Source organism: Oncorhynchus mykiss, chromosome 5 (assembly GCF_057628025.1).
Source record: "Oncorhynchus mykiss isolate SJ-2025 chromosome 5, ASM5762802v1, whole genome shotgun sequence".
Classification (NCBI taxonomy): domain Eukaryota; kingdom Metazoa; phylum Chordata; class Actinopteri; order Salmoniformes; family Salmonidae; genus Oncorhynchus; species Oncorhynchus mykiss.
The window spans coordinates 37879008-37987306 of record NC_143026.1 but is presented as its reverse complement, the minus strand read 5'-3'; the positions used below and the strand labels follow the sequence as shown (position 1 = coordinate 37987306).

Genomic DNA, 108299 nt, shown 5'->3' with positions numbered 1-108299 from the left:
TGTCACTTTCCCGAGATTGGAGTAATAACATCTTCAACTACTTAAGACATTGCCTTGAATGTATAACAGGTTGTGAACAAAAAAATTGGTCACTTCTCTCATTGACTTCTCAAACCCCAAACCCCGGCCTAGTCTGTTTCGCAAGTGTTCCCGGAAGTCTCCCGATATTCCTCCTCAGGGATTAGAAACTCTGTGGTGGCATGGTGCACATGTTTATTAGATTTTTTATTTAACCTTTATTTAACCTACTAGCGGCATTGCTCTCAAAAAGTCACAACATGGTATAATGTTTATATCATCACAATTCACATCTAGTTGGACCTCAATGAAGAATATGCTCATGTGAATATTGTGTAGGAGACACAGAGGGAATGCCAGGCCTTCATCTTCACTTTCATTCTGCTCAATAAGCTGTCAGATAAATACATCAGTTCCTCCTTCCTGTCTGACAGTAATCTACTGTAGCCAGAGAAAGGTTACCAGAGATAATTATGTGATAATGCCCTCGAAGCGGGTGTTTGGAGGATATAGTGGGACAGGTGTTGTTTGGCCCGAGACGATGTCGAGGCCCGGCAAACCGTGCCAATATATCTTCCAAACACCAGCTTCGAGGGCATTATCACTTTTATACAATGGGTTTCCAACAAATAATGATTGATATGTTTTCATTAAAAACATTATTTTGATTAATTAATCATACTTTTTCATGCTTCCACAAAATACAGTCCCTGACACAAATCTAGGGTTGTTGGAGACGCGACCCAGACGTTCAGCATTTTTGTTCTGTATCTATGGACGTGACCCAGTCGTTCAGTCTTTTTGTTCTGTATCACTATTCACTCGTTGTATAATAAAGAATAAAAGTGTTCCAACACTCTGTATAACACTTTTTTTTCTCTCACTGTCATCTGTGTTGTTCTTTGTAATCTACCATAGATGTGTGTGTGTGTGTGTTTACCAACTACAAAGCTAGAGAACATGTTCCACGCTGGCACAGCTGTGATACATGATGCACTGTACACTACAATGTTGTGTAAGAAACACTAGCACATCTGCAAATCATGGAGGGAAACCCATTTCACCCCCTCACTCTGTCGGCCCTGTGTGTCATCCTCATTCTGTCTTAATATCCATCCCCTGAAACCCACCAACTCCCAATCTTCACTGAATACAGATTCAGTATAGAGAAATGATTTGAACCACAGGAGCATGCAATAAATTCTCAGTGGGTGAACTTGCACATTAAATGTCACTCTATGATGGTATCTAACTGAACCTGATTTACATTTCTATGTCCCCATGCACCCCACCGAAGCTATTATAATAAAGCTTTGTAGGTGCATGTGTGGTGCGCTGGTTGGAGTACAATGTTTATTATACAATGCTTGAATGCCATGGAACATTGAGTAATGTTGCACAGCAGTGGAACAATAGCTCTGCATACTGTCTCGACCATCTGCTGCAGTCTGTGCTTGCTTGCCAGAGACAGATTGTGTCTGCCCTGCCTGTTATCACAGCAATGTCTGAAGGCTAGAATCACTTCTGGAATGGAGAGATACCAAGGTCTCTAGACTCTAGAGAGCAACACAAACAGAAATAAAACATCAGATACTATTCAAATCATAGGAAAATATTTGAACTTTGTATCTTTTTCTCCTTCAACACAACTTGGCAAAACATTGGCAATGACTGCTTATATTCCTTTTTAGAAGTGGAGCCATCATATCATGTCCTTTCCAAATTGCATGAATGTCTTAGGTTATGTAAATTTCCGTGTGAGACATCCTATGTTAATTTTGACCTCAAGGGGGCATCATAAGCCACAGATGATAATGTCACATGCATCCTACCATTGTCACTTTTGCGTGAATGGTTGGGCGAATTATAATTTGCAGTCTCATGGTTTGCACAGTCTATAGACTGCTTTTAATTGTCATAGTTATTGGCTAGCCGGAGCATCCTAAATGCATGTAAAAGAAAGTTCGATGTTCCTAACAGGCTGGACATTTTTGTGGAATGAGCTAACATTTAGGGTCAGAAAATCATGTGTTATGGGAGATTTAATCTATTAACCAACTAATTGGTTCCATTGACCAGTTGCATAAGCAGGCTTATTTTAACTTTCAAACTTACATAACAATCTCTACTAAGTGGCTAGGCACCTGGTACACACATGTATCAACAAAAGACAACAGGAGGGAAAGACTAGAAACATCTGTGTATGTGTAACTCATTGTTACCTCATTCATTATGCCAACTCCAGATGATCAGGTTGGACACCTCAAGTTGGACACTGAGGTTTGACCCCTCTATAATGCTTCAGTGCTGTTAATGTAACCAATGTGAAATGGCTAGCTAGTTAGCGGTGGTGCGCACTAATAGCGTTTCAATCGGTGACATCACTCGCTCTGAGACCTTGAAGTAGTTGTTTCTCTTGCTCTGCAAGGGCCGTGGCTTTTGTGGAGCGATGGGTAACGATGCTTCTAGGTTGACTGTTGACTGTTGTCTGTGTGCAGAGGGTCCCTGGTTCGAGGAGAGGGACGGAAGATAAACTGTTACATTAATGTTACTGTATTACAGAATGTTTTTTTCATTCACGGGACAGGTAACATGAATCCTGCAACAGAAAACCAAAAAAAACATTGCATGCTTTACACATCAATGTGAAAACAACTACATACAGACCTTTATTTGTTCATTTTTCATTTATTGTTCACCTTTTCATTAATTAAACAACTTCTTATGGCTAGCGGAACCCCTCGACAACATTCCGCTGGAAAGGCAGAGCACGAATTTAAAAAATATTTTTTAGAGCTATGTAACTTTCATACATTAACAAGTGCAATACACCAAATGAAACATAAACTTCTTGTTAATCTACCCATTGTGTCCGAATTCAAAAAGGCTTTACAGCGAGAGCACAACATATGATTATGTTAGGTCAGAGCCTAGTCACAAAAACACACAGCCATTTTCCAGCCATAGAGAGGAGTCACAAAAAGCATAAATAGAGATCAAATGAATCACTAACCTTAGATGATCTTCATCAGATGACGCTTATAGGACTTCATGTTACACAATACATGTATGTTTTGTTCGATAAAGTGTATATTTATATAAAAAAATCTCAGTTTACATTGGCGCATTACGTTCAGTAATGTTTTGCTTCCAAAACATCCGGTGATTTTGCAGAGCCACATCAATTTACAGAAATAGTCATCATAAACTTTAATATTTTTTATTTATTTTTATTTTACCTTTATTTAACCAGGTAGGCAAGTTGAGAACAAGTTCTCATTTACAATTGCGACCTGGCCAAGATAAAGCAAAGCAGTTCGACAGATACAACGACACAGAGTTACACATGGAGTAAAACAAACATACAGTCAATAATACAGTATAAACAAGTCTATATACAATGTGAGCAAATGAGGTGAGAAGGGAGGTAAAGGCAAAAAAGGCCATGGTGGCAAGGTAAATACAATATAGCAAGTAAAACACTGGAATGGTAGTTTTGCAATGGAAGAATGTGCAAAGTAGAAATAAAAATAATGGAGTGCAAAAGAGCAAAATAAATAAATCAATTAAATACAGTTGGGAAAGAGGTAGTTGTTTGGGCTAAATTATAGGTGGGCTATGTACAGGTGCAGTAATCTGTGAGCTGCTCTGACAGTTGGTGCTTAAAGCTAGTGAGGGAGATAAGTGTTTCCAGTTTCAGAGATTTTTGTAGTTCGTTCCAGTCATTGGGAGCAGAGAACTGGAAAGAGAGGCGGCCAAAGAAAGAATTGGTTTTGGGGGTGACTAGAGAGATATACCTGCTGGAGCGTGTGCTACAGGTGGGAGATGCTATGGTGACCAGCGAGCTGAGATAAGGGGGGACTTTACCTAGCAGGGTCTTGTAGATGACATGGAGCCAGTGGGTTTGGCGACAAGTATGAAGCGAGGGCCAGCCAACCAGAGCGTACAGGTCGCAATATAAGATACAAGTGTTATGCACAGAATTAGAGATATACTTCTCCTTAATGCAACCGCTGTGTCAGTTTTCAAAAAAACTTTACGGAAAAGGCAAACCATGCAATAATCTGAGTACAGCGCTCAGACAACAAATTAAGCCATACAGATATCCGCCATGTTGGAGTCAACAGAAGTCAGAAATAGCATTATAAATATTCACTTACCTTTGATGAGCTTCATCGGAATGCACTCCCAGGAATCCCAGTTCCACAATACATTTTGATTTGTTCGATAAAGTCCATCATTTATGTCCAAATACCTCCTTTTTGTTTGCACGTTTAGCCCAGTAATCCAAATGCTCAATGCGCGATCGCTTAGTTCAGACGAAAAGTCCAAAAAATTATATTACAGTTCGTAGAAACATGTCAAACGAAGTATAGAATCAATCTTTAGGATGTTTTTATCATAAATCTACAATAATTTTCAAACCGGAGAATTCCTTTGTCTTCAGAAATGCAATGGAACTCAAGCTAACTCTCACGTGAACGCACATGACCAGCTCGTGGCACTCTGACAGACCACGGACTCAATTCCCTCTCATTCCCCCCTCCTTCACAGTAGAAGCATTAAAAAAGGTTCTAAAGACTGTTGACATCTAGTGGAAGCCTTAGGAAGTGCAATTTGACCCCATAAACACTGTATATTCGATAGGCAAAGAGTTGAAAAATTACAAACCTCAGATTTCCCACTTCCTGGTTGGATTTTTCTCAGGTTTTTGCCTGCCATATGAGTTCTGTTATACTCACAGACATCATTCAAACAGTTTTAGAAACTTCAGTGTTGTCTATCCAGATCTACCAATAATATGCATATATTAGCAACTGGAACTGAGTAACAGGCAGTTTACTCTGGGCATGCTTTTCATCCAAACGTGAAAATGCTGCCCCCTATCCCAAACATTAAATCGTTTGGTGATACAGTATCTGAACGGCATATTATTTGATAATCTACATTAACATCTGATTTCAGATACACACAGATATGACAGTTGAGGCAACAACAACTGAACTGAAATTATAACTCAACAAAACACTGCTTATCATTTGACAAAGCATGAGCTCCATCTTCTCATCAATACCCTAAAAGATTAGACATTTCCCTTTCTAAAAAAAGTTTATTTGCATTAAGATAACATGTTGATAGACCTTCTCTCAAACTATTATCAGCGACAAACATTGCAAAACTCAGGAATAACATGCACAGGACTTTTCTCATTGGCATGATTTATTCCTTAAGCAAATTGGAGAACATCTGAATGAGACTCTGTCATTATATCATACTACCTAAAACACATGGTTTTCAGACACATACGAACACGTGAACAAATCACATGACCAGAGAATCTTGTTTCTCATGGTCTGAAAGTCCTTTTAGGTGCCTTTTGGCAAAGTCCAAGCGAGCTGTCATGTGCCTTTTACTGAGGAGTGGCTTCCTCTTGTTCAGTTTGGCTGGGCAGCCAGCTGGTGGTTCCAAACCTATTCCATTTAATTATGATGGAGGCCACTGTGCCTCGACACAATCCTTTCTCTGAGCTTTAAGGACAATCCCTTCAACCTCATGGCTTGGTTTTTGCTCTGACATGCACTGTCAACTGTTGGACCGTACATAGACAGGTGTGTGTCTTTCAAAATCATGTCCAATCAATTGAATTCACCACACATGGAATCCAATCAAGTTGTAGAAACATCTCAAGGATGATCAATGGAAACAGGATGTGCCTGAGCTCAATTTCGAGTCTCACAGCAAAGGGTCTGAATACTTATGTAAATAAGGTATTTGTGTATTTTGTATAAATTGGCAAACATGTCTAAAACTGTTTTTTGCTTTGCCATTATGGAGTACTGTGTGTAGATTGATGTGAAAAATGTAATCAGTTTTATAATTTTTTTATTTTATTTTTTAATAACTTTATTTAACCAGGTAGGCCAGTTGAGAACAGGTTCTCATTTACTACTGCGACCTGGCCAAGATAAAGCAAAGTAATGCAACAAAAACAACGACACAGAGTTACACATGGGATAAACAATCATACAGTCAATAACACAATAGAAAAATCGGTATACAGTGTGTGCAAATGAAGTAAGGAGGTAAGGCAATAAATAGGCCATAGTGGCGAAGTAATTACAATTTAGCAATTAACACTGGAGTGACAGATGAGGATGTGCAAGTAGAAATACCAGTGTGCAAAAAAGAACAGAAAAACAAAAACAAATATGGGATGAGGTAGGTAGTTGGTTGGATAGGCTATTTACAGATGGGATGTGTACAGCTGCAGCGATCGGTAAGCTGCTCTGACAGCTGATGCTTAAAGTTAGAGAGGGAGATATAAGCCTCCAACTTCAGTGATCTTTGCAATTTGTTCCCGTCATTGGCAGCAGAGAACTGGAAGGAAAGGCAGCCAAAGGAGGTGTTGGCTTTGGGGATGACCAGTGAAATATACAGTGCCTTGCGAAAGTATTCGGCCCCCTTGAACTTTGCGACCTTTTGCCACATTTCAGGCTTCAAACATAAAGATATAAAACTGTATTATTTTGTGAAGAATCAACAACAAGTGGGACACAATCATGAAGTGGAACGACATTTATTGGATATTTCAAACTTTTTTAACGAATCAAAAACTGAAAAATTGGGCGTGCAAAATTATTCAGCCCCCTTAAGTTAATACTTTGTAGCGCCACCTTTTGCTGCGATTACAGCTGTAAGTCGCTTGGGGTATGTCTCTATCAGTTTTGCACATCGAGAGACTGACATTTTTTCCCATTCCTCCTTGCAAAACAGCTCGAGCTCAGTGAGGTTGGATGGAGAGCATTTGTGAACAGCAGTTTTCAGTTCTTTCCACAGATTCTCGATTGGATTCAGGTCTGGACTTTGACTTGGCCATTCTAACACCTGGATATGTTTATTTTTGAACCATTCCATTGTAGATTTTGCTTTATGTTTTGGATCATTGTCTTGTTGGAAGACAAATCTCCGTCCCAGTCTCAGGTCTTTTGCAGACTCCATCAGGTTTTCTTCCAGAATGGTCCTGTATTTGGCTCCATCCATCTTCCCATCAATTTTAACCATCTTCCCTGTCCCTGCTGAAGAAAAGCAGGCCCAAACCATGATGCTGCCACCACCATGTTTGACAGTGGGGATGGTGTGTTCAGCTGTGTTGCTTTTACGCCAAACATAACGTTTTGCATTGTTGCCAAAAAGTTCAATTTTGGTTTCATCTGACCAGAGCACCTTCTTCCACATGTTTGGTGTGTCTCCCAGGTGGCTTGTGGCAAACTTTAAACAACACTTTTTATGGATATCTTTAAGAAATGGCTTTCTTCTTGCCACTCTTCCATAAAGGCCAGATTCGTGCAATATACGACTGATTGTTGTCCTATGGACAGAGTCTCCCACCTCAGCTGTAGATCTCTGCAGTTCATCCAGAGTGATCATGGGCCTCTTGGCTGCATCTTTGATCAGTCTTCTCCTTGTATGAGCTGAAAGTTTAGAGGGACGGCCAGGTCTTGGTAGATTTGCAGTGGTCTGATACTCCTTCATTTCAATATTATCGCTTGCACAGTGCTCCTTGGGATGTTTAAAGCTTGGGAAATCTTTTTGTATCCAAATCCGGCTTTAAACTTCTTCACAACAGTATCTCGGACCTGCCTGGTGTGTTCCTTGTTCTTCATGATGCTCTCTGCGCTTTTAACGGACCTCTGAGGCTATCACAGTGCAGGTGCATTTATACGGAGACTTGATTACACACAGGTGGATTGTATTTATCATCATTAGTCATTTAGGTCAACATTGGATCATTCAGAGATCCTCACTGGAGAGAGTTTGCTGCACTGAAAGTAAAGGGGCTGAATAATTTTGCACGCCCAATTTTTCAGTTTTTGATTTGTTAAAAAAGTTTGAAATATCCAATAAATGTCGTTCCACTTCATGATTGTGTCCCACTTGTTGTTGATTCTTCACAAAAAAAATACAGTTTTATATCTTTATGTTTGAAGACTGAAATGTGGCAAAAGGTCGCAAAGTTCAAGGGGGCCGAATACTTTCGCAAGGCACTGTAGCTGCTGGAGCACGTGCTACAGGTGGGTGTTGCTATGGTGACCAGTGAGCTGAGATAAGGCGGAGCTTTACCTAGCAAAGACTTATAGATGACCTGGAGCCAGTGGGTTTGGCGACGAATATGTATCGAGGACCAGCCAATGAGAACATACAGGTCGCAGTGGTGGGTAGTATATGGGGATCTGGTGACAAAACAGATGGCACTGTGATAGACTGCAGCCAATTTGCTGAGTAGTGTTGGAGGCTATTTTGTAAATTACATCGCCGAAGTCAAGGATCGGTAGGATAGTCAGTTTTACGAGGGCATGTTTGGCAGTATGAGTGAAGGAGGCCTTGTTGCGAAATAGGAAGCCGATTCTAGATTTCATTTTGGATTGGAGATGCTTGATGTGACTCTGGAAGGAGAGTTTATAGTCTAGCCAGATACCTAGGTATTTATAGTTGTAAGCATATTCTAAGTCAGAACCGTTCAGAGTAGTGATGCTCGTCGGGCAGGTGCGTGCAGCGATCAGTTGAAGAGCATGCATTTTGTTTTACTAGCATTTAAGAGCAGTTGGAGGCCACGGAAGGAGCGTTGTATGGCATTGAAGGTCGTTTGGAGGTTTGTTAACAGTGTCCAAAGAAGGGCCAGATGTATACAGAACGGTGTCGTATGCGTAGAGGTGGATCAAAGAATCACCCGCAGCAAGATCGACATCATTGATAGAAACAGAGAAAAGAGTCAGCCCGAGAATTGAACCCTGTGGCACCCCCATAGAGACTGCCAGAGGTCGGGACAACAGGCCCTTCGATTTGACACACTGAACTCTATCTGAGAAGTAGTTGATGAACCAGGCGAGGCAGTCATTAGAGAAACCAAGGCTGTTGAGTCTGCCGATAAGAATACAGTGATTGACAGAGTCGAAAGCCTTGGCCAGGTCGATGAAGATGGGGGCACAGTGCTGTCTTTTATTGATGGCGGTTATGATATCGTTTCAGACCTTGAAGGTTGCTGAGGTGCACCCATGACCAGCTCGGAAACTGGATTACACAGCGGAAAAGGTACGGTGGGATTCAAAATTGTTGGTTAGGGTTAATCTCAGACGATATGAAAGAGAGGTTGAACAAACTAGCAATAGGGGTTGCAACAATGGTGGTGGATCATTTTAGGAAGAGATGGTCCAGATCGTCTAGCCCAGCTGATTTGGGCCAGTTGCTGCGGGGGGTGCAGAGCTGTTGGCCAGGGTTGGGGTAGCCAGGTGGAATGCATGGCCAGCCGTAGAGAAATGCTTATCGAAATTCTCGATTATCGTGGATTTAATCAGTGATGACAGTGTTTCCTAGCCTCAGTGCGGCGGGCAGCTGGGAGGAGGTGCTCTTATTCTCCATGGACTTTAGTGTCCCAAAACATTTTGGAAATAGAATAAGGCTGTAACGTAACAAAATGTGGAAAAGGGGTCCGAGAATGCACTGTATCTGATGTAGTATACAATTTTCAGGGACCACTATTAACTTGTGTGCTCTACTTTCAGAACTACTGGCTAAAAATGATACATTTACGTAATTTGGCAGACACTCCTATCCAGAGCAACTTACAGTTGTGAGTGGAAACATTTGTCATACTTGTCCTCCGTAGGAATCAAACCCACAACCCTGGCGTTGCAAGCGCCATGCTCTACCAACTGAGCCACACAGGACCATGTACATACTGTTAAGTACCAGAGAATCTCTAAACAGGCAACTCTATTTTGACAAAACTGTTTCTGAACATGAAATGAAACAAAGACAATGGACACATTAAAGAGGAGCCTAAATAAATCCAGACAAAATCTGTAGTCAAATACAGTTTAATACAACCACTCAATAAGTTATTTACAGAAAAAATACCACCGAATACAGTGCCTTGCAAAAGTATTCACCCCCTAGGCATTTTTTATATTTTGTTGCATTACAACCTATGATCTAAATGGATTTTTATTTGGATTTCATGTAATGGACATACACAAAATAGCGTTAAAAAAAAAAAGTTTTTTTAAATAAAAAAAATAAAAAAACATTAAAAATGGAAAAGTGGTGCATGCATATGTATTCACCCCCTTTGCTATAAAGACCCTAAATAAGATCTGGTGCAACCAATTACCTTCAGAAGTAACATAATTTAAATAAAGTCCACCTGTGTGCAAGCTAAGTGTCACATGATCTCAGTAATATATATATATATATATATACACACACACACACACACACCTGTTTTGAAAGGCCCCAGAGTCTGCAACACCACTAAGCAAGCACCATGAAGACCAAGGAGCTCTCCAAACAGGTCAGGGACAAAGTCGTAGAGAAGTACAGATCAGGGTTGAGTTATAAAAAGATATCCAAAACTTTGAACATCCCACGGAGCACCATTAAATCCATTATAAAAAAATTGAAAGAATATGGCACCACAACAAACCTGCCAAGAGAGGGCCGCCCACCAAAAATCCCAGACCAAGCAAGGAGGGCATTAATCAGAGAGGCAAAAAAGAGACCAAAGATAACATTGAAGGAGCTGCAAAGCTCCACAGCTGAGATTAGAGTATCTGTCCATAGGACCACTTTAAGCCGTACACTCCACGGAGCTGGGCTTTACAGAAGAGTGTCCAGAAAAGCCATTGCTTGAAGAAAAAAAATAAGAAAACAGGTTTGGTGTTCGCCAAAAGGCATGTGGGAGACTCCACAAACAAATATAAGGTACTCTGGTTAGATGAGACTAAAATTGAGCTTTTTGGTCATCAAGGAAAACACTATGTCTGAATCAAACCCAACACCTCATCGCCCCGAGAACACCATCCCCACAGTGAAGCATGGTGGTGGCAGCATCATGCTGTGTTTTTTTTCTCCATCAGTAGGAATGGGAAATTGGTCAGAATTGAAGAATGGATGGCGCTAAATACAGGGAAATTCTTAAGGGAAACCTGTTTCAGTCTTCAAGAGATTTGAGACTGGGACATAGGTTCACCTTCCAGCAGGACAATGACCCTAAGCATACCGATAAAGCAACACTTAGTGGTTTAAAGGGAAACATTTAAATGTCTTGGAATGGCCTAGTCAAAGCCCAGACCTCAATCCAATTGAGAATCTGTGGTAACTTAAAGATTGCTGTACACCAGCGGAACCCATCCAACTTGAAGGAGCTGGAGCAGTTTTGCCTTGAAGAATGGGCAAAAATCCCAGTGGCTAGATGTGCCAAGCTTATAGAGACATACCCCAAGAGACTTCAAACTCTAATTGCTGCAAAAGGTGGCTCTAAAAAGTATTGACTTTGGGGGGGTGAATAGTTATGCACGATCAAGTGTTACATTTTTTGGTCATATTTCTTGTTTGTTTCACAAGAAAAAAAATGTTGCATCTTCAAAGTGGTAGGCATGTTGTGTAAATCAAATGATACAAACCCACCCCCCAAAAATATATTTTAATTCCAGGTTATAAGGCAACAAAATAGGAAAAATGCCAAGGGGGTGAATACTTTCGCAAGCCACTGTAAGCCACTAAACCATGACAAAAGCAGTGGATAAGGATCATGGTATATAATAAGGACACTTTCAACAGCAATAAATAGAGCAAAAGGAAGGTAGAGGGACACTTGGCATTAGGATAATATCTCAGTACTAGACACACCTACCTACAGTACATTCTAAAGCCAGAGGGGTAAACCCTAACTTCCACTTACTGGAAGTCAAATTTTCACTTTAGTCTCCCATTGACATCAGTGCATGACTATGTGACAATTCCAATTAAGTGGCAGTTCGGGTTCCTCCATTGTGACCAGGGCAGGTTCAGTTAAGACACTGGAATGTTTTAAAGGGGCAGAGTGCTGGTGTGCCAGTCAGTCAGCTCAGTCAGTACACAGGCTTGTAGAGGATCTGTCCGTTGAGCAGCCTGCGTTTGAGCTCCTTCCACAACAGGCTGCGCTCCCTCTGGGATCCCTTCATGAAGCCCCTGTTCTCCAGAGCACGGCGAGACAGGTAGGGGATGACCTCGTTGACTGGGCCGTAGGGGACGTACTTGTACACTGGGAATCCAGCCTGGCCTATTCTCAGAGACGGAGAGGGAGTGTGAAACATGTTACGTGACTGGAGAAGCTACAACAACAGGCAATATGTTTCACCCGTGCACAAAAAACATTAGTTATTTTTGTCTAAACGTTTTAGTTTCTAAACTAATTTTGCAAAACAATAGAAAGCAATATTATATATAACAACCAAATGTGTAAGGAGAACTATGGTATGGTATAAGGTGACTGAGTGAGATCCTGACGTTGTTTGTTTCGCAGTCATCTATAGTTGAGTCTGTGGTATGGAGGCCTAAAGGAGGCTTGCCTTCAAGAACTCTGAAGATTTCTCTCAGAAGATTCCTAACCAAAATGCCAATCAATAAATCTTAATCTCCAATAAACCCATTGACTATACAGCAACAATCTACAGTACCGTGTTGATATTATTGTACCTAGAGGGAAGCTTATCTGGTCACACATGCCGAGCAGCTGTCCAAAATAGACCTTTTTCTCAGTGGGGGACAGACCCATCTCGTTCATCCTGCCAAAACAACACAGACGGGTTGCAAATATTCAAAAACATAACACTGCTCAATAATAAACATCACCTCACTGACATAAGCATTTATATAATACATTTGCTTTCTATGAAGTTGTGTCACTATTGTTTTGGTGTTTTGTGTAACAACATGTATGTGCGAATTCACTAGCTGATGCACGTCCTACCCTAAACGAGTCTAGCTGCCTCTTGATTGAATAAAGCCCAGAGGCTGGCCTTACTTTCCCAGGGTGAATTTGACAGTGTCCTCGTTGTGTGACGCCACCATGACATTAGCCTTTCTGTTGTGGTCGATCTCCTCCAACACAAACTCTAAACACCTTCAGAGGATCAGGGAAGAGACAATGAACTTCAGCTAATCCAGTGATCTGATATAATGACTTCATCACATAATGCATATCCCTATTCAAACAAGTAAATACCAAGTTACTAAAGTCACACAGAACACCACTGGGAGTAGGGTGAAGTTGATCTTAGGTCAGTTTAGCATTTTCCACACTAATGGTTAAGGTTAAAATTGGGGGTGGGAAGCTGATCCTAGATCTGTACCTAGGGGCAACTTCACACCGGAGCACATTTATGGGCCTTACTTGTGGTACATTCTATTGGTGGCCTCGTAATCTGGGTTGATGGGGTCCTCATAACCGATTTCCTCCGCTCTGCTCCTCTCCTGGTACATGTAGGCGCCGCGAACCAGCTTGGCCCCAAAGTACCAGCCCTCACGCCGGGACAGCTCCACGTCCACAGACACATTGTCATACGCTTCCTGTAGAAGTCATAATAGGTCACACAATTATATAACGCTACGGTTAACAACACAAATCACCCGAGTGTCCATTACATCTCTTATAAAGGGTAAATGAGGAACACAGTCATGTTATTTTTGTTTAATATGTTCATATCAGATTTATGTGTACACACCTTATCATAAAACTACAAAGATGCAGCATAAACATGGATATAGCAGGTTTAAAAGGTTTATATAGTAGGTTGGTCTTTTATAGGTTAAATATGGAAGGCTTTTATGGGTTAACTATGAAAGGGCTTATGAAATCTGTTTTCCTCTATTCCTAGGGGCATGACAAGTCCATACACAGACAGATGGCCTCCCGACGCTACATAATCTATGAGATTGTACATGTAGTCCCAACAGTCCGGAGCTTGACAAAAATGCAAGGAACATGTTTCCACATGAAGATGAACAACAACCAGAGATGGGAGGGGGGTTGAGGACGGTGTCAAGGACTCACCTTGAGGTAGCACTGGTAGGTATTAAAGATGATGGGCTTCTCTCTGTTGAAGATCCTCTGCATCTCCAGGGTCAGTCTGCTGATGGCCGGCTGAAAGTATGTCTGCTCAGCGTCCACCATCAGCCTCACCCCATTGTCCACTGCATGCTGGGATATGAAAAGCAACAACAGCCTTGTGTTAACCTCCGCTGATAGTCAGCTTTAACCCTAGGTACCTCCTGGGATACAAATGGTGCTTTACTTCAACACAAAAGTGAAGCCATTTGTCTGGATCACTTGAAACATTTCAGTGGTCATGTTATGCCTTCTTTTCTGTTGCTGAGCATTTGGAGGCACTTGGCCACTGCCATCTACTGTTTTTTTTTTTTTTTTTTTTTTTTTACCTTTATTTAACTAGGCAAGTCAGTTAAGAACAAATTCTTATTTTCAATGACGGCCTAGGAACAGTGGGTTAACTGCCTGTTCAGGGGCAGAACGACAGATTTGTAGCTTGTCAGCTCGGGGGTTTGAACTTGCAACCTCCCGGTTACTAGTCCAACACTCTAACCACTAGTCTACCCTGCCGCCCCATTGTTGCCTTTAGTACAGCCATGATAACGTAATATCTAGGGACCAAGCTATTACTTTTATCTATAGAGACTCACTTCAGAGCAAACAGACTCTGGATACAACACGTCATAGAAGTAGACTCTTGCTCCTATTGGAGGAGGGCAATTATAATTCAAACAGAGGGGGCTGAAACCTTTCCCAACAATGACGACATTTCTGAAGTTGCGTTATTCTTTTTTGAAGTTAGTAAATCTGACAAACAAAACTATTGACAAAAGGTTTATTTCCAATAAACTAACGTACGGCCTGGCCTGCTCACTGAGGTTTCTCGTAAAATGTGAGATTAACTGCATCCCATGATCCAATTCATATGTAAACAGCTGGGTCAATATACGGTCGTTAACCAACGGTTGAATTGTAAAACCATGTTTGGCAACAGTGCCCTATACTGAACTCTAGAATCGCATTACCTTTGCCAGAACATCCACTCTCTGCAGCATCCTCTTCATCTGTTTCTCCTCTTCAACAGTGAACTTCCTCAACAGAGGCTCCAGCTGACCATTCTAGAAGACCAGCGGAAACACACATTTCATTAAGAGTAAACTTTGACTTGAACTACAAAATGCATTAATGTATGCATGCATATAATGTATGTACACTCTGCATGGATGGATGGACTTGTGCTTTGAGTTTCTGTGTACAAACAAATTCAGCTGGATAGCATTGGCTGCATGTTAAATATTGTAAGGATATGTATGTAAATGTGTAATATGTGGCTAGCTCACCTCAACGTTGGGAATGACGAGCAAGTTTGAGATCTTTGTTCTGTCGTTGATCAAGCTATTCCAGTCCAGGAGGTCTATTGTTCTGGAGAACATGATGAAAATGGCAGATTCAAAGTCAAGTCCAGTCCTATACACACATCCTTTCCATTTTATAGTAGATAGACTTTGTGCTCATGATGCATTCCAGGTGAGTTTAACCTCTTACCCTGATGAGCCCAGTTTCTCTCCAGTAAACCAGTTCTCAATGTCGTCTTTATTTCCAACACCCAGCTTAGTCAAACTCTCCTACGGGAAACAACATTTTTTTATAATTTCAATAACTAGCCTAATACTGATGAAACATTAAGGATAGAAGGAATTACTAGCATTTTTTCCCCCACAGGTGTTTTTGTCTCAAAGAAACCATACAGGCTGTCACAGAAATAAAGTCTGTTAGCGTTAGGGAGTCTTTTCAGTAGCTGGGAATCTGCTTTTTAAGCTGGGAATCTGCTTTTTAAGCTGGGAATCTGCTTGACCGCAGTCACATCTCTACTGTGAGTGTTGCTCCAGGCGATACGCACCTTCAGCTGTTCCAGTTCCAGTTTCTGCTCCAGTGCATCCATGCCAGACTTCCCCTGCTGTGCTGCTAGGAGGTTGAAGAACCTCCTCCATTTCACCAGCACCTCTGAGAACTGGAGCTGGAGAGGGGAGAAGCAGAAAGGGCACCATTTTATACAAATAAATCTGGACTGTCACGATCACTGCCAATGTTAAATCAAGGGCTAAAAAGGGGCGTCTAACAGCCAGTGTCTTACACACCAGAAACTGTGGGCGGCCCAGGGCAGTCATCTTAACGGCAGAAAATCCATCTACAGAGGCCCCCCCTGAGAGGAATAATGAAGATACAACATAATATTTAGTGCAGCAACATAATATTTAGTGCAGCAACAACACCATTGATAAACAGATCATAAGAAGCATGATAGAAGAACATCTGCAATGAGTTTGACCTTTCAAGGATTGTTAGGTTGACCTTTCAAAGACGTTTAGAAAAATAGCATGAATTGATGCAGTCACTGCATTTTTATTGTGTGCTCGCCTGATGCTTTGATGCAGTTCAGGAAGGTCTCCATCTGGGCATCACACTTGGCCTCGTCAGCATAGAAGTAGGTCCTGGCACTGACCACGCCCCCACGACGGTCCCCAAACTGACGGTGGGCCTTGTACTTCTTCTCACGGTGGTCAACGCCTACAGTCAGAAGACAACATGAGACGTCTATCTAGGAGACCAGACTTTCTTCTAGACTAGAGTAGTCACACCGGCCACTGGGAGAAAAGGACAGGAGTAGCCTAGTGTCAATAGGAATGACCCACACCACCGCCGCCTAAATCATCTACCGCGGGCCTAATTTGGCACAGATACCTGAAGATCTTTTTCTTTAGAACGTGTGGCAACAGTGACATCAGTCTTAGCATATATCAGCATAAACACATGCATGAGCAGGACTGTGCTTCTTTTCACTGACTCATACGCATACCATCCCATTTTTGGAAATGTGGACAATTCGTCAAACGAAGTCAAAGAAAATAGATGTTTAGATATCTAGTGCCTCTCAGAAAAAATACACGGGGGGAGAGTTACATACATTTAAGTCCAGGGCCCCAAAACATGCAACACATGACATGAACCAGGGTTTCAGCTTCTCCCTAACTTAACATGCATATCTGCCCTTTTTAACCCCTCTCCTAGCCTCCAGAGTAAATCCAGATGAAACCACTTGCCTCAATCATGCAAACTCTCATGTCACCTGCTATAAGAGTCCTATATCAACCCTTAAATGACCGCTGGCATAGACCCAGGAGGTTAGCATTCAGACACACGGCTGAAGTAACAGACATTCTGGCAACGTGACCCCCGCTGCTTTCACTCCCCCCACATCCACCAACCAGATTGCTTGATGCACCAGAAATAAATAAAAAAAGTCTGTCAAGTAGTAACATTTACTGTAGTCATGTTCCTGCATTACAAAGTGTTCTCCAGCTGGCACTGCAACAAATTAAGTACACATTAAAAACAAGTCCATCATAAAGTACTGTAAATGACAACTTTTGACATTCCGCCAGCAAATACACACCTGGACTTTCTTTCTCAGCTTCAGACACACAGGAGCTGAAACAGATGAAACATCAAATGAACACTATTAGGTCTAATATCAATGCTGGTCTGCCACCTCTACTATAACAGCAAATGATAACTGTAAATGTGTTCAGGTGTTTAGTACCATATAAGATGTTGGACATCATGCTGAAGTACGTAGATAAGGTGTAAGATGAGGTTTTCAAATGCATTAGGAGTTTGAATTTCATAACTGAAGGTCATGCGCTAAAGATGATCACGTCGTGTGACAGGCTCCCCATGCAGGAGCTGTTAATATCAGTTTGAGCACGGCGTTTTACAACCTATCCAGTGTGTGTGCCAATATGTTGACAGTGCTATAAATGGTACGCTTGGCAGCACAGGGGGCCTAACGTTAGGTAGAAGTACAAATGTCCTGCTATTTGATCCCTTGTGCTGTTGTGGACTTCTGATAACAGAGTGCTGACTGTGAGTCACAAGGGGGGCTGTTTCAAAACCTCAGTGCATCACACATGGCCTAGGTTAATCCAGTCTAGATCCACCACTCTAAAACCCAAGCTTGAATAAAATGAAGGATATTGAGCGCTCATTAGCACATTACTGAATTGATCTCCTTGAGCTATTTGTTGTCTCAGTGGCTGCGTTGCTCAATGTTATTAGGGCTGGGAATTGCCAGGGACCTCACGATACGATCGCGATACTTTAGGTGCCGATACAATATGTATTGCGATTCTCACAATTCTATATGTATTGCCATTCGATACTGTGATTTGCTGTCCCAAGCATATTGCTCACTATATGTCTGCTGCAGAGGAACAAGAAAACCTGTTTTCTCATGCTCTTTGATCAGTCAGGGAAATGAAAGTGCTGAAAAAATGTTGGCTCACTGTTTAAAAAGAAGATGGAGAACAAGCTATAGGATGAAAAATATTGGAGTTTTGGCGCAAGTAGATCCGACAAGCTCTACCTACAGTAACACATGTTATTTGTATTATTTATTTTTCCACAATCGATACTTGGAGTTAAATACCTACACTGAGTATACAAAACATTAGGAACACCTTCCTAATATTGAGTTACACCCCCTTTGACCCCAGAAGAGCCTCAATTTGTCAGGACACCTACTACCAAACCCTGTTCAAAGGCACTTAAATATTTTGTCTTGCCCATTCACCCTCTGAAAGGCACATATACACAATCCATGTCTGAATTGTCTCAAGGCTTAAAAATCCTTCTTTAACTCGTCTTCTCCCCTTCATCTACACTGATTTAAGTGGATTTAACAAGTGACATCAATAAGGGATCATAGCTTTCACCTGGATTCACCTGGTTAGTCTATGTCATGGAAAAATGTTTTGTATACTCAGTGTATATAATATTGTCCCCCAAAAATATTGTGATATGTAGCTATCTACTTTTTGCAACATCACTAAATGTTATCTGGGGATAAATAATTGCACAGGCTGAACTCTACAATCTCAATGGAAATTTGACATTTGAAACTCAAAGCATGTCCTTTGCCAACGCTAATAAAAAGAAAAGGTTGACCGGAACTCTGGTACACTCCCACAATGATTAATTCACAAAAGGTTGATCCTGTACGGACGGACCATCATCACGTTAAGGGGGTGTTAAAGCCTTACTTGTCTGAACAATTCCAGTGAATATGAGTCATCCTTCACCTTGGTACATCCAATTATTAACACGAGAGGAGAGGATGTTTTGCGTTATTCCATCCATGAAGTTTGGCTCTAAAGGTGCAGATTAGTCTCCTCATGTGAAGAGTTTGACAGCAATTATGAGGCAAGGCCAGAATGTTACCAAGTTTGTCTTTGATGGTATCACTAACCCATTCACTGTTATTCCCATCCACCATCCATCACCCCACCCCCTGGCTCACCTTTGACCTGTTGCTGAAGAAATTGCTATGCAGCAACTCCTTCCCTAATCATTATTTTACATCAGAAACCAAGGGAGATGGAGAGGGAGGCAGCTGGCTGATGGGTAACCCAAAATACTGAGCCACCTAGTACACAGCCTTCTCTAATCTGTTCCATAACTTGCAATGATTTGTAGACCCCAATATTGTCATATATGGACATTTCCTTATGGTTGAGTTGATAGAGAAAGCAGGATTTTGTTCACAACATGTGTTCTGCAACATGTTTTTAATGACGAAATGCGCGCTATGCATGCATAAATGGTATGCATCACTGAATCTTTCTGTAACACAAAATATAACATTTGTTAACATTGAATGTATTTCTGCTGGACTCAAGCCCCTTCCTCAAATGTACACTTTAATTGGAACCATTCAGTGGGCCCGCTTCAGTATTCCGATTGTTAGTTCAGCTTGAATGTGTGCATAGCCCGTCTAAGAAAATCCCTGACCAAACAGGAGAGGGCTGCTTTCCAAAACACATTACATAACACTCCCTGGGCTTCCTTTGAAAGGCTGCGTCAAGTTACCCAACAAGGCTGGCTTGTTTCAATCCACCTCATGTGACTGCATTCTCAAAGGGACTGGAATAAATGTGCTCCTTCAGCTCAACAAATCTGGCGAGAGGGGTGTGTCTGAACTGACCAATAGTGTCTGAGTATTGCTGGGCAACGTCAGATACTGAAAGTGACGCAAGAAAAATGTTTTATGGTGGGACGTTGTAAACACCGGTTTTAATGAATATGAAACATGTGTAAGGCTGTGGGTTTCAAAGGGAGAAAGACAGACATAGCAGGGAGAACTTACAGTAAAATCAGAGAAAAGTACAACATATGGAACTGTATGCCGTAACCTTGCCAAATAGTATTGGATAAGATAGGGTGATTTTGACAATGGCATTTTGCCGTAGGTCAATTGCATAACATGTTTACATAGTAGCCACTGAGGTAGTAATATAGGCATCTCACTCCATAGCACATAGTTATAAATAAATCAATGATTCCTAATCAATAACTAAAATGTTGAAGCTTGTGTTTGAAGTGTGGAGCCCTATATCCTTTATTAGAGTTATAGAGGCCGGGTTTGTGAGATATAGACTAGGGATGACAGAGACTACTTACTCCATCTCCTTCTTCTCTGCCTCCTCTTGCGTCAGGTCCTCCTCCACACTGTAATCCAGGACTGACCCCACGCCAAAGGCCTGGTTCTTATGGATCAGAGGCTTGATGGAGTTATGGTCCTCCCCAGCTACAAACTGCCCGTAGAACGTCATCTTCATCAGCCTCTCAAACAGCCGCTTGCCAAACACTTTCTTGCTGAGGTCCATCAACTGAGACAGAGCAAATAATCAACTGAGTTAGACCCACAACTCCCCAGCTCGAGTAGTGTTCCTTAAAATTTGTAGGGCATTGACGATATCAGTATCGCAATTTTTTTGGGGGTCCTTTAGAAACCTGCTGTATGTTAAAATATTGTGAGCTATAGCTTGGAAAATACATAAATGTGACTCTGGATGACAAGATTTTCACAATTACTAACAATTAATCCTAGAAAAATACCCTGTCTTGGGTCAGTTGGGATCACCACTTTATTTTAAGAATGTTAAATGTCAGAATAATAATAAGATTTATTTCAGCTTTTATTTCTTTCATCACATTCCCAGTGGGTCAGAATTTGACATACACAATTAGTATTTGGTAGCATTGCCTTTAAATTGTTTAACTTGGGTCAAACATTTCAGGTAGCCTTCCACAAGCTTCCCACAATAAGTTGGGTGAATATTGGACCATTCCTCCCTGACAGAGCTGGTGTAACTGAGTCAGGTTTGTAGGCCTCCTTGCTCGCACAAGCTTTTTCAGTTCTGCCCACACATTTTCTATAGGATTGAGGTCAAGGCTTTGCGATGGCCACTCCAGTACCTTGACTTTACTGTCCTTAAGCAATTTTGCCACAACTTTGGAAGTATGCTTGGGGTCATTGTCCATTTGGAAGAACCATTTGCGACCAAGCTTTAATTTCCTGACTGATGTCTTGAGATGTTGCTTCAATATATCCACATAATTTCCTACCTCCTCAGGATGCCATCTATTTTGTGAAGTGAACCAGTCCCTCCTGCAGCAAAGCAACATGATGCTGCCACCCCCGTGCTTCACGGTTGGGATGGTGTTCTTCGGCTTGCAAGCCTCCCCCATTTTCCTCCTAACATAACAATGGTCATTATGGCCAAACAGTTCTATTTTTGTTTCATCAGAGCAGAGGACATTTCTCCAAAAAGTACCATCTTTGTCTCCATGTGCAGTTGCAAATCGTAGTCTGGCTTTTTATGGCAGTTTTGGAGCAGTGGCTTCTTCCTTGCTGAGCGGCCTTTCAGGTTATGTCGATATAGGACTCGTTTTACTATGGATATAGATACTTTTGTGCCTGTTTGTACCTCCAGCATCTCCACAAGGTTTTTTGCTGTTGTTCTAGGATTGATTTGCACTTTTCGCACCAAAGTACGTTCATCTCTAGGAGACAGAACACATCTCCTTCCTAAGCGGTATGGCGGTTGCGTGGTCCCATGGTGTTTATAATTGCATACTATTGTTTGTACTATTGTTTGTTTGTATTGTTTCAGGCATTTGGAAATTGCTCCCAAGGATGAACCAGACTCGTGGAGGTCTACAATTATGATTTTGCGATGCCGATACCGATTATTGGAGGACCAAAAAAGCCGAAGCCAATTAAATCGGCTGATTTTTTAAATTTATATGTAGTAATGACAATTACAACAATACTGAATGAACACTTATTTTAACTTAATATAATACATCAATAAAATCAATATATATTCAATATATATAGCCTCAAGTAAATAATGAAACGTGTTCAATTTGGTTTAAATAATGCAAAAGCAAAGTGTTGGAGAAGAAAGTAAAAGTGCAATATGTGCTATGAAAGAAAGCTAATGTTTCAGTTCCTTGCTCAGAACATGAGAACATATGAAAGCTGGTGGTTCCTTTTAACATGAGTCTTCAATATTCCCAGGTAAGAAGTTTTAGGTTGTAGTTATTATAGGAATTATAGGACTATTTCCCTCTATACCATTTGTATTTCATTAACCTTTGACTATTGGATGTTCTTATAGGCACTATAGTATTGCCAGTGTAACAGTATAGCTTCCGTCCCTCTCCTCGCTCCTCACTGGGCTCGAACCAGCAACACAACGACAACAGCCACCCTCGAAGCAGCGTTACCCATGCAGAGCAAGGGGAACAACTACTAGAAGGCTCAGAGCGAGTGACGTTTGAAATGCTATTAGCGCGCGCTAACTAGCTAGCCATTTCACTTCGGTTACACCAGCCTCATCTCAGGAGTTGATAGGCTTGAAGTCATAAACAGCCCAATGCTTGACGCACAATTAAGAGCTACTGGCAAAATGCACGAAAATGCTGTTTGAATGAATGTTTACGCGCCTGCTTCTGCCTACCACCGCTCAGTCAGATACTTAGATACTTGTACGCTCAGTCAGATTATATGCAACGCGGGACACACTATATAATATCTAGTAATATCATCAACCATGTGTAGTTAACTAGTGATTATGATTGATTGTTTTTTATAAGATAAGTTTAATGCTAGCTAGCAACTTACCTTGGCTTACTGCATTCGCGTAACAGGCAGTCTCCTTGTGGAGTGCAACGAGAGAGAGTCAGGTCGTTATTGCGTTGGACTAGTTAACTGTACGGTTGCAAGTTTGGATCCCACGAGCTGACAAGGTGAAAATCTGTCGTTCTGCCCCTGAACAAGGCAGTTATCCCACCGTTCCTAGGCCGTAATTGAAAATAAGAATGTGTTCTTAACTGACTTGCCTAGTTAAATAAAGGTATAAAAAAAATATTTAAAAAAATACAAATAAAAATCGCCGCCCAAAAATACTGATTTCCGATTGTTAATCGGCCATTCCGATTAATCGGTCGACCTCTAGTATAGAGACACGTTAGTGTGTTTTTGGAGAGCGAGATTACCAAAATAAAAAAATGCAGCAGCAGTCAACTTCATCACTGGCTCTTCTGCACATATAAGGCTGAACAATATATGGTCAACAACCACATCAAAAGTCAACAACCACATCAAAGGTCATGCGTCAGTGAGGCACAGAGGTACTATTTCTTTCTTTGTTTTTGGAATATATTTGACGTTCACGTTTTTGATTTGCCCTGTTTTTTCAGTTACATCAGTGTATTTAATTAAGTTGTATAACTTGTTACTTTACTATTATTCCTCTCTTCCAGAGTTCACAATCATAAAGTGTGGCTTCAGTTGTAGAAATGTGACACACTTTCAATGTTGCTATTGCACAGCAACAATAATCAACAGAACACAGTTTCTGAAGCACCTGACATACCATCAGCATCCAGTGGCCCCTCAAGAGCACCCAGAGGCCCTTAAACAGTCCCCAAGGCGACTGTGTTATGTGGTTTAGTAAAGATGACGTAGAAGTCACCTGAGTCTCTGATCTCTTTACTGGAGCTGGTATAACTTAGTGTACAAAGCACATTCATACATGTCAGTATGCCTATATGGTCTCCATTCTCATGAGGAAAGTAAATCGCATTATAAATCAGGACAGGTAGTAACTGAGATATATATATATATATATATATATATATATATATATATATGCTCAATTAAATAATATAATTACAAAGTTATAACATTAGTCAACACAATTTTACCAGTACATGACATACATAACAAGTATGTTGTTCACTGCAACAATATCAATAGCTTGTCTCAAATATAGCATGAACCAAAAAGTGTTATATGTGCTGGTACCACTTTATATAATATTTCTTACGACGCCTAGCACAAACGTGTGTGTTCGTATTCAGCGTGTGACTGTCAAACCTCAAATGGACAAAAAAAAACACCGGTGGGTGGGGTCAAACGTGGGCCTCCGCCCACAATGAGCCCCACCCAGAACTGCACACTGCAGTCAGGTGTACTTGGCCTCTCTACATCCTTGTATTGCTCGCTATGTAGTCACGTGGGTCGCGCGTAAAGCAAGCTACAATATGTGGTCAGAGCAAGCAATTGAATGAAAGTAGTGAATTTTAGCTTTTTCACTGCGAGACTCCCTGGACCCCTGTTAACATGCCATTTTGTGTTTTTGAATAATGGCTATTTGACAGTCAGAAATGTTATCACTTGTATCATAGTTCTACTAACCACACCATTTACTACTAACCACAATGTAGCAAAAACAATCTCATCAAAATAATGTCCCTACCTCCTTGTTCTTGTCAACGAGGAAGTCGAATGTGCAAAGCTTGAAGACCAACAGACTTCTAAGCAGCTCAATGTTATCTTTACTTTTATACGCTTCGTGTGTATTATCAAAGTCGATTGCGATCTTCCGTGTTTGAGCATCGGTGTTATTTTTTGTTTGGCTGATGAGGTCTGCTTGAACAGCTTTCACCACGGTGCACTCAACAAGTTGCTGCTCTTCTTTCCCTCCTTCAACCTCCTTATGTTGCTTGGATGCGACCGTGGACCGAAATCTCCCCTGAGACAAGCATATTCTCTTGATGTTGTCAGAATTTGCCCTGACTAGACCTGGTATTACTTTAGTGTACGACATTAGTTAGCTCTATTTAAAGTCATAAAAAATCTTGCGTTAGAGGGCGCGTAGCTATAGCAGTTCTAGTTCGTGGTTCGACTGACAGTTGGTGCGCATGCGCAGTGTTTATAAGGTAAGGACCGCCTACTCTGACGCGTTTAGCATGAACTCGGTGTTATGAGGAACTCCCCCTTCCCACTGTTCTGCAAATAATAAGGCGACAGCATGTCCTTCATAGGAAATACAATCAAATCAAAGGTGACATTTGGGTTGTTGAATTATAAATCTTGAGATGGCGTATAGCTGCAGAATGCTGTGGTAGCCATGTTGGTTAAGTGTGCCTTGAATTCTAAATAAATCACAGGGTCACCAGCAAAGCACCCCCACACATCCCACCTCCTCCTCCATGCTTCACGGTGGGAACCACACATGCGGAGATCTTCCATTCACCTACTCTGCGTCACAAAGTCATGGCGGATGGAACCAAAAATCCCACATTTGGACTCTTCAGACCAAAGGACAGATTTCCACCAGTCTAATTTCAATTGCTCGTGTTTCTTGGCTAAAGCCAGTCTGTTCTTCTATCCTTTGGTAGTGGTTTCTTTGCAGTAATTCAACCATGAATGCCTGATTCACCCAGTCTCCTCTGAACAGTTGATGTTGAGATGTGTCTGCAATTATTTGGGCTGCAATCTGACGTGCAGTTAACTATATTGAATTTATCCTCTGCAGCAAAGGTAACTCTGGGATTCCTTTTCTGTGGGGGTCCTCATGAGAGCCAGTTTCATCATAGCGCTTTATGGTTTTTGTGACTGCACAGGATCCGGACCCTTTAAAAAAAATAATTGGCCTACAATGACATACCCAAATCTAACTGCCTGTAGCTCAGGCAGTGAAGCAAGAATATGCATATTATTGATACCATTTGAAAGGAAACACCTTTAAGTTTGTGGAAATGTGAAATTAATGTAGGATAATATAACACATTAGATATGGTGAAAGAAAATACAAAGAAAAAAAACAACAGTTTTAAAAAAATGTGTACCATCTTTGAAATGCAAGAGAAAGGCCTTAATGTATTATTCCAGCCCAGGCACAATTTAGATTTTGGCCACTAGATGGCAGGTATGGTGTATGTGCAAAGTTTAGACTGATCCAATGAACCATTACATTTCTGTTCAAAATGTATCAAGACTGCCCAAATGTTCCTAATTGTTTTATTAATAACTTTTCAAGTTTATAACTCTTCAAACAATAGCATGGTATTCTTTCACTGTAATAGCTTTTGTAAATTGGACAATGCAGTTAGATTAACAAGAATTTAAGCTTTTTGCCAAAATCAGGTATGTCTATGTCCTGGGAAATGTTCTTGTTACTTACAACCTCATGCTAATCACATTAGCCTACGTTAGCTCAACCGTCACTTGGGGGGAACCATTGATCCCGAAGAAGTTTTAAGCCCCTGATGCGATAGTATAATGCCAGTCTGGATATATATACTACCAGTCAAAAGTTTTGACACACCTACTCATTCAATGGTTTTTCTTTATTTAGACTATTTTCTACATTGTATAATAATATTGAAGACATCAAAACTATGAAATAACACATATGGAATCATGTAGTAACCAAAAAAGTGTTAAAATTAAAATATGTTTTATATTTGAGAATCTTCAAAGTAGCCACTCTTTGCCTTGATGACAGCTTTGCACACTCTTGGCATTATTCATACTCGTCGCCAAACCCACTGGCTCCAGGTCATCTACAAGACCCTGCTAGGTAAAGTCCCCCCTTATCTCAGCTCGCTGGTCACCATAGCAGCACCCACCTGTAGCACACGCTCCAGCAGGTATATCTCTCTGGTCACCCCCAAAGCCAATTCCTCATTTGGCCGCCTCTCCTTCCAGTTCTCTGCTGCCAATGACTGGAACAAACTACAAAAATCACTGAAACTGGAAACACTTATCTCCCTCACTAGCTTTAAGCACCAGCTGTCAGAGCAGCTCACAGATTACTGCACCTGTACATAGCCCATGTATAATTTAGCCCAAACAACTACCCCATCCCCTACTGTTTTTATTTATTTATTTATTTTATTCCCCATTATTTCTATTTCTACCTTGCACATTCTTCCAATGCAAATCTACCATTCCAGTGTTGTACTTGCCAAATTGTATTTACCTCTCCACCATGGCCTTTTTTTTGCCTTTACCTCCCTTATCTCACCTCATTTGCTCACATTGTATATAGACTTACTTTTCTACTGTATTATTGACTGTATGTTTTTTTTACTCCATGTGTAACTCTGTGTTGTTGTATGTGTCGAACTGCTTTGTTTTATCTTGGCCAGGTCGCAATTGTAAATGAGAACTTGTTCTCAACTTGCCTACCTGGTTAAATAAAGATGAAATAAATACATTAAAAAAATTCTCAACCATGAGGTAGTCACCTGGAATGCATTTAAATTAACAGACGTGACTTGTTAAAAGTTCATTTGTGGAATTGCTTTCCTTCTTAATGCATTTGAACCAGTCAGTTGTGTTGTGACAAGGTAGGGTTGGTTTACAGAAGATAGCCCTATTTGGTGAAAAACCAAGTCCATATTATGGCAAGAACAGGTCAAACAAGCAAAGTGAAACGACAGTCCATCATTACTTTAAGACATGGAGGTCAGTCAATGCGAAAAATTTAAGCCTATTGTTAAGGTGTGCTAGTGTATTTGCCTGGCGGCATCTTCTGTCTGGGAATACAGCAATCGATGAGCTTATCCTACACCTTAATACCGTCTGGGAGCCAGAATTTTACAACCATGCAGTCATAAAGGTTTGATATTCAGCTTCTGTTTGAAAAGATAACCCTTCACCCAAGTTAATACATATGCATACATGGCTTGAATAAATGTCAAACCAGTTGTCATACGTCAAATCAAATAAAATGTTATTGGCCTTGCGAAAGTATTCGGCCCCCTTGAACTTTGCGACCTTTTGCCACATTTCAGGCTTCAAACATAAAGATATAAAACTGTATTTTTTTGTGAAGAATCAACAACAAGTGGGACACAATCATGAAGTGGAACAACATTTATTGGATATTTCAAACTTTTTTAACAAATCAAAAACTGAAAAATTGGGCGTGCAAAATTATTCAGCCCCCTTAAGTTAATACTTTGTAGCGCCACCTTTTGCTGCGATTACAGCTGTAAGTCGCTTGGGGTATGTCTCTATCAGTTTTGCACATCGAGAGACTGAAATTTTTTCCCATTCCTCCTTGCAAAACAGCTCGAGCTCAGTGAGGTTGGATGGAGAGCATTTGTGAACAGCAGTTTTCAGTTCTTTCCACAGATTCTCGATTGGATTCAGGTCTGGACTTTGACTTGGCCATTCTAACACCTGGATATGTTTATTTTTGAACCATTCCATTGTAGATTTTGCTTTATTTTTTGGATCATTGTCTTGTTGGAAGACAAATCTCCGTCCCAGTCTCAGGTCTTTTGCAGAATCCATCAGGTTTTCTTCCAGAATGGTCCTGTATTTGGCTCCATCCATCTTCCCATCAATTTTAACCATCTTCCCTGTCCCTGCTGAAGAAAAGCAGGCCCAAACCATGATGCTGCCACCACCATGTTTGACAGTGGGGATGGTGTGTTCAGCTGTGTTGCTTTTACGCCAAACATAACGTTTTACATTGTTGCCAAAAAGTTCAATTTTGGTTTCATCTGACCAGAGCACCTTCTTCCACATGTTTGGTGTGTCTCCCAGGTGGCTTGTGGCAAACTTTAAACGCCACTTTTTATGGATATCTTTAAGAAATGGCTTTCTTCTTGCCACTCTTCCATAAAGGCCAGATTTGTGCAATATTCGACTGATTGTTGTCCTATGGACAGAGTCTCCCACCTCAGCTGTAGATCTCTGCAGTTCATCCAGAGTGATCATGGGCCTCTTGGCTGCATCTCTGATCAGTCTTCTCCTTGTATGAGCTGAAAGTTTAGAGGGACAGCCATATCTTGGTAGATTTGCAGTGGTCTGATACTCCTTCCATTTCAATATTATCACTTGCACAGTGCTCCTTGGGATGTTTAAAGCTTGGGAAATCTTTTTGTATCCAAATCCGGCTTTAAACTTCTTCACAACAGTATCTCGGACCTGCCTGGTGTGTTCCTTGTTCTTCATGATGCTCTCTGCGCTTTTAACAGACCTCTGAGACTATCACAGTGCAGGTGCATTTATACGGAGACTTGATTACACACAGGTGGATTGTATTTATCATCATTAGTCATTTAGGTCAACATTGGATCATTCAGAGATCCTCACTGAACTTCTGGAGAGAGTTTGCTGCACTGAAAGTAAAGGGGCTGATTAATTTTGCACGCCCAATTTTTCAGTTTTTGATTTGTTAAAAAAGTTTGAAATATCCAATAAATGTTGTTCCACTTCATGATTGTGTCCCACTTGTTGTTGATTCTTCACAAAAAAATACAGTTTTATATCTTTATGTTTGAAGCCTGAAATGTGGCAAAAGGTCGCAAAGTTCAAGGGGGCCGAATACTTTCGCAAGGCACTGTACACATGGTTAGCAGATGTTAAGACAAGTGTAGCGAAATGCTTGTGCTTCTAGTTCCAACCATGCAGTGATATCTAACAAGTAATCGAACAATTTCACAACAACTACCTTAAACACACACAAGGGTAAAGGAATTAATAAGAATATGTACATATAAATATATGGTTGAGTGATGGCCGAACGGCATAGGCAGGATGCAGTAGATGATATAGAGTACAGTATATACATATGAGATGAGTAATGTAGGGTATGTAAACATTATATAAAGTGGCATTGTTTAAAATGACTAGTGATACATTTCTTACATCCAATTTTGTATTATTAAAGTGGCTAGAGATTTGAGTCAGTATGTTGGCAGCAGCCACTCAATGTTAGTGATGGCTGTTTAACAGTCTGATGACCTTGAGATAGAAGCTGTTTTTCAGTCTCTCGGTCCCAGATTTGATGCACCTGTACTGACTTCGCCTTCTGGATGATAGCGGGGTGAACAGGCAGTGGCTCGGGTGGTTGTTGTCCTTGATGATATTTTTGACCTTCCTGTAACATCGGGTGGTGTAGGTGTCTTGGAGGGCTGGTAGTTTGCCCCCTGTGATGCGTTGTGCAGACCTCACTACCCTCTGGAGAGCCTTGCGGTTGTGGGATGAGCAGTTGCTATACCAGGCGGTGATACAGCCCGACAGGATGCTCTCGATTGTGCATCTGTAAAAGTTTGTGAGTGTTTTTGGTGACAAGCCAATTTTCTCCAGCCTCCAGAGGTTGAAGAGGCGCTGTTGCGCATTCTTCACTACGCTGTCTGTGTGGGTGGACCATTTCAGGTTGTCAATGATGTGTACGCCGAGGAACTTAAAACTTACACCTTCTCCACTACTGTCCCTTCGATATGGATAGGGGGGTGCTCCCTCTGCTGTTTCCTGAAGTCCACGATCCTTTATTTTGTTGACATTGAGTGTGAGGTTGTTTTCCTGACACAACACTCTGAGGGTCCTCACCTCCTCCCTGTAGGCCGTCTCGTCATTGTTGGTAATCAAGCCTACCACTATAGTGTCGTCTGTAAACTTGATGATTGAGTTGGAGGCCTGCATGGCCATACAGTCATGGGTGAACAGGGAGTACAGGAGAGGGCTGAGAACGCACCCTTGTGGGGCCCCAGTGTTGAGGATCAGCGGGGTGGAGATATTGTTTCCTACCCTCACCACCTGGGGGTGGCCCGTCAGAACGTCCAGGACCGAGACCCAGGGTCTCGAGCTTAATGACGAGTTTGGAGGGCACTATGGTCATGAACAGAATTCTTACATACTGTAGGAATTCCTCTTGTCCAGATGGGTTAGGGCAGTGTGCAGTGAGATTGCGATTGCATTGTCTGTGGACCTATTGGGGCAGTAAGCAAATAGGAGTGGGTCTAGGGTGTCAGGTAGGGTGGAGGCGATATGATCCTTGACTAGTCTCTCAAAGCACTTCATGATGACGGAAGTGAGTGCTATGGGGCGATAGTCGTTTAGCTCAGTTACCTTAGCTTTCTTGGGAACAGGAACAATGGTGGCTCTCTTGAAGCATGTGGGAACAGCAGACTGGGATAGGGATTGATTGAATATGTCCGTAAACACACCAGCCAGCTGGTCTGCGCATGCTCTGAGGACGCTGCTGGACACAGAAAATACATAAAGCATATGCAACAGAACAGAAACATGTCCTTTGTGTCAAGTTCTCTCTCTCTCTCAAATTGTTCGGTAACCCTTGATTTGGATAGTCCATCTGTAGAGAGAGAGTGTGTGTGTGTGTGTACTGTGAGGATGTACAGCTTCCTATTGTCAACAACAGAGGGAGCCATTGGCTAAGTGCTAGGTCTGCTCTGTAACTGGTAATGTTTTCTTAGGGTAGTCTGTTTTACTGGGGGTGGGGAGTTTTTGTTGCAGTCTGTGGTGAGGTTGGTTCTGTGGGGAGGTCCCAGGGAGAATTACAACCTCTTCATACCGAATTTGCAAATTGTCATTCAAGTACCGACTTTAGGGTAACAGCCTACCGGTAGGCTACTTCATTTACTACTGTATACCGCCACCCTCTGGATGGGTAACTTTTTGGACAACACAAGAAAAGAGTTGATTTCCTTTTTGGAAAAAAGTCTGACATATTTCCACTGGAAAGCCCTTGGAGGGATGCTGTTCATAACAACATGGAAACAAGATATGTCTTAGTCATTGTGCTTCTAAGTGTCTTCTGTTGTTGGACTTACAGCCAAGAACTAAATCCCAGCGGCAGAAATGTATGCAAAACTGAGTAAGTCATTGTGTACCTGTTTTAAATAGGTTTTATGCTTGAAATTGATGGACAAAACTATTACAGTAGCCTGATTCATGTCTGTAAAGGTAGATAAACAAGCATTCAATTGTTTTAGATATGTTAAAGTTTGAGATTTTCTGAATACCCAAGCCCTTCTATTCACAGATAATCTTCCTCAGATCTCTGCTCATTTAGTCTAATGCTACATTGAGTCTTTGTGCCAGTAATTCCCTGCATTTTGAATGCGGTGACAGATTTGCATCTGAATGTGATTAGGATAATGTTCAGTATGTAAATGTCTTTGTCTATTTGTCATGACTGAAATGTGATCATAACATTAGTTTGGATGGAAGGAGTTAAATTATGTTTGTTTCTATAAATCAAATACAGATGATTTCCAGATGAACTAATGTTATTTTTCTCCCTCCCAGATCTGACAGGCTCCAATGTTGTAGTGGCTGGGCACAGCAAGGAGATGAGTGCTTAATACGTGAGTACTCGAAAGCCTGCATTATCCCATTCAACAAACCTGAACCTCATCATTGGGAGTAGACTCCCAAACCATTTTTCCTCTTCATTTCTAAAAGCATAATTATTTATTGTGAACTAACTTGCCCAATGGTTTTTCTTCAGCAATTTGTGAGGGTAACTTCACCTGCAAAGAAAATGAAGTTTGTGTGCGACCCCACGAATGCCGCTGTCGTCATGGTTATTTTGGAGCCACTTGTGATATGAGTAAGTTAGTTCCCTGTTCCTTCCTCACAGCAATCCTTAAAGCAGCAATCAGCAGTTGAAACAATAACAAAGTGTCCTCCCTGTCACTGTTTCAATAAAAGCTCAAATGTATAGACAGAGCTATGGATGCAAGTACTGACCATCCATGATATCAAAATTATAGTTTTAACCATGTTTTGAGGCTATAAAATGTTTGTTAACATTTACTTTGTTTAAAAAACATTGGAGTAAAACAAGCGTATATTTGGGGTTCTGGCGGGGTACGACAGTTAATAAAATAAGCTCATGAGGCCTTAGTAAGTTATATTCTTCAAGAATCAATGGGTACATATAATTCATTTATACATAAGGTAAAATGGAAGTAGCAATTGCAGATTGTAATTTTTCCATTTATTTCAAGCATAAATTCCTTTGAAAGGTAGTGTAAGTCTGTTAACACTGCAGTCATTTTCACATACAGCCAGTCCAGGTAGCCTACTTCTTAGAACTAAGTAGTCTACGTCCAAAGAACTTAGTGTACAAATGATCTCTTTGTCTATACATATTTGCCTTACATCCGCTCTGTAGAATGTCCGTTTAAGTTCTGGGGGCCTGACTGCAAGGGTAAGTGTGATTGCCATCCCAACGGGAGGTGCGATGATGTCACTGGGGCCTGCACCTGTAACCCTAATCGCTGGGGGCCAAACTGTGAGAGAGCCTGCGACTGCCAGCAGGGCCAATGCAACCAGGAGACAGGCGCTTGTATGTGCTACCCACGCTATTGGGGCCCTCAGTGCTCTAACAACTGTTACTGCAGAGTAAACTCTATGTGTGATGCGGGAACTGGCCAGTGCCACTGCCATTCTGGCTGGTATGGGAGGAACTGCGGTGCCAAGTGTGCCTGCAATGCCTCTCCGTGTGACCAGCTCACCGGTCGCTGCAAGTGTCAAGAGCGTCTGTGGGGTACTCACTGCGAGCACAAGTGCCAGTGTCTCCAAGGACGCTGTAACCCGGCGGATGGATCGTGCACCTGCAAGCCAGGATTCAGAGGGAAGTTGTGCAGGGAGACGTGTCCAGCTGGATTCTACGGACAAAATTGCAGAAACAGGTGTGTGACAGCTGAGTTAGACAAAGCAGACTTACTTGAAACCACTCTGGTAGCCAGAGGTTATTTAGCTGGATAAGACATGCATGGCTTTGCTCTTTGCTCGTTCAGTCTGCTGTACGGTGCCCATTGTGGTAACCATGTGGTGAAGCTGGCAAATCTAATGTGGTTTACAAACTGTTTTGAGCTGTGAAACACCTGAAGTGTTTGGCCACCTGAAGCTGTTGGCAATAAGACCTCTAGTCACAAGCCAGTTTCTAACCACAAGGGAACTAGCCTTGGCTGAAAGGCTCTGGAAGAGGGAACCAACCATTTGGAAACCCTATTCCAGCATGAATATTACTGTAATGAATTTAGTTAGTCCATGCTATTCATCTTTTGTTACAATATTACTCAGGACTTGGTCTTACTGCTCTTCCAGGTGTGGTCACTGCAAAGGCCAGCAGCCCTGCAAGGTGGCAGAGGGACATTGCATCGCATGTGAAAGCGGTTGGAATGGCACCAGGTGTGACCAGATGTGTGCTCCTGGGTTCTTTGGTGAAAACTGCAAGGACGTTTGCTCATCCTGTAAAGATGGATACTTCTGCAACCGCATCGACGGAAAGTGCCCCCACTGCAACCCTGGTTGGATGGGTGATCGGTAGGAATACGATTATGAGCTTCCGATCACATTCGTCACCTCTAATCAAATGAAGATAAGAAAGGCAATTACATCCCGTCTGAGTTTGTGCGTGATCTTCAACCATTTGTCTTCACAGATGTGAGGTCAAGTGCCCAAATGGAACCTATGGAGAGAACTGTGTCAATGACTGCAACAGCTGCTTCAATGGGATATGTCACTTCGCCACAGGAAATTGTCTCTGTAATCCTGGCTTCTCTGGTGCCTAGTGAGTGCAAAGCATTTTACATGAAAATATTTAAAAAGAAAACTAATTGAATGTAACAAATAGAGAAAGTAATATGGATGGTGTCAAGACCAATTTTGAAAATTTCATCAATGAAATTTCACACTCTTTCCTATGCAGCTGTAATGTGAGCTGTTCAGCGGGTCAGTATGGGCTTAACTGTACCCAGACCTGTTCCTGCCATGACAACAACTGCAACATAGTGACTGGAGCATGCAACCTACGTAAGAACCTTTCCTAAAACACTTGTGTAATGTGACGAGGGAAAAAAGTGTCATGTATTATTTTTCCAGAGAGCTTATTGGTAACATATGTATCCGCCATAAAAACACACATGACAGATACAGTGGGGCAAAAAAGTATTTAGTCATCCACCAATTGTACAAGTTCTCCCACTTAAAAATATGAGAGAGGCCTGTAATTTTCATCATAGGTACACTTCAACTATGACAGACAAAATGAGAAAAGAAAAATCCAGAAAATCACATTGTAAGATTTTTCATGAATTTATTTGCAAATTATGGTGGAAAATAAGTATTTGGTCACCTACAAACAAGCAAGATTTCTGGCTCTCACAGACCTGTAACTTCTTCTTTAAGAGGCTCCTCTGTCCTCCACTCGTTACCTGTATTAATGGCACCTGTTTGAACTTGTTATCAGTATAAAAGACACCTGTCCACAACTTCAAACAGTCACACTCCAAACTCCACTATGGCCAAGACCAAAGAGCTGTCAAAGGACACCAGAAACAAAATTGTAGACCTGCACCAGGCAGGCTTACCTATCTGCAATAGGTAAGCAGCTTGGTTTGAAGAAATCAACTGTGGGAGCAATTATTAGGAAATGGAAGACAGACAAGACCACTGATAATCTCCCTCGATCTGGGGCTCCACGCAAGATCTCACCCTGTGGGGACAAAATGATCACAAGAACGGTGAGCAAAAATCCCAGAACCACACAGGGGGACCTAGTGAATGACCTGCAGAGAGCTGGGACCAAAGTAACAAAGCCTACCATCAGTAACACACTATGCCGCAAGGGACTCAAATCCTGCAGTGCCAGACGTGTCCCCCTGCTTAAGCCAGTACATGTCCAGGCCCGTCTGAAGTTTGCTAGAGAGCATTTGGATGATCCAGAAGAAGATTGGGAGAATGTCATATGGTCAGATAAAACCAAAATATAACTTTTTGGTCAAAACTCAACTTGTCGTGTTTGGAGGACAAAGAATGCTGAGTTGCATCCAAAGAACACCATACCTACTGTGAAGCATGGGGGTGGAAACATCATGCTTTGGGGCTGTATTTCTGCAAAGGGACCAGGACGACTGATCCGTGTAAAGGAAAGAATGAATGGGGCCATGTATCGTGAGATTTTGAGTGAAAACCCCATCAGCAAGGGCATTGAAGATGAAACGTGGCTGGGTCTTTCAGCATGACAATGATCCCAAACACACCGCCCGGGCAACGAAGGAGTGGCTTCGTAAGAAGCATTTCAAGGTCCTGGAGTGGCCTAGCCAGTCTCCAGATCTCAACCCCATAGAAAATCTTTGGAGGGAGTTGAAAGTCTGTGTTGCCCAGCAACAGCCTCAAAACATCACTGCTCTAGAGGAGATCTGCATGGAGGAATGGGCCAAAATACCAGCAACAGTGTGTGAAAACCTTGTGAAGACTTACAGAAAACATTTGACCTTTGTCATTGCCAACAAAGGGTATATAACAAAGTATTGAGATAAACTTTTGTTATTGACCAAATACTTATTTTCCACCATAATTTGCAAATATACTATGTGATTTTCTGGATTTTTTTTTCTCATTTTGTCTGTCATAGTTGACGTGTACCTATGATGAAAATTACAGGCCTCTCATCTTTTTAAGTGGGAGAACTTGCACAATTGTTGGCTGACTAAATACTTTTTTGCCCCACTGTATTTATTTTTAAAAGGAGTCTATTCTGTGGCAAGTTGTACAGATGTATGACCTCTGCTCTTTGAACAGAGCCTAACCAGAGGATGGGTGTGATGGCAGCAGGTGTGCTGGTCACCTGTCTCCTGCTCCTCTCCTTGCTGTGTTGCTGCTGCGTCTGCAGACAGAACGAGTAAGAATGATTGTTGTTTGTATTGGGGCACAATAAATATATTGTCACATTAGCTGTAGTTAAATGTATACTTCACATCTTCTTTGGTTTCTCTGTTGATTGCATTTAGCCCTGAGAAAAGGTCCAAAAGAAGACTATGTGGAGGGTTCACACGAATCAGCTCTAAACTTCCTCATATCCCACTGAGACGGCAGAAGCTACCCAACGTTGTTGGTAGGTCCTACCTGCACAAACTCAATGAATGTTAACGTACGTTTTCACTGGGTTCTCATGATTGACGATAAACCAGTCCAATACCCAAAGATAGTTCTCTCCTAAATCAAAGTAGCATCCCTTCTCCTTGTTTTTTTGCTTTGCCTGCTCTCTGAATGGCTGTGACAGTGAACTCAGCGTCTATTTAAAACCATACTTAAACAGCGTCCTGCTTGCCCCCTCTTCATCCTCCCCATTTCTCTACATTCCATCGAGGGCCCCTCTAGACCACCGACAGGAAGTGTCAAAAATGATCTTAACCTGCAATTTCTCTCTACTGGAACAGGGGCAGCGGGCTAGAAGGGGGATGTTTGGGCTGGGTGGACTGATGTATGACACAGGAAGTCAGGGGGAAATATAAGGTCCCATGTGTAACATAATTTCTTTGAAGGGACAAAATGTAGTGAAGGATTATTGTTGTTAACAAATAAGTTCAAAGCTTTAGCGAATGTAGGCTCTAACTGTTAAGAGGCTAAGTGTTTGCTCGGTTTCTGTTCTCCACAGTGTCCCACCATGACCCTGAGAATACTTTCAACTGTAGTTTCATTGAGCCCCCCTTTGTAGTGGAGCAACCCACCGCCTCCGGGTCATCCAGAGCGTCCTTCTCTTCCGTAGAGACCACAGAGGACGGACATGTCTGTGCTGTGTCTGACGGTGGGTATCCCAGACTAAATCTTCTCTGTCACTCCTGCATGATAAGAAGGCTGCATTAAAACCCCCTCTGTCTGTTCTCTCTGTGACAGTGACACCTGTCTATCCTAGAACCTTCATTTCTGCAGGTGATGGGAATTCGTTAAGGCAAATTATTGTACAAAATATGTGAAGGAAGGTTACATTTTTCACAATGAGCTCCGATAATGAGGGGAATGTCATTCCAAAAACAAGAGATCATTTTGGAATGACAGAACATTATGAGGTGATGAGTTGTTGGCTGCACACAACGTTTTGTTTTTGTATGATTCACTGATTTTCTGCAATGACTAGATTTTTGTCAAAACAACTGCTGCATAGTCATATCCGGTGTAAGATCCAGAGGGTGATGTGTAAACTACAGTTCTTGATAGATCATCATTTCACTGATCTGCCCTAAATGCACTGCCTAATCTGCTGCAGTATCATCCAATGAAAGCCCTTGCTTCTAAAGTAAGCATGAACAGGAAAATGTTAATAGTAGGTAATCCAGTACTTAAAACATTCCCAAAGCATTTGTGTTTATTTCCTTAACATCTTTAGAGCTGAAGGGGAGACGGATTCTGATGATCTTTTATTTAATTGAATAAAAATTGACGTTTGAACTTCTCTCGCCCTCTCTCTCGCCCTTTCTCTCGCCCTCTGAGAAGAGAACAAAAAGAAAGGGGACAGAATCAACACAACAGAGACTACAGTACTAGCTGATGATGATGTCTCTGAGGTAGACACATTGCCGGAGGACAGGGATATGACTGAGCAGGCTTCAGTTAACACCAGTGAGCTGCCACTCCAGAAGTCATCAGAGAGTGAGGGCTCCTGCAGTGGCACAGAGTCAGCCACCAGCACCCTCTGCCTCAGGGTCTCTGCCCCTCAGCCACCACAGCAGTCCAGCAAGGAGCCAGAGAACAATGGCGGGTCAAACAATGTCAAATATAATGGAAAGCCTATAGCTGCTGAGAGGATTAAACCACAGCCACCAGACCCCTCCACCAAGCCCAAGCTTTCATGGATCCATGCATCTCCTGGGCCAAATCAGAATCAGATAAGTCAGGAAGAGACTGTGGCTGAGGATAACATTTGTACCAGAAAGAAAGCCAGCAAGCAGCGAGCTCCCAACGCCCCAGAGTCTGCAGGTACAGTTGGGGACAGCTCCCTAGGTGAGAAGAAGCCTAATAAAAGCAGACCAGGTCTGTTGCAGATAGAGCACATCAATGGGGCAGTGCAGAGTGTCCTGAGGAAAATGGGCAATTTCCGTGTTGATCGGAAAGCTGCAATCCCCAAAGAGTCCCCAGAGAAGAGGAACAGCTTATCCCTAAACAGGGAGGTTAACCAACCGAACATACACTCTGAGGTAGCCTCTCTCTTAACTGCTCAGCTGAAGGAGAAGACTCAGAGCCTGAACAGGAGCGAGGCCGGCAGCTGTGAAGAGAGCCTGTCTCACCTCCAGGCCCAGAGAAAGAAGCCCACCCCGCCCCAAAAGACCTCGGGCACCCAGCCTGGAGCTGGAAAGGATTTGCTTCCCACATCCGACAGCTCACAGAAGCCTATGCCAGATAGTCCATCTAAAAAAGCCAAATACCAAGAGAAACAAGACTCTAACAACTCTGAAAGCAGCTCAGATAAGGGAGAGCCCAAAAATAAGACCCCAATGAAAAAGCCTCCTCGGAAAAAGAGCAAGGAAGGTAATGTAGACTCAAAAATACAGACTACAGCTCCAAAGGTTGCAGTGATGCCACCAAAGGCTTCAAATTAGCACAGCCAGTCTGGATGTTTCTCAATTCTGGAAAAACAATGACGCACATGTTGTGATGCTTGAAATAATTGATTGGACACATGTTTCATTGTGTTTAGCACCAAATCAAATTAACGATGGAATCTTTTCCCTTGGGTGGATGTTTTTGATCTTAAATGTTATTATACAATGCAGTATTCTTTATATTTGAACTTTTTATATTCCTTCACTTTAGTTATTGTCAAATCAATATATTAGTAAAAGTGCTAAGACAGAATAATTATTTGCCCTCATTATTTTATTCATTTTCTAATTTGTTCATATCGAATAGACCAAACACCCCAAAATCTGGATTTTGCATCTCCCATATCTAATCAATATTTTAATTTGGAAAGTCGATCCCACTGCCCAGAACTTTGGAGCCACGACTGGGCCTCAGACAAACAAGAGGTGTGGTGTATTGATGGTGGAACAGTCTGGGGTCTGTGTAGAGGGCCCTGTGGCTGTCTGACACATGTGCTACAGTTGTGTGTGTGCAGTTTGTTGGGGGAGAATGATAGACTTTGAGGCAGCTGTAAAGACTACAGAAGATCATATGGTGTTTAATTGAATCCAGACTGTTGGCACCGGTCGTCTTGAATCCATGATGTGACCTGCTTAGACAGGAACATCTCTCCCTTTGCTATCAGGAGTCACAGACAAAGCAAAGACACATTTAGGAGCAGCAAGGGCTTGAAAATAAGTAAGTAACATAGTAAGATTTGCAGATCACTTGAAATGATGCAGGAACATGTCCTCACAGACCAGCTGCCTTGTTGTGAACATTAGATCATAATGAACATTTATAGAGGCTCCAATGGTTGAGTGTACAAACAGGCTTTCAAGGCATGACTGTGTGCATTGCTGCACGCATAGGTGTCTATACATCAGTATTTAATTCTAGAAGTTTTACTGTGGAAACGGGATCGGGACTAGTGGTGGGAAGGGGACTAGAATTACGTTTTGACTGCCTGTTTAAACATCTCCGTGTAGCTTGGTCTGTAACTGAATGCCAGGCCTTGAGAAGCAACCGCCAACTCAATCCTGTCCCAGAATCCTCTTGGGAGACAGTGGTTAGCATAGAGACACCCTATGAAAGCATTAACATCTTGTAGCCATTACATCGATGGAAAAACATTTACGACTTGAGGAAAAAAAGCAAATATTTTGCCCTAAGCAAAGCAGAAAACCTAGAGTGATAACACCTAAACATCAGTATGACCTAATTGGAAACCTTGGTCTCAGAAAAACATAAGTTGTTACCTAAATATGGTTTGAATTTGTTGTCTTAATATATTTTTGGAATGCCAAGATGGTACAGGATCATTCACTGAGAATTGTATTTTCTGAAATTTTGTATTAAAAAAATGACTTTGGATATGGGCCATACATGTGTTAGATTCTAAGTTCTGGTACAAATCCAGTTGGACACCAAAGGAAGCTCAGACTAGATTTATTCCATCCAAACTGAATGCTGCAGCTGCATAGCACACAATTTTACATAAGCATTTTTTTATGCCTTCTGATTAGGAGTCACCTCCTCGTCTATCGAGGATAAACAATCAGTGTTGCTGGGCAATAACTAAGTATGTTCCTCCTATTGGGGTTCCAGAACCTTCATGAGAAGGGATGTGTACATGTGTGTGCGATAAGACTACAGTTGGAGTATTGTTGGGATGGGCCCCTCTAGCCCCCCTCCCAGAGGTTTCTTCTCTCTTCAAATTTCTCCTCACCTCAATGTTAAACTCCACGTCTCTCACTGCCCTAGTTCCACAGAATCTTGCCTGACCTTACCAGGAACTGAGAGTCAGCTGTGGCTCTTTACCTACGTTCTTAGAAATATGAATATACAACAATAACATATGTGGACATAGACACTTTCTGCACTTCCCTTTGTCCCAGCAACAACACTCCCCGGCTCCAACATCCTAACCAATAACAAATTATTACTACTAATAAGCAGATTATGCAATTGCTAACGGACTGATTATGCAACTAAAAACTGTCTCAAGTCAAATACATGGCTCCAAAAGTACTGTATATAACACCACAAGCAAATGGCAGGACTTTTCTATGGGAATGACTACATGATTGCGAGTGTCTAGTCACTGTGGTATGAAGGGGATGGTGGGAACCTTCTGTGTAGGCAACGCTACACCATGATCTTTTCATTTTCTCTGTTCTCCGAAACAGGAATGGAAAGTACAGACATCATGAAATATCAGAATTGTAAACCAGCACAGGCGACCCAGAATGAACAGACATGATCATAGCCAGGACAAGTGTTATGATGTGACTCATCAAAGATGGAATTTCCTTTGTATATTTTGTAAGAACTTTCTATCAGTCACATGGTCATTTTGGAGCCACTCAAATAAGGGTGTCAATCAATATGTGCCACAATAAACTGGAAAAAGCTGCGATCATCGCCAACATGTAGGCCAAAGCACACGTTATCTCATCTCTGCAAGCAATACCAAAACTGGCTCCATCTTTCCATGCGAACATACTTGTTCTGCTAACAGTCGAGTTCATTGTCTGTCAGGACCACATTCTAGTCTTCTTGAACTCATCATTTATTCTCTGGACACAATCACAACATCCACAATAAAACTGCTCATGATCTCTCTCTACCCCAAGAGATTATACTTGACCAGAATCCGCAATCTGGCTGTATAGCATTCATTTTAGTGTCCATGCAGGTGCTCTGACTACATGTTTATACTATAGAAAAATGGGTCAAAACATCTGGGTTGTACCAATGATTTATATAAACCATGGATTGCTGATGCTATGCTTTGGCCATTGAGAGGCTTTGAAGCCACCTGTCGGCCATATTGGCACTCCCCAGTAGAAGCAGTCCTCCATAGGAATGAATGGAATTCTACAGTATTTCAATGCAATGTTTCAAGGACAAAATTACATGTACAAGTATTTCTTTATTGTAGTGGCGACATCAACATTAGTAATCTCAAGATAAATAACACTTTCATTTTTATGTTTAGCTGACTAAATATAATTTAAAAGTATGCATTAAGGTGTCTGTAACTGGGGCGGCAGGTAGCCTAGTGGTTATCACGGTAAGCCAGTAACCAAAATGGTTGCTTGATCAAATCCCTGAGCTGACAAGGTAAAAATATGTTGTTCTACCCCTGAACAAGGCAGTTAACCCACTCTTCCCCGGTAAGGCCATCACTGTAAATACACATTTGTTCTTAACTGACTTGACTGGTTAAATATTTTTTTTTAATTAAATGTAGAAATTAATAAATATATTTCTATAGCTTCAAAAATATTTTTTACAATGGAGGGGGAGTGCCAAGATGGAGGCACTATTGCATATATAAATCATTGGGTTATACCGACCTTAGATGTGGGATATAAAGCTTTACATAAACAGCACATGGATAAAAATAGATGGATGCTGAATGGACTACAAAAAGAGGGAATTGCTCCATCTGCTGGACACTGTCTTCCTCGAGTTACCTGCTATAGCTGGGTAAAATAAATGCCTGAAACTAATATACAACGCAACATGTAAAATGTTGGTCCCATGTTTCATGAGCTGAAATAAAATATACCAAAAAACTTGCATACACACCAAAGGCTTCTCAAATTTTGAGCACAAATGTATTTATCCCCCTCCTCTCCCCTGTAACTATTCCCCAGGTCGTTGCTGCAAATGAGAATGTGTTCTCACTCAACTTACTTGGTAAAATAGCGGATAAATAAAATAAATAAAAAATGTACATCCACTGCCAAGATATCTTGATTTTTCAATTTAACTAAGCAAGTCAGTTAAGATCAAATTCTTATTTACAATGACAGCTTACCGGGGAACAGTGGGGTAACATCCTTGTTCAGGGGCAGAATGACAGAATTGTGCCATGTCAGCTCAGGGATTCAATCCAGCAAACCTTCGGTTACAGGCCCAACGCTCTAACCACTAGGCTACCTGCTGCCCCGATAATCCATCCACATGACAGGTGTGGCATATCGAGAAGCTGATTAAACAGCATGGTTATTACACAGGTGCACCTTGTGCTGGGGACTATACAAGGTCACTAAAATATGCAGTTGTGACACACAACACAATGCCACAGATGTGCCACGTTTTGTGGTAGCTGCAATTGGCATGCTGACGGCAGGAATGTTCACCAGAGCAAGTGGGTGGGCCCATGCCCTCCCAGGCTTTTTCATGCCTGCACCCCTGCCCAATCATGTGAAATCCATAGAGTAGGCCCAAATGAATTTATTTACATTGACTGATTTCCTTATATGAACTGTAACTTATTAAAATAATTGAAACAGTTTAGTTTGTATTTTTCTTCAGTATAGATCCCATTACATACTGGTCTTGACGAGAAGAAAAGAAAACTGTTTGGGGATCTCTTCTGCACTGTTCTACCAATCCCATAAATGTGGAGAATATTGAGTGTCACCTTATTAACATCCAAAAAGTTGCTTCACAGGCTCTTTCCATTTCCCCTGAAAAACTGAACAACCGGTTGTTGGGGACTGAGGCTGTGTGTTACCCAACAGAGCAGGACCTGGCTGTCACACCTGTGACCATAGATAAATTATCCCAGTGAGGGAAACCAAAGACAGCAGTGCCTTGTGAGTGAACGGTTACCGACAACCATCTTCTGATATTCTGGTAAATAACCTTTGGGGTTCTCTCATTTTGGCAAAAGTCTGTCCTCTGTCCTCTCTCACCAAGAAGTGGCTGATTGTTTCAATTCAGAAGATGGGCCTTTTATTAAATTAGCTCACCTCCTGCCTCCTCTCAACTCCTTTTGAAAAGGTCAAAGTTAAATTGAGAGTGAAAGCAGATGGAAATGCACTTGCTTGAAATGAGACTGTCCTTCTCCACAGAATTGCCTAACTCCTGTGTCCTCTCTTGCCTGTTTGAACAGGTAAAAGATAATCAAGGCGAGACGGCGGAAAGTGGACACATCCGCTTGTATGAAATGGCTCCTCCAAATGAGACTCAAGTACAGTTGATGATTATCTAGCTACTTATCTGATTCTACAAATCAAAACATGTTTATGTTGAATTTATTAACAGTTTTAAAGTATCAGCATTTACAAATGGTGAGGGAGAGATCAGGCAAATTACATTTACAGGAGAACCTCCACATAAGGCAACTTATGTTTACAGGGTTGAAGCCCAAATAAAATGTGTAAAGTGATCCAAACAAATAAAAGTTAGTAGGCAGTGTCCTAACGAATTGACACATTCCTCGACCACATCGATTTCCGGGTCACAGAGAAAGACTGAGGCAAGAGGATGGTCTTTTTCCCATACGAGAATCTCCCATGGTCCTCCCTTAATCAATAGCCTCCTTCTGGCAAGGAAGCACAGGTATATTCTACCTGAATAGACAAGTGTATCCTACCCCCTTTGAATCAAGCTATTATTTTTCCGAAGGAGAAGAGCATGCAGACATTTAAGAACAATATGCTACTTAACCCTTTATTAAATGTATTGCACAACTAGATAACATTTATTTTAGGATTCCACCCTGTAAGTCATTTGCCTGATGCGCAATTGGAGTAATTTCATACAAGCGGATGTGTCCACTTTGTCTTCTCACAGGCTCACCTTGACCTGTTCAAAAGGAGGCTAGAGAGGACACAGAAGTTGAGCAAATCTAATTAGGAATAAGCCTGTGTTTCTTCTAGGACTGACTGAAGGATAAACCCAGTGCTGTTGACCTTTGACCTGTATTGGATTTGCGCTTTCTTTGACTTGTGGATAGGTGCTATTTCTGACGTTTGCGTACTTCTCACAGCATCCATTAATAACACTATTCAATAAGTCCATAGTCATACCTAATGGCAACACAATCAGGTCTCATTACCAGTTATGGGATCCTAATAAATAAAAAAAATGGGCCAAATATTACTGCCCCACAGTCCCAAGTTATTGATGTGCAATGCAAAACAATCTCCACAGCACTGTAGTAAAGTGATTAACTAGACATCTTGTTGCCTTCTACAATGCTAAAATAGTACATGTGGTGGGGTAACAGTGTGCAATATCTAACAAGAGACAAATGTCAAGTACAGTTGATGGCGAGCTAGCTACTTAACTGATTCTACAAATCAAAGCATGCTTACTTTGAATTTATTAACAGTTTTAAAGTATCTGTACATTTACAAATGGTGAGGGAGAGGAGATCACAGTATACAAGGTCAAGTTGAAACACTTCCATGTTTTGATCAGTCTTTTTTAAACTCCCATGCCATGGAGTTTCTGATAGCGAACAATCAGCTTCGCAGTGACAGGTCAATGGAGGTGATGGTTCACAAAGACCGACTCAGGAATGGAAATTGAAGTGTGGCGTTTGCTTCATTTCTGCCGCAACATAAGGCCACTTCTTTATTCCTCCTCGTTTTGGTATTTGATGTGTTTCCAGAGTTTCTACGAACCAAACACAACATTGAAAGTTGGAGCACACGTATAACGACTCATGCTGTATCCAAACTATGGAGAGAATTTGGCTGATCAAACAAGTTAAAAGGACATAAGCAATCATAAGCAATAAGCAATCATAAGCAATACGCAATCAAAATTTGCGCACAATACTAGAGTGCTTCAATTCACATACACTGCTGCGCATATGCCAACTTAATAGTCATGAGAATCTATAACAATATTATTGGCACTGACAGTATTACAGTATTATCAACACTAAATATACATGTCACAATTCCAGAACTAACAAATGTACAAAACATATTTTCGCCCAATGTATCCGCTCAGACACGAGAAATGTACTTTCTAATTTGACGCCACGGTCCGACATGTTGGCTGACCGTGATTAGAGAAAGGGGAAATAACGTCAGAATAACGGAAACCGAAGTGTATGATGGGAAATTAAATTGTAAACATCTAGGTCATATCCTTGTGCGCCAAAGGAAATTATAAAACAAAATACTGACGATAAATACATGGTCTTTAAAAAAAACGTACTTGTCTAACAAATATAAGTACAACAAACTGCGGTGTACCTCAAGATGGAAAGATATCAAACGTGCTACAGAGAGGACTCCAACCTGTAGCAAAGATTATGGATATAGTGACAAGATACAATATATCTCCGGCCTAACAATGGGAGTCGTTGTCCACATAGCAGCGCGGCGGGTTGCTTATCCTTTCTTTGGATTGGTGGATACAGCTCATTATTGTAATCTAATTTTAAATATTCAAGAGGGTGACGTCAATCGAGAGAGATGCTATGCTACTAGCTTCATACTATGAATATGCAGAGCCATCTCCGATATTAAGTGTTTTTTCTCAAGTTGCCAGGATGTTACTTATATAAGTACACTCGTAACAACTTAAGCATTACTGAACTTCTATTAGATCAAATAAACCTCATGCAGCAAATAAGTGATGCATTTTTTGTTGTTGGCCAAATTCGACCCTCATTGACCTCCATACAGAAACTTGCTTGGTGGGCAAAAAAAAACGCTGCCTGCTGGAAGGAAGCACATTTTCCACTGAGTTGGGCGTCTCTGCGTCTCCACATGTAGCCTAGGTCAAGAGAGAAAGAAAGAGGACTCATCTATATATCTGTGCCATTATATTTGTGCCACGGTGGAGGTGTCATGATACCCATAAAACCTAGCAGTCAAACAGGGAAATAGTTCCAAACGGTTTTCCACCATTAATTTTTCCCCCAATAGGGAATTGTAGACAAAAAAAAAAAAAAAAGTGCTTTCTGGTTTGCTTAATATAAGGAATGTGAAATGATTTACACTTTTACTTTTGATATTTAAGTATATTTTAGCAATTACTTTTGATACTTAAGTATATCTAAAACCCAAATACTTTTACTCAAATAGCATTTTACTAGGTGACTTTTACTTGAGTGATTTGGGTACTTTTCCTACAACTTCCTGGCGTGACGTTTTGATAACCATGTAAATCTTTCTCTAGCTGACACATTTGCGAACAGGTATTGTGTCAATTTAAAACTTGCACAAGACAGGTCACAGAATTGTACATTTAAAGAAATGTTGCCAATTTATTAGTTGCTAACATGAGATAGTTAATCCAGAGATTCTTACCTTTGACTCGATTCGTCCCGATCACCATGGTATTTGTAGTTCTTTATGATAGCCACATTAGCAGCTAATTAGCATTTCATTTTTTTGCGTGTAAATACAGGTGAATATATTGATAAGTAACCTTCGAGAGTTTTACACGGTTATCAAAATGTCACACCAGGGTAAGCCTACACAAAACACAGCCCTTAAGTGTTTATAAAATCCATTATAAAATGAATGGTTGACAGCATGGGCAGCGCCATTGAGGCTACAACCCATAGGAATACCCACTATTTTAAAATGGCAGAAGCATGGTGGAAGCCCTCAATGGCGCTGCCTACGCTAATATTGCCTTTTGGCCACTAGAGGCCTCCATCATTCTCTATAGGTAGGTTTTCCTGTTTGGGAAAAGGCCATATAGTGGAACTGGAAAGAGACCTGGAAATTAACAAGTGGTCGAGGAGTTTGTCAATTCGTTAGTAGGCAAACAGAAGACAGTCCCCCCCTCCTGAATTTCCACCTTTTTGGAAGTATTTTTGGGGTCATTGTCCATTTAGAAGACCCATTTGCAACCAAGCTTTAACTTCCTGACTGATGTCTTGAGATGTTGCTTCAATATATCCACATATTTTTCCCTCCTCATGATGCCATTTATTTTGTGAAGTGCACCAGTTCCTCCTGCAGCAAAGCACCCCCACAACATGATGCTGCCACCCCCGTGCTTCACGGTTGGGATGGTGTTCTTCAGCTTGCAAGCCTCCCCCATTTTCCTCCAAACATAACAATGGTCATTATGGCCAAACAGTTCTATTTTTGTTTCATCAGACCAGAGGACATTTCTCTAAAAAGTATAATCTTTGTCCCCATGTGCAGTTGCAAACCGTAGTCTGGCTTTTTTTATGCCAGTTTTGGAGCAGTGGCTTCTTCCTTGCGGAGTGGCCTTTCAGGTTATGTCGATATAGGACTTGTTTTACTATGGATGTAGATAATTTTGTACCCGTTTCCTCCAGCATCTTCATAAGGTCCTTTGCTGTTGTTCTGGGATTGAGTTGCACTTTTCGCATCAAAGTACATTCATCTTTAGGAGACAGAATGCGTCTCCTTCCTGAGCGGTATGACGGCTACGTGGTCTCATGGTGTTTATACTTGCGTACTATTGTTTGCACAGATGAACGTGATACCTTCAGGCGTTTGGAAATTGCTCCCAAGGATGAACCAGACTTGTGGAGGTCTACAATTGTTTTTCTGAGATCTTGGTTGATTTCTTTTGATTTTGCCATGATGTCAAGCCAAGAGGTACTGAGTTTGAAGGTAGGCCTTGTAATACATCCACAGGTACACCTCCAATTGACTCAAATGATGTCAATTAGCCTATCAGAAGCTTCTAAAGCCATGATATAATTTCCTGGAATTTTCCAAGCTGTTTAAAGGCACAGTCAACTTAGTGCATGTAAACTTCTGACCCACTGGAATTGTGATACAGTGAATTATAAGTGAAATAATCTGTCTATAAACAATTTTTGGGAAAATGACTTGTGTCAGGCACCCAGTAGATGTCCTAAAACACTTGCCAAGGCTACAGTTTGTTAACAAGACATTTGTGGAGTGGTTGAAAAATGAGTTTTAATGACTCCAACCTAAGTGTATGTACTTCTGACTTCAACTGTATTTTCATTTACTTCTAAATAAGCTGATAAGGAAAAGCTATATGTCAATGATTTTTCTCTTCATTTTGTAAATCAAATCACTCGTTGAATTGACTGTCTTCAATTCAAATTGACCCTACCTAACTCATGTAGTTCTATTCAATTAACAACACATAAGCATACATACACAAACAGTAATAGTAACAACAAAATTGACCAATAAACAACTAAATCACTGTATTGAGACCCTGTTGCATACCTGATAAAGCAACGAGGCCTCTCTCCAATGGTCGCTGAAGAGATCAAGTTGGAAGACAGTTGATTCCCCAAACTGAGTCAACCAAGGTAAGTCCAACCAAGGTGTGTGTAAATATCCATTGTCACGTTTCTCTGGTTTAGGGGATATGAGGTTTCTGCAGGAAATGCTACCCAGCAATTCGGGCTCTGGCTGGGCCACTCAAGGACATTCAGAGACTTGTCCCGAAGCCACTCCTGCATTGTCTTGGCTGTGTGCTTAGGTTCATTGTCGTGTTGGAAGGTGAACCTTCGCCCCAGTCTAAGTTCCTGAGCGCTCTGGAGCAGGTTTTCATCAAGCATCTTTTTTTCGCTTTGTCATTGCAGGGTATTGTGTGTAGATTGATGAGTTTTAACTTTTAAAAAAAAATCTATTTTAGAGTAAGACTGTAACGTAATAAAATGTGGAAAGGGGAAGTGATCTGAATGCATTCCAAATACACTGCATGAAATAGGCGTTGATGAGCCTTTACACATTCATTAAATCAGCCCATGGCCGGCCACGTGCTAACAAATGCATCAGGTCAATCGCTTGGCCTGACAAATAAAATATTTTTTAGGCAGTATAATAAAATCATGTTTCTATAGGTTTATATCACCCCAATTATACATAGCCTTCTAACGTTTTTCTTAAACCGTCCTTGGTGGTCTACACAATAGCAATCAATCAAAAATGTTCACTTCTTTGACTTGGGTTTTGGACTGAAAGTCAGAGGAACCTGTGTTCTGGTTTTGGCAATTGTGTGAACATTTTATTTGCCTCATAAAATATGTGCTCACTAGGAAATGTCATAATCCATGGATCATATCGCCTATTGTCTTTTGTGAGAAAAATACAAGATTATTACCTTGTTTCATTCAGCTTCAAATCATGGGTGGGTGCTGCTTTGACAAGGTACAGTAAATGACAATGTCTTATTAGAAGGCTCTTTTAAAGTTCTAAACAAGCACAAAATGAGGATGAAATACAGTTTTCACAAGTTTTATACTGTACTAGGGGATTGAATGGAAAATAATGGTTGTTTTTAACTTGTTGTCCTCCTGTAGCACAACTATCAGCCTCCCTTCCCCCGACTTGAACCCGATCTAACATCTCTGGAGAGACCTGAAAATAGCTTTGTAGCAATGTGCCCCATCCAACCTGACAGGGCTTGAGAGGATCTGCAGAGAAGAATGGGAGAAAATCCCCAAACACAGGTGTGCCAAGCTTGTAGTGTCATACCCAAGAAACTCGAGGCTGTAATCACTGAATAGTTATGTAAATGTTTAATTTATTTTTATACATTTGCAAACATTTCTAAAAACCTGTTTTTGCTTTGTCATTTTGAGCTATTGTGTGTAAGATTGATAAGGGGGGAAAAGCAATTTAATAAATTTTAGAATAAGGCTGTAATGTAACTAAATGTGAAAAAAGTCAAGTACTTTCCGAATACACTGTATATGGATTCTACAGACTCAACTGAGTACTAGTTTTTCCTGTGCAGTGCTATATTTGTACCAAATAGTGTCAGGGACCCCATTTTAAGCTGTTTCACCACAGTAAAAGGTCAGGAACCAGGGACATAGGCAATTGTCTCAAAGCTTAAAAATCCTTCTTTAACTGGTCACCTCCCCTTCATCTACACTGATTGAAATGGATTTGGGAAGAGACATCAATAAGGGATCATCGTTTTCACCAGGTCAGTCGATGTCATGGAAAGAGCAGATGTCCTTTATGTTTTGTACACTCAGTGTATATTGGCAATAATAATAAATGTTATTTGGCAGAGGTCTTTCAGGACACTTTCCACTTTTTTTATTTTTTATTTTAATTTCACCTTTATTTAACCAGGTAGGCTAGTTGAGAACAAGTTCTCATTTACAACTGCGACCTGGCCAAGATAAAGCAGGGAGTAAACAATTAACAAGTCAATAACACAGTAGAAAAAAAGAGAGTCTATATATACATTGTGTGCAAAAGGCATGAGGAGGTAGGCGAATAATTACAATTTTGCAGATTAACACTGGTGTTAACTAGAGATACTGGTGTGCAAAAGAGCAGAAAAGTAAATAAATATAAACAGTATGGGGATGAGGTAGGTAAATTGGGTGGGCTATTTACCGATAGACTATGTACAGCTGCAGCGATCGGTTAGCTGCTCAGATAGCAGATGTTTGAAGTTGGTGAGGGAGATAAAAGTCTCCAACTTCAGCGATTTTTGTAATTCGTTTCAGTCACAGGCAGCAGAGAACTGGATCGAAAGGCGGCCAAATGAGGTATTGGCTTTAGGGATGATCAGTGAGATACACCTGCTGGAGCGCGTGCTACGGGTGGGTGTTGCCATCGTGACCAGTGAACTTTGCACTGAATCCATGTGCATTAAACAATAGCTAGGCTACAACGTGTAGGCTATTCATATTAGCTAGCTAGCTAAGACTCACTAGCCAACTTGTTTAGGAAAAACAAGTAAAATGGCCAAACAAAGCTCCATGTTCTATTTTTTCAAGAAACCGTGTCTGTAGAATTTGCCAAGTAATTTGGTATCAGTGATTTCGCCATGAATGGCCTCCAGTCTCCTTCTGTACCAATCACTGACTGCCATGATTTAATCCTGGTCCTTAAAGACAGTTTCAGTACATTCAGAGACAATGACCAGAACTACAGTGCTGTTTTTATTCAGCACTTTTAAAAAGCATGAAACACTTATCCACTTGTGACTTGCACATTCTCTCTTCCACCTCTGAGACATGACCATCAGTCCAGTGAAAAAACAAACAAACAGTTATTTCAATTTATGCCTCGTAAGTAATAGGCTACAACTGACCTCTGACCAGTGTTATCATATAGCCTAGCTTAAGACTTAACTTTTGAAATATAAGGGACACTACATTATTTATAATAAGGGATAGGCCGACATGGAGAAAATCAGACCTTTCTTACTATATATGAAAATAGGCAAATGAATTTAACAAATGTATTTCCAATCTATGTTAATAGCCTGTCATTTTTAGGAAAGGCACTCGGCTTGCATTTTGACTCATGAAGGGATCTCGACTAAAAAGAGGTTTGTGACCACTGTTCTAGTCTATGTAGCAGGGATAATCAACTACATTCAGCCGAGCGGATGGTAATTACAAATAATTTGTAGACTGAAAATTGACCACAAGAAGCCCAAACAGATATACTATTTTACTAAAACATAATAATTTCAAACCTTGCTTACATTTGTATACGATCACATATACTGTATCTATTATGGGTGGGAATACTTTGGAACAGATTTCCAAAACGTAAATTACTTGGAGTTGACTAGCTGATGTTTTTACATGATTTTATGTACAACCACAAAACTTGGGAGGCCAAATAAAATCACCCGCTGGGCTGTATTTGGACAGATGGTGAACTCTGTTACGTTAGAATTATTATTGTTATACCAAGGCATTATGTTCTAGTCTCATAGTCTATTAATTATAGGCTTGTGGTTTATTATGTGTAGCTCTATGTCAGTCACATGTTAAATGCAAGAGTCATGGATTTCCATAGGCCTACAAGACTATTTGTTGTGTAATGCAAAATCACATGTTAGATGGTTTGTTGTGTGCAATCGATTACAGTTGGGTATATGGTAGGCTATGCTTTTATGATTATTTAATGAGTGTCCAAATTTTGGCCCACCTTCATTTTTGCTGGCACTGCAATCAATGGATTTCTGGCTATGCCACTGCCAGGAACACTCCATATTATTCAAAGCCCCATGAAATGACACCCTATAAATATTCTATAGACACTACCGAGTACTCCCCACCCCACTTTTACACCAGCACAAATAATATTTTTTCCTGTACAGTGCTGTATTTGTGCCATATAGTGTCCAGTCAACACATTTTCAGCTGTTTGACCACAGTAAAAGTCCAGCAACACTCCGTATTATTCAGAGCCCCATGAAATGACACCACATCTAGATTCTGTAGACCCTGCCTACTTGAGTACTCCCCACCTCACTTTTATGTCAGCACAAATAATATTTTTTTCTCTATAAACGAATGTCATGCATTTGCATTGGGGGCATTTATTTTACCTTGGAGCATGTTCTAAAAAACAAATGCAATGCAAATGTCACTTATATATGAACAAATATGAATCATTATTAATGTTTAAACATAAATCATGAATAACTACAGGTCAATGACACTTTTCTACTATTACGCGGGGGACTTTTATTTTGAAATAGTCCGCTATTCCGTGACCCGGATGTACTTATTTTAAGTGTTGCTGATAAAATGCTGACAAATTAATTCGCTCCGAATAATATTTCGTTGAAATCATAACAACTTAACATTTTACGGCTAAACAATTTCCTAAAATGTAACGTTGGCTGAAAACCTTTACTGAGTGTCCCTTGGATTGTCTTTAAATTCTCACATAAAAAGGTTCGTATTGCTTATTTCTTTACACTGAAAGACAAATGTTGCGTTAGCTTCCGTTCCTTCCACTCCCCTCCTGGCTGGAGTGAGGGTCTGCAGTCAGCTCTCACCAGCCCTGCTTCAACTAATCAAATCCCTAATGAGCAGGGGGTTGCGGGGTTAGTAGCCTATATAATCAGTTGTGTAGAGTAAGGTTGGAGCAAAAGCCTGCATACCCAGTAGTAGCTGCTATTAGCAACGCTGGTGTGTTTACACTACAGCGTTGGTACCTTTTGTATTGGCATTGAGTTGCACAAAAACAGTCCGTAGCGTAGGAAGCCTGGGGCGTTTTAATTTCGGAAGCCGTTTATCGTTTAAGAACCAAACGGAGCCACACGAGCGTTTGTATTGAAAAAAAAGTAAGGGTAGTCCCTCCCCGTTTCGTTCCGTTTGCTTTCGGAAACGTTTTTGCAACAGGTTCGGCGTAATGAATATGCCTCAGGAGTTAAATAAAGCGTTACTTACACAAACGTACTGTGCCGGTGGTCATGACGGTTGGTCATTAACACGGGGGAATTTGAGTCAACATGTCTAAAGAAATAACATTTATTAAAGAGTTTCCAAACGTGGTTCTGCTATATACCCACTTCTTCTCCACTTACCGCATATCAAAATAAAAGTCCAGCAGGTGCGCCATATGTTGACAAAAAAGGAATAACTTGTGCGGTACTTGTATTTTGACATGAGGTAAGCAGAGGACTTGGGTCTAAAACAGACCCACGTTTGGAAAGTTGTTTAATAATAAGTAGCTTTAGATATTTTGGCTCAAATTCCCTCTGTTTTAAAGGACCAACTGTCCTACCCACCAGCTCAGTAAGTTGAAGTGGAATTTATGGTAAGCACATTCAAGGTCTTAGCACTTTGATTAGGCCTATATTGTGGTGGTCATTGTTGCAAATCATTGTGTGTTTTGTTTCAGAGATGTGAGGGTACCTACAGCTGACTGAAGTGAAGGCCAGCATCTCAACCATGGGGAAGCGGTATTACTGTGACTACTGTGACCGGTCCTTTCAGGACAACATGCACAACAGGAAAAAACACCTGTATGGTGTTCAACACCACAGATCTAAAAAGGCCTGGTTTGACAATTTCAGGGGTAAGTCATTTCATTTCCCAAGAGTTTCATGATGTGTTTAAGCCAACTGAGAACAAGGAAAAAAACTAACAGTTCAGACTAGGAGAAATCTTTACGTTAGTGATTTTCAGGTCAGGGAAGTCAGAAATCTAGGATGATGGCTGCCTTTCCTTCCAGTTCTCTGCTGCCAATGACTGGAACAAATTGCAAAAATCTCTGAAGCATGAGTCTTATATCTCCCAATCAAACTTTAACCATCAACTGTCTGAGCAGCTTACCCTTCACTGTACCTGTACACAACCAATCTGTAAATGGCACACCCAACTAGCTCATCCACATATTGTTACTTACCCTCTTGCTCTTTTGCACCCCAGTATCTCTACTTGCACATCATTATCTGCACATCTATCACTCCAGTATTAATGCTAAATTGTAATTATTTCGCCTCTATGGCCTATTTATTACCTACCTCCCTACTCGTCTACATTTGCACACACTGAACATAGATTTTTCTATTGTGTTATTGACTGTAATTTGTTTATGTGTAACTCTGTTTTTGTCGCACTGCTTTGCTTTATCTTGGCCAGGTCGCAGTTGTAAATGAGAACTGGCCTACCTGGTTAAATATCATTATTATATATATTTTTTGATGCCTGAGTTTCTGAGTTGGATGACCGTAAAAAAAATAAGTGTTTTCCCAGTCAGATTGTTTTTGGGGTGGGAGTTCCCAGTTGTCTTGAATGCACCATTTGTCCAACATGGTTTGGGGGGTCAGAAAAAAACTGCATGGTGTTCTTAAAGGGCCAAACAGTAGTTAAAAGACTGTTTCTGTAGAAAACTGAGGAATGGGGCTGGAGAAATGTAATCACTCCCAAATGCCTAGACAGAACTTTGGATGCAAGGACAGGGCCTGACCATCGATAATATCAGAATTATTGTTTTAACCATGTTTTTTAGACTATACAGTGTTTGTTTACATTTACTTTGTTTACAAACATTGGCGTAAAACAAGCATATATTTAGTATTCTGAATACAGTTAAACTAAGCTCATGAGGCATTTATAAGCTGTATTTTTTAAGAACCAGTGGGTACATATCATTAATTTGTAACTCTAAAAATTGATTTACTTTTTTTTTTTAATAATGGAGTCTTGGTATAAGGTGCTCTTTGAAAAAGGGCACTCTATAGACAGGCAGAAAAAAATAAAGAGAATGGTGGCCACCACTTCGTAAACGTTAAATGTAGAAACAATTATTTTCTTGCACTCTTAAAGAATGAATGCAGGCACTTCTTGATTTAAGAAGGCTTTATTTACTTGGCATTTCAGTAGACATATTTTAAAAAAATAGCAGGGCCGACATTGTTTTGACTTCAGATCATCAGATCAGGGCTTAAATGTTTGACACAGTAACCAATTAGGAGACATGTAACGTGATTAAACAAAAATAACAGCATAAAGAGATGGTTGAGGTTCAATTCAGAATGATGTGATCCAACACATTTCAGTTCGAGTCCTTTTCTAAATGAAATTGCAGTCCTTTTTCGTTATGACAGTTCCCAGAAGATACCAATCCTACCCTTACGCTTGTTTACACTGAGCTGCCCTGTGGTCAGAAAACAACATACCTCAATGCAGGGATGGGGATATGCCACTGTACTCCAGATGTTTACCTTTATCCACACTGCTCCATCGAGAAGATTGAAATACTTACAGCCAGTTTTCCTGGAAAACTGCCCTTATCGTCTTCACGCTAGCTAGCAGTAGCCACAGCAGCCATTATTGAATGGCAGATCACGTTGAACAACAAAGGAGATAATTGGCTGACACTGCCATTCCAAAGTGGCTGCTATGGCTACTGTACGTTTTCCGTTAGGGTTGGTATCTTCTGGCGACATCTGACAGGTACTTGTCGTAACAGGCTGAGGACAATATGACACCTCTTCTTTCATCACAGATGCAGCAGCCATCCTGTATGATGAACAAACTAAGAAACCCTGCAGGAAATTTCTTCAGACGGGTAAAGACAACAAAGATATATAATGAACATTTTAATGAAAGATCCTTACAACTATCGGTGTGTAATGCTTTATTTTGTTTTGTCCTTTGCATCAGGCCAGTGTGTGTTTGGCAACAACTGTAGGTTCTCTCACATGTCAGAGAGGGACATGGAGAACCTAAGAATGCAGATTGAAGGTGAGTTGTTTCCACAAGATGGCACTGTCTGCCATGGACATGGTCCTCATATTGAGAGTGTTAATTTATGGGCAATGCTGTTGTTGTCGCACCTTGCACGATGATAACATTTTTAAGAAGTGCAATTTTCCGTCATTATGGTGGCAAGTACTCTGGTATTTCAATTATGAACACACAATGCCACTCTGTTAATTTAGGTGGTTCAATGAAATCTCTAATAGTAATCATCTTCACTAATTTCACTCAGAATTCAAAGTACCAAAGGTGATTGTGTTAATGAAATCCATATTAAGAGGTGTAGTCTAATGTCTAGATGAAAGACGGAGCAGAGAGGACCCGGAGCACAGAGCGTCCCCTGAGCGGAGCATAGAGGAGTGGCTCACCAGGAGAGAGAAGAAGAGAGCCGCCCTAAGCAGTGGAAGGTACAGTATGAATCATTGGTCAAAGGCTGTCAGTACTTACATACAGTGCATGTTAATGCTAAAATGTTATTTACGCTTGCATGGAGTCAGATTTGATACAGTTAGTGTGAAAATATACTTTTCCCCTTTTCTTAAACAATTTTACTCTATTTACTCTCTACAGTGTTCTGAAAGAGGAAGATGAGGAGGATGAAGATAATCAACCAGAGAATGACATACCGCCACATTTCCTCACCATTCTTGACCTTCCTCCCTCCCTTCTGCCCCCTCCCCCTGGAGGATGGAAAGTCAAAGTCAGAACTGAATGGGGTTGAAGGGGCAGTGCAGTTAATGGCAGTTCCACACTGAGGTCAAAATAACAACCTGAAATTTGTTAAAATTATGATAATGCCTTTTTCGTGTAAGAGCTGTTTGTAAAAAAGAAAAAAAAAAAAAGAACTGGAATTTCAACCTGTTCAGGTGGGGTGGATTTTTTTGGTAACTGATCTGATTATTCTGACCTATGACCAGTCATCTTTTATTTGTATACGCATCCTACTTTGAAGGGGTAAGCAGGGTAGGCTCAGAGTCAAGACGATCCTATCCGCCAATCAGGGTTGTGTATGTTAATATATTTACATTTGTATCAACACGCCCACACAATCAGACTGAGCATTTCAATGGCAAAAGGAGCCTCAGGGAAATACATATTTTCATGAAATAAACACACACAGTCATTTATTAGACATACAGTGATTTAAAAATGATTAAGACTGCATGGGAGCTTTAGCTGGTTCATCATTTTTTGCTCAAAGTTTGATGTGGTGATGCAAGAACGGATCATTAATTGCTATTAGGGCTCAAACTTTTACTTGATAGGAGTGAATTTGTAACGCATTTTAATTGATTTTCTCCATCACGACTACATTAAAATTCAGTTGCGTGCATGCAGAGATTTTGTTGAGTAGGTCCTCGTATTCAAGAAAATGTATTTTGAGTTGGAAATGTACAGAATGTGAGGTTCTAATGCTTTTTAAATGATGGCCTCAGGAAAGCAGCAGAACAGGAGTGGCTACCGTGATATAGACTCAGCAAAAAAAAGAAACGTCCTCTCACTGTCAACTGCTTTTATTTTCAGCAAACTTAACGTGTAAATATTTGTATGAACATAACAAGATTCAACAACTGAGACATAAACAGAACAAGTTCCACAGACATGTGACTAACATAAATGGAATAATGTGTCCCTGAACAAAGGGGGGTCAAAATCAAAAGTAACAGTCAGTATCTGGTGTGGCCACCAGCTGCATTAAGTACTGCAGTGCATCTCCTCATTGACTGCACCAGATTTGCCAGTTCTTGCTGTGGGATGTTACCCCACTCTTCCACCAAGGCACCTGCAAGTTCCCGGACATTTCTGGGGGGAATGACCCTAGCCCTCACCCTCCGATTCAACAGGTCCCAGACATGCTCAATGGCATTGAGATCTGGGCTCTTTGCTGGCCATGGCAGAACACTGACAATCACACACAGAATGAGCAGTATGGCTGGTGGCATTGTCATGCTTTAGGGTCATGTCAGGATGAGCCTGCAGAAAGGGTACCACATGAGAGAGGGGGATGTCTTCCCTGTAAGTTGAGATTGCCTGCAATGACAGCAAGCTCAGTCCGGTGATGCTGTGACACACCGCCCCAGACCACCTCCAAACCACCTCCAAACCACCTCCAAATCGATCCCGCTCCAGTGTACATGCCTCGGTGTAACGATCATTCCTTTGACGATAAACGCGAATCCGACCATCACCCCTGGTGAGACAAAACCGCGACTCGTCAGTGAAGAGCCCTTTTTGTCAGTCCTGTTTGGTACAGCGACGGTGGGTTTGTGCCCATAGGCGACATTGTTGCTGGTTATGTCTGACCTGCCTTACAACATGCCTACAAGCACTCAGTCCATCCTCTCAGCCTATTGCAGACAGTCTGAGCACTGGTGGAGGGATTGTGCGTTCCTGGTATAACTCGAGCAGTTGTTGCAATCCTATACCTGTCCTGCAGGTATGATGTTCAGATGTACCGATCCTGTGCAGGTGTTGTTACACGTGGTCTGCCGCTGCGAGGACGATCAGCTGTACGTCCTGTCTCTCTGTAGCTCTGTCTTAGGCGTCTCACAGTATGGGCATTGCAATTTATTGCCCTGGCCACATCTGCAGTCCTCATGCCTCGCAGCATGCCTAAGACATGTTCACGCAGATGAGCAGAGACCCTGGACATCTTTCTTTTGGTGTTTTTCAGAGTCAGTAGAAAGGCCTCTTTAGTGTCCTAATTTTTCATAACTGTGTCTTAATGACCGTTCCACCAGTGCATGTTCATTAATTGTTTATGGTTCATTGAACAAGCATGGGTAACAGTGTTTAAACCCTTTACAATGAAGATCTGTGAAGTTATTTGGATTTTTACAAATTCTCTTTGAAAGACGGGGTTCTGAAGAAGGGATGTTTCTTTTTTTATTTTAAAAAATACTTTTGTATTTTGTAATTTGCTTCCCTCCACATATTCTATGTGAATGGAAAGTGGTTTGTCCATGTTGGGATGATTTATTTATAATGGATGGCATAATGTTTTACCTCCGATTAAGTTCTGGGTCTGTATTAAGAGAACGAGGATCGGAACCGGAACAAAGAGCTCCACCCTCTCTCTGAGTTACAAGCAAGTCTATTGGCCAAATGTTCCCTCCCCTTATGTTTTTCGAAAGAAGAGAAAATTGTGATTTGTCCAAAGCATGGGAACTAATGCTGCTCGTTATCAAACCTTCCCGTATCATGACAGATCTACGATACCATTTATGTTTACGTAGTCTGTCCACGAGTGATTACCTCGCCAAGGATGGCTGGCCACTTTTGTAACAAAATGGTTTTAAATTTCCTATCTTCTGGTAATAAAATAGTGTTTTAACTGGACATATTGTTATTTCCCCTGTTTCACTTGCAAGAACAACTAGGGGATAACAGAACAAGTGGTATTCAGGACATTACTTCAGTGTGTTAATGGAGGCCTGTCCATATGTGCCAGGCAGCTGCGGTCCAGCCCAGATATTGGTAGGATGTCCCATCACCCTGTGACAGGGACCCTTTGCTGGCAGCGTCTGCCTTTCCTGTGACAGTGACACAGATTGAAACCGAAACTGCTACACTCTAAAATAACATTTTCAATTTGTTTCAGATAGGCTCCCTGAGGGAGATGACAGGACAGCTGGATCCTTCCCTGGTTGGTTGGCCGGCAGTGTGAATAATATTCTAATGATTATTATGACCGTGCTGGCTGTCTCGCATCTCTGGGCTCTGTGATAAAAACTTGCAAGGCCAATATTGGAGCAGGACTACACTTAATGACTTGTCTCAAAGCCTTTGTGTCTGCGTAACTGCCACCGAGAGCTTTGATATGTGTCACTGGCCCTGAGATTCCCAGGCATACAATAACTTCACATAATCAAGATGGTAATTACCAAAACGTTATTACATTTTACTGTGGATGACTTGCATCCACACTTGTAGTTTTGCATGTACTCAAACTATTCACCAACATGTACAGTCATTGTACCCAAACACAATTCCAAGTGCAACAGTGTTTAGCTATAACTAGTAACTTCAATGTCATTAATATGCAGCTTGCATTGATTGCTTAATTGTCAGTACACTCTGTGCCCTTTAGCTGCACTGCTCTCCAGTACCACAATAACTGCTCTTTAAGACCTTAACCTCCACAAATGAATAGTTGCAGTACTGAATACTGAGTCAATTCCCTGCTGAAATGTGACACATCAACAAGCTCTCTCTCAACTCAGCAAGAGAGACTTACAAAGCCGAGTCCCAATAGAGCTCTGTTGCACATAGAGGCGGTCTTCCTTGAATCCATGATTAAACAAGTTGCCTGTGTCTTGGAAATATCGCAGTAGGCTATTTTACAACAGGTAAACGTTCTGTTGAGAGTGATTGCGTTTGACATAGGTGTTACTAAAAGCAGCTTGTGTTGTTTTTGTTATTCTTCAGAAGTCCCTACAGATGTTTCGTTATTGACTTGTGCTCTAGGCACCAGGCAGTAGCAGAGGTCCAATTTGCTGTGACTGTGAGTCGGTTTGTTTTTCACAATCCAGTCATTCAAGCATCGAATCAGAACTGTATGGGATTAAGGTTAAATGCAGAGTAAACACCAAATCAACACTACCGTTTTTTTACTTTTGATTTGTAACACACACAGTTGTAAGAGAAATGGTTCCCTAGCAGCAAGTCTTCAGCTTGTCTGCTGAAAGCATACGCACCAGGAACAGATGTTGATGTTGATTCAGTTGTTTGAAGAGCAGCACATGCCAGCCAGGTCAAACCTCATTTCACAGATTGGTCATTAATCATTAATGTAATCTTTTCATCTTATATCCCACTAGTAGATAGCTTGGAATTAGGGTCAACACATGGAATTATCATGGTAAGAATGTAGATCATTATGCAGTTCAAGAAAACAACAACATAAAACAATTGGAAATTAATATTTGTCTGATAAGTATCTAATAAACATTTCACTGCCTTGTTTGGAATTCAAAGGTTGATTGAAAATTAATGGAAAATAAAGGTTGATTAATGTATTATGCCGCAATAATAGTTGGTAAAGACAAAGTGGGATAATTTATCATATATTCGTGGTGTAGGCGGCTGCTTGGTTGGACCCATCATTGGTAGGTAGTCCGAAATGCATGAATGAATCATTATTGAGATTGGGCACATTCTCCTCTCCCCGAGACAAGCACCAAAAGTCTAAACATTTAATTAAGAGACGAGCAACCTTCTGCATCGCCTTTTGGGGAACAAGTCCAAGGCTTTACCCCCAGTTGTTCTCTTGCCTCTCAGTAATTCAGTACCTGCAGGCACTATTCCAAACGTAGATCCTGTTTTAAAACCGTCCAACCATTTCATCTTTCTCTTCAGTGGATGCTCCTTAGAGGAGGAACGGGAGGACCATCCTCCTCAATGAATTTCATAAAAATCGAAATAGTGAAACAAAAAGAAACAACATTTTTAGATAAAACTATACTAAATACAGATTCACTTAACCAAATAATTGATTAAAACACAATGTTCTGCCTCAGCAGCACTCTGTAGGGTAGCACCATGTTTAGCCGGAGGACAGCAAGCTTCTGTCCTCCTCTGGGTACATTGACTTCAATACAAAACCTAGGAGGCTCATGGTTTTCACCCCCCATAGCCTTACACAGTAGTTATGACAGCTTCCTGAGTATGTCCTCCAACCTATCAGAGCTCTTGCAGCATGAACTGACATGTTCTCCACCCAATCAAAGGATTAGAGAATGAATCTAGTACTGAAAGCATTAGTTACAGCTAGCTAGCACTGCAGTGCATAACATGTGGTGAGTAGTTGACTCAAAGAGAGAGAAAGACAATGGTTGAACAGTTTTGAACATTCATTTCCAAAATTAAGGAAACGCAACAGAGAGAGAGAGAGAGATTTGGTTGTGTTTTTTTACTTTCACATTTACTTAGCTAGCAAATACAGCTAAATAGTTTAGCCTACTCAAACACCTGCCTCAAACAGAGAGGGATGATTTGTTAGCTAGCTGGCTATGACTATTCAATACTGGAGCTTCCAAGTCAAGGTAAGCTTTTGGTTTTATTCATTTATTGCCACCGGGGCCCACCGGTTTAACGGCTAAACTGCTTATGCAGCTAGCTAGTTTAGCCTACTCAAACACCCGGCTCAAACAAAGGGGCATGCTATGTTAGCTAGCTAGCTATAGCTATCCAACACTGGAACTCTTCCAAGTCAATGTAAGCTTTTGGTTTTATTAATATATTGTAACTGGGGCCGTTGGTGTAGCTGCTTAACTGTTTTCTGACTCTACACTGTACTGCATGATTGTGGCGGGTTTACTAAGTTCTAATAGTTCTAGTTGACTATGAAGTGACAATGATGTAGGCTGTGTGTAGCGGTTAGCGGTCATAATATGAAGGTTTGGCCTGGAAAGGTTTTTCCGCCTGGTCACAGACAGCTAACACGTTGTGCACTAAAGTCCACAAGCGAAGGAAAAAGGAGAGAGGAGGAGAGCACATAAATAGTTGCAAGAAGGAATTATATATACAATGAGTAAAGTGATCATGCTGTTTTTATGTGGCAGCTATGAAAGTGAGCTGTTTGTGTGTGATTAGGGGTGTATTCATTCCGTCGATTCTGTTGAAAACGTTTCTTAACGTTTCATGCTTGTCCAATAGAAACTCAAATTTGCAACTGTTGGACTAATGGTTACACCCCAGATCAGATAGATGCAGGCAAGAGTGTGCAAGGTGGTATTGAATGTGTCACTGTCACCTTGATTACTCAAAATTCTCTTTACCTGTGCACCTCCATTGTAAACTTTAAATAATAGGCTAGGTTGTAGCAAACTCATGATCGGTACAGGACATTTTTTTGTGTTTTATAGTAGCCTAAACCTATTGATGTTACATTGAGCTGGGTGAATGGAATATGAATGGCAGTCATCCAATATGCTGTAATATAAATAAGCCCGTGCTCATAAAAAAACGAATCATCCTCCCCCATCTGAAACGGCACCGACCTTTGTTTCTCTTCGAACAAGTATAAATACTTTCAACGGCTTGGCAAATCTCAGGAGAATAACATGTTGTATGAATCTTTAAAACAGAAGTGTTGAGTCTAACTCTATCCACAAAAATATGCTAAACTTAAAATGTGTCTCAGGGATTTATTTTTTTCATTGCCTGGGAAGTTGTCTAGATGTTTTCAAAGGGATGTGGATATTATTAGATTTTGTAGTCCCCTAGAATATCATTTATTTCGACTCTTCTCTTTGCTAAGATGGTATGTGTTACAGTCTAGGAAGGGTGATAAGGAGTCAGGAAACCAGATATGCAAAATAAAAAAGATGGAAAAGGAATAAAGGCATAGATTACCATCATTCAATTTGAATTAGTTTCTGCATATCTGCACTGCTGAAAGAAAGCCATTATAAACAGCACTGTGGTGTATGGGCACCATTTCCTTTTTTGGATCCATTACATAATTTCACTTTATTGTATACTTTGTCTATTTACCAGCATTCAAAAAAATAAGTTCCTAATGATCAAGTAAACAATTCATTTCTGTTCTTCTCCCAGGAGACCAAACATACAGTCGTCAATATGATCCAAAGTCTGTCTGAAAGTCTGAATTGTCCTGCCAGTCACATCCATCCCCTTCTGTCTCATCACTTCTGGAGCCCTCCCTTAGCGCCATTAGAGTCCTTTGAGAGATCTTTGGCCAGTTAAAGCCAGCAACTAGTGTCTGCCAAAGTCCCCTTAGGGGAATGTTATAGACAGTCTGCCAGACTCGTGTTGTGAGATGGAGGACCTCGAGGGAGAAAAGGAGTGCTTTCCCTGTGTGTGAGTCATAGCCCTGTCACTGTCAGAGGGGTAAAGAGAAGGCATGCCTTGTTTGGAACTAAACTCAGAATTCAGTGAGAGCCTCCATGTTAGAGCCTCTCGGGTCATCAGCTTGTCAAGACACAATATCGTCAAGTAGGATTCTGACACGTAAACAACCAGAGATTTGGGAACCCTTTGGGCAGTAACTGGTGAAACAACAATAAACAAAGTGAAGAATACTGTGTAGGAATTTGAATATTTTTAGCTTAGTTGCTTGGTTTCATAGAAAATTGAGCTGCGTGATCAAATGACAGATTTTATTTGCAATGGGACAGTAACTTATTATTGTCAACTATGTTTCATCTGTTTCCAACGGAACCTTGCCTTTACTGTGGTGTATTGATTTTACACTATTGATTTTACATTCATGGTGATATAATATTAATGCTAGGTTGGCTGTCAGGTTAATATACCACCCATCCATCCTTTGAAAATAAATTTTCATACAACAGCATAGCCATATGTTTTACTGCTGATTTATCTTCAGATAATGTCACTTTATCAATCACACTTGAGTATTCACTGTCTTTATAATTTGCATAATGTTAGGAAACAGGGCAGAAAGAAGTTCCTTTCTGTAGTTCAGACCCTAGAGGCTGTGGGTAGGAATTTCATACAGGTTTCCTGGTATTTTGCCATATGAATAATTGATTCATAATTATAGTCACCTAAAACAGAACTTTCTATTCACTCTCCTCTCTGGTATGACTTCTCATGTGATTTAATATGGTAGGCTGAAAAGAAAGTGAAATGGACCAAAAACATTGACATTCCAATTTCCAGTCTGTCTCCTACCCAGTCTGTCTCCTACCAAGTCTGTCTCCTACCCAGTCTGTCTCCTACCCAGTCTGTCTCCTACCAAGTCTGTCTCCTACCAAGTCTGTCTCCTACCCAGTCTGTCTCCTACCAAGTCTGTCTCCTACCAAGTCTGTCTCCTACCAAGTCTGTCTCCTACCCAGTCTGTCTCCTACCAAATCTGTCTCCTACCCAGTCTGTCTCCTACCCAGTCTGTCTCCTACCAAGTCTGTCTCCTACCAAGTCTGTCTCCTACCAAATCTGTCTCCTACCAAGTCTGTCTCCTACCCAGTCTGTCTCCTACCCAGTCTGTCTCCTACCCAGTCTGTCTCCTACCCAGTCTGTCTCCTACCCAGTCTGTCTCCTTTTCCATCACTGTATGGTTTACTGAACATTGGGATGTTTCGTAACAGAAGTCGGATGATAAACTGAAAACTATCGACACTGACCATACCGATTACTTATCGCAGGCATTTTGCTGATGTAGTTTATTACAACAAGTAGCCTATACTAGAGAAATGTGAAGTTTGAAATGAAATATGTTTGCTACTATGGGTGGTTGTTAACGGGACCCATACAACCATCAAACCAGTAGTAGTAGTTTAAAGGATTTTTTTACGGTGGTGCACATTGTTATGAACGTATCGTACTATTTATCGTTATTGCATCAATTCAGGCAGTTTATTGCGATACGGATTTTGTCCATATCACCCAGCGCTATCTCTTAATGATGTCTGCCACTGTTCGGTATAAGAAGTTGTCCTGTCTTCACATGCTGGGATTTGAGTCCCAGGGAACCAGAGCTCCTTACGTCTGTCTGAAGGGAGGGCCACCATCTGTCCTGTTGGATTTAAACCCTATTGATACAGCCACAACACTAATGGTGTTGTCACAGAAAGCAGCTGGAAGATTCATATTCAAACTTCATTAGAAAGCAGCTACACAATTCGGTATAATTTCCTCATTTCTGTCACATTCTACTAACTTCCCTGAGTAGATTTTGAGACCATCTTATATGAATGTATATATCACCTATTGGCTCACAACATAACACATGGTTTCCAAACTGTGGGGCGCGCCCGCAAGGGGTGGCGCAAGGGGTCGGCAGGGGTGGCGCGCAGTCCCCCCCCCCCCACACAATATATATATATATATATATATATTGGGTTTTTTTTGTTCAGGAACTCAGTCCGGCTTTAAACGTACTCTTGAAAGTTGTAATAGTAGAATGCACAAGGTGCAATTTCAAAATTGGGTAGTGCATCATCAGTTCCTCTTGTTATGCTAGTCAATGGGCTACCTTAGAGAGCTATTTATAACTTGTCAGAAATGTCCAGGTCAACTAGCCCATGTCAGACAACGTTTTTTTATTTTGTTTTTTAGCCCATGCATATTGTTGTCATTTTTTTTGTCACTCAAATAACACATGAAAACATATTAGACATGGCAAAATGTATAGAATTGCAAGTAAATCTGCTTTAAAAACGGCAAAGTTTTCTTTGCACCCCATGACAAAATGTGTAGAATTTCAGGAAATAAGCTTTGAACCTGCAAAATTCTCTCCACCAACAAGAGGGGTGTGAACAGTTTGTGTCATAAACAGTGCTTGTGCCCATAGAAATAGATGTGGCGTGTGAACGCTTGCGCGGCGTGGGAGACCTGTACACACTAGAGCTTAAAACATTACAATACTCATGTATGTTCCCTTAAAAGTTACAGTATCCGTACGGTAGGTATGAAAACAACATTTGACAAGGCTATTACGTTTGTGTTTGTTTATTGGACAACATGCATCCAGACATCATGTTTATAAATGTATATTTGATGTGGTGACAGGTACATATGTGCAATTACAGTGCATAGGATGAGATTACTGATGCTGAAAGAATGCCTTAGAAAGTTCAACCAAAGGCAACAACAGACAGTGCGAGGACACTTGAAGGTTCACATGAGAGGTCATTTCTATACACCATGTCCATACAGTATACAGTATATTGCGTTAGTTTTTATTTGCAAGACATTTGTTTCTGATAAGAAATACATTTGTTTGCAAGTTATGTTTCTATCAAGAATATTCAATCCCTAAAACATGTTATTCTGAAATTATTGATATGTGCATTTCCCCCCGCGTTTGGCACAAAGTATCAGAGCTGCACTATGTTTGACTTGATGAAAATCACAGTCACATATAGAGAACACAACTGCTTCATATGACAACACATTGAGGGATATGAAAAAACATCAGATCACTCTCAACAAACTGTACATTAACATATTCTCCTCATTAATGCAATGTAACATCGGTCATATACAATATCATTGCTTTACTATTTTTGTATGTATTGTCTATTACACTGGCTATTTCACATTTGCGCAAATGCATATAATGTCAAATAGTTATTTCTCATATATGAACAGATAACCGAGCAACCTTTTGTCACCCTCATCAAGGTAGACTATTGCAAGCCCTGTTCTTTTTCATTATTTGATATACTATTTTCTGGTATGATACAGACTTGATTCAGCTTGTGATAAAAAGAGCAAGAGAATATATATAGCATTTCATTAAAACGATAGTTCAATTCTTCATATATGATAAGGAGAAAACATAGATTTCTAAAAAAGAAATATGACAAAAGATCAAAATGTCAAATTTAAGTACATGGAAATTAGCAGGTTACTAAATGTATTAGAATGATGTTTCAGTAAACCTGGGAATCATACATAAGAACCCTAATAAATAAAAAAAAAGTAGATGTTTGCATTCTTGATATCTTGATCTTTGATATAAAGTATCTCTTCTTCCATTAAGAAAATAGAACCATGTAAAAATCTAAACAATAGCTTCATGTTGTTTTTGGTGGACCATGTCAAAAGCCAAACAAAAAACATGTTTAAATGTCCTTTGAAACTGTCTCCACATTCACAGAATAGAAATATTTACACAAAACGTTAATCTACGGTGTACTTTTTTGCAATAATAACTATCATTTGCATAATCATTTCAATAAGTACATCTGACTTTGAAGGTAAACACCACAGAGGAAGTACACAAATCATACTACGTGGTATTATTTACATGTACATGTGCTGTGTGTTTAGAAGGAGAATTGGGGTGAGCCAGCAATCGGAACAGTGACTCAAGAGATAGAGATTGGCAGATGCATCTCAGGTTTGCTGATGATAACTATTATTATCTGTGTCTACGAAATTCCCCAAAGGATATCTCTAAATTCCCCAAATGATATCTCCACATCTCTAAATTCCCCAACTGATATCTCCACATCTCTAAATTCCTTCTCTACAACAGGTAGGATACTTTCTTTAGAAACTGCCGTTGGTACTGCAGAGTTATGTTGTGTATGTACTGTGCATGTTCTTTATGTGCTGTTGAATACAAATGTATGCAGGGAAACAAACTCCGTTGGCTACGTGCTTTGTAAGGGCAGGCTGTAATGCCACATGATATACACTAGTAATGTCGATATGTTTCAGACAACATGGTTAGCAATAGAGCACAGACACTACAGCTTTACTCATTTATCTCATAGGAAATAGAAGGCTAATAAATGACCTTGTGAATGGTATAGGGCAACATTATGGTGAGTTGAATCAAAGAGATTGTATAATTGCTTAGTATTTGTTCTTTCTTTTTGTGTATGATACAGTGTGTGTTTGGTGGTAACCTTCAGAACATCTGAAACTAATGGTGAAGGGTGAACAAGACATTTTGTCCCTCAGGTTCCTGGCCTATATCCATTAGTCCAGTTGACAGTTTTGGTATCAGGGTGTTCAGTCTGTGTTTTGGCTCTAAATGGATCTCAGGACAGAATAGTCATTAAATATATGTATCTGAAAAAAATTACATGTTATTTTGGTTCCTATCTATCAGTTCAATTTGTCTATGCTTAGTCACTGGGTTGAGTGTGAAAGGATAACAAAGGAAACAACCCTTCTGGTAGTGGAGGACAGGGCTTTCTACTTCATACCTCTACGAAGCATCTGGTTAGCTGCAATAAGCATTACGCTGATGATAAATGCAAAGGCGAAGGCACAAATCAGGCTCTTCCGCACACATGTGTGCTTCTGTTGTGTTGGGCTGGCTGTGAAGATAGAGAGAAGGTCAGAGAAAGTTATATACTGGATATATAGATAGAGAGAACGTCAGAGCGAGAAAACGGCAGAGACAGATATGTACAGTTGAAGTCAGAAGTTTACATACACCTTAGACAAATACATTTAAACACCTTTTTTTATATACAAATGCTGACATTTAATCCTAGTAAAAATGCCCTGTCTTAGGTCAGTTAGGATCACCACTTTATTTTAAGAATGTGAAATCTCAGAATGATAGTAGAGAGAATGATTCATTTCAATTTTTATTTCTTTCATCACATTATCAGTGGGTCAGAAGTTTACATACACTCAATTAGTATTTGGTAGCATGGCCTTTACATTGTTTAACTTGGGTCAAACGATTTGGGTAGCCTTCTACAAGCTTCCCACAATAAGTTGGGTGAATTTTGGCCCATTCCTCCTGACAGAGTGTCACGTTCTGACCTTAGTTCCTTTGTTTTGTCTTTGTTTTAGTATGGTCAGGGCGTGAGTTGGGGTGGGCAGTCTATGTTTGTTTTTCTATGTTGGTTTTTGAATTTGGCCTAGTATGGTTCTCAATCAGAGGCAGGTGTCGTTAGTTGTCTCTAATTGAGAATCATACTTAGGTAGCCTTTTTCCACCTGGGTTTCGTGGGTGTTTGTTTTCAGTCTTTGTGTGTCTGCACCAGACAGAACTGTTTTGGTTGTTTCATTGTTATTCAGTGTTTAGTTTTGATTATTATTAAAAATCATAAACACTTACCACGCTGCACCTTGGTCCTCACCTTCTTCCACCAACGACAGCCGTTTCAGAAACACCCACCACCAAAGGACCAAGCAGCGTGGTAACAGGCAGCAGCAGCAGCGCTATAAGGAGGAATGGACATGGGAGGACATTCTGGACGGCAAGGGTTGCTACACATGGGAGGAGATCCTGGCTGGAAGGGATCGCCTCCCATGGGAACAGGTGGAGGCAGCCAGGAGAGCGGAGGCAGTAGCTAAAGGGAGCCAGCGCTTTGAGGGAACTCGGCTGGCAAGGAAGCCCGAGAGGCAGCTGTCAATCGTTGTCCCTGATAGACGCATTCTGTCTCCTAGAGATGAACATACTTTGGTGTGAATAGTGCAAATCAATCCCAGAACAACAGCAAAGGACCTTATGAAGATGCTGGACGAAACAGGTACCAAAGCATCTATATCCACAGTAAAACTAGTCCTATATCGAAGAAGCCACTGCTCCAAAACCGCCATAAAAAAAGACAGACTACGGTTTCGTGCTATAAAGTCGTGCTATAAATTCACAGACAACACAAAGATTCCTTGATGTCCTTCCAGACTCCTTCTGCCTACCCAAGGACGCCAGAGGACAAAAATCAGTTAACCACCTAACTGAGGAACTCAACTTAACCTTGCGCAATACCCTAGATGCAGTTGCACCCCTAAAAACTAAAAACATTTCTCATAAGAAACTAGCTCCCTGGTACACAGAAAATACCCGAGCTCTGAAGCAAGCTTCCAGAAAATTGGAACGGAAATGGCGCCACACCAAACTGGAAGTCTTCCGACTAGCTTGGAAAGACAGTACTGTGCAGTACCGAAGAGCCCTTACTGCTGCTCGATCATCCTATTTTTCTAACTTAATTGAGGAAAATAAGAACAATCCGAAATTCCTTTTTGATACTGTCGCAAAGCTAACTAAAAAGCAGCATTCCCCAAGAGAGGATGACTTTCACTTTAGCAGTGATAAATTCATGAACTTCTTTGAGGAAAAGATTATGATTATTAGAAAGCAAATTACGGACTCTTCCTTAAATCTGCGTATTCCTTCAAAGCTCAGTTGTCCTGAGTCTGCACAACTCTGCCAGGACCTAGGATCAAGAGAGACACTCAAGTGTTTTAGTACTATATCTCTTGACACAATGATGAAAATAATCATGGCCTCTAAACCTTCAAGCTGCATACTGGACCCTATTCCAACTAAACTACTGAAAGAGCTGCTTCCTGTGCTTGGCCCTACTATGTTGAACATAATAAACGGCTCTCTATCCACCGGATGTGTACCAAACTCATTAAAAGTGGCAGTAATAAAGCCTCTCTTGAAAAAGCCAAACCTTGACCCAGAAAATATAAAAAACTATCGGCCTATATCGAATCTTCCATTCCTCTCAAAAATTTTAGAAAAGGCTGTTGCGCAACAACTCACTGCCTTCCTGAAGACAAACAATGTATACGAAATGCTTCAGTCTGGTTTTAGACCCCATCATAGCACTGAGACGGCACTTGTGAAGGTGGTAAATGACATTTTAATGGCATCGGACCGAGGCTCTGCATCTGTCCTCGTGCTCCTAGACCTTAGTGCTGCTTTTGATACCATCGATCACCACATTCTTTTGGAGAGATTGGAAACCCAAATTGGTCTACACGGACAAGTTCTGGCCTGGTTTAGATCTTATCTGTCGGAAAGATATCAGTTTGTCTCTGTGAATGGTCTGTCCTCTGACAAATCAACTGTAAATTTCGGTGTTCCTCAAGGTTCCGTTTTAGGACCACTTTTGTTTTCACTATATATTTTACCTCTTGGGGATGTTATTCGAAAACATAATGTTAACTTTCACTGCTATGCAGATGACACACAGCTGTACATTTCAATTAAACATGGTGAAGCCCCAAAATTGCCCTTGCTAGAAGAATGTGTTTCAGACATAAGGAAGTGGATGGCTGCAAACTTTCTACTTTTAAACTCGGACAAAACAGAGATGCTTGTTCTAGGTCCCAAGAAACAAAGAGATCTTCTGTTGAATCTGACAATTAATCTTAATGGTTGTACAGTCGTCTCAAATAAAACTGTGAAGGACCTCGGCGTTACTCTGGACCCTGATCTCTCTTTTGAAGAACATATCAAGACCATTTCAAGGACAGCTTTTTTCCATCTACGAAACATTGCAAAAATCAGGAACTTTCTGTCCAAAAATGATGCAGAAAAATTAATCCATGCTTTTGTCACTTCCAGGTTAGACTACTGCAATGCTCTACTTTCCGGCTACCCGGATAAAGCACTAAATAAACTTCAGTTAGTGCTAAATACGGCTGCTAGAATCCTGACTAGAACCAAAAAATTTGATCATATTACTCCAGTGCTAGCCTCTCTACACTGGCTTCCTGTCAAAGCAAGGGCTGATTTCAAGGTTTTACTGCTAACCTACAAAGCATTACATGGGCTTGCTCCTATCTATCTCTCTGATTTGGTCCTGCCGTACATACCTACACGTACGCTACGGTCACAAGACGCAGGCCTCCTAATTGTCCCTAGAATTTTTAAGCAAACAGCTGGAGGCAGGGCTTTCTCCTATAGAGCTCCATTTTTATGGAACGGTCTGCCTACCCATGTCAGAGACGCAAACTCGGTCTCAACCTTTAAGTCTCTACTGAAGACTCATCTCTTCAGTGGGTCATATGATTGAGTGTAGTCTGGCCCAAGAGTGGGAGGGTGAACGGAAAGGCTCTGGAGCAACGAACCACCCTTGCTGTCTCTGCCTGGCCGGTTCCCCTCTTTCCACTGGGATTCTCTGCCTCTAACCCTATTACAGGGGCTGAGTCACTGGCTTTACTGGGGCTCTCTCATGCCGTCCCTGGAGGAGGTGCGTCACCTGAGTGGGTTGAGTCACTGATGTGGTCATCCTGTCTGGGTTGGCGCCCCCCCCCCCCCCTTAAGTTGTGCCGTGGCGGAGGTCTTTGTGGGCTATACTCAGCCTTGTCTCAGGATGGTAAGTTGGTGGTTGAAGATATCCCTCTAGTGGTGTGGGGGCTGTGCTTTGGCAAAGTGGGTGGGGTTATATCCTTCCTGTTTGGCCCTGTCCGGGGGTGTCCTCGGAGTGGGCCACAGTGTCTCCTGACCCCTCCTGTCTCAGCCTCCAGTATTTATGCTGCAGTAGTTTATGTGTCGGGGGGCTAGGGTCAGTTTGTTATATCTGGAGTACTTCTCCTGTCCTATTCGGTGTCCTGTGTGAATCTAAGTGTGCGTTCTCTAATTCTCTCCTTCTCTCTTTCTCTCTCTCGGAGGACCTGAGCCCTAGGACCATGCCCCAGGACTACCTGACATGATGACTCCTTGCTGTCCCCAGTCCACCTGGCTGTGCTGCTGCTCCAGTTTCAACTGTTCTGCCTTATTATTATTCGACCATGCTGATCATTTATGAACATTTGAACATCTTGGCCATGTTCTGTTATAATCTCCACCCGGCACAGCCAGAAGAGGACTGGCCATCCCACATATGCTCTCTCTAATTCTCTCTTTCTTTCTCTCTCTCGGAGGACCTGAGCCCTAGGACCATGCCCCAGGAATACCTGACATGATGACTCCTTGCTGTCCCCAGTCCACCTGACTGTGCTGCTGCTCCAGTTTCAACTATTCTGCCTTATTATTATTCGACCATGCTGGTCATTTATGAACATTTGAACATCTTGACCATGTTTTGTTATAATCTCCACCCGGCACAGCCAGAAGAGGACTGGCCACCCCACATAGCCTGGTTCCTCTCTAGGTTTCTTCCTAGGTTTTGGCCTTTCTAGGGAGTTTTTCCTAGCCACCGTGCTTCTTCACCTGCATTGCTTGCTGTTTGGGGTTTTAGGCTGGGTTTCTGTACAGCACTTTGAGATATCAGCTGATGTACGAAGGGCTATATAAAATAAATTTGATTTGATTTGATTTTGATTTGGTTTGCAACTGCACATAGGGACAACGATCATAACTTTTGGAGAAATGTCCTCTGGTCTGATAAAACAAAAATAGAACTGTTTGGCCATAATGACCATCGTTATGTTTGGAGAAAATCGTGGGAGGCTTGCAAGCCGAAGAACACCATCCACGGGCGTGGCAGCATCATGTTGTGGGGGTGCTTCGCTGCAAGAGAGTCTGGTGCCCTTCACAAAATAGATGGCATCATGAGGAGGTAGGATATTATGTGGATGTATTGAAGCAACATCTCAAGATAAGTTAAAGCTTGGTCGCAAATGGATCTTCCAAATGGACAATGACCCCAAGCATACTTCCAGAGTTGAGGAAAAATGGCTTAAGGACAACAAAGGCAAGGTATTGGAGTTGCCATCACAAAGCCCTGACCTAAATCCTATAGAAAATGTGTGGGCAGAACTGAAAGCATGTGCGAGCAAGGAGGCCTATAAACCTGGCTCAGTTACACCAGCTCTGTCAGGAGGAATGGGCCAAAATTCACCCAACTTATTGTGGGAAGCTTGTGGAAGGCTACCTGAAATGTTTGACCCAAGTTAAACAATGTAAAGGCAATGCTACCAAATACTAATTGAGTGTCTGTAGAAACTTCTGACCCACTGGGAATGTGATGAAAGAAATAAAAATTGAAATGAATAATTCTCTCTACTATTATTCTGAGATTTCACATTCTTAAAATAAAGTGGTGATCCTAACTGACCTAAGACAGGGCATTTTTACTAGGATTAAATGTCAGCATTTGTATATAAAAAAATTGTGTTTAAATGTATTTGGCTAAGGTGTATGTAAACTTCTGACTTCAACTGTAAGAGCAGCACAGCATTTTTTTATGGAAGTTTGTCCTGTCATTATCAGAGACTAAAAGATCAACACTAACCCTGATCGTTTGGTAAACTGTAAGCCGAGCAAAACACAACGAAGGGACAACCTACACCGGTCACACTTATTGATAGTGGTTGAAATCTCTTACTGTCAATGTCCACTTGGCACGCTTGACTGTCCAGGTGGCTCTCTTCGGTCATGATGATGTTCTCAATGTCTTTCATGGTGAGGTGGTCACAGAAGGTGTCATACAGTAGCCTCTTCAGCTCATCCACTGTCAGCTTCGACATGTCACACTGGGGGACACAGTACCAGACACAAACACTTGAGCACAGGTATCTGTCTGCATATCAATGTTTGAGCAAGGTTACACAGAGGAGCATTTCTATGTAAGACAACTGGAGGTGGTGCAAAGGTTTCTATCCCATCCCATCACCGACACAGTTGTGGTGAATACATTTCCATTAATGGATTATGTTATATCAAATTTCACACATTTCATTTAGAAAAACATACATTTTGATTAGCCTGGAGCTTTTTTAGATGTGTTCTTTGTACTGCTATAACATTTAAAATCATGAACAGCCTCCTGACTATTATGACATCCAATGTAATGATCCATTCATCTCAGTGATGAAGAATTTAAACGATAAAGCAACTAATAAAGTGTTTGTTTTAATTGTTTGAACATGGCTCTGGAATAGACTCTCTCTCATTAATAAATTGAATAGAAATTTGAATCTCTGGGGAAAGCTTGCAACGGCAATTAGGAATATAATACGTGATGTCATAACCACAGTGGAATTGCCCTCTCTTTAATGATTATTTAGCTCCTATCATGTTTTTTATGGTAATTTTAATTAGACTGACTGTGGTTTATAATCACAAAAGCTTTGAAAGCCCTCAGGACAATCATCTCACTCCAATGAGGAAATATTAAGCCATAATTAGCTCTGATAAAGAAAGAGGAGAAGGAGGTAGATGAGTGGGGTGATAGCAGATACCTTCCAAAATACTGAGTCAAAGTCCGCCCCATGGAACTTATCAGGCATCCCAGCAGCAATAAGTTTAGGTCCAAGCAGTGCAACAAATTCCTCGAAGTCAACCTGGCCATCACCTGCAGGGATAGGAGTGTGGATATTTAGTCAATATGTCGGTCAGCCAGACACTTTTACACATGTAATGGAGCAAAGGCCTTATCTTGAATGATCTCAGTGAACAGCATTTAAAATTGTGTGTGTTTGTGATTCACCATCCATGTCCAGCCTTTGGATAATGATCTCCAGCTCCACCTCATTGGGCATGTATCCCAGTGACCGCATAGCCACCCCCAACTCCTGCTTTGAGATGTATCCGTTTCCATCTCGGTCAAACACCTTGAAGGCTTCACGGATCTCTGTGGAGAAATGAAGGAACGAAACTCAGATAGGAGGATTGAGACTAGTCTGATGTACTAATGCACTGATAATGGGAAGTTCAGATTTCCCCACCACACAACATAGCTGTCCTGACCTTTCAAACTACCCACAGATAACTGTTAATAAGGCTCAGACTTAGAGTAAGGTGGCTTTAGGTTCATATCTTATTGCAGCTAGTTGGCTGATATTTATATTGCTCAGCTGAATTTGTAGAGCTTTAAATCTCTGAGTGTGTATTTGCATCAAACAGCAGAGAGACAGGAAGTTTTGCATATTTGATGCCAACTGTACCTTTTTCACTTCAAACAGAATACTTTAGCACATGATGAGAGGCTACAAGCCTATTAGCAGTAGCTAGGGGGTTTGGAATAGTTTCCATACCAGATCTTAGAGGAAATAAACAAAATCCTTATCAAAATGGTAAAGGGCTTGATAAGTTTGTTTAGATCAGGTGTGAAATATCCTTGACCTGGAGTTTACCTAGATACAGTACATCACTATTGAGAAATGTGTGCATAAGAAGATCCACAAATAAAGGCTGAGCCTGAGCAGGACAGGGAAACACAACAGATAATAAGGTGAGGGCCTTCCAGAATCAGCTAGTACAAAGTGAGCAAATTATTTTACATTTTATTTTATTTCACCTTTATTTAACCAGGTAGGCCAGTTGAGAACAAGTTCTCATTTACAACTGCAACCTGGCCAAGATAAAGCAAAGCAGTACGACAAAAACAACACAGAGTTACACATAAACAAACGTACGGTCAATAACACAACAGAAAAATCTATGTACAGTGTGTGCAAATGTAGAAGAGTAGGGAGGTAGGCAATAAATAGACCGTGGAGGCAAAATAATTACAATTTAGCTGTAAGGGGTGCGTAACTGGTGGCAGGGAAGTCAGACACAGGAGAGCAGAACTAGGTAATAGCAGGAGCAGTTTAATTACAAAACCAACGGCATCAAGAAAATAACAACATGGGTACAAAACCCGACGCGCACCAGTCAACATGTGCACAAGCACTTACAACAAACAATACCACACAAAGACATGGGGGGAACAGAGGGTTAAATACACAACACGTAATGAGGGAATAAAAATCAGGTGTGTGGGAAAACAAGACAAAACAAATGGAAAATGAAAAATGGATCGGCGATGGCTAGAAGACCGGTGACGTCGACCACAGAACACCGCCCGAACAAGGAGAGGAACCAATTTCAGCAAAAGTTGTGACATTAGCATTAACACTGGAGTGATAGATGTGCAGATGATGTTGTGCAAGTAGAGATATATACTGGGGTGCAAAAGAGCAAGAGGGTAAGTAATAATATGTGGATGAGGTAGTTGGGTGTGCTATTTACAGATTGGCTGTGTACAGGTACAGTGATCGCTAAGCTGCTCTGACAGCTGATGCTTAAAGTTAGAAAAGTTTTGAGAATGACACAAATATTAATTTCCACAAGGTTTGTTGCTTCAGTGTCTTTAGATATTTTTCACAAGTGTCAAAGGCTTTTATTGACAATTACATGAAGTTGATGCAAAGAGTCAATATTTGCAGTGTTGACCCTTCTTTTTCAAGACCTCTGCAATCCACCCTGGCATGCTGTCAATTAACTTCTGGGCCACATCCTGACTGATGGCAGCCCATTCTTGCAAAGTCAATGCTTGGAGTTTGTCAGAATTTGTGGGTTTTTGTTTGTCCACCAGCCTCTTGAGGATTGACCACAAGTTCTCAATGGGATTAAGGTCTGGGGACTTTCCTGGCCATGGACCCAAACTATCGATGTTTTGTTCCCAGAGCCACTTAGTTATCACTTTTGCCTCATGGCAAGGTTCTCCATCATGCTGGAAAAGGCATTGTTCGTCACCAAACTGTTCCTGGATGGTTGGGAGTAGTTGCTCCCGGAGGATGTGTTGGTACCATTCTTTATTCATGGCTGTGTTCTTAGGCAAAATTGTGAGTGAGCCCACTCCCTTGGCTGAGAAGCAACCCCACACCTGAATGGTCTTAGGATGCTTTACTGTTGGTATGACACAGAACTGATGGTAGCGCTCACCTTGTGAGCTTTTTTCCGGATGCCCCAAACAATCGGAAAGGGGATTCATCAGAGAAAATGACTTTACCCCAGTCCTCAGCAGTCCCTGTACCTTTTGCAGAATATCAGTCTGTCCCTGATGTTTTTCCTGGAGAGAAGTGGCTTCTTTGCTGCCCTTCTTGACACCAGGCCATCCTCCAAAAGTCTTCACCTCACTGTGCATGCAGATGCACTCACACCTGCCTGCTGCCATTCCTGAGCAAGCTCTGTACTGGTGGTGCCCCGATCCCGCAGCTGAATCAACTTTAGGAGACGGTCCTGGCGCTCGCTGGACTTTCTTGGGCACCCTGAAGCCTTCTTCACAACTCTCCTTGAAGTTCTTGATGATCCAATAAATGGTTGGTTTAGGTGCAATCTTACTGGCAGCAATATCCCTGCCTGTGAAGCCCTTTTTGTGCGAAGCAATGCTGATGGTGCGTGTTTCCTTGCAGGTAACCATGATTGACAGAGGAAGAACAATGATTCCAAGCACCACCCTCCTTTGAAGCTTCCAGTCTGTTATTCAAACTCAATCAGCATGACAGAGTGATCTCCAGCCTTGTCCTCGTCAACACTCACACCTGTGTTAACGAGAGAATCACTGACATTATGTCAACTGGTCCTTTTGTGGCAGGGCTGAAATGCAGTGGAATTTTTTTTTTTTTGGTATTCAGTTCATTTGCATGGCAAAGAAGGACTTTGTAATTAATTGCAATTCATCTGATCACTCTTCATAACATTCTGGAGTAAATGCCATCACACAAACTGAGACAGCAGACTGTGAAAATGAATATTTGTGTCATTCTCAAAACATTTGGCCACGACTGTACATCCAGTTTGCTGAGTAGAGTGTTGGAGGTTATTTTGTAAATGACATCGCCGAAGTCAAGTATGGGTAGGATAGTCCGTTTTATGAGGGTATGTTTGGCATTATGAATGAAGGAGGCTTTGTTGTGAAATAGGAAGCAGATTCTAGATTTAATTTTGGATTGGAGATGCTTGATGTGACTCTGGAAGAAAAGTTTACAGTCTAATCAGACACCTAGGTATTTGTAGTTGTCCACATATTCTAGGTCAGAACCGTCCAGAGAAGTGATGCTAGTCGGGCAGGAGGGTGCGGGCAGCATTCGGTTGAAGAGCATGCACTTAGTTTTACTAGCATTTCAAAGCAGTTGGAGGCCACGGAAGGAGTGTTGTATGGCATTGAAGCTCGTTTGGAGGTTTGTTGGCACAGTGTCCAAAGAAGGGACAGATGTATACAGAATGGTGTCGTCTGTGTAGAGGTGGATCAGAGAATCTCCAACAGCAAGAGCGACATCGTTGATATATACAGAGAAACGAATCGTCCCGAGAATTTAACCCCCATAGAGACTGCCAGAGGTCCGGAAAACATGCCTTCCGATTTGACACACTGAACTCTATCTGAGAAGTAGTTGGTGAACCAGGCGAGGCAATTATGAATACATCAAATCAAATCAAATCAAATGTATTTATAAAGCCCTTCTTACATCAGCTGATATCTCAAAGTACTGTACAGATACCCAGCCTAAAACCCAAACAGCAAGCAATGCAGGTATAGAAGTACGGTGTAGAAGGTGTAGAAGCATACATTCATATCAGATTTCAGCACACCAAACTTCAACAATACTGTGCTCAAATGAGGTATACAAATGAAATCAAAACGCTATACTAAATCTGTACACAATCCATGCAAATTGTGCATAGGCTGTTTTCCCTCAACTTGTGCCAATTTAAATCCACATTTGTTGGCAAATAAGCCTTCTAGTGCAAAATAGGTTTTAAATATTGCAGTTACTTAATTTAACAAGACTCAACGGGTTTGAAAACGACTAACTGCAAAGTGGAGCATGTGTTTCGAGGAACTGGATTCTATATTCCCCTGCTGAATGCATAATCCAGGTTATTTAGACAGTAACCCAATTGTATGTTTACTGTGAAACAATGAGCAACTGAGTGGCCATAGGCCATTTATATTTAGTGAGCTGAGACAAAGTCAGAAGGATTTGGCTTGTGGGATCAATCATCAAATACCTCCACAGCATCCACTATAAAACATGCATGGGGTCTGATTTACAATATAATGAAGTAACTAGACACCACAAACTCAGTTCCATTTGACAGGAGAACGGTAATAGTAATAGTAATAGCATGCAAACAAATTAGTCGAGACTCCCATTACTTTAGTTGTGATGAATACTTTGAGCACTTGCATTCATGTGTTAACCTTCCGTTAAATGTTTGCAATTGATAAAAGGCATATCAGAACCTATTTTGTGTACTGAGGACTGAAAAGAAATGTGTCTGTGTGTCCCTAACCATAGGCAGAGCGCCAACTATTCTGCGGACAGGGTCAGACTGACCTTACTGCTCTGGGACACAACATCAGGATCAAGACAAATCACACGTTACAATTACAGTGAGTGCTTTTATAGCAAACTGTTATGCTTCCCAGAAAGCACATCAAAGGAAAACTATGATTAATGATTTTTATAATAGTCAAATCAATGAGTAAGTTGTTTTGATAGCTATTGTTCAGTTTTCACATCCTATGTACGATGGAGATTAATATGCCATTGCCAAGGTTATCTTTTTCCGTACACTCTTAGAAAGAAAGGTACTATCTACAACCTAAAACAGTTCTTTGACTGTCCCCATAGGAGAACCCTTTGAAGAACACTTTTTGGTTCCAGGTGTAACCGGTGTGAAATGGCTAGCTAGTTAGTGGGGTGCGTGCTAATAGCATTTCAATTGGTTACGTCACTCGCTCTGAGGCCTTTAAGTAGTGTTTTCCCTTGCTCTCCAAGGGCCGTGGATTTCGTGGAGCGATAGGTAACAATGCTGAGGGTGTCAGTTGTTGATGTATGCAGAGGGTTGCTGGTTCGAGCCAAGGTAGTGGTGAGGAGAGAGATGGAAGCAAACTGTTACACAGGTAGAGCCCTTTTGGGTCTGGGTAGAAGTCTTTTAGGTTCCATGTAAAACCCCTTCACAGAGAATTTTTCATGAAACCCTAAAGAGTTCTACCTGGAACCAAAAAGGGTTCTACCTGGAACCAAAAACAGTTACACCTGAGCCTGAACCCTTTTTGGTTCCAGGTAGAACTCCTTTGGGTTCCATGAATTCTACATGAAACCCCAAAAAGTTCTACCTGGAACTAAAAACAGTTCCACCTGGAACCAAAAAGGGTTATTATACCCGTATTATACCCCTCCTGTCTCAGCCTCCAGTATTTGTGCTGCAGTAGTTTATGTGTCGGGGGGCTAGGGTCAGTTTGTTATATCTGGAGTACTTCTCCTGTCCTATTCGGTGTCCTGTGTGAATTTAAGTATGCTCTCTATAATTCTCTCTTTCTCTCTTTCTTTCTCTCTCTCGGAGGACCTGAACCCTAGGACCATGCCTCAGGACTACCTGACATGATGACTCCTTGCTGTCCCCAGTCCACCTGGCCGTGCTGCTGCTCCAGTTTCAACTGTTCTGCCTTATTATTATTGGACCATGCTGGTCATTTATGAACATTTGAACATTTTGGCCATGTTCTATTATAATCTCCACCTGGCACAGCCAGAAGAGGACTGGCCACCCCACATAGCCTGGTTCCTCTCTAGGTTTCTTCCTAGGTTTTGGCCTTTCTAGGGAGTTTTTCCTAGCCACCGTGCTTCTACACCTGCATTGCTTGCTGTTTGGGGTTTTAGGCTGGGTTTCTGTACAGCACTTTGAGATATCAGCTGATGTACAAAGGGCTATATAAATTAATTTGATTTGATTTTTTATTTGATTTATTCTATGGGGACAGCCGAGTGTACCAAGTAGTTTTATGGATTTCTCTACTCTTGGCTGTATAAGGAAGGTTGATACAAATACCAGGGCCTCATTGTAATAAACAGTTTGTGATAATAATGAGGTTTTCACCACATACAATGATAGAGATAGGTGGTTAAAACAATAAAAGGAGTGGCTCAATAGCTTGCGTTGACAGTCCTTTGACAATAAAATCATTGTTTAGTGTGTTCTCTTGGAAGCAGACAGCTAGGCTGATGTTTGTTTATTTTTCATCTCCCTCCTGTGTGGCTCTGTTTGTTGGCTCTGTTTGATCTGCTGTCAGGTTATCACCTTTGTCTTTCCTTCATCATCTCACTGAAAGAGAGATCCCCCCCCCCTCCTCCTCCCTCACAAGTCTCACATAACCCTATTTGGGATTTCAAGTCTTTGCATCAGTCAGACTGACATCCCATGAGCTCTAACAGAGAGATGGGGTCACATCTCCCTGGCCATCAGACATCATTCAGCCCTGCTCAATGCCTCACAACAATAATAGCAACCAATGTCCTACTTCCACCTGACCAATGGGTGTGATTGAACAATTGTCTCATAGCTCATATAGTGCCAACTCTTGTTGTCATTTACTGTTGAGATATGATGCCATCAGAATGACAAATGCAACACCCCTTGGAGTGTTGTGGCTGTAGAGACAGTCACCAGTGACTGACTGTTATGTGGGCAGCAATAAATCACTTATTTTTGTTTGGACTTCTTTACTATTTCAGCACAGCCCCACTGATCTACACATATCTTGATATGTTCATTGACAAATACTGAATATAAAGGTATGATTTTGCTAGCCAGTGACCTTGGCTCTTTGTCAGATATGATTAGGAATGAGTTATTAATGAGTGAGAGAGGTTGAGGGTCATAGATTCTTGACTAGGACCACCTTCTTGGAAAACGAGTTTGTAATTTTGATTTGTCTTAGTTCTTCATTAAATGTCAAGGGTATGGCCACCGCATTGGTCCTGTTCCAAGAAGAGTTACACTTGAACGCCTTTTAGGTTCCTTGGCATATCCTGATTTAATTTCAAACGTCATTTTTTGCAAAGTTAGTTCCAAAGTTAGCTTAAGCTGTAGAGGTATTGAGTTAAAGTCATGGTCTGTTGCTTCAAGAACGTAAAATGACAAAGTCTAGCTTGCTGCCTGCGCCTGTCAATTTTTTTTCAAAGTCATTGCACAGCTGCAGATCATTGACTGTCTCATGAAGTCTCATGTCGTCTACAATTATTAATGCTCACAGTACAAGTCTGATCTTTGGAATTGCTGACATTCCTGAGCAGTGACAGCACTATGAATACGCACCAAACCACATTCCATTATTGTAGAATTCATTTACATTCTAAGTCAATTCCTCCATTTCCACCTGGAAGTCACTTAAAAAAAGATTCCAATCTAGATGTGTATTAAAATCTACTCGATCAATCTGCTCTTTATTGAATAGAGCAGAAATAAACCATTTATGGTGTAGCAAGCCCAGAAAGGGGATCTCGACAGGGGTCTGTCTGCGCCGTTCCCCTTGAAAAACAAGATAACCTTGTTTGAGCCTGAGCTCTAGTCTTCCCCAGTGCCTCAGGACCATTGGTTCTCTCTCTGAGAAGGACAGTTTTTTTCTGCTCATCTGTCTCACTCGGCTTGTAGCTCTTGTATGGGCGATATAGCTGTATTCTGCACTGTCCCTAATGCTTTCCCAACCGATGACTAATGACAATGAAACCAAAATGGAAAAAAAATAGCTAGACTGTGTGGAGCCAACTGACTGATAATGGTTTTTATATGGTCGTCAAATATTTAAAAGCCTCTTTGGTTGTGCATACATCTATCAAAGATTAAATTACTTTATTCACAGCCATCTCACTGTATTTGCTGAAGCTGGTGTCAGATATATTTTTTTATAGAGACCTCCCACTGTGCACAAGCTGGTGGAATCAACATTTTTCAACATAGTTTGTCAAGTATTGTGACATGTAATCTACGTGAAAAATACATATGATTTGTAAAAGGTAATCAATTGTTGTTTTTGAGGGTGACATTTCATCATGGCAACCACATTTCAACACAAACATACTTTATATAGAATATGTTTGTTACACCCTGATTTGTTTCACTTGTCCGTGTGCTTGTCTCCACCCCCTCAGGGGTCGCCCATTTTCCCCATTATCCCCTGGGTACTTATACCTGTGTTCTCTGTTTGTCTGTTGCCAGTTTGTTTTGTTTCGTCAAGACTACCAGGCGTTTTACCTCTGTTCCTAATTTATTGATTGTTCCTGGTTTTCCCGGTTTTGACCTTTTCTGCCCGCACTGACCCTGAGCCTGTCTGACGTCCTGTACCTTTGCCCCACTACTCTGGATTACCGACTCCTGCCTGCCTTGACCTGTCGTTTGCCTGCCCCCGTTGCTGTAATAAACATTGTTACTTCAACACAGTCTGCATTTGGGTCTTACCTGAAACGTGATAATGTCGAATTATTTGTACGTTTAAAATAACATCAGATCTTCAACTTTAAATCCACTATGAAAAAATATTTTTTAAAATAGGCTGGGTGGGCAGCACCTTCTCCTGGAGAATTGATCTACAGTGCCTTGCAAAAGTATTCACCCCACTTGGCATTTTTCCTATTTTGTTGCATTTCAACCTGTAATTTAAATGTAGATTTATTTGGATTTCATGTAATGGACATGCACAAAATAGTCAAAATTGGTGAAGTGACATGGAAAAAATAACTTGTTTAAACATTTTTTTTTTTAATTGAAAAGTGGTGCGTGCATATGTATTCACCCAATTTGCTATGAAACCTACCTAAATAAGATCTGGTGCAACCAATTACCTTCAAAAGTCATATAATTAGTTAAATAAAGAGATGATCTGTCACATGATCTCAGTACATACAGTGGGGCAAAAAAGTCTTTAGTCAGCCACCAATTGTGCAAGTTCTCCCACTTAAAAAGATGAGAGAGGCCTGTAATTTTCATCATAGGTACACTTCAACTTCAACACTTAAAAAAAAAAATCCAGAAAATCACATTGTAGGACTTTTCATGAATTTATTTGCAAATTATGGTGGAAAATAAGTATTTGGTCAATAACAAAAGTTTATCTCAATACTTTGTTATATACCCTTTGTTGGCAATGACAGAGGTCAAACGTTTTCTGTAAGTCTTCACAAGGTTTTCACACACTGTTGCTGGTATTTTGGCCCATTCCTCCATGCAGATCTCCTCTAGAGCAGTGATGGTTTGGGGCTGTTGCTGGGCAACATGGACTTTCACTCCCTCCAAAGATTTTCTATGGGGTTGAGATCTGGAGAATGGCTAGGCCACTCCAGGACCTTGAAATGCTTCTTACGAAGCCACTCCTTCGTTGCCCGGGCGGTGTGTTTGGGATCATTGTCATGCTGAAAGACCCAGCCCCGTTTCATCTTCAATGCCCTTACTGATGAAAGGAGGTTTTCACTCAAAATCTCAAGATACATGGCCCCATTCATTCTTTCCTTCACACGGATCAGTCGTCCTGGTCCCTTTGCAGAAAAACAGCCCCAAAGCATGATGTTTCCACACCCATGCTTCACAGTAGGTATGATGTTCTTTGGATGCAACTCAGCATTCCTTGCCCTCCAGTTGAGTTTTCCCAAAAAGTTATATTTTGGTTTCATCTGACCATATGACATTCTCCCAATCTTCTTCTGGATCATCCAAATGCTCTCTAGCAAACTTCAGACGGGCCTGGACATGCACTGGCTTAAGCAGGGGGACACATCTGGCACTGCAGGATTTGAGACCCTGGCGGCGTACTGTGTTACTGATGGTAGGCTTTGTTACTTTAGTCCCAGCTCTCTGCAGGTCATTCACTAGGTCCCCCCGTGTGGTTCTGGGATTTTTGCTCACCGTTCTTGTGATCATTTTGACCCCACGGGGTGAGATCTTGCGTGGAGCCCCAGATCGAGGGAGATTATCAGTGGTCTTGTATGTCTTCCATTTCCTAATACTTGCTCCCACAGTTGATTTCTTCAAACCAAGCTGCTTACCTATTACAGATTCAGTCTTCCCAGCCTGGTGCAGGTCTACAATTTTGTTTCTGGTGTCCTTTGACAGCTCTTTGGTCTTGGCCATAGTGGAGTTTGGAGTGTGACTGTTTGAGGTTGTGGACAGGTGTATTTTATACTGATAACAAGTTCAAACAGGTGCCATTAATACAGGTAACGAGTGGAGGACAGAGGAGCCTCTTAAAGAAGAAGTTACAGGTCTGTGAGAGCCAGAAATCTTGCATGTTTGTAGGTGACCAAATACTTATTTTCCACCATACTTTGCAAATAAATTCATGAAAAATCCTACAATGTGATTTTCTGGATTTTTTCAAATGTTCTCTGTCATAGTTGAAGTGTACCTATGATGAAAATTACAGGCCTCTCTCATCTTTTTAAGTGGGAGAACTTGCACAATTGGTGGCTGACTAAATACGTTTTTGCCCCACTGTATACACCTGTTCTGAAAGGCCCCAGAGCCTGCAACACCACTAAGCAAGGGGCACCACCAAGCAAGCAGCACCATGAAGACCAAGGAGCACTCCAAACAGGTCAGGGACAAAGTTGCAGAGAATTACAGCTCAGGGTTGGGTTATTAAAAATATCAGAAACTTTGACCATCCCACGGAGCACCATTATTAAAAAATTAAAAAAATATGTCACCACAACAAACCTGCCTAGAGAAGGCCACCCACCAAAACTCACGGACCAGGCAAGAAGGGTATTAATTAGAGAGGCAACAAAGAGACCAAAGATAAAACTGAGGGAGCTGCAAAGCTCCACAGCTGAGATTGGAGTATCTGTCCATAGGACCACTTTAAGCCGTACACTCCACAGAGCTGGGCTTTACGGAAGAGTGGCCAGAAAAAAAGCCATTGCTTAAAGAAAAAAATGAGCAAACGCGTTTGGTGTTCACCAAAAGGCATGTGGGAGTCTCCCCAAACATATGGAAGAAGGTACTCTGGTTAGATGAGACTAAAAGGGCTTTTTTGGCCATCAAGGAAAATGCTATGTCTAGTGCAAACCCAACACCTCTCATCACCCCGAGAACACCATCCCCAAGGTGAAGCATGGTGGTGGTAGCATCATGCTGTGGGGGTGTTTTTATCGACAGGGACTGGGAAACTAGTCAGAATTGAAGGAATGATGGATGGCACTAAATACAGGGAAATTCTTGAGGGAAACCTGTTTCAGTCTTCAAGAGATTTGAGACTTGGACAGAGGTTCACCTTCCAGCAGGACAATGACCCTAAGCATATTGCTATAACAACACTTGAGTGTTTTAAGGGGAAACATTTAAATGTCTTGGAATGGCCTAGTCAAAGCCCAGACTTCAATCCAATTGAGAATCTGTGGTGTGACTTAAAGATTGCTGTACATCAGCGGAACCCATCCAACTTGAAGGAGCTGGAGCAGTTTTGCCTTGAAGAATGGGCAAAAATCCCAGTGGCTAAATGTGCCAAGCATATAGAGACACACCCCAAGAGACTTGCAGCTGTAATTGCTGCGGGCTGAATAGTTATGCACACTCAAGTTTTCTGTTTTTTTGTCTTATTTCTTGTTTGTTTCACAATAAATAAATAAAAAATGCTTCATCAAAGTCGTAGGCATGTTGTGTAAATCAAATGATACAAACTCCCCCAAAAATCTATTTTAATTCCATGTTGTAAGGCAAAAAAATAGGAAAAATGCCAAGGGGGTGAATACTTTCACAAGCCACTATATCTACAGCTACCATTTAGTCTCCCATCCAGGGTTTTATCCAAGAACAACCTTGCTTATTTGTCACTGTCTATTACCAATGTGCTATTGTGAGAATAATTGTTGAGCGATCTCCACCCCAAAATAAATAGATTCACTGTTGCTATCAAAGTCATTCCAAAGGGTAGGTTCAACGTAATAAATTAAATGTGACCGACCATACTTTCTCACTCATACAGTATATCATCAATGATGCTGTTTAGGCCTATATAGCAATTGCAGTCATCCACAGCTATTCAGCTAAATTCAACCCAGAATTCACAAAAAAAATAGACAAAAAATAGGCCTAGGGTTTCAAGCTCTGGTTGATTTCAGATTAAAATAAAAGTTAAAGAATGGGATTAAGCCAGTGACTCAGATGGAACTATCCAAGCAGTAGATACATCTCCTTTAAATGTTGATATTTGGTTGAGTTATCAACCAAACACAATTCAATCCTACTTTTGTAATACAGTAAATAGCATAAAGTTAAGGCTATCTTGCAAACTAATTTAACATTCAACCTTAAAATGAGTAACACATCCATGGCCACATTTTGAGGTTACTGTAACTTAAAATGTCTTACGTAATCTTATAAAGTGTGTGAGTAAGGGCCTTAAAACGGCTGTGTGCATGTTTAAGACAGCATGCATTGGTCATCACAGCTCTGGAGAGATTTTCACAATTGCTGTAATAATCCCAGAATCTCGAACGGCATTGATCACATGTAATCTCAACTGCAATCCAGGTCATTTGGTTCTGATATTAGATTAAGCACAGTGATAACAGAATCTGTTGTATAATCAAACAAAATAGCTGACATTGTTTTCCCATTTGAACTTTACTGTGCTTTTAATTTGTTGAAAGTGCAGTGATTGACATTTGGGTTACAACTAACCTAAAAACCAGACATTGTTTTTCCATTGGAATTTGGTTGTGCTTTTAGATAGTGACAACACATTGGTAATTCAACTAACTTTTGGCTGTCTTTCTGAGTGGGTGAATATAGGTTGTAATCTCATTGAATAACGTCTCAACCAAATATTACCCAATTATCAATGTTGAAATGACGTGGTGTTCCCAGTGGGCTGCTCATCCATTTCATGAGATTTCTCTATCATTCAACAGGCTTTTCTTTTTATGATAATACAGCTGAACTCGCACTGTGACATTGGTTCTGCATTCAGTGAGGCTGCATCTAAGAGAGAGAGAGAAGAGCCCTCCTCTTCAAATAGCTTACTGTAAGCCTAGAGCGCGTCAACAAATGATCACAATCTCCATTCCATCTTTGTTATGACTAATCCCGGGTTATCTCGTCAGGTTTACAGATACTACAAGAGACTGAGCTTCTTCTGATGTGCCATGGGAATTGCAGTACAAGCTGTCTGCTGAGATATAGCAGAGCTGAGCTCTTCACAGTGGTGGTGAGGTAAGGTGAGGAAACCACCTCATAGTTCGCAGTATTCTGGGACCCTGCAAATGAGAGGAAAAGCCTCAATGGTACTAATTTAAACTGCTGGTGAGTCCATTGGGACACTACTGCTTACCATATGTCAACATTTGGCATAGGATTCCTCATTCTGGGAATTACCCAGCTACATACAGTAAGTGATCAGGGTAACAGTGTTTGATGAGAACAGCACTATATACTACAGTGTTATAGTTTGTTCAAACAATGCCATGCCATTTTGTTCTATAGCACTTAGAAAAGCTTGTAAATCGTGCTCAATATAATGCTGATGATTCTTTCTATTACAGATGGAAGATCTTAATTTGATCACTCTTTTGTTGCTGAGAGTTTTCCTGCAGATGAGCTTCGTTATTTACATAAATTCACTAACACATGGTTATATTAACAGTTTCACACTTTTCATGTAGCCTCATTTTGACCAGTTAATAGTTTAACCACAGATCAAGCAACATTATGGACTAAACGTTCAAATCCTGTTGCTGCAGGATTATTTTGCTGTGACAATACTGGTCAAATTAAGATCCTACACCTGTATGTATGCACTCTATTATATCCTTATTAGAGTCCAGTGTGTTTCAACTGTGTGTTTGGTACTGTGTGGGAATCAGCTGATGGGGGACTAGAGGTTTGTGGGTCTCTGTCAAATGTTAACATTGTATCAAATATAATAGTAGATTAATCGTGTTGCAGGTTTACAGATAGTAGAGACGGAAGCCTCCCTCTCCTTTATATGAGGTGCTTACTGCAACCTCTTCCCATTTGTAACCATGCATGAAGATAGCTTTTGCATACAAAGTGGAAAGTGATCTGAGCCCTACTCCAATGCCTGGTGTCTGGGGGATTCTCTGACATGCTGTGATCTATGAATAAGGTTTGCAGGCTCCGTCAGTTGTGCGTTGACAAACAGGAAGAGGGGTGGGGAGAGACCGAGACCTGGGTCCTCATTCTAAGGAAGTCAGTGCTGTGTGGGCGAACCACCAGTCTTATCTAGCTCGGCAGACATGTTCAAGTGCCACAACTGACAGTTAAAAACACTTTCCTGACTATGCAATAGTTGTCGAGGTACACTTGAATTAACTGTGCAGCCTGATTATTTTGAGGAGTTGACTCTTGTTTGTAGGGCCTAGGGATTGGGGAGAATAATAAAAAAGTGCCATTCTCTTAAATCCCTATTCCCGTTTGTTTTCACTGATGTTGAATATAGTAGCACCTCCCCACTACATATTTAAAAATGTATTTTCATTTTTAAATGCATTATTTTGGTAAATGTTTTTTTGTCATATAACAACTATAATAATTGTAACTTTGGTGAGAAAATGTAAATGTCACAATTATCATATTAACACATTGCTGTGTTATCTTCAAGGAGCACGCAGGTTTTCATATTGGAACTTGCACAGTGCAGTGTTACAGTGTAATCAGTCACAGCAGCCAGCCAGCCACCCAGCCAAAAACACAAGCCAATTATTTCAGGAAAAAAAGACAATTGGCTCCTGTGCAAATTTTATCAAGCCTTTCCCCTCATAATCAACCTGTCCTTTTTCCACCCCCCTGTCTGAATTTGGACAGCTCGCTGTGCCTGTTACATTGGATGATCCTCAATGAGTAAACAGCAGTCAAATGGCTTCCTCAATAAGTTAATGATTTGCTGCAGAGCTCTGCCTGCTGCACTGTCCTTTGGCTGGCACTCCACCTGCAACATATGGCATCTTGGGCATTATTGTTTCGATCTAATTCTATGAGTTGGGCCCCGTCATGGTTGGTCTTTTGATTAGAGTCTCAGTCCCCCAACAGCTAGTTTATTCTCCATGCCAAATAAGTTGCTCAAAGCAACGATGGAATTTTAGGGCGAGACAGCTTGGCCAGATCTGGGGCCAGGGCGACCAACTAACAGCAGAAATAGGAATTTCATTATTCTTTGTGAAAGACTCAGCCATATCTGATCTGACTGTCATCTCTATTTTACTTCTTGTTGACTTTGCTCCAAAAACACTAGCCTTTAAACAGATTTTGATTGGGGTGTTACAACAACAAAATTTCCACTCTCAACTTTCATAAAATGTATGAAAACACATTCTATTTCATGCAGGGCCTCGTTTGTGCCCGAGGCCATCCGCATGGTTAATAGGAACATTAAGGAAGTCGGATGGACTATTCTAGAGATAGTTTAGCCCTACAATTAATTAAGAACTGTGAATACCATTCACTTTAAGTTTCTTAAATTGCACTATGCACCCTGACCTGGTGCCTTAATAAGTGTCTCTATTTATTTTTTACACTGTCAGTGTGTGTTTGTCCTGTCTGAAGCACCATGTCAGCCCGGAAGGAATTGCCCCTTGGGGAATAATAAAGTTGTGTTGTGTTGTATTGTATGTGTATCTCATCATTGCTAGAACCACCAAACTGCCCTTTCAGACAGGAAGAATGCTACTACAGTGCCTTGCGAAAGTATTCGGCCCCCTTGAACTTTGCAACCTTTTGCCACTGAAATGTGGCAAAAGGTCGCAAAGTTCAAGGGGGCCAAATACTTTCGCAAGGCACTGTATATTCAGGCAGAGTTTTGTTTTTTACCCAATGCCAGACAGAGGATCTCTTAAATGATCCCTCTGCTGAGATGCAGCTGGACATCAAAGGCCAGGGAGATTTTGTTACCATGTGAACTTTAGAATCTGTCTTTTTAAAATGAAAACATCCCCTATTAATTTAACTACACAGCCCATTCTTCCTGGAGTAGTAAATTAAAAAAGGCCCGAATTGTGATATATGATTAATCTCGTAACCCAGGACCAAATCTACTGTGGAAGACTAGGTTCTATATTACCCAAACCCATAGGTTCTCTATGGTTTGCAACCTCTGTCAACAAAACTAACTAGAACTAGAACAATAATGCATCAATGTCAATCAATCCCTAACTAAAGATTTGTATTATACTGTTGATTGTTTTAATATCTATGTATTTAGTTCACAAATCTCCACCATGAGCCACTTGTTTTCAGAATTCACCATGCAGCTTTTTTCATTATCATCCGGTGCTTCCAGGTAGCATTCACTCCTCCCTGCCCCATGTCACATTCTGCTGTCAATCATCAATGACCTTCAGAAAAGCAGCCAATGTCATGAATATATTCACTTCTTATTGGCTGCTGTGAGTCACACACATCATCATCAGCAGTCATCACAGATTGTGAGTTCCAATGCCATACCGTGCAACACATACGGACTGAAAGGCATAATGTCCTCTACTTCAGGGTCACGTCACGCTGGATTGTACTTTAACGACTGTTCTTTTCTTAAAGTGTGAAAAAGTTAATAATTGCCAAATGTTTTTTTTCTTCCATTTGAATTGTAAGTACTTTGTTCTCTATGATTCAGATCGGGAAAAGACAGGTTATATTCTGGAGTGTCGGCTCGTCTTTGCTACTTTACGTTCTCTCAGGAAATACCGGTGGAATTATTTGTTTTTTATCCTGCTACACAGTTACACTTGGTGATATCATCTGTCTCCTCATCTGTCTTACTCTATATGTCCCTTCCCTGCAGCACCAATGCATTAATTATAAGTCATAACTTTAATTGAATTACCTCAGAAACGTTATTAGAGTAGGCAGATAGATACACTCTGTGGATGCTGGGTGGCCTCCAAAGGAAATACTGTAACTTGGAGTGGGAAATAGACAGGGGCTTCAATAAATAATGTATTTATCTGATTAATGGAGTTAATTGAGTGATTGCTGTTGAAATATATAATATCTGTAACATACACATGCTTACTCACAGGCAGTCTGAATCAATAATGTTTTGCAAGATACAGAAGATTGATCAAATCATTAATATTGAGTGAGAGCTATTCCATTTACTGCTAGACATAACAAAGATTTGGAAGATGTGGGTCCAACAAGTTTTCTGTGAAACAAGAGTGTATGGAGTCACTATAAGTATCATTATGTGGGTGTTCTTGAATTGTGGTGGCATTTGGGTCCTTTGCCTTTGCAACCATGAAGAACACATTAAAATGACAAATAGTTACACATCATTTAGAGTTGCAAAGGTTTGGGAACCTTCCGGTAAATTTCCGGAATTTTTCAAGAATTTTTCCATGTGAAGTTTAGCCCGGGAATTTAGCTTAAATTCATCAAAAAAGTTAGCTTATAACAGTGCACCTTTTTTGTGGGATACACGTCTAGGTCTTATGATATATTTTGGTTAAACTATCCCCAATTCAATGGAATTGCAACTCTCAGCATGTGCAGTGCACTCTTACATCACATGTACAGCTGATTCTCAGGTGTACATGTAAGAGACGTTTGAGAACATTTCACTGCAGCTAATGTAGAAGGAAAACCTGTGTACATTTGCAAATATTGTGCCAAATCATATGTGAAGAATGCAACAAAGATGCAGCATCATCTGGCCAAGTGCATAAAGTTCCCTCAGCGCTCACAACAAGCAACCTCTGACAAAGTCCCTCTACTTCTATTTGAGGTGAAAATGATGAATCAGACACCTTATCGATAGCAACAGCTCATGGTCCTCCTGGAATCAGAAGTTGTTTTTACTCAATGGAGTAACGTAGTCAGAGAAATGCTGATGAATGTCTTGCTCGAACTGTGTATGCAACTGGTTCACCGCTGATGCTCACATGCAATGCGTATTGGAAGAGATTTCTGAATGTCCTTCACTCAGCATACACCCCTCCAACCAAACATGCTTTATCTACTAATTTGCTGGATGCAGAGTTCAACAGAGTTCAAGTGAAGGTCAAGCAAATCATAGCGAAAGCAGACTGTATTGCTGTCATCGCTAATTAACTACATCATCTCCACCCCTCAACTAGTGTTCTACAAAAGCACAGACACAAGGGACAACAGACACACTTGTCTCTACATTGCACATGAGCTGAAGGCAGTCATCAATGACCTTGGACCATAGAAGCTATTTGCACTGGTGACAGACAATGCTGCGAACATGAAGGCTGCTTGGTCTAAAGTGGAGGAGTCGTACCCTCACATCACACCCATTGGCTGTGCTGCTCATGCATTGAATATGCTCCTTAAGGACATCATGGCACTGAAAACAATGGATACACTCTACAAGAGAGCCAATGAAATGGTTAGGTATGTGAAGGGTCATCAAGTTTTTTTATTTATTTTTTATTTATCCGTTATTTTACCAGGTAAATTGACTGAGAACACGTTCTCATTTGCAGCAACGATCTGGGGAATAGCTACAGGGGAGAGGAGGGGGATGAATGAGCCAATTGTAAACTGGGGATTATTAGGTGACCGTGATGGTTTGATGGCCAGATTGGGAATTTAGTTATAGCAGCAATCTACCTCACCAAGCAAAGTGAGAAGATTAAGTGCACCACATTGAAGCTGCCCAGCAACACCCGTTGGGGTGGTGTTGTCATCATGTTTGATAGTCTCCTGGAGGGGAAGGAGTCTCTCCAAGAAATGGCTATATCACAGTCTGCCGATATGGACAGCCCCACCAAGAGCATCCTCCTGGATGATGTATTTTGAGAGAGAGTGGTAAGCAGCCTGAAACTCCTGAAACTTATAGCAGTAGCCATTGCACTGTTTGAGGGAGACAATGCCATCCTGTCTGATGTTAAGACTCTGCTTGCAGATGTAAGAGAATAAATCCCTACTGCCCTGCCCACTTCAATGTTGCTCCAAGCAGAGGAAACTGCAGTTCTGAAATACATCAAAGCGTGAAGACTTCTGTCTGGAGCCCATACACGCCGCAGCAGACATGTTGGACCAAGTATGCTGGCAAGAGCATCCTGTCTGGTGCAGAGATCAACAAGGCCTATGGTGTCATCACTACCATTTCTCGCCATCTTGGCCTGGATGAGGGCAAGGTTCTTGGCAGTCTGGTGAAGGACACTTCCAAGCAAGGACTTTGGGATGTTTTACATTTCTATCGGAGGAATTGAATCATTTGCAATTATGTCTACTTATGATAAGGTAAAAGGTTCATGTTTCTGTCTCCATATGATATGCTAAATATATCCAATGCAAAAAACATCTACATTTAAATGGTATTAATATTAATTTGCATATATTTCCATTAATTCCCATATATTCCTGTTAATTCCCAAGGAAAGTTTCCACCTCTGAATATTCCCCAAAATGTGCAACCCTACATATCATACATTATTTTATTTGTTATATTGAACGGTGTGTCAATGATAAAACATCATACAAGTTCTTTATATTGCAAAACATTATGTTTATGCATTGTTTAAGGTACTTAGGCTAAGCTAATTGGCTTCTTCCAGTTGTGACATGTTTTGGGGGTTTAGAGATATCTATTATTTTGAATGCTAGAAAGTGAACAAAAGTATGTAATATATTGTATAGAGCAATAAAAACAAAGAAGGCTATTAAAAGTTGTATGTCATTGGTGTTAACGCCTTAAAATTCACTCATTACAAAGATATACAAGGACCATTCAAGCAAATTTCAAACAAATATTGTCTAGCAATATTCAAGGCATACTTTCCAAGCCTGTAAGCCTTGGAATAAATAATAGTTCATCATAGTACTCATTCAGATTGGCATGCCTACAGGAAAAAAATATTTAGAAAGGGGTATTCTAAAGGGTTCTTCGGGTGTCCCCATTGAAGAACCCTTTTTTCTTCCAGGTAGAACTCTTTTGAGTTCCATGTAGGGATCTCCAAAATGGTTCTACTTGGAACCTTCAAACGGTTTCCCCGACCTATGGGGACAGCCAAATAACCGTTTTAGGTTCTAGGTAGAACCTTTTGTTTTATAAATTGTTTTATAATTTTTATTTAACCTTTATTTGACTAGGCAAGCCAGTTAAGAACAAATTCTTATTTACAATGACTGACTACCACGGCAAAACCCGGACGACGCTGGGCCAACTGTGCTCGCCCTATGGGACTCACAATCAAGGCCAATTGTGATAAAGCCTGGAAACGAACCAAGGTTTGTAGCACTGAGATGCAGTGCCTTAGACCGCTGTGCACACATTCTCTTTGGTTTAAATGTCTTTGTAGATGGTAGAACTACATCAAAACAGACTATTAACAACCATTACAAAAATGTTGTGCTAACTGATGTCTCCCCAACATAAGTAAAATGTATCCACGTAAGTCGCTTTGGATAAAAACTTTGGTAAATAGCATATGTTTATGCCGCAATTTTAACAGCTGGGAACATGTACGTTGTCTCTGAACAAGTGAATGAGTCAAGACAAGTATGATAGAACATACTAGGGCAATCTGCGTGCATTTAAAGTTGTAATTGCTGCTCTTGTGTGAGACCATTGTGATGTGCTAACATTTAGCCCCGTAGCTGTGGGGCGCTCTCCAGGGCGCTCTCCAGGGTGCTGAACGGTTGAGATCGAGTGACTCATTGCACCGTTAAGGCAAGGGTCATTTTCTTGACCTGGCTGTATCGATCCTCCACATGCAGAATGGATTTAGGCAAGACATGAAACAATAGATATAATAATCATGACTCACCTTCCACCTCATCCTCGGGCAGGTTAATGGGGGTCCGGTATGATAGGATATCTGGAATAGTGCAATTTCCCTTGTACATGAACCTTGTGGTTCGCACTGGCATTCGCACTGGCATTTCTGCGAGGGAAAATCTGTGTCTCGATCTTCATATAGCTCACTGTAGTTTGCTGACCGAAACTTTGCTATAGTCCACTTTGGAGAACAACATTTTGCAACCGGAAAAAAAGATCTCTGTTCAGGTTCTGTCACTTGACCGTTATTGTTTTTTGGTGTAGCCTGTGGAGAAAACAGTGTCGGAATCGAAGCTCGCGAAGTCCCGGACAAAGTGGCAGGTGTCTCTGCTTTTGTCTTCAATGCATGTAATGCCTATACATCAAGAGTGCTTGTGTAGCCAATATGTCACATCAACTTTGCATTACAATTACCGAAGGACACAAGTAGGCCTACTAGATATATTGCTGAAACTTTATTTTTGGTCGTAATTCTATCTATTTTATTGTCTCAAATAAACATAGCAAATATCTTTGTTACATCAAAACCAACTATTTTAATCCGCACATTGCAAGATATTTTGTTCCGCATATATGGGAATAAAATAATGATACAAAAATATAAACTACAACGAGATATATATAAAAAAACGTGTCAACTACAAATCCAATTCGAGAGCAGTTTAAGTCTGCGCTGGCTTTGAAATGCATGTCATTTCAGATGTGTTAGACTGAAGACTTCTATTTTCTGTTTGATAGGATTAACATGAACATATATATTTTTTGTTTAAATCCTACAGGTCGTTGTTTTGTACAAGGTATGTATTGCCTTCCGTCTCCTCACACTTTCCTTTTCCGTTTCCTTTATCTTCACTTCTGGAGAACAGTCGATAAAACTGTAAGTAGCCTAACTAATAGCCCCCAAAAGCTTCTACCGGAAGCCTATTGAAGAGATGTTCGTCTGTAACGTTCTCATTTAAAATAAAACAAGACAAAAAAAACGAAATAACATCAAAACTAAGAACTAGAGTAGTCAAAATATTCAACTGTCAAGGGATTTCCTGGGCGACCCACTGCGTCTTCAGATGGATCTTTGAGGTTGATCCTCCTCGAGCCGTCTGCTCTGCACACTGCGGTCTCATTTTGTTTTTCTCAGTCCTAGCTCCCCAAGCTTTTCTTTCCCCTCCAGTGATGACACCTCCTCCACCTCCCATTTCTAGGTAGACGAAATTATCTAATTGAACACAAAAGTGTCTCTCAAGGTTGACATTGATGACTGACTCGTTTTACTAGTGATGCTTGAACATGATGGTAACTGTGTCTTATATTACGGCAAGTATGTCGAATGAATAGATGGACAGTGTAATAGCCTACCCATAGAGATAGAGACATGATGTCGTTTTATATAAGAATATAGTTTTATTTCTAAAGATTTGTATATGATAACACAAATGTGCAAGGGCTGATCCCGAGTTGCAAGAGGTGAACTTCAGTTAGATTTTATTGGAGGACACCTGCTGTGGTAGGAAGGTCAAAGCCGCGCACCGTAATTCAATTTCAGCACCAAGGATAGCGCATTCTAACGTTCACACACTTACCACACTGCCTCTGCTGCATGTCAGTCTGAAATCGAAGAAACCAAATGACCCTACCATTTCCTTTTGAAGTTCTTCAATCTGTTTTCAATGAAGCATCATTTAACAAATCATGCATCACTCAAGTCTGTATCTTTATGCGCTGCTTGTTTGTTGGCTATGTGATAGGATTCTTTACATAGTTGAATGAGATACCTGTGGTGAGGCCTCTCTACGGTTTCTTTGGCTGTTTTAGTGCTGGTTTGGCTGACAGGTCTATTCCCCTCTGGATGCTGGGGGATTGTCTCTCTCTGCTGCACCTGCGCCCCTCCCTGAGCCTCTGTCTGGGCACTGCATGGGCTCTGACAGCAGCAGGCTTTATGAAAGCTGAATAACAGGCCCCTCTCATTCCAAACCCCTTCACAGTACAATGGATATATGATGGCTCAGACCCTGAGTCATCCTCTCAAACCAAGAAAGACAGGCACAGCTTTTTAGAAGAAGAACAAAACAGTAGGCTACTAGAAATGTCTATAGGAACCCACCTGTTGACCTTAACATCAACATGTGTGCAGTTCATATACTGAACAACAGGTAGCTAGCATTTCTTTGCTGAGATCACCATTCCACAGTTAGTGAGACTATTTTCCCCCACACTGCACAGTACGTGTCTTGTTTACAAAGGCATCCTTGCATATATGGTGAAAGAGTACGTCACCTTTAAATATGTATAGATTTTTAATGTCCTGCTAGCCCTGCTAGTATAACATATAAAATAACCTGTTGTTTCTTCAATGTGTGGGCACTGCACTGCATGAGTTTGTTTGTGTCTTTGTCTCTGTGCGTGTAAACGTGCACGTGTGAGAGAGCAGGTTTTAGGGCAAAAGGTGCTCCTCAACAGTGTACACATTCTTTGTCCACAAGCGGTATTAAAAGGTCAGACATCTATACAGCGTTTGACGTCCAGACTGCTTTTAGCCAACAGCCAGCATGGGTTCCTCTTTTGTTCTTGTCAAATCTTTAATGGTCTCAGACCATTTTTATAGACCCAGGGGTGACAGGGTCTGTCGATATTAACACATTTCTTTCCTTTGTTTCTTTGCTTGTACTGCACAGGTGAAAAATAACGATTTGTCCCTCTTTGTAACAGTAAACCAATGAAGTAAGATCCCCTAACTTGTCAGTATCAATTTCATTACTGTCATAACTTCTTCAATAGTGTGATGGAGGTCACAGTGAAATGATGTTGGAGTCACATTAAAAAGACAGACAAAATCCCATTAAAACAAACCTTTTTTGCTACTTATTTGTTTGTTTTATGGCTGTTTCAGAGAGAACATATGTTATATAAATCATTCTCCACTGGGGGCAAACCTACATTAAGAGATTTCAGACTTTATGCCTCGGCAGGGCAAAATAAGTAGAAAGGTTCTTAGTCGATCCACGAGACGAGGGATCGGATTTGATGGCTTGAAATGTTGTTGGTCTTTTGCCTAAAGCTATCAACCTCTCAAATGTCTGCACTCAGTGTTACAGATGCACTGTAGCTCCTCCTGGAAATGCTAGATAACACCGGGGAAAAGATTCCTCGTTCTCGACTAAAAAAGTTTGAACATGCGTTAAGATGTCTTATTTATTACATAAGATCATACACAACACACAATAAAATTATAAGAATTCTTAGGTAGAATGTATTGGTTGTAAGTGCGTTATTCTACTGTTCAGCACACACACATTGTCGATGACAAGATTTATGTCAGTTGTTACCAACAAATGCTCTGGTGTGAATAACAATGGTCTACATCTATTTGAGAAATAAATACATGTGGAAATCAGCCTCTGTTGTTCTGGTAAATAGCCCATCGGTGGAGGTTGAAGAAATTCCTGTAAAATACCTTGTTGATGAGATGTTGTTGAAAACAGAAAATCAAACAATTATGATCTGTAAAACAAACAAACTAGAACAGATTTTCCTTCCTTGAAAAATACAATCTGTAAAACTAACAGAGCAGAAAGAAGACCCCCAAAATCTCATCAATGGGACCTGCATTGCTACAGCTTACCATGGCCGATTCTATTGGGAATTTTGATTGCTTCTGTAATTGACTGGAGGACCCTCAATTCCAGAGTATACACTTCTCTGACAGCATGCATGTGATCAGAATGAAATCTTACCCATTATCCAAGTAACACACTCTCAACTTCCAAGGCTTATCTATGGCAGTACATGAGTTGGTCTGCCAGTAGTCTCACAACGCTGTCATAGAAGTAACACAAATGACCACAGTACTCTAAAAACACTGCCATAGAAGTAACATAAATGACCAAAAACAGCTGTGTTTGATGTCATTTGTTGACTGGCAAAACTACCCATTTATTTTGTAACATAATCCTAATCTCCAAGTGGTTTTAATTGAGAAGATTTAATGGGCCAATCAGCAGTTGAAACAATAACAAAGTGATATTTAGGTTATACAGTGTTTGTTCACATTTACATTGTTTAGAGACATTGGAGTAAAACAAGTGTACATTTTGGGGTTCTGATAGGATACAACAGTTAAAACTCTTAGATGTAAAGTCCCCTGTTTTTGGGGACTTGTGTGATTCTGGTACAGTTTCCGATCAACATTTGCTCTTATAAATCGATCTGTGGACATAGTAGATCGAAATGGCTGGCATTAAGCGATGGCCCTGGTTCCCACAGATACAATAGTATATTGTCTGAGCCTGTGTGACGTAGGATGTGAAATCCTAAATCACTTGAAGCTGGGAGGTCCTTCCTACCATTTCATTCAATATTCAGACTGCCCATCAACTCCTGGCTGTATCCTATGTCATAGCCATTGACAAAGCAGTGGTTTCATCACTGTAGGACATTCAGTGATCGATTTCTAGCCATTCATCTAAAATAATTAACAGATTCTAAACACAAAACACGTACTGATTAAAATGAGATGAAAGGCGAGTTCCTAACGAGTTCAAGAAGCCAAGCTAGAGCTCTGTGAGACGTTAACAGCGATGGGGGAAGACGTATGATCAAGAGAGACCATTAGAAAATATGCACATTTTCTCTAACACTAAATATACAGTACAAATATGTACAGTATTTTCCAGTTATAAGGAAGGTGAAATCTTTACTTTTTATACTTTTATTTTTATGGCCCTCTCATGATAAATAATTACATACACCACCAGTCAAAGGTTTGGACACACCTACTCTTTCAATGGTTTTTCTTTATTTGTACTATTTTCTAGATTGTAGAATGATAGTGAAGACATCAAAACTATGAAATAACAAATATGGAATCATACACCACACACCAAAAAAATGTGAAACAAATCAAAATGTATTTTAGATTTTAGATTCTTCAAAGTAGCCATCCTTTGCCTTGATTACAGCTTTGTACACTCTTGGCATGCTCTCATCCAGCTTCACCTGGAATGCTTTTTCAACAGTCTTGAAGGAGTTCCCACATATGCTGAGCACTTGTTGGCTGCTTTTACTTCACTCTGAGGTCCAACTCAAACCAAACCATCTCAATTGGGTTAAGGTTGGGTGATTGTGAAGGCCAGGTCATCTGACGCAGCACTCCATCACTCTCCTTCTTGGTAGAATAGCCCTTACACAGCCTGGAGGTGTGGTAGGTCACTGTCCTGTTGAAAAACAAATGATAGTCCTACTAAGTGCAAGCCAGATGGGATGGCGTATCGCTGCAGAATGCTGTGGTAGCCATGTTGGTTAAGTGTGCCTTGAATTTTAAATAAATCACAGACAGTGTCACCAGCAAAGCACCCCACACCATCACACCTCCTCCTCTATGCTTCACGGTGGGAACCACACATGCAGAGATCCGTTCACCTACTCTGTGTCTCACAAAGTCACGGCGGTTGGAACCAAAAATCTCAAATTTGGACTCATCAGACCAAAGGACAGATTTTCACCGATCTAATTTCCATTGCGCGTGTTTCTTGGCCCAAGAAAGTCTCTTTTTTTTATTGGTGTCCTTTGGTATTGGTTTCTTTGCAGCAATTCAATCATCAATTTCCGAGGCTGGTAACTCTCATGAACTTATCCTCTGCAGCAGAGGTAACTTTGGGTCTTCATTTCCTGTGTCGAGAGCCAGTTACATCATAGCGCTTGATGGTTTTTGCGAATGCACTTGAAGAAACTTTCAAAGTTTACATTTTCCGGATTGACTGACCTTTATGTCTTAAAGTAATGATGGACTGTCGTTTCTCTTTGCTCATATGAGCTGTTCTTGCCATAATATGGACTTGGTATTTTACTAAATAGGGCTATCTTCTGTATACCACCCCTACCTTGTCACAATGCAACTGGCTCAAACGCATTAACTTTTAACAAGGCACACCTGTTAATTAAAATGTTTTCCGGATTACTACCTCATGAAGCTGGTTGAGAGAATGCCAAAAGTGTGAAAAGCCATATTTTTTGTTGTTGTTTTACCTTTATTTAATTAGGCAAGTCAAATTCTTATTTACAGTGACGGCATACCATCAAGGCAAAGGGTGACTACTTTGAATAATCTCAAATATAAAGTATATTTTGTTTAACACTGTTTTGGTTACTACATGATTCCATATGTGTTATTTTATAGTTTGGATCTCTTCACTATTATTCTACCATGTAGAAAATAGTAAAAATAAAGAAAAAACCCTGAATGAGTAGGTGTGTGCAAACTTTTGACTGGTACTGTAGATTACATTTTCGATTGCATTTAGTTACATTTAACTAGTTTTAAATTAAGCTCATGAGGCATTTATAAGTTATGTTCTTCAAAGATCAATGGGTACATACCAAAATCGATGTAGTAACTGCTGATTGCCCCATTAAGAGACTTTGGTATTTTATTATTTTATTTGCTTTGGTTTTTATTTCTCCCTCAGTCTGGAATAAAGTATTAGGAACCTGAGAGCAGATCCCCTGAATGGATGCTTCCAATATGAATTCCTGGTCGTAAAATGTAATCGTAATGCACTTTCGCATGTCTATGGGGCAATAATCGTAATATTGCGGTGGGGTTGACACAAATTAATTTCCTCCTGATGATGATTTGAACTCATTTTCCTTAGATTGATGATAGCATTAAGCAGCAGAATTAACATTTGGTAAATGAAAAGCTATGATTTCCATTACCATTGTCCCGCTTTACACAGGGAATTCTAACTCTAACTCTGTTGTTGCCTGTGTGAATGTTGTGATCATCACCAGTTTAAATCACCACTTTAAGCGCCTAACCCACAGGATGTCTTGCTCTAATACTGCCAGGGAAGAATGCCAGGGGTGTTGTGTTACTTCTGCCATGGCACACTGCATTAAATCTGCCTAACGTCACCAAACAATAACATTTTGGGGTGACAAGGTGTTTCACCCGCAGTCATTGTCAAGTTGTCTGTTTTAGGTACAAATACTTTTTTTGCCAGGAACATAGACCTCTCAATACTGCTTAATGTAGTTTGTGGACAACATCCTGTTGACGTCACTAACTCTGTGTTTGTATCAAGCTGAAATCTTACTTAATATTCTCTGTATGCTCTTGACTTGCCTAGAGTGCTTGAGAGTAATGAGGCACAATGATTTTTCGCATATAATTGTATATATTTAGGATTTTATTTATTTATACTTTGAAATCATTGTATTTGGTCCAACCTCCAAGTGTACTATTACCAAACCTTTCTTCCTAAAAATAACTAATGATATTGACACAGCATATCAATGAGCCTCTTTGACAACTCAGATATGCAGTGAAAATGAAATCCAGAGCTTTCAGGTCCATTCTGAAAAACCAAAGAATCAACAGCAAGAGTGTTTTTATGTATTTTTCTTGCACATTCAGTTTATTCTTTAGTGTGGGAGAGTATGGGGAGAGGGACCAGTTGTCGCTGTGTAGGTTGTCACAGTGCTCATAAATAACAAATCTTGAGGGTGCTGTCAGCTTCAGAAAACTTTTGAGATAGGGACAACTTTCTGCTTTTAGTGACCAAGGAAATGTTTTTCATTGTTGTTGTTGTTGTTGTTTATGCCATTACTGTTAAACTGTCAATAAATCACACAGGCAGTCAGTTTAAACCACTGTATCAATTCTCATGCTGAGCCATGAGTATAGAGAATATCCAGAAATATTTTGCATACGCATTAGCTGTACATCCCACAGAGGCCATCAGTCAACTGCACAAAAGTTCCCCTGCTTTGACACCAAGATTACTCAGAATAAGCTAACATGTTCATGAAGTGAAAGTGACATAAGTTCCTTATGTCTTCTTTGGAGAAGTTTTTCATGTGGAGTTCTGCACCAGTCAGGCAGTCAGGAAAAAAATGGACCACATGACACAAGTAAAAAAAAAAAAAAGATTATGTAAGAAAGAGCCTTGAGGTTTTTCTGTAGTTCTTTTAGATTGCTTCCCAGTTGAGAGATGCTCCTCTGAATAAAAATACTTCCTTTCCAAAGTTATTTTCCTATTCCCTTTTTCTGCAAAGTATTCGACATCCAAGCAGAAGAAATGGTATAAGGATGAGCCTGCGGTGGTTTGGCAGAGTGCTTCTTTTCCAGCACAGATGTGACATGCCTCATCAGGCTCCCAAGTTATAGAGCTGATTTGTAGGAGCTGAATCAATATCAGAGACAGACGCTTTAACACCAACTCCCTTTCTTGACAATCTTCCACTTCTCAAAGAAGTTTCTCTTGGTGGAATAAAATCATTAAAACACTCAAACAGACCCTCGGCTTGAATATAAGACAGTTCGTCTTTCATCAAACGATGCTCCTCTTGAACACAACTTCAGCACAACTGCAGCCCTAAGCACAACGCAATGGGTGTCATAAGCAATAATGACAGAGCAGTGTCACAGTTTGTGGTGATGAATGCTGCAGCAGCAGAGCCTTGGGAGTCAGCCCCCAGATGAGCCTGTCATTGTTAGCTTGACTATGGTGGAATATTGACAAATGCTGTCAATATTCCAGGCCTATATTCTCTAAACTATACTACCCACTGTATGTCAACTTCCCTGCTCTCCCTTTGACAGCATGAGGTACAGTAGGCATATTGATGGACGGTTCCAATCAAATGAAGATGATGGATCAAACGAATTCATGTACATGTTGACTTCAGATTATGCACTTGAAGGCCCAATTAAAACCAGTTTATTCAGAGGAGAGTTTGTCGGTGGGTAAAGGTGGAGAGCAGCCAATATGTTGATCCATCCTCTGCAGCTGTTCCCTTCACTTTAGAGAGGCACTCCAGATCACATATACCACTGAATAACAAATATTGTTTGCTGGGAATCATGTCAAGAAAGGATGAAAATAAACAGTCAAAGTGTTCTTTTCCAAACCCTGTTTACTTGAGTCTCTGTGGGAGATCTGAGTTATGCTTGCTATCTGTTGTTAAAGGATGTACATGGACGTTACAAGTTATGAGGGTCTAACTGAGGCATTCTCAAGAGTCACCAAGTGAGTGAGTGGGCACTGTAAATTACTGAAGGTGTGAGACTGACCTTATTTTCTTCCACAGCTATTGCCAGGGCCATATGGGACTCCAGCCAGGACAACTTTCTCTCTGATCTGATTACCCTGCATTAACTGTGACTGTAACTCAATCTGAGCTTGGGCCCAATGTTTGCCTGGAATGCATAAACCTTTTCTACCCCTTTAGTAAAGATTGCCTATGACATTAACACATCTGTTGAGGCGGCTCTCACTGCAGGGAATAGTCTTCATTTTCATTTCCCCTCATTTACATGTGGATTTCAGCACCACAACCATGCTGAGATGTAAATGTAATTAGTGTGAAGGAAAACAAACAAATACTCATTGAGTAGTTAACCCAGAACGTTATTATTATTTACACTATTCAGCCATATGCTGCGTCAAGTATGATCAACTGGATACTGGATTGTTGGAATAATTCATTGATGGTTGATATTTTCTTTTCTTAAAGAAAGAGAGGGAGTGAAGGCTTACTGCTGTTGCAGTTTTATCTAGGTGATTTGCAAGATTGAGTTGGACAACTAAAAAGTGGCCAAATGACATTCATGTCTCAACCTTAAGTCTGCTCTCAGAGCCAACTGTTGTTCAATTACAAGATGTCGATAGAAATTACTCCCTAAATCCATCAGTGTAAGAGGTATTAAAAACCAAATATTGCTTTTCTGTTCTCATAACAAATGAGACGGACCTCTCATTACATGTTTAATCTCTCAATATTGGCTTACATTTCTGTAGATCAACATAGCATTGGATAGATGTTCATTCAATTCCAGTACAACAGTGAGATGACCTAAAAACACTGCATGTGTTTTTATTCTGTTTAAATATAAGCCGTGCCTTGACGATACACTTCCTGGACTGTGTCGCTGTGTCTGATCACAGAGCTTTATCCTTTTCCTGCTATGCATAAACTCAGGTAGAGAGGGAGATGTGGAGAGAGGGAGAGAGAGAGTAAGGGAGAGAACACCACTGTAGTGCAGAAGAGCCAAGGTCATTCAGATTGAGACATTACATCAGCCTCCAGGGACAGACTTGCATTAAAGATGCACTATGCAGAACTTGCTCTGCCATTTCCTGGTTGCAAAAATTCGAATAGGTCGTCTAATTTCAGTTTATGTGATAAACTGTGCAAGTGTAGAGAATCATTGTACCATCTAAACTACTGTGAAATATATTTTCCACAAGCAAAAATTTTGTATATTCAGCTTTTTGAAGCTGGTGCACAAAATTGAAAGACGAAAAAACTAAACTTAAGAACGGGAAGCATAAAAATAGTGCAAATAGAACAGATCTTAGACTTGCTTCCAATGAGAATGACATATCTATAATAAAGATTTCTATGTGAATTTGGTCGGGTCGCCCAAAGAGTTACATATTGCAGCTTTAAATAACAGTTAATAATTTTAACCTGGCAGCTATGACTTAGAGCTCTATTTGGCTGCTTAATTGCTGGACGAGTGTCATGCCCTGACCTTAGATATCTCTCTTTTCGATTTATTTTGGTTAGGTCAGGGTGTGACTAGGGTGGGTACTCTAGTGTTGTATGTCTAGGGTTTTGTATGTCTAGGGTTGTTGTAATCTAGGGGTTTTGTATTTCTATGTTGGCCTGATATGGTTCTCAATCAGAGACAGCTGTTTATCGTTGTCTCTGATTGGGGATCATATTTAGGCAGCCCTGTTTCCCACTTTCTGCTGTGAGATCTTGTCTATGTATAGTTGCCTGTCAGCACTTGTTTGTATAGCTTCACGTTTCGTTTTGTTAGTTTGTTCAGTGTTTCATTCTATAAATGAATAAGAATTTACGCACAGCTCGCTGCTCCTTGGTCCGATCCTTATAACGAACGTGACTGAAGATCCCACCAACAAAGGACCAA

At 40.9% G+C, this 108299-nt stretch overlaps 4 protein-coding genes and 3 long non-coding RNA genes across 14 annotated transcripts; 4 read left to right on the top strand and 3 right to left on the bottom strand.

The window, feature by feature from the left end:
- Nucleotides 1-9877: 9877 nt before the first annotated feature.
- On the bottom strand, nucleotides 9878-25026 carry LOC110523753 (proline dehydrogenase 1, mitochondrial). 2 transcript variants are annotated; one of them, XM_021602726.3, is made up of 15 exons: nucleotides 24550-25026; nucleotides 20399-20607; nucleotides 17337-17371; nucleotides 17207-17248; nucleotides 16301-16450; nucleotides 16021-16085; nucleotides 15783-15899; nucleotides 15428-15507; nucleotides 15223-15304; nucleotides 14908-15000; nucleotides 13889-14035; nucleotides 13229-13404; nucleotides 12860-12958; nucleotides 12532-12620; nucleotides 9878-12115 (listed from the first exon to the last, which is right to left on the bottom strand). In XM_021602726.3, exons 1-15 carry the CDS (start codon nucleotides 24898-24900, stop codon nucleotides 11925-11927), a joined length of 1926 nt encoding a protein of 641 aa, XP_021458401.1. In that variant the 5' UTR covers nucleotides 24901-25026; the 3' UTR covers nucleotides 9878-11924. The 2 variants fall into 2 exon arrangements, with proteins under 2 accessions (XP_021458401.1, XP_021458402.1); XM_021602727.3 differs by lacking the exon at nucleotides 17207-17248.
- A 6224-nt stretch (nucleotides 25027-31250) lies between these two features.
- On the top strand, nucleotides 31251-39494 carry LOC110523752 (scavenger receptor class F member 2). 2 transcript variants are annotated; one of them, XM_021602725.3, is made up of 11 exons: nucleotides 31251-31713; nucleotides 32148-32206; nucleotides 32350-32451; nucleotides 33019-33538; nucleotides 33957-34175; nucleotides 34294-34422; nucleotides 34561-34664; nucleotides 36435-36534; nucleotides 36644-36747; nucleotides 37291-37440; nucleotides 38127-39494. In XM_021602725.3, the coding sequence occupies exons 1-11, from the start codon at nucleotides 31610-31612 to the stop codon at nucleotides 39227-39229; spliced, it is 2694 nt and encodes an 897-aa protein (XP_021458400.3). In that variant the 5' UTR covers nucleotides 31251-31609; the 3' UTR covers nucleotides 39230-39494. The 2 variants fall into 2 exon arrangements, with proteins under 2 accessions (XP_021458400.3, XP_090090892.1); XM_090234766.1 differs by having other exon boundaries at nucleotides 31374-31699.
- A 5867-nt stretch (nucleotides 39495-45361) lies between these two features.
- Nucleotides 45362-46087, bottom strand: LOC110523751 (uncharacterized). The gene is made up of 2 exons (XR_002473485.3): nucleotides 46032-46087; nucleotides 45362-45674 (listed from the first exon to the last, which is right to left on the bottom strand). It is a non-coding gene; the product is annotated as an uncharacterized LOC110523751 (long non-coding RNA).
- A 4205-nt stretch (nucleotides 46088-50292) lies between these two features.
- Nucleotides 50293-58310, top strand: zmat5 (zinc finger, matrin-type 5). 5 transcript variants are annotated; one of them, XM_090234769.1, is made up of 6 exons: nucleotides 50293-50442; nucleotides 54608-54784; nucleotides 56720-56782; nucleotides 56878-56958; nucleotides 57272-57380; nucleotides 57544-58310. In XM_090234769.1, exons 2-6 carry the CDS (start codon nucleotides 54658-54660, stop codon nucleotides 57692-57694), a joined length of 531 nt encoding a protein of 176 aa, XP_090090895.1. In that variant the 5' UTR covers nucleotides 50293-50442; nucleotides 54608-54657; the 3' UTR covers nucleotides 57695-58310. The 5 variants fall into 5 exon arrangements, with proteins under 5 accessions (XP_090090895.1, XP_021458392.2, XP_090090894.1 ...); XM_021602717.3 differs by lacking the exon at nucleotides 50293-50442 and adding an exon at nucleotides 53455-53655; XM_090234768.1 differs by lacking the exon at nucleotides 50293-50442 and adding an exon at nucleotides 53477-54047.
- Nucleotides 58311-62664: 4354 nt separating this feature from the next.
- LOC149983263 (uncharacterized) lies at nucleotides 62665-85052 on the top strand. 2 transcript variants are annotated; one of them, XR_016496046.1, is made up of 3 exons: nucleotides 62665-62771; nucleotides 81129-81223; nucleotides 82180-85052. It is a non-coding gene; the product is annotated as an uncharacterized LOC149983263 (long non-coding RNA). The 2 variants fall into 2 exon arrangements; XR_016496045.1 differs by having other exon boundaries at nucleotides 62745-63017.
- Nucleotides 67395-98571, bottom strand: LOC110523748 (calcium-binding protein 7). Its single transcript, XM_021602716.3, has 5 exons — nucleotides 97356-98571; nucleotides 76547-76690; nucleotides 76299-76411; nucleotides 75443-75590; nucleotides 67395-69737 (listed from the first exon to the last, which is right to left on the bottom strand). The coding sequence occupies exons 1-5, from the start codon at nucleotides 97468-97470 to the stop codon at nucleotides 69613-69615; spliced, it is 645 nt and encodes a 214-aa protein (XP_021458391.1). The 5' UTR covers nucleotides 97471-98571; the 3' UTR covers nucleotides 67395-69612.
- LOC118964587 (uncharacterized) lies at nucleotides 89487-92226 on the top strand. Its single transcript, XR_016496428.1, has 2 exons — nucleotides 89487-89629; nucleotides 89709-92226. It is a non-coding gene; the product is annotated as an uncharacterized LOC118964587 (long non-coding RNA).
- Nucleotides 98572-108299: the final 9728 nt, after the last annotated feature.

Coding starts and splice junctions, on each gene's coding strand:
- LOC110523753 (XM_021602726.3), bottom strand. CDS start 24,900: ATGTCGTACACTAAAGTAATACCAGGTCTAGTCAGGGCAAATTCTGAC. Junction 15,001..15,222: donor TCGTCATTCCCAACGTTGAG/GTGAGCTAGCCA, acceptor CTGGTCTTCTAG/AATGGTCAGCTGGAGCCTCT. Junction 12,621..12,859: donor GTCAAATTCACCCTGGGAAA/GTAAGGCCAGCC, acceptor TTGTTTTGGCAG/GATGAACGAGATGGGTCTGT.
- LOC110523752 (XM_021602725.3), top strand. CDS start 31,610: ATGGAAACAAGATATGTCTTAGTCATTGTGCTTCTAAGTGTCTTCTGT. Junction 32,207..32,349: donor AGGAGATGAGTGCTTAATAC/GTGAGTACTCGA, acceptor GTTTTTCTTCAG/CAATTTGTGAGGGTAACTTC. Junction 36,748..37,290: donor GAAGCTACCCAACGTTGTTG/GTAGGTCCTACC, acceptor TGTTCTCCACAG/TGTCCCACCATGACCCTGAG.
- zmat5 (XM_090234769.1), top strand. CDS start 54,658: ATGGGGAAGCGGTATTACTGTGACTACTGTGACCGGTCCTTTCAGGAC. Junction 56,783..56,877: donor CAGGAAATTTCTTCAGACGG/GTAAAGACAACA, acceptor CCTTTGCATCAG/GCCAGTGTGTGTTTGGCAAC. Junction 56,959..57,271: donor CCTAAGAATGCAGATTGAAG/GTGAGTTGTTTC, acceptor TCTAATGTCTAG/ATGAAAGACGGAGCAGAGAG.
- LOC110523748 (XM_021602716.3), bottom strand. CDS start 97,470: ATGCCAGTGCGAATGCCAGTGCGAACCACAAGGTTCATGTACAAGGGA. Junction 76,691..97,355: donor GCCCGAGGATGAGGTGGAAG/GTGAGTCATGAT, acceptor ATTTCTCCACAG/AGATCCGTGAAGCCTTCAAG. Junction 75,591..76,298: donor TTGACTCAGTATTTTGGAAG/GTATCTGCTATC, acceptor TGTGTCCCCCAG/TGTGACATGTCGAAGCTGAC.